The sequence below is a fragment of the Barbatula barbatula genome (genome assembly GCF_947034865.1).
Source record: "Barbatula barbatula genome assembly, chromosome: 11".
Taxonomy (NCBI): domain Eukaryota; kingdom Metazoa; phylum Chordata; class Actinopteri; order Cypriniformes; family Nemacheilidae; genus Barbatula; species Barbatula barbatula.
Genome location: NC_136774.1, coordinates 6,208,069 through 6,352,247, shown reverse-complemented (window position 1 = coordinate 6,352,247; position 144,179 = coordinate 6,208,069). Strand labels below are relative to the sequence as shown.

At 39.0% G+C, this 144,179-nt stretch overlaps 6 protein-coding genes across 12 annotated transcripts; 1 reads left to right on the top strand and 5 right to left on the bottom strand.

Annotated features, from left to right (window-relative positions):
• Nucleotides 1-16,388: 16,388 nt before the first annotated feature.
• Nucleotides 16,389-19,769, bottom strand: LOC306900012 (LIM domain transcription factor LMO4; the record flags this gene model as incomplete). The annotated part of the gene is made up of 4 exons (XM_079466668.1): nucleotides 16,389-16,799; nucleotides 16,923-17,072; nucleotides 17,493-17,589; nucleotides 19,555-19,769. 4 exons carry the CDS (start codon nucleotides 19,767-19,769, stop codon nucleotides 16,791-16,793), a joined length of 471 nt encoding a protein of 156 aa, XP_079322794.1. The 3' UTR covers nucleotides 16,389-16,790.
• Nucleotides 19,770-25,375: 5,606 nt separating this feature from the next.
• Nucleotides 25,376-29,383, bottom strand: ccn1l2 (cellular communication network factor 1, like 2). Its single transcript, XM_079468347.1, has 5 exons — nucleotides 29,063-29,383; nucleotides 28,290-28,503; nucleotides 27,242-27,577; nucleotides 26,490-26,689; nucleotides 25,376-25,931 (listed from the first exon to the last, which is right to left on the bottom strand). The coding sequence occupies exons 1-5, from the start codon at nucleotides 29,144-29,146 to the stop codon at nucleotides 25,629-25,631; spliced, it is 1,137 nt and encodes a 378-aa protein (XP_079324473.1). The 5' UTR covers nucleotides 29,147-29,383; the 3' UTR covers nucleotides 25,376-25,628.
• Nucleotides 29,384-55,355: 25,972 nt separating this feature from the next.
• Nucleotides 55,356-71,213, top strand: fkbp15b (FKBP prolyl isomerase family member 15b). 4 transcript variants are annotated; one of them, XM_079467879.1, is made up of 30 exons: nucleotides 55,356-55,581; nucleotides 57,012-57,118; nucleotides 57,271-57,340; nucleotides 57,478-57,547; nucleotides 58,034-58,108; nucleotides 58,627-58,725; nucleotides 58,802-58,951; nucleotides 59,047-59,115; nucleotides 59,200-59,343; nucleotides 59,614-59,768; nucleotides 60,477-60,525; nucleotides 60,691-60,807; nucleotides 60,959-61,046; nucleotides 62,316-62,392; nucleotides 62,524-62,566; nucleotides 62,721-62,830; nucleotides 62,920-63,018; nucleotides 63,096-63,190; nucleotides 64,966-65,068; nucleotides 65,708-65,879; nucleotides 66,327-66,463; nucleotides 66,540-66,695; nucleotides 66,893-67,045; nucleotides 67,140-67,220; nucleotides 67,953-68,066; nucleotides 68,962-69,069; nucleotides 69,152-69,705; nucleotides 70,067-70,160; nucleotides 70,369-70,411; nucleotides 70,548-71,070. In XM_079467879.1, coding segments are annotated over exons 1-30 (3,384 nt in total). In that variant the 5' UTR covers nucleotides 55,356-55,531; the 3' UTR covers nucleotides 70,550-71,070. The 4 variants fall into 4 exon arrangements, with proteins under 4 accessions (XP_079324005.1, XP_079324003.1, XP_079324002.1 ...); XM_079467878.1 differs by adding an exon at nucleotides 56,725-56,782 and having other exon boundaries at nucleotides 55,512-55,581; nucleotides 70,369-70,570; XM_079467877.1 differs by lacking the exon at nucleotides 70,369-70,411 and having other exon boundaries at nucleotides 70,548-71,213.
• Nucleotides 71,203-77,244, bottom strand: stambpb (STAM binding protein b). 3 transcript variants are annotated; one of them, XM_079467880.1, is made up of 10 exons: nucleotides 77,045-77,244; nucleotides 76,153-76,387; nucleotides 75,674-75,749; nucleotides 75,474-75,569; nucleotides 73,285-73,663; nucleotides 73,081-73,205; nucleotides 72,777-72,914; nucleotides 72,488-72,600; nucleotides 72,255-72,354; nucleotides 71,203-71,613 (listed from the first exon to the last, which is right to left on the bottom strand). In XM_079467880.1, the coding sequence occupies exons 1-10, from the start codon at nucleotides 77,088-77,090 to the stop codon at nucleotides 71,557-71,559; spliced, it is 1,365 nt and encodes a 454-aa protein (XP_079324006.1). In that variant the 5' UTR covers nucleotides 77,091-77,244; the 3' UTR covers nucleotides 71,203-71,556. The 3 variants fall into 3 exon arrangements, with proteins under 3 accessions (XP_079324006.1, XP_079324008.1, XP_079324007.1); XM_079467882.1 differs by having other exon boundaries at nucleotides 71,207-71,613; nucleotides 73,081-73,163; nucleotides 77,045-77,231; XM_079467881.1 differs by having other exon boundaries at nucleotides 71,476-71,613; nucleotides 73,081-73,193; nucleotides 77,045-77,231.
• Nucleotides 77,245-78,141: 897 nt separating this feature from the next.
• On the bottom strand, nucleotides 78,142-82,294 carry tgoln2 (trans-golgi network protein 2). The gene is made up of 4 exons (XM_079467079.1): nucleotides 82,054-82,294; nucleotides 80,544-81,445; nucleotides 80,321-80,404; nucleotides 78,142-79,779 (listed from the first exon to the last, which is right to left on the bottom strand). Exons 1-4 carry the CDS (start codon nucleotides 82,097-82,099, stop codon nucleotides 79,777-79,779), a joined length of 1,035 nt encoding a protein of 344 aa, XP_079323205.1. The 5' UTR covers nucleotides 82,100-82,294; the 3' UTR covers nucleotides 78,142-79,776.
• Nucleotides 82,295-87,562: 5,268 nt separating this feature from the next.
• Nucleotides 87,563-128,925, bottom strand: tcf7l1b (transcription factor 7 like 1b). 2 transcript variants are annotated; one of them, XM_079468287.1, is made up of 12 exons: nucleotides 128,186-128,925; nucleotides 128,037-128,109; nucleotides 127,827-127,954; nucleotides 101,778-101,861; nucleotides 95,156-95,288; nucleotides 94,965-95,067; nucleotides 93,198-93,281; nucleotides 92,336-92,476; nucleotides 90,869-91,028; nucleotides 90,367-90,474; nucleotides 89,462-89,513; nucleotides 87,563-88,456 (listed from the first exon to the last, which is right to left on the bottom strand). In XM_079468287.1, the coding sequence occupies exons 1-12, from the start codon at nucleotides 128,369-128,371 to the stop codon at nucleotides 87,993-87,995; spliced, it is 1,716 nt and encodes a 571-aa protein (XP_079324413.1). In that variant the 5' UTR covers nucleotides 128,372-128,925; the 3' UTR covers nucleotides 87,563-87,992. The 2 variants fall into 2 exon arrangements, with proteins under 2 accessions (XP_079324413.1, XP_079324414.1); XM_079468288.1 differs by lacking the exon at nucleotides 101,778-101,861 and having other exon boundaries at nucleotides 128,186-128,922.
• Nucleotides 128,926-144,179: the final 15,254 nt, after the last annotated feature.

Genomic DNA, 144,179 nt, shown 5'->3' with positions numbered 1-144,179 from the left:
TGAAAAAGTGTGCAAAAGGCCTTTGGTTTCGATTGTATTTTCTCTTTAAATGTGACTGTACTTGTTGGGTCGTACCAGGTCACATTGTCTTGTTCACGTGTTGCGTTCGAGCTTCAGCGATGCTGAAACGGATGGAAAGAAACTGTGGGAAATGTAAAGGCTGTAAGACCATGAGAACTGCCGACTCACTCCAAAAATCAAAGCAGATGGACTCATTTACAGCCAATTAGCTTCTGTGCTATAAGTACGTCCTCACCTACACAATTCAAGCCGTTATAAAAAATGACTCCCCACCCCCAAAGCCCAGATGGGAGCTTGGAAAAGAGGCGCTCAGAGTAGAGCAACACAATGGGACACATCCAGAAGGCTGGAGCACAAAAAACATCACATACTAAGAGAAAAAGATACGCAATGTTATCTTTGGGAGTCATTAACATGACTCCAAAGTGTTTCACAGGTTGGACTACGGGGTCTTTTATTGGCTTCTCATGTTCGTTGTTGGTCAAGCTGTGTGTGAGTAACAGCGACTAACATGTGGTGGGATCGTGGGCCTCTCCCTTTTTATGATAGCTTTCATATTTCTCTTAATTCATTCTGCTCTCTTAACATCATTGCTTACTCTAGTAAGGAATGTGAGTCTTTCTTGGGATTGGGTGTATAATATTTATATGGATTAGATTGTTTGTTACATCTTAAGTGAACCAAAAGAATGTTCTAGAGATTTAAATTGTATGACGAAGAGGTTTCGTTGTTAAGTCGTGTGCACGGCTGTGTGGTAACTGGTGTCTCACAGAGAGAAGGGCTTCAGAACGGAGAATGGAAAAATCATGCTGGAATGTTGCAGGAAATTTGGGATTACGTGTGAATTGAGTTTTGGGATCGCAAGCTGGGTGGCGGCGTGTGTTTGTGTGACCACACAAAAACCTGCTATAGCTTTTGTTGTACAGTGTCATTTTATTATACTATGTATTTGAATACTTTTTCTTATTATCCAGCAATACCATGCTAAAAAAAGCTAAATTAATGCGTCTATTGCAAAGGCAAACTTCACTTCATACTAAAGGATTTGAGCAAAATTAGGTGTTTAACTTCACATGCATTCAAAGTATTGACAATAGTGATGAAAGAAACTACAAATAACGTTTTAAAAATTGTTGTAAATATAAGACAACTGCAGAATCCACACCACAACACTGATCAAAAATTGGAGCTTTAATGCAATTAGTTTTACAACTGATGAACGATAAACATTCTGGCACCAATCCGATTCTTGAACGTGTCTTTTTACTCATACTGATGTCCTATGTTCTAGATGCCTTAAAACTGATACTGACTCGTATGCAAACATGAATCAAATGTGTTTTAAAATGATGACTACTTTCTCAAAAACTGAATGGCTTTCTCAGCATCTGTCGTCTTGGATCCAATGTAACCAAAGCTTTTGTTTCTTTGCAAAGGGTAAAGCAACAGCAGGTTTCCGTGACTGTAATAACTGCAATGTTAGAATGAACATAAATGTCATCATCCATTGGTGTGAATGCTGATAAAGTTATACTTATCATGGTTTTCTTGAACCAAAGTCAAATTTCTTTGCCTTGGAATTATAATCTTCTATCTGAAATATTTATCAAAATTGCGTTATTCCCAATTTTCATTACATTATATGATAATTCTTTCTTTTCGTTGTGTTCGTCTCTAGAAAACCAAAAGGTTTTATCTACAAAGTTAAATGGAAGGTGGAAACTTTGAAGTTCGATATCTTAAAACTTTTTTAGAATGCAGAAAGAATATTTTAATTCCAAGGCGACGATTTGTACTATCACTGTTTAACAACAAATATCATGGTTACACTATGGTAAAGTGAGTGCATGGTAAATGCGTGGTGAAATTCTTTGTTTTACTACGATGAAACAAACAAAAAAAACATGGCTTTTATAGTTTTACCACTCTACATTTTTGTGTAAACTGAATCTACAGCCTATACATTAAGAGAACCGAGCCAAATATATTTCACCAGATTATTGTGGAGAGTTTTGGAGGGGCTCTTCTCACTTGGACTAATAAACAACCACCCACTAACCACCCAACACCCTTACAACCACATAAAAACACTATAACACCAACTTCAGAACATCGAAACTGCATAAAAGCCCCATACAGCTTTCTCAATTGCTTATATTTTCTTTGAAAATGTACAAATCTGCTTCTCGTATATTCTGTATAAAACAGGCCTCATGCTAAATTAAGCATATTGCGTATAGTTCACTAATACTAAAAGAAAGTCAAATCAAATATCTGCTGAATATGATTTGAAATGTTGCCTCGGCAATAAACAGAAATGAGTTTGAGGCACTAAAAATATTAAATGAAAATAAACTGAAATAAAGATCAATTCTGATTATATAGCTGCATACAAATAGAAATAAATAGAAGAAAATGACAACAGCACGTACTAAAATAGCTAAAATTGGCAATTGAAAATATTAAAACTGAAAATGAAACTCTAATAACTCTAAATCCCATTACAATGACTCTCAGATATGGTGATAAATCGCACTCATGTTTCACGGATGTTTATTGTTTCATTACCTTGGCAACTACTCATCTATTGTGCACAATGCGACGTGTAACACATGCTATTTAGATGGCGGTGCAGATAGCGCTGCTAACAGATTGTCCTGCAGGTAGACATTGAAGCTTTGCAGTAAAAGCGGTGAGATGTTGCAGCAGATATTGAACACGGACTCATTTAGAGTTTCTGGAGGTCTCTAAGCTCACTACAGGAATGTAACTATGGCTCATTCTCTTCTTTAATCAGTCTCTCTATCACTCTCACAGCCTCGGCTCGACTCCCTTTGTGATGGTCCACTTCATCTCAGTTATAAACAAACCTCCAACTTGTCCTCATCTACACTATTCTTCTTTTTCTCTCTCTCTCTCCTTCTCACCTCCTACTCTGTCTTTCATCTTTCAGAGATGTTACGTTGAATGAGCTGTGTTTTATGACCCTGCGAGGTTTGATTTATGGCTAGTTTACTGAACACTGAGCTCAGCTTGTTGGACAAATAGCTGCTTATGGTAAAACTATTGTTATGAAAGCACCATTAGGTTGGTTTGTATGGCCAGTTTGCCCAAATCAATGTTTTGCTAAAATACACAGTTGATATACATTTTTATATTGTGATATTGTAATTGTTTTAAATTGTAATATTGCATTCTTTGCTTATATATTATATTAAATATTAAATGCTCTATCGCCAAAATAAAAGCATCTGCTAAATGTTTAAATGCAAATGTAAAATCTAAAAGTCAAAATGTTTATCACTGGTAATTCACACTGTCACAATTTGCTGTCTGTATACTTAGCGTCTGTATGCAAGTCAGTTCTTTTGGTGGCCATCTTGGCACCGCCCCGACATCAGTTTAGGCATTTAACCTAAACTTAGAAATTTGAGAAGTACAGTATGACAACAAAAATATTGCATCGTTAGCCCAAATCATGAAAACGATTTTAATGTAATAATGAATAATAATGGCTGTATATCCAGAACATTTCTTCCATTCATTTTTAAAGAATTATACTCTGACACCAAGAGAACTAGGCACCAATTTATAAAGCCATCATTTCCCCAACACATACATTTATTTTAGCCAGACATCTGCTTGTTTACATAGAAATATTGGGATTTGTGATATTGTCATGTAAATATATTGAACTGGCGTTTCTTACAAGCGTCTCTATCCGCCTTATTTTGGGCGTAAATATGGGCGACGCCATCTTTGAGCTGTTTGTGTTTAGACTGCCGGTGAGCCACTATAGCTAATGGCAGTCGTATTGCGAGTGAGACGTGTGTGCTGCTGTTTCGACTGGCTAGTAAATATTTATTATGGAACCCAAAGGTTCAAGCTTAATGGCCGGTACAAACGCAAAAAATGTCTACAATACATTTGTTTTGACCAGCTATGCTCTGCATCCATTATCCATTATTTTAGCCTACTGAATGCCCTTTCTCCTGCACAATTTACCTTCTTGAATACAATAACTAATAAGCATCGTTCAAAGACAGGCATTTATGGCGAGAGGGATATATATTATTATATATCATAGATTGTATATAAACAAATATTTATTAAGCACTACTAAATAAACAGAATGTAAATAGTGGTATAACAATAATAGTTTCACATTGAGTTGTTAGCATTTTGTTAGCATGTATTTTTAAGACTTAACTGGCTAAAGCAAACCTTCCTTCCAACGGATCACAGCTGTAAGACTAAGTTAACAGTTACAGGGCATTACATTTGAATGTACCACTTCCATTGTTGTCCACCGGCCGGCGAATAAAACCGAAGTCTCAACACAAAAAGGAATTATGTCACATCGTTTACTTCCGCGTTCAAGTTTTTAAGCTAGATGTTTAAAAAAAGACATTAAGATATTATGACAGGAGAAATAAAATACACATAGAGAACTTTAATCATAATCCATGGATGACGATGATGAAGAGGAGATTGATGAACTCAACGAAGAATATTACAAAAGCAGACGGCGGTCAGGATGATCTAATAATGATAAGAATCAGTCATATTCCATTTCAGCTCGGTTATTATTCACAGCCGCCGTTTCTCTCAAGCACCTGTTTATAGAAGAACAACTGCCATACATACTTTCATATCCTGATTCCTATCACACCAAAGTCCATCTGCATGGCAGATTGAAGACATTAACTGGACATCAACACGGGCTAAAGAACGCGCAACAAATACCTCTTTCATAGCAGTAGTTCACCTAAAAATGAACAATCTCAGTTCTCAATGAACAATCTCTCCCTAGTCTGTAAAACAGAAGGGCAAAAGTTAGCAATAAGTTAAAAGTATTCAGTCCGTATGTGTTAATATAGTTGCTAAACTGAATATACACTAAATGTCCTCTGAAGCCAAGCATCAGAAACATAAATTACATTTATGCATTTAGGAGATTATTTTATCCAAACAACTTTCATTCAAGGCAAACATTTTTTTACCAGTAGATGTGTTCACCGGGACATGTAACTCATGCATTAAATTGGGGGTCATAGAGGGGTCCTATGGTCTTGTATAAAAAGAAAGTCTCATGAGATCAATGAAATGATGACAGAATTTTCCTTTTTAGGCATCCGGTTCCTTTTAAAGCGAGGCTTGAGCAGAAGGTTAAACCGACGGCGCATGCATGCTGCAAAAGAATGTGAGAGCTTTAAAGAGGTGAGTGATTCAAAAAAGAACTGAAGAAGTGGGAGGAAGAGAGCAAGGGGTGAAAGAGGGAGAAAGCGAGCGCTATTACCAGTTCCACCCAGTATCTGTGCAGTCATCGGCCTGTCTGCTGCACTGTGTCTACAGTCTGGCTCCAAAAGTCTTATCACAATTCCTCGGTGACTTATAGAATATCCTCACACAAGCGTAGATGCATGAACACTGCACTCGGTTTTGTCTGTTGGATCAAACTCGTATGACACAGTTCTGTTTCCTCTAAAGAGAGTGTTTACGCGTCGGGAGTTGTTGAGTATGTTAATGTGAATGTCTCTAATGCATCTAGAATTCTTGCAATGCGTCCACAGCAGTGTGCACAAACGTGTTGTTGTTTGTGTGTACAGTTTTGTTGGTATATCTGACGTGACAAAAACATTTATAAAACAGTAAGCTTTTGACTACAGTGGGAAACAGCTGCCAAATATAAGTGATGTTCATTGTGAAACGTGTGAAACTAGATCAGCAATGGGTTGGAAGAAATGGAAAGGAAGGGTGTCCAGACTTCCCATTTTGTCCTGTGTTTTAATTATATTTTCAATTTCTTGACTTATTATGACGGAATCATGTTTTTTTTCCCGTATGTCATCTTTGCTAAGATTCCCTTATTTCTGTGTGATGGAGCGATTTGTAGTAAGGTGTGTTCGACTTCATGCGTCGCTGCATACACCAGTGGTTCTTAAACCAAGATGGCATCAGGGGGGCCACCGTTCACTTTGTTTGGTTTAATTAAAATGTTAAGTCTTTTTGGGGGGGGGCACAAAAAGGGATGCCACGTACAAGGGAGAGCCTCTAATGGAAAGGTTTGAGAACCACTGGCATAGACTGATCAGCGTATGGTGGGGCGATACTTTGACGTCAGGCACGTGTAGAGGGGGAAGAAGGGTGCTTGTGCCCCTACCCCTTTGGCCAAAGTGCCCTTTTTGATGCCCAAGTGCCCTTTTCACGGCATATGCAGTGCGGAAATCTAAAACATCTCATACGTTATCATTTTACAGTTGACTGGTTTGCATTTAAGACAAACTGTAAAAGATTGGATTTACTTAAATCAAATAAAAAAGCGTTAATAAAGAAAGGAAAATAAAACTTGAATCAAGGATTTCTTCGTACCCCATTGGCTTGTTTGGCTATTGACGCTGCTTAATTTTGACAGATAACTTGACTTCATCTTCTAATTTTAACAAGACAGATCTTAGTTTATTTTGCTTAGCACATTTTCTTGTGATGAAAAAGGACTTTTTGACAGGACAAAAATGATTTTTCATTACAAAATATTACAGAGATGCACCGCTGACAGCTGAACATCAGAACAGAGATAAAGCATCTGTTTATCAGAATACACACATAAACTACTCTTTATGTACGCACACACACTCAAATTAATGGGACCTACAAACCACAGTTTAACTGTTTAGACAGATTAAAGAGCAGGTGAGCACAAAACACGTCTGGGATGAAGATTCTCCTGACCTTGCTTGATCTGGTCTTTTTTCCACAGACACACACACTCCACAGTGTGGCCCCTATTGTCTCTGGGAGCAGGTGTGTGAAGTGTGATAACCGATGGAGATGCGCTGTGGTTCAGTAAGGTGGGGTTTGCCCCGAAGTGCTCTACTGGCATTTACATACACACACACACACACTTATGTTTCTCACACATATAGAGCTCTGGCTTTGGCATTTTCAGGTTAGCCAGAGCGCACGTGAGGCGTTAGCTCGTGCTTATCTCCGTTTTTGAGTCTATCCTCTTTGTCTCGGTTCATCGGCCGCAGGACCCCTTCCCTCCTCTCTTTTTACGTCTGCCCTCTCCATCGTCTGTTTCAGATACACCCTGTCAGTTTCAAAACAACGGCGACGCCTTAGCAAGAGCCACGACAGAAAGTGGAGGTCACCGGAAAGGCTCTCTGTTTCACCTTTTTTTGTGAAAGATATCTCTCACTCAAATGCCAAACCAACTGACATTTCACTATTAGAAATCTATTCACATTGACAGATGAGAGCTTGATCGAATGAAAGCGCGCAGTAAAGTCTAGCGTTGCACTGTATACAAAGTCCATGAAGCCGTATGAAGGCTTTGCTTGAGGAACAGGCCATGGATCAAGACGTCATTTAGTGAAAAAGTTAAAGGCGGAGTTCATCTAAATCTGAAAATTCGTATCCCATGTGCCATCTTATACGATGATGTATACGGCTTCCTTTCTTCAGTTGAACACAAACAATATTATGTCAATGTTGTTAAATATCATTGGTTTTTGCTTCTCTTGTAAACCAGTCATATGTCACATACAAAGAAATGCAAGAACCAGTGAGATTCATTTAACATTATGGACAAACATGCTACCATATTTGAACTTACCGTGCTGATTTTGACATGGACATGCAACATATCGATCGCTATATAAGCTCAAAATAGGAAGCGTTTTCTCTCACGAATGTGTTGATTCGCATTTGGATATCTTTATTCATGGATGTGGATTTTGGTGGTTGTATGGTGTAAATCACACAAAGAAACATATGATTATTCGAAAAAAGCAATACTGAAGCCCCTCGCCCAACCCCACTCCTAAACCTAACTGAGAGATGTGAAGATTACACGACAGAATTTTAATAGAAAGTTATTGTATTATTTGATGTTTTTTAATGGGAGATTTTTCATTTTTGGGTGAATTTACTTGAATAAATTGTTTACGCTCAAAAAAGTTGAGGTTATCAGTTACATCAAATCTTTTGAGTTATGATGTTCCCAGTTTTAAGTTAGCAGAACTATCAAGTTTTCATTTTGTTGTACTCATGCGTTTTAATTCCTTTTCATTTTGTTCACTAAGGTTTTTTTTTATATACAGTTTAATAAAAGAAAGGTCTTATTAAGACAACCTTAATATTTTAGCTACATCAACAATAATCAAACAGCCTTCACATAGAGTGATGTCATACACCAGCTGCTATGGCACCTCCCACACCGCTTTTTTAATATAAAATTAAGTTTACACTACTTTAACTATTTCATTACTTTGAACATTCGGGTTTACAGTGTTGTCAAGCATTACGAAACGTGAACATTTTCGTCCATGTTAAGGTTCATAGGTTTCTCCTTCACAACTCCTTCCTGGTTGAACATTCTTCCCAATGCGGTCCGGTCAACCACATCTCTCACAACCTTCAAAAAACTACTTAAAACACACCTCTTCTGTGAATACTTGACAGACAAATGAGAAAAAAGAAGAAAGAAACACTAACACTCTTCTCTCAACAGGTTGTGGTCTAGCTTTTGTTGAAACGAGTAACTTTTTATCAGCACCTATTGTACTATTGCTCTTTGTATGACATATCGCTTAGTGCTCCCCGAACTCTTTGTAAGTCGCTTTGGATAAAAGCCTCTGCTAAATGACGAAAGGTAAATGTAAATGTGAAAGAGCCCTCTGTGTTTCATAGAAAGTCATAGCATTGGAGTTCAAGTTGACTTTGATTCTCCATGTCTTGAAAAATGTTCACTTTGGATAAAAGAATCGGTAAATGTAAATCATGACAAATATGAGCAAACAAGCAAAAGAATAGAAAACTAAAAGACGCTTTTCTAAAGGTAACATATGAGGTGCAAAGGGCTCCCAAACCTGATCTGAAAGATTGTGACTTTCACGCACAACAATGTGAAGTCTTGTAAATTTTAACTAAGTCCTGGTGATATTCAGTGTCTTGAAACTTTAATTGTGTGCTCTGCCTCTGATGTCAGTCTGCGTGTGTTTGTGCGAAGGTGTTTCCATCTGCATCTGTTCGTCTTCACAGGGTGCTAATGAACAGTCAAACCCACCTGGGCTGTGGGGGGATATAGATAGATAGATAGATAAAGAGAGAGAGAGAATGACAGTGAGAGATAGCTAAAGACAGGATGCATGTCAGATACACGTAGGCAACTGAACTGGTTGTTGCTTTTACCCAAAGCGACTTTCAGCACATTCAAGGTCTGTGTATTTTCAGTTCGTGTGCTCCCTGGGATTTAAACACATGACATTCGTAGCACCACACTCTACCAGTTGAGTTACAGACATGACATCTATGCAGACAGCGGATATTTCATTCTTTTACATCAAACTACAGATGCGCAAAACATTAAGAATCAACTCCAGTTGTGCATTTAATAAGCATTTCTGCATGTAATGTGGTAACTCCAGTCCAGAACCTGTTGAAGCTCAGGAATGACAATGTGAAAGACTGACAGGATGACAAAGCACATGAAAGCTTTTTCCAATATATATAAACATATTGGAGAATTGTCTCGTTTAAATTCAAGTATTCAAGATTAAATATGAATTAAATATTCAAGATCTGCAAACATTTCGACCAGTTTGTCCCATTTCAATTTATTGCATATAAAGACAATATTCTCTTTATGAATTTGGAAGAAATGTTATCAGTAGTGAACCAAAAATGATAATTTTACGTAAATACATACCTATACATTGTAAATAAAAATATTGAAAATCATTTTGTAGTGATCCAGTATATGGACACGCATTCTATAGATTGAGGTCCAATATCTAAGACCACACTGGGGTTCTGAATCTTATCCATGGCAGCTCCTTCTATTACACAAATCATTTGCCAAATATTAAACAATTTCATGTTTATTTTCCGACTCAAGTTGTCTTGCGATGTCATTTTTTTGTATTTGTTTTCCCTGTACCTACAATTTCACCAACAGTTATTTTTTACCAGCACAATTGTTCGTCATCTTTGATATGGAGAATTCGTTTGTTTTTGAAATACTGGTGTCTGTGATGTTTTTTGTAGCCATTATTTTCTTAAACAAATGCCAGTTTGTTTGCCGCAGAAACTTGTACCATGATGAATAGACTTTAAGACTCTCCCCTTGACTTCACCAGTACATCTTCATTAATTTGTTTGTCTAGTTTACTTCCCTCACAAGGGACAAGTGCTCTTTAAAGTCCAGGCCTATCAATGGTGTGCATAAACAGTCTAACCGGAACTCAATACTTGTGAGCAGGGATGTTTTCCCAGAGGAGGCAGTATTACAACAAACCAATGCATGCGTCTTCATCCTGAAACACTTGAGTTTATACTTTATCACGAATGAAGGCTGAACCTAAACATACGATTGAGAAGTCCACCACAGTCCAAAGATTGGCATTGCTGTGAAGAAACAAAATGTGGTCCCTGTGCAGTTGCTGGTAATGTTTTCATGAAGTCAGGGTCCTCTGGTACATTTCAGTCTCTGGGGTGAAAAGCAGCATCTGGCTTTCTTGAGGGGACTGAGAGGAGAGTCGGGGTCTCTGGGGCCCTCAAACCGACACAACACTGCCACTATCGTTCTAAATTGTCTTATCTGGCCTGAAGAGAGATGTGGGAGAAATAGTAAATACACAGGGGCTGATAAGGTGCTGTAAATTGAAAAAGAAGTCAAAGGGTGACCGAAGCAGGGGGAAAAAACATTTGCGTGATCAAAAACTCGAAAGGTATTTTACATCTGCATTTTCTGGCTATTTTATCCAAAGTGACAAGCAACAAGGTCTCTCTCTCTCTCTCTCTCTCTCTCTCTCTCTCTCTCTATCTATCTCTCTTTTAAAGCACTTCAATCCCTCACAAGGCAGATTTCCTTAAAAAAATGAAACCGTCCAATAAAGGCTTTTTCTCTGACTCTGTCCTATACCGAACAGATCATGTTATGGATTTAGGTTTGAAAATGTGTTATATAGCAGTTTGCTTACACGGTTCTTCTTCATTCTCCTTTTGTAACTAGCTGTTTTGCAAAGCACCATGGAATGTAAGTAGCTGTTAATTTAATATGCAAATGACTTTTTTGTCAGTCTGAATGCATTTTCTAATTAAAAATGTGCTATCAATGCGAGTACAAAAGATTGGGGGCTGGGGGGCGTACAGAAGTACAGAGAATGTGATCAAGCTCTGCTGTAATGAGATATACGGTCAAATCAGCCGTTTAGCGAGAAAGTTCAGTCCGACATTGTGTGGACCTGCGGGTGGACTGGACCGACTTAAGAGGAACAGAAACTGGATGAGCAGAGCATCATGGTTAATAATATAAAAGGATTTGTGATGGTTGATGCCATGCCTGAAGTGGCAACTGACTCTTGTTCAAACTTGAGTCTAGATATAGAAGATCTAGAAGAAGCGAAAGATGTAGAAGAGTAAAGTCATTTGGGGGGTTTTAAAGACTCATGTGTGACTAGTGGTTGACTGATAAGGGTTTTTTAATGGCCGATACTGTGGACAATTGGTCAATAAGAGGGCCATGTAACAAATGCAGTTACAGTAAATGAGAGACACACTGACAATTGGTTAAAGGTCCAGTCTATGAAATTTAACGGGGGACAAGCGGTGAGGTTGTGATGTTGCCAACGGCTCACTCCACCCCTACCTTACGAAGAACTACGGTGGCTGACACAGGGCTAATTCCACGGTCAGACTAAACATTACGCATGTGAAATTCATTCGGACGGTGCTGCCAAATGGGCGGGAGCAATTCCTCCATCTTTTATATATCTGTACCGAGAGTTCACGTTGTGATGTTTTGATCTTCCATTGGTCTCCCGCATTCAAGTGATGCAAATTCGCAGGGCAGAGTTCACCAAACTTTTGTTTTATGTCTGTCACATTCACATGCGGAAGAATGGATGTCAATGGAGCAGAAAGGCAAGTGTGACCTGGGCATAATATGTCTTCACGTTTTCGCTACTTTGCCGAAGGTGTATTGATGAAACGCGCTCTGTAGAGCAGTTTGTCTGTTTAGGGCAACTGTAGAAACAACATGGAGAATTCCATGTAAGGGGACCCGCAGTGTATGCTCCGCCTCTTCGCACTGGTCCGCTCCCCATGCTCGGGCGGCCCTGGTCTTAGTGGTGGTCTTAAAACGAAAACAAAGATTCCATCATTTGGTTCGAAACTAGCCCAAAGTAGACCTCCCGCCCCACCCATAAGTCGTAACGCTATGGAGTCAAGAGAGAAAAATAGGAGATGCGTGTGGGTGAGTGTTTGTGTTGGGGGTAGGGTGTCAACTCAAGCAGGCTTCCATGTAGCTAATTTATTTACAGATTTAATTAGACCGATTGAGCCCTCACAGTTCTGAGAGTGAAGAAGAGAGAGAGAGAGCAATGTTGCCAGCGCTACAGTACTTTAATTACTCTCTCCCGCACCAGATCTCCTCTCACTGACGTCTGGGGAAAAGCTTAATTAAAATCCTCATTATTTTACTTTTAATTAGTTCCCCCCTCTTTTGTTTCCTTTCACCATATGGCCATGTTCCGTGGTCAAATTAACGTAATTGAGCTAATTAAGCCGATCGCCTTAATTATTCAAAACGCTCCGATTGGCCGCCGAGCTGTTTTTTCTCTCTCTGCCTCTGACATTCTCTGCTCTGGGAAGTTCACAGTTGTCAAGTCTGTCTCTCCGTCGCAGAGGCCCTTCTGATTCACTGCACAAGTGGCTCATTACTAGCTAACACTGGAGAGACGTGTTCTAGAAAGTGATCTGATGGAGACCTGAGGGAGCTTGCGACAGCCAGACGAACCCCCTGCGATATGAGAGTCTAACGGCTTAATATTACATGTAGGATCACTGTGAACCAACGTGAGCGTTGTTTTGTAAAAATGTTGAGACTTGTGGGGCCGGAGGTTAGACCGGGGTCTGTCAGAGCCGAGGTTTAGCAAAAACACTCTCATGGCAATGGGCAACGGTTTACGAGGCAGCTAATTTGTTTGAATGTGTACGATTCCATTGCTTTCGCGGCAATGACGGTTAGGGGAGGGGCTTCATTTGTACGAATTTAGTATGTTAGTGTAGGGTGTGGAGCTCATGGGGCATGAGTTTAAGTCTCGCTTACGTCATTTCCTGTCCATGTATCACTGTCCTCTCCATACTGTTACAGTTAAAAAGTGAATAAAAAAAGAGAATGATCAGATATTTCATAGAGATACGGTATAGTGAATGCCCTAGCAGTTAGTGTACATGTTTCAAGACATTCTGATGTGGTTTAAGACCAGTTGAGTCCAGTTCACGTCCTGTTCCTCAACGGTTTTGTTTCCTCACTATTCTAGCTATAGACAGTTTTATCGGGCGCACGCATCTGGCCTGATATTAATGGTAAGTTATTGGCCTGGCTAGGGGCTTATGATATAACTATTTATTTCATGATTAATATATATGAATATTCATTTATATAAGTATTTTATTGTATATTGATTGTATTAAATTGAATTAAAACTACTCCGTTTTTGATTCCATGCAGAAGTTAAGTTGGGGCCACATAACGTTTGACATGGTGCTCCTTCGAAAATTCAACTTGCGTCTTTTCTTGTCCTCACAATATAAATAAAAGAAAATACATTTTGCGGTCTTTCACAGCAGCTTTGACTTAGATTGCCTGGTTTTACATTGTCTCATCACGTCCTGTTGTTGTAAAATTGTATTTTAAGTGAAAAAGAGAAGATTTGTGAAAGACATCTTGCGACCCTGCGCTAATTCGATATTGGACATGTCAGGCGTAAAGCAATGCATTTCTAAAGGTCTTTGTGGTTAGCTGGTAAAAATATCCTCTCTCTTCTCTTTCCCACTTTTTCACAGCATGAGGCGTGGAAACTCAAGCAATTAGACTCATTTGCATGTGTTAATATGATTAATTAGTAAGCATAAACACTTTTTTCATGACAGAAGCAGCATAGCAGTTCATACACCTACAAACTTTTTCTGATAGAGGATAATGCTTGTTGACTAAGAGGCTTTTTTCTCTCAGCCCTTCTAATTGGCATGTGAATATGCGTGGTTAATTAGGGATATGCAGATGAAGCTTGATTGGTTTGAATGCGAAGTGTAAGTCGAGGCACGGTGGGATTCAAATTGTGCCGAGGTTTTGATTTTCTTACTTATCAAGATACGAAGATAATTGCAATTGTGATCATTTGCATACGTTAATGAATTTGCCTGATGCTTTTCAATCGAACGCAAAATAAATAATTGATGCAGTATCAGCACCTACTCTGACATCGGGGAGCGCTTTTGTCATTAATAAGCGCATTACGGTGCCATTTCGGAGCTCACTACATAAAGAGTTTGTCTGCAGGTTTGTTTTACGTGAGAAATCTGCCGTCAAAATTACCTGATTTGACAAGATTCCATTGTGATGCTACAGTGTTCCACTTTTTTTAGGTGAATTCAAAGTGGGCTATTAATAAATAAATAAAAAATACCAGCTTGTGCTGCATTGCTGGAGTAACCTCAACTCTTTGTCGATATGGTGGTAATGAGCATAAAGGAACCGTTGACCTCAAAGATCCCCAAAGTCATTCCAAACCTGTATGACTTTTTTTCTGCAGAACGCAAAAGAAGATATTTTGAAGAAAGTCTTTCATTAAATGAACAAAACCACTGTGACATCTCTTTTCGTCTTACGCCGAAGAATGAAGTCATAGACTTTATTTTAAATGACATAAATGAAAAAAATTCTTAGGCAGACTATACCTTTAACTTAGGCATTTCATTTCTCTAAAATTTCTTAAGTGAAATCTCTCTACTAGGAGTTTAGCGTTCAACTTGGCATTTAAATGTAAGAAACTGTAGAACTGCTACTGTAAAAATAATTTAAAGTTATTATTAAATTACATTTAGAAATGATTTCTGTAAAAACTGTTATACTGTAAAAAATTTAAGCATCTGGTTTCATAATGTCCGTCCTTCAAAAGCTCCAGTATTTGCATACGTTTGATGCTTTAAGGGCGCGGCGTGTAGACTAATATACTTATATTAACGTACGTTACATCTATTAAATCCTAATATTAAATACTAATTTGACTTTAACTTTAAAAATGATTTATGCATGCACTCGCTGTCATTTAAGGACTCATATTATGGAGTAAAATCCTAGTTGCATGAACTCGTGAGCTGAGAGAGGGGGTGGGAAAGTTGTGCTGTGTACTTTAATTGCGACATGGTAAACATTTAACGTGTGTGATTGTTTTGAGGCAACGAGCGGAAAGCAGCGACTGCCTCTTAATTAACTAGGCGGTAGATTAGTCCTTATTAAATTCAAACATGGGATCAGAGTAAAGTTCAGCCTCCCTAGTGCAACAGCAGCACAGATAGCACTCTCGCACACTCCGCGCTCACATTTAATTGCTTCTGTAATGGTCCGAGCCCGAGCTCTATTCATATTCTAACCCTTTGGGTAATCAGGTTTGCACCGCTGAGACCGAAGCTAATAACTAGCAGAAAATAGTAATAAACAATGAACAATGAAATCTGTACGGTTAAAAGGAACGACAAAATTGTTTCTTGATGGATGGGGTTTGTTGTATTTTTCATTTATTTGATAATTACACCTTAAATAGACATAACATGTGGAGCAGATCATTCGGCCGTTACAGAGAGAATGCGTATAAAAAACTATTTACAATTCTATACCCTGAATGATGTATTTTTCATTAATTCAGTTTTTGATAAGTCGATTTGTAATGAAATCATAATGATAAAATACACGTTTCTGGTCTTATCGTAATAAAAAACGGAAGTAAATGTAAATATTAATAATGTAATTTATATTCCTTTTGTCGAATGCCATAACTCTCACTTTTCTTTTAAAACCCTAGACACAAAATAATGATAAAAGATTGGCTGATGCCACAATACCTCTCACTTTCTAACCTCTCCCCTCTAGCCATCTGACTTTATTTCGGTATGTTACGCCCACTTTTACATTCACATTTATACATTTTCTGATGCTTTTCACAATCAAATTAAATTTAAAATCAATGCAATTTGAATTTATCCAATTTCTTTTGCAGTAAATGTCAAGGATCTAAATATCCTAAATATAAATAGCTTCAGTATGTATTTCATGGGAGTCCATGACCTTGTCGTTGCTAGATCTGTGTTTTATCAAAGCCAGTTGAATTGCCTTTTTTTCCTGTACATGGCTAGTTGACAGACTAATATGCAAATGTATCATATGGTGTGATGGCAAAAAAATTCTGAAAAAAATAACAATCAAGATAAATCACTCTCATACTATTTTATATGATAAATATAAATAATAAATATAGATAATATAAAACAATGTAATTTATAACACCATAGGACACATGTATGATTAATTCGTCAACTACTCGTATCCTGTTTCACTCAACAGGTAGCATGTTGACTTATGTATACTATGCATTATGTACAATGCAACTGCTTTCAAATGATGCCTCTATGAGATCAGTTAAGCAGGATATCCTGTGAGAACAAATATGATTTACTTCTGTAGTCAGATGTGAGGGGAGATACAAGGCATCTAAGGAGTTACATGTAAAATCAGATATTCAGAAAGTTTTCCGTTACTTTTACAGCCCATTCTCAATGTCAGTACCTTCTGTAAATTTGAGATGTAAAAATGTAAGTGCATCAAAGGAGAAATGTGTGCCGTTGAATGGCGTCAGACACCGAAGGGCCTCCGAGGAGGAAGTGAACCGAGTTAGGAAGAGGCGCAAGAGTCAAGGAGCCCTTCAGCAAACCTACGAGACACAAGATGGCAATTACTTCATGTTTATACTTACATTCAGACCAAGACTAGAAACCACATATCTGTATAGTTAAATGACAAAAGCATGTGTCAATGATCTAAAACATGTACTCACTTTTTGGTCCGCAAGCACTGGGTTATTCTGCAGGTGTGTATTAAGTAGAGCTGCTCCCGGTCGGTCGTGTTCGCAAAATATGGTGCCGTTTACATAGTTAAAGCGGTCACCGGGGACCAGCTGGTTTCTGCATGTTGCACAGGAGAAGCACTGTAACAGAACCAGACTCAACTTTAGAAGAAGCATGAGTGAATTTAACTCTGTTAGCATGCCAAATTAGCATGCTAGTCAGGGCTAACTATGCGCCTTGGCCAACGTGGCCTCCTATTGCTTCAAATGATTTTTAATGAGTTAATCCTTGTGAGATCAAGGCCGACTCGGCTTTCAAGAAATGAGCTCTGAACAAGGTTATCATTGGGAAAACATAATAATGAGGGGCTGTAATAAATGCAGGCTTCGCCCAGCCTTACAATCACACATTTAATTCAGCTCTAATGAACATCTGCTATAGGTGCTTCGGAGTTGAGCTGCAGCCAAATCTCTGGGAGTCACGTTCGGCTTTGGTTCACGGTCACATGAGCCGATACTAAGACAAATACAAACAGTTGATAAAAAGTTGATATTACTAACCTTGAGGTGATAGACGTTGCCTTGTGCTCGCATGACCATCTCACTAGCAGGAATGGACTGACCGCATGCGCTGCAAGCACCCGTGTGCCCAAACAATCTGAAACAGAAAAACAAACGTCTTGGTTAAACCTCCCCAAACCACCAAGAACATACTGAAGCACTTCAAAAACAAATAAAAACAGGGTTTGACTTTCTTTTTGAACAAACAGCCAATGTTAAACCTCAACTTACAAACATGTTACAGGCATTTGGTATTTGTCAGCATACTGTTGTAATTGATTAGAAATATAAAGAATTTAAGAAAATATTTGTTTAATAGCTTTTCAAAAATAAGTTATGAGGTTGTTTCATTAAACAAAAAATATAGATGACATTTAGACAAGCCCAAACCACTTGTTTAAATTAACCTAAACATGTTTGACCCAATCAATGTGGGGGTTGGAAATACTATGATATTAATAAACACAATTATAAATATTGTGTGTATTCTATACATATTGTAATATCGTAAACTTTTCAGCATCCTTTAAAATTGTGTCTAAGAGTCACAATTGTTTTAAACTCTTTCTCTCTGCCTACACTCGGATTTTGAGTGACTCATTGGCCAAATTAAAGACTGTAAAATACAAAATAAACCAAATTAAAGATAAATTTGACTGATAGCATTATTTATTTATTTAAAACCATTTCAGTAGATATCGCAATATTGATATAAGGAATTCTTCAGGCCACAATAATTGTGAAGTCGACTACCATAATCCGAAAGATTATTTGATCCTTTCTTTGTTCTGTTAACCACAATAGAAGATATTTTGAAGGATGTAGGACAGCAAAAAATTCTGGGCCACTTTTGACGTCCATTGTCCTTTTTTCTACTATGGTAGTCAATGGGGTTCAAGGACTGTTTGGTTACAAGCATTTGTCCAAATATATTGATACAAGAAATGTATACAGATTTGCAACAAATAGAGAGTGAATAATTCATGACAGATTTTTCATTTTTGGGTGAACTATTCCTTTAACAACAATTAATAAAAATTAATGAAATATTGACATATAGAACAAATAATGTTTTATAAAATAAAGAGATGATGTATTAAAATGTTTTGTGGTCCGGTATAGTACAAATTGCTGGGTATACTCGAGATAACAATTTGATACAGACAATAACTGTGTTTAAGGAAAGTGTTCAAAACCGTTCATCCTTTATTACTTTTCTATTTGGTAATAGTTTAACTTGAAAAATACCTTGAAAAATATCAACGAAAAACAGATGATTTGTGCCATTGATGCTTTAAAAACATAATAGGACACCAACGTGTACCAATTCTGATTGTAAAATCTTGCGTTTGCTTTGGTTCAGGAGCACAGCTATTACTTTGACTGTGTCGATGTTAAATGATCCTAAACTGAGATAGCATGCAGTGTCTGTAATGTTCTCTGTGGGAGCATGTGAGAGCGCATCTGCAGATATCATCAGCACCCGGATGCAAATGAGTCTAATGCAAATCAATACGAGAACAAAATGCTTGTCAGCATATCATGTCAACTCAGTTTCAGACAACTTTGCTGTGCAATTTGCCTTGTAAATGACTGTGGGGACTCAAACAGTCTCATTATCGACTTCGGTCCTTGTTGTAATAATAATCTTGGACACGGTCACCACTAAATTTAGAGCTTTTGTGAGGTGAAAATGCACAAGTCTGCGAGTTAAATGCCTTTTTACACTCATTGTTAGTTGTTAAAAATACACGCGGGGATTTTGAGTGTAAGATTGGTGTGCAGCAAGCAGAGCTCATAAGTTTAACAGGGTTCTGATCTATTTTGACCAATGAATTGTAATGACTTTACCAGTCATTCTCGACAACCGGATAAAGGTTTGAACGTTTATACTTTTTAGAGCACAAATATCTATGGAAAGACAGCAACCATTTTTAGATTTACATTAGCAATAGATATTTCTTTCTATACATTTTCCATGACTTGGAGGACACTTGGATTTGCAGGTGTATATTTTACTGTTTATATAGGAAGCCGTAATATAAGAGTGGTGGCGTCTGACCTGATGTAGTCTGTTCTGCAGAGGATCATGCCTCCTTTACTGTAGCAGGTGGTGCCGATATCACCCAGCTGAGCCTGACAGCATGAGCACTTGAGGCAGCTCGTGTGCCAGTAGCGATCCATGGAGAAGAGCAGGAAGCGGTCAGCGATACGACCCCCACAGCCCGCGCACGATCTGGACACACACGCTCCGCCTGTAACCTGGCTGTTCACCATAGCTATGGCTGTGAGAGCCAAAGGAAAAGACAGCATGTATTAACACTTATCTGACAGTAACAAGCATAAAAACGAACAATATGGTGTGCTTAGCCTTGGAAATTGTGGTAACGATACGGTTTAACATTCGCATTTAGCGGAATCTTGATTTGAAAGATATTGGATATTACAATGCTACAAACGTGTTCGCTTACAGGGAATCTAACACATCACTCAGAAACACTATCATTGTTGTCTATATTGTCCAATTAATAACAAAAAAGGACATGAATTTAAATCACAGTTCATTCATCATTTATTCACCATCGTGTGACTTTCTTTTGCAGAACACAAAAGATGAAAACGCTGGTAACCAAACAACATTGATCTCCATTGACTTCCACTGTATGGACACAAAACCCCCGGGACATTTCTCAAAATATCTTCCTTTGTGCTGCGCAGAAGTTATTCATTTTTGGGCAAACTTACAAATATTATCGATAATTACTGTAAATTATCATTCATGAATGCTTTATTATACCTTACCTTTAATAGTAATTTCATTTGCTTATTAATAATAGCTTATTACAGTTTGTGGATATACTAATAATATAAACCCTTGTCTGTCTGTCTGTCTGTCTGTGCAAATCAAAGTTATTATGAAGAATGAACTGCTTTGATATAAAAATGTATTGATGTAAACTAATGCACAATTTTCAAAGCTCTATATGCAAACGTCACCTATTTATTGAAGTTCAGCCATGGAAACTTAGACCACCCACATCTATCCATCCATCCATCCATCCATCTATCCATCCATCCATCCATCCATCCATCCATCCATTCATCTATCCATCCATCCATCCATCCATCCATCCATCCATCCATCCATCTATCCATCTATCCATCTATCCATCCATGATGTGACAAAAGCCTATGCGTGAAATAATATCTTACAGTAACAAAACAACTAACAGAAACCCATGGCGCCTTTAAATCCGCTTTTGGGGAATTGTTACATGTACCATAATCACTTTCAATATGAATATCTGTATCAGCGACTCACCTAAAGATGCTTCCAGAACGGAGCGAGCTGTCGACTTTATAAAGTTAAAGGTGTCCGACACTTTAAGACCTCTTCTGGTGGTCTTCTTCACAGCGCGCGCCCGCACGCGCACATTGTCAAAGTCAATGAATTAACGGCGCATGAATGAAACGCTCCAAAGCGAAAGAGTGTTTCAACGAGGTCGTTTTACTCCGTGCGTGCTTTCAGCGCGCGTTTCCTGGAGCTTTGAAGGACGGACGACACGCGCGTCTTTTTATCGGTTCACTGGCGTGACGTAAAGCTACAGCCGCGCACTCGCGTGCTTAAATCCACCGAGCCAACGGCGCGTGACATCAAAGTTCCGCGAGCTGTGCTTTATGCGTGTTTGACGCTTTAAGGGCGTGGCGTGTAGACTAATATCCTTATATTAATGTACTTATATAAACGAGTCATGCTACCGTAGAATTTGACTTGTAACTTTGAAACGATTCATTCATGCACTCGCTGTCATTTAAGGACTTTATGGCGCGCTGTTGCGGTTATAAAGCACGAAGAGTTTGCTTATGAGGGCGTCAGACCGAAGTGCATTGCTGTAAGTTTATCGAATAAGATATATGGAAACCATAGGCCTGCACCAAACTATAACGCAAAAAGATTCACGACATCTGTCGCTTACACGAACAGATGTTTTTGTCTTTGGTAAAGGGCCAGATATGACGTCACAGGGGTGCTAGACTACTTCTGTGCGTTCTTATTTTTTATTATTAAGCGATTTTTGTGTCAGAGTATCAGATATGATGATAACGAAATGCAACTTTGCACACACTTCATCAAATATACGTCAATTTTATCTGAACATATAGAAGAAAAGACTTCTGTGCTGTTTAATGACTTTGTGTTGTAATGGATACCACTAGAGGGCAGTGTTTGAGTGTTTATCGATTCGAGCACTTGGCACGCTAAACAGATGATGCTTAGTGGATGTGGCCTATGGCTGATTGCTTTGAATACATCGATATTAATCAAATAGTTTGATTTTGATATCAATAAGCTTATTGTAAGTGTAAGCAATCAGAAGGTTTTTGTGGATTTAATGGACCGGTCGACTGTGATGGATGAATAGATCATATAAATTGAAAGAAATTTATAGACAGCGTATGGTATTAAGACTCCATGGTATTTTTGCAAAATCATTTCTATGCAAGGCGCGTTCATGAAATTTAACTGAAATAAATGCTACGCTGGATCGTTAGAAACTTTATGTAGTTTAATTAAAGTATATAATTTAACTGAAGTACATTATTTTAAATATTATCACTCAAATTAGAATATACCAGAACAATCTGCAATAATATAACTATCGTACGTGTGTGTGTGTGTGCGCGCGCGTGTTTTAACCCTGTGTCCTGGTTTCCGACATATTTCCAGTTCCTCTGTCGGATCCACGCTGAAGCTCACATATCTCTGTTAACCTCAATCCTTCTGTGTTTTTCTCTCTACAATGTGCTTTCTATCTTTTTTTAGAAACTTAATAATCCTGCCTTGAGCAACACACTTAAAAACAAGCAATTTGTAACTTTTATGAACCGTTCTCATATAGTTGTCCCATGTGTTTCAATCACTGGGGAAGTAAGAATTGTCTTTATACAGCAGGTAGTTTCATTCATCATCTGATGAGACATTTTCCCAAAGTGTGCGGCATATCATTACGACTTTGACTCAAAATAAGCACAAGGTATTGCTTCTCCATCTTTATCTCTGTTTTAGAAATCTATCAAAGTCCAGATGTACCGAATGACATTACTCAAACTGAATATTAAACTTCAGCAATCATCAAACTATCTCACCGAGCTGATATGTTCTAAACCTCAGAACGGGTTGATTTTTCTGTAAAATACAAGTTTAGCAACAAATACAAAACTACAAACTGGATTTTTATTTAGGTCAAAGTTACTTGCAACCAGAGTCTTTCAAACCGCTTTTTCTCAAAGTCTTTTATGTTGTTTGACCTCTAGAGGATTGCTCAAAGTCAAGTGCTTCCTTTCACAGACCATTTATTAAAAGGGTTTTCATCACTGTATCTTTATATAAATGGGTTTATGACACTTGGGTCTAAAATTTCCATTCAGTTCTGCTTTCCACATTGTCATTTTCTCTCTTTGTAAGGTGTTTGTTGTAGTCAAGGGACACGTTTAAAGTTTCTAAGAGCAGTCCACACACAATTCAGCTAGATCAGTTACTTCAACTTGGCAAACAGTTTGAACCGTCTTAACCCCCCTTAGGGCAAACATCCAAGAAACATTTGACATCAGCAATGACGTTGGCAAATGGTAAAAGGGTAGTCATGGTCATGGTGATGGTAGACAGCACTATGAACTTCACTTATATCAAAGATCCAACTACAGAGATTCCCTAAGAAAGATGCTGCATATCTCGGTAGTGGCATCAGTCGTTTAGTTCAGTTCACATTTAGAATGATCTTTACAAGAAAGTTAGCGATTGAGATGTCTGGGGTAGTCAAAAATGGAAGTCAAACTGTTTTGTTTACAGAACACAAAATCTATTAACAAAATCTGCTATGGTTGTCAATGGTGCCCTATAAATCTCAGTTGCTAACATTTTTCCAAATATCTTCCAGGATGAGCCATTCATAACCGAATTTTCATTTTTGGGTAAAACATACTAACTTATAAATGAGTGAACATTTGCAGACTTATTGTACTTGCGGTTTAGATTTTAGCGATCATCCAAATTGTGTAGTCTAAAAAGGCCAAGAGCTCATGGACGCAGACTTTCCAGGTGCCCTCATGTTTTTTTGGGAATCAGCAACTTTTTTGTGTTTTCTCATGAATATTGTTCTTACGTAGTGTTTTACGTATCATTGATTCATCAGTAGAGATGTTAGTGAAGCATTCATCACTGTACTTTTTTATTGTTTGCATTATTTGTTACCCGTGTCTATTGTTGTGACTTGAAAAGCAGATCAAGATTTAAGACCGGTTTACTCCGAGATCCATGGAAATCCACTTATACGTTGTCTTCCAGCTGTATAGAGGAAAGAGTGCTTGACAGATGAGAGTGTGGAATTTGAGCGGCAACTGTGATGTTTGTATTGCTGAGCCAAATACTCTGAGGTCTGAAGCTAGAATCAATCTCTTTGTGTCTTTTTGTGACACACATGGTCTTTTATTAAGAGTCTGAAATTCTGCTTAAACCATATCACTGACAAATGACACAGAAGAGCATTTTTTCTGAAAATGTTTATTTTTTTGTGACTCATTTATATCAGATATTATAACGCACAAACAGGTCACTCCAATATAAGAGAGCATCTAGAATTTAACGTATGCCCCGAAAAATGAAGCAGTCTTAAAAGAGTCACTCCACCCATAGTGAAGCCTGTACAATGTACAAAAGACAAAAGCAATTCATAGATCCTACATTCTCTGCTTTCATATCACTCAAACACATATGTGCTAAAACATCCCACAGTTCCCCCACATATACACTCATACGAATAGAGTAGAACAGAATCAACAAAATCTGTACAGCAAAGTATATAATTAAAAACACAGCAGTTTGACGAATGCACTCAAAATATATCAGTTTAGAAGTACAACTATTAGATAACATACTACATAGTCATTTTATCCTCATTTTGTCCCTTGATCAGGTGACTCACGCAAAGTTGCTAATGTGTCTCATAATCTCCGGCCCTAGTTACAGCAATCTAGTGCATTTTCATACCCATCAACAATGACAGGAAGTCTTTCATTCAAAGCAAAATAAGTTCACTTTTCTTTCGAAATTCAATAGAATACTTTAAAACTCAAAACAGGAGAATAAATAAAACGCGGAAAGGGCTTACGATATTTGATATGGTTCAGGAGAACATGCGCAGTAAACATAAGATCTGGAAAATGCATTTGAATAATTGGATGAATCTCATGAAACCTGCCAAGAGCCTGTCCAGGTTCAATTTCACTCCAGAATCAAAAGAAATAATAATTTTAAGATCACCAAATTTGGATTGTGACATTATTTTCATGACAATTAATCACAATCATCTGTATACATATATAAAAGATTCCGATCTTTATGGTCGTATTCGTTTATGTTGATATAAAAAGAAGAGTATCGGTCAATAAAAGCCTTTTTTCACACTATCGGCTATGGGCTAATAGTTTAAAATCAGCCAATGATCAGGGCCGATATATCCTGTCAATCAAAAGAGGACAGGAAATGTAATTAATTTGTGCTCTGTATATTAAAAATATTAAGAAACATCACCATTTTGATGAATGTTCAATATTAATATATGAATTAATCACTTTCAGAAAATTAAGAAAATATTCATTTATCTTCAGAATCGATATCGTTATCGGCCAATGTCACTCTGAATAATTGGATAAAATCAGTATTGGCGTAGATATTTAGTATCATTACAAATCTATAAAAAATTATTAAAATATATATTTTTTAACTTATTTATATTCATAAAAAGTTACAGTAATGAAAAATGGGCATTGCTAATTACAAAAAATGGACACACCGAGGCTGTGTTACAATACAGAAAAATCTTAAGGGGAACAGACATCTTTTCTTTATTTAAAATATTTTTTCTTTAGATTTTGGAGCAGGGCCTGCAGTGAGAAACACATAAAGTGCAAGTTTTCTATGCATGCAAAACTAGAACAAGTTTTAAAATAAAAATACTCCGGGAAAACAGTAGATGCATAGTTGAGGAAGCTTCATAGTGAATGGCAATGTATTTGCATGATGACGAGTTATATGTCAAAGTGTTTGCGTTACTGTCAGTGTGTGTATGTGTGTTCTCAGTGAGGGAAGGTGTGTATGTCATTGTGTAAGCTAAGAGAGGGTGATCTGTCTCTTTGCACTCCACAGTATTTTTGACTGCAGCGGCACCGATGGATCCACATGACATTACGTGCGATGTCCTCTCCGTCTGCGCAGCGGAAGCGCAGATGCAATGTTCGGGACACAGAGGGCTTACAGCACCTGCCGTCAACGCACAAGCCGCATGTGCGAGGCCGGTAGCGTCGAACTGTGGTGCAGCCGGCAAATGTAATGTGCTCCGGTTCCCGAGACCTCAGTGTTTTTCGACACTTCTGCCCTTTCTTTATGATATAAAAATAACAGAAACCCGTTATTATACAAAACTAAGTAGTAACTCCAGACTAATAACTAATACAATAATAAAAAATAAAAAATTCATATTAATCGCCTAAGCTCCACTACACCAGGTTTGTCGGACTGGTTAGTTTGTCGGACAAAATGGTGGTCTGTCACGGATGCACATAATATCGGTGTTATGATTGGTCAGATCGTCTGACAATCAAACTGCTTACAACGGGTCGGAGAGGCAGTAGGGGTAATAAAAGTTAGCAAATTGATAAGTTTGTGACATGGAATAAAAAAGACAAAACTAAGACAGACATTGGACCTAAAGTTTATGACCATTTTTGTTGGGGCGATTGGGGTCAGATGGGGCTCAGAACCCTTCCCTACCTCCAAAGTGGGGAATGGCAAAAAAGTTTGGGAAACGCTGCTTTAGGGAAATTTGGCTAAACAAAAATAGCTGTAAATCAAAAATCCTACCCATAAATCCATTTAGAACACAAATGCATCCATTTACAAACTAATATCAGTGTACTGTAATTTGATGTATATCTCACCTTCAGAGCTGGAGTGACGTCACATTCTCGGATCTGACAAAGACGCGTCTCTCTAACAAGCTTGCACTCTGCATTACTATTGGTCACACGACTCGAGATGCCAAACCCACAGGAGGCGGAACATTCTGTCCACTCAGTGGTCTGTTGGAAACATTGAGGGGATGGAAATGGAATCTGAAACACTGGCTGGGAAGCCCACTCTAAATGAGAAAAAAGCATAGAAACAAAGAAAAGTTACACGATGTGGCGATGTCAAAATTGCAAACTTCCTGATCTATTACAGTCATGCTGCTTTACCAAAAAAACATGCAAACTAATTGGATTTTGACAGTCTGAACATAATGGCTTGTCTGGGCTCCAAATGTTGGCTTTCTAAGTATTTTCCATGTTGTTCTAAGTAGTTGCTAGGGTGCTGCTGGGCGGTTACTAGGGAGTTGCAAGGGTGTTCTCTGTGGTTTCCAGGGCATTTATATGCTATTTTGGTCATTTTTAATGCATTGATAGGTGGTTGCCAATGTCTTGCTAGGCATTTGCAAGTGTTCTGCCATAACTGTAGGTGATTGCTAAGGCGTTGTAAAAGTGTCCTAGTGGTTTCTATGGCATTCCTATGTTGTTTAGGTGTTGCCATTTAGTTTCTTGGGTGTCTGTACCTTTATGTACTTATAACTTCAAAAAGCAAATGTTATAGTAGGGTGTCCACAAGTACCACTTATAAACAGGGATTAGGAACAGCAATATAAAAACACACATACCTTGATAGGAGTCCATTCTGGACTGGAAGCTGTGAGCATTCTGTAAGAGTTTGCTAATGTGGTTGGTCGGTGCATGACGAGAGCGGCCATCCGGTGGGTCTTCCCTGATGCTGTTGTCATCATCACATACCCACTCCTCACAACAGCGACCTGCCAGGGTCTCAAGACGGGGGTTGGGACAGTGTCTGTTAGGCAGAGGGACTTGATGTGGGCAGAGGGGCATACAGCCCACCACCCCATCCATACAGTTGCACTGGTAGTGACAGCTGGGCTGGAAATCCTCTCCGTGCTGATACATGTGACCTCCGAACTCACATGGACGTCCTTGTGCGTCAGCTTTAAGATGCACACAACAACTGTCATTTTCAGTCATCGGTGTAAAAATAGACTTTGACATCATAATTTTATTGTATTGTAAAGTTTGAACTATGATGCTAGCTAGGATTTCCATAATAAACGATATATTAAAACAATCCTATTATAATGGAAAAGACTCTGTCGACTTTGCAGATGACAAGCAGATTTGGAAAATGGTTGGATGGATATTTTTATAGAATATGCTGCATTTAAATATGATTCTTCATATTCTTTATATTTAAAATTTGCTTTCATTTCATTGTTTAGCAAATATACATTCTCTTAAATGTGAAGCTCTCCAAAACACTAGTGGATGATACACAATACATTGAGTTTTAAATTAAAACATTCACATTAAAGCTCATTAAAGGCATCAGGCACCCATAAATAAATGTTCAGTCATCATTCATTCACCCTCACGTTGTCTAAAACTTGACTTTTATTCTTTGAAACACAAAAGAAGACATTTTGATAAATGTCTCAGTGGTTTGGTGCCCACACAGTGGAAAGCAATGGGGGCCAGTATTGTTGGTTACCAACTTTATTCAAAATATCTTCTTCTATGTTCTGCAGAGGAAAGAAAGCCATACAGGTTTGGAATATAATGAGAGGGAGTAAATGATGAAATCGTTTTTGGGTGAACCATTAACACATGGTAATTTAACACAGATCAACCCCTCTGTTTTCTCACCTCTACAGAGACCTCGTAGAGGGTCCCCTCCGGCCCCTAGGTGGCAATGCAGGCCCTTGATGTGGTCGCAGGGCCGATCAGGTCCACAGTCTTGGTTAAACTGCTGTGCGCACACCTTACAGCAACCACACTCATCTAACACCCAACTCACTCCAATGGGGCACGAGGGTGGAGACGGGGGGCACGAGCAGGGGCGAGAACAGCTTCTGGCCACCTGGCGGACAGCAGCAGGGGGAGGGGCGACAGATGAAAGAGGAGCGTACCGTTTGCTTTATTACATAAAACGAGGAGTTATAAATGAAAGGCTTTCAGTGCCGTTACAGCGAGGTCCGCCTGTGTTTATTTGAATTCACTGACTTACATTGAAATGTGCAGACCTGACTCTTAATACATTTCTTTTATATACCTAATCCCTTTCGATGTCATTTTAAATTATAGTGTTTATTAGCCCATCTTTTGGTTCACATTGAGTAAAAGGGAGAAAAGCAGTGATTTGGTCATAAGAATGAATTAGACAAAACGGCTGGAATAGCTAGAACCGAAAACGTATTTGGTCTCTTGTTTTACATTTAAAACAATTATTTCATGATCAATGGAATCATTGAAATAAACAAAGCACAGATTGGTCTCTACACATTTGGTACTAAAGGCTGAATTTAACCTGTTTACAAAAAGTCTACTTTTCTCTCAAACACTATAAGAATTGAATGGATTTCGTCTGCAGTATCTGCGCAGTTGCATGCGTGTTATGCAGCATAGCGGCTCGTACTCACCTCTGCTTTAGCTGAACAGACAATAAACAGCAAGACGGGGTAATAAAACGTCCTAAGAGTCCTTAGATTCCTTCCAGAACACATTTCCAAGATATTCCAGAAAAGTCCAAAATATATCCTTAATTCAAAAAAACGAGGTATCCACTTTAAAAAGTCTGCATAGGTTGTCACATACAGTGTTATGATACTATTTGTCTTTTTGTCTTCCAACTATCTGTTTTATTTTTGAGTGACTGATCCGATGACAGAGCGCACTAGTCAGAGTTACTAACCTAAAAAGGTTTGGCAAGACTGAAATCCCAAATGCCTCATCAGTCCTACAGAGGATTTCCACAGAGGCAAGTCATCTTATAGACTGTGAGAGAGAGAGGGCTGGTCCTCTGTGACATCAGCATGGGGGGGTGCTTACATTGTGAGGGGATCCCTTTATTTGTGCTGCTGGGCTCTTGGGATCAGGGTGTGAATACAAAACATGAGAAAGACTGAAAATAATCTTAGTGATGTTTATTACAGAAATCACTATAGTGAGGGTCTACTGTGTATTGCAGAAGCACTAAGAGACTTTAAAAGATCTAACCAATACATTTTAAGTAGGGTGTTCACCTGACCACACTATTTAAATGCCCATTTGTCCTGTCCTGGTGTACAACAAATATAATCATTGTGGAACAATTGAGTAGAGAATTCCAGTTGTTTTCCAAACACACACTCACAGGCAAACACAACTTTCTCACTCACGCGCAGACACACAAAAACACTTTCTACTATCCCAACACACCTTCTGCCCCCAGTGCTTCCTGTTGAGTTCTCACCCCCTTTGACTGTTTCCTACCAGCGACCGCGTTCAGGAAACCCTGGCTGTTCCATTGTTTTTGTTGGGATCTCATTGTCATGTCGTGAGGACATGAAAAGTGTTTTCTATTCATTTTGCATGAAGAGATCTGCATTGGCCCTCGGGTTTATATTATGAAATCCAGGAAAGGGAACACGGGAAGGTTCTGGCAACAGGAGCAAAAGATCGCCATGTTAATCCAAGTTTTTCAGGCTGTGCACTTAAAAGCTTTACGTTTGTTTGAGTAGCTAATCTTTAAGTTTTAATTGAATTAAAGTGTTAAATTGTCTTGCTTTTGGAAGAATCTCAAACTGTTTGCCACGATACATCTATGTAATGTATGTAAGTGTGATTGTGGAAACGCATCACTTAAAGAACTGGGCCCGTATACTAACATGCTGAAGAGAAACTCTATAATAATGTTTCAGGACGCCTAAAAGAGTTTCGGCACTAAAACTATCTCCTAAACATTTGAGACGTTAGGGTAGGGAAGAGGACTCCTAGTCACAAAGACCAACTCACAACAATGCTAAAATGGCTGTAACACTGGCAGTCTACCTTGAAACGTAAACATTTTATAAAGATTTCATGACAATGGGCTTAACCATAAAAACGACTAATATCTGCTAACTGTTTACGAGACGGGCAAAATACCTATAATTAGGTGAACATATAATTTACACGAACATCATGTGTTTATTGTGTTTTATTTTATTTGTTAGCTGTATTTTTTAAAGTTATTGTTACTTAATACAAAAAAAAAAACGGTTTGGAATGCGAAATTAAATCAAAAAGAGTTATCTGTTAGTTTAACATGTGTATATTTTATAATCTTAATTTGAATACAGCAGTAATTCTTTATTATAAGATTTTATCTGAATACGACTACATTTTATTTTAAGATCTTAATTTAAATATGTCAGCTTGAAACTCATTCTATAATATTTCTATCATTAAATGACTGACAGAGACACATCCTCTATCAGCCAATCACTGTGGTCATAGTCAATTAGCTTGCTGACATCATCCACAGCAGCGAGGTCAACCCCGCCCTTTCTCTTAGTGTAACAACACTAGACAGATGGAAGGAACGCATCATGGGAATTGGAGTGAACAAGAGGTTTAAGGTGCAGAAACAAACAAGTAGGCAAAAACATCCACGGTTTAAGTAAACAATGGGTCTGAACTTGCAAACATAACGAAACAACTTACAACTTTACAACTAGACCTGACGAAGAACATTACAAAAGACATGGTATCAATAGTGTCCAAGGGAATGTGAATTAGGTGTGTGGGTAATTATGGCGTCAACGGGTGCAAAGGATCATGGGGGGTTAATTTAGAGGTCCTATGAAAGGGAGCAGGTGAAACTGGGAGAATGCACTGAAGCTGGGGGGGCTTCGTGGTTGACGAGAGGGGATGTTACACATAGCTTAAGATTTCTTTCTGCTCCTCAGTAAAAGTTGTGAATAGGTTTTAAGTGGAAACTCCTAACTGTTCCCTTTCTTGTTTATACTTGTTTACAGCTGTCGGAAAAATAAAGAGAGAATTCCAAATTTTCATTTAGTCAGCATTCCTAGATGTACTGTGGTCATTCCAGTTCACTGTCTGTTGAATTTCAACCTCAAGAGTGACATAAAGTCATCCAACAGCAATGTGAAAGACTAACAGCATGACAACTGGGATAAAAAACAAGGTTATTATACTTTAACAATTTTGGAACTTTTCCTAAATACATGTGCAAATAATACAGTTGTATTGCTCAAAAATGAATATGAACTGGTTTTCTTTGCAGTGTTTGAGCATCTTTTCTGTTATTTTCACCTGTTTCTCCAGTCTTTATTGTCTGCAAATACATGCAAATAGAAACAATATTTTTTATTTTAAATTTGAGAGAAATATTGTTAGTAGTTGACAGAATGAAACAAAAATATATTTTTACCGCAACACAGTAAGTTCAGAAAAACTGAAAATAAAATATTGTATCAAGCTTACTATTGGGTTCAATTTAAGTGAAATGGCCGAGATTCACTGGGAGGACTCTAGCTGGGAAAATTGTATTATATTTTTAACCCATAAATATAGAAAATGCCACTTTGTGTATGTACATAGCGTTTGTAGGCTATGTGGACAAAACATGGAAATCCTCTACATTATGAGTTTGAACTCCATCCATCCTTCACTCCCTGGACTCCATCCCCCATGTTCCTCCCACTTCCAGCCCTAAACATTAGTTAATATTGAGACAATGCACTCATAATAAATGTTATGAGCAGTAGATACATAAATACTGTATATAATAGTGTTAAATACACTATGTGGACAAAAGTATCGGGACGAGCCGTTTTGACTACTGTAGTCATTTCCGTGAGCACAAATCTTGTGCTTGTGAAATATTCAAGAGAATTGTGTGCTTGTAATTTTATAGCAACTGTTTGAACATGATCCTTTTCTATTACAACATGTGTACAAGAAACAAGAAATGATTGATTCAGTCTAGTGTGAAATGACTTGACTGGTCTGCATAAAGCCCAGACCCGAACACCTTTGAGCCAAACACTCATCACCAAAACCCATCAATGACTTTTACACAGGGTAAGTCATTTAAGAACAGAAACATCTTCAAAGATGACAAACTTTAATATTGTATGGTATCGCATTAACAATTGTTTTGAATGGAAATACTGGAATAGATAAACACGTTCGTAAGGAGGGGCACCCCAATACTTTTGTCCATATACTGTATCTGTCAAACATCTACATTTGCTGTTCCAGAGGTCCTGCCATACAAAGACTGCAAATGACTTCTAAAATGAATAAATTCATGAAGAAATATGTTGTTGCTGTGGGTGTGCGTGTAATCGAATAGTCTTGCAACACACACATGAACCTTTACGCAAATATCCAGACTTGGGAATCACAAGGAGGTGGGTTGATGGGTAGAGAAAAGAAGGGAAATCGAGAAGGAGAGAATGAGGTGCTAAGAATTCCAGAGATTCCTGTCCCACAAAAGCAGGATGTGTGTACCGATCAGCTCTCACTGAATGATGACGGAGAGAAGAAGTCATTAAAAGCAGGGTGAGAGAGGGAGGGTGTTATGAACATTCGCTATTAAACAGTCTGGCCCAATCCCAGCCATTGTTTTCGAACCAGACAAACATTTCCAGAGCAGTGGTCAAGTGGACAAGGTTATATACACCTACAGTATAAAGTGTGACTTCACCAATGTTCAACTTGCTTGGTATTGTTTCTATGTCAGTAGTAGTATGTACATTCAAATGTTGATGTCTGACTTTCGCTGAGAAAAGAACATGAATTTCCTGGTCCAGGCAGCACAGAGAAAGAGTAAAAATGCCAATGGAAATGGATTTTATTTGTGATTTCCATAGTACAGCTTGTAGTCAATTTTAAAAAAGACTCCTGGAACACTACGGTCACCCATTGGTGGAAACTAAGGCTCAGGTGACATTAGTCTAAAAGTTGTTTTATTTGACTCGTTTTTAGTAACTGTTTTGTTAAAATGTTGTTTTGATTTTAGTGTTATGGCATTACCTTGTAATTTCTGCGTACGAATGATAGTACCAAACTTTTTGAGAGTACCGTCAATGGTAAAATATGTATGTGATTTATGTGTTTCAGCATGTTTAACTTCAGAAAGATTTTTTATTGTTGCATACTGTGCGTCCGAAATAGTATGAGTCACGAGTAGTATTTCCGAAACCTCAGTATGCACAAAACAGTAGGCGAGAAATACCTGGATGGTGGACACTTCTCTATCTCTTGATGCCACGGGAGCTGAGCAACGGTCAAATTAAAAAAGTGAATCAAATAAAAATAGCGGAAAATTTAAAAGTGGGGGTCTGTTTTTTAAATGTAAGTGCAGATTAATGGATTTCTCGTGAATAAATTATGTTTGTACCGACGTCTCGGTACAGGTTGATGTTAATACGTCATAGGTCCAAGAGCGTAAGGGATCACATTTCAATAAAATGAATCATAATATGCGATTTCGGACGCACCGATTGTTTATTAGAAAAATGCAATACTTAATCCCCTCCCCTAGACCCCCTACCACATTACCCCTAAACCAAAAGCCACTGGCGCGAAAGGCAAGTCGTAATAAAACATGCAAATAAGATCGTACAAATTTATACCAATTAGCCTCCTCGTAAACTTCAAATATGAACACTTTCTGCGTCAATTTAAACCCCAATGGTCGGATGTGTCCTTTTTGGACCCAGGATTTTTAAGAGTGAAGCTTTATAACATCTACAATGACAAATATTAACTTCTTTTGAACAATAAACTGAGATGTGTAACTTTTTTTCCCAATCTGTACAATGAAGCTCTAGAAAGCACCAAGAACCCATTTAGAACTGCCCTAGCAACCACTTACACCAACATAGCAACACCTTGGTAGCCATCTGCATCTTTTTATTTTTTCAATTTGTTTTTGATAAAAAAGAATGATGTATAAGCGTTCCACGGGTCTTAATAATAACATGTTATTAAAACTGATTTTGTGTTTGGAAAGATCTGTGCAATCATCTCTGTTCTGAACTCAGCGCTTGTAAACACATAATATGATGGTAAAGTCATATCGGTGGTGATGGATATAAGGGTAAAATGAGTCAGTAGGACATTGGGTGTGTGAAGTGTGTATAAGTGGGGTTGTTTTCCACAGCAGTGTAATGGAACTTGCTTCAGTGACTGACGCATCGGGACATGCACAACAAAGCTACAGTCACAGTGTGTTTACACAAAGACATTATAGCAACTCTGACACGTTCTAAACTCTTAACTAAAGAAACATTTGCACGATAATAGCGATGAAGTAATGTTGCATTTATAAAAGAGTGCTGTTAATGCGTCGATATTTTCAAAGGCACGGACAATCTGTCCCGTTTTCATCTGGGGTCAGAAGACAGGGTGTGTAGAATCAGCTGCGTTTTACTGACACCCCCTCTACAGGTCAAAGGTCACAGACATTCCTCATGAAGATGTGCTAAGGATCTCCTGAGAACAGGAGATAACACGTTAGAAAACATATTGCACCTGAAACTATAAACACTTTAATAGTGAGGGGCGGTTCAGCATTCCCTGGTGGACCTCCACTGGTTCTATTGACTGTTATTTTGCTTTTGTGTTGTGTTTGACAGATCTGTGAGGGTGTGGTGATGCAGAGCTCATGCCTCTCTCTAATGGCCGTGATGAAAACGTCTCCTTCATCAGAGCAATAACCTGCCTGATGTTTCAGCCAGATGAACAGGTGCGCGGAGAGCTTAGGTTAGGAACACACACACACACACAGTGTGCATAAGTGGACAAAAATGCAAGGCATTTCGGAGTATGAGTGAGCTGTTTGGTAAGCTGAGGTCCGTAAATCCATGTGGTATGTCTTCTTTATGCGTAAAGCAAACTTTGATTTTGGCATGAGGTCTTGTCAGCTTTGTAGCTAATCACTGTTGGAGATCATGTACAGTATTTATGACGGGGCAGCTAAATGACTATAATTCAATATTTACTGATACAAAACTCAAGTTGAACAAATTGAAGGGGGTGTGTCCACATGAACGATGGCAATTTCAGGTTTTTCAATTTCCAGTGCATTTGATTCAGGAACACTAAGCTGTTGTGTATGGGGAGAGATCGTTGTGTTTCCTTTAAAAGGATAGTTCACCTGAAAATTATGTCATCATTTCCACACCCTTTATCACTTTCTTTGTTGTGCAGAACACAAAAGAAGATTTTTTGAAGAATGTTGTTTACCAAACAACGGTGTAAACCATTGACTTGCATTGGTTTTGTGTCCGTACAGTAGAAGTGACTGGGTGCCGCTGTTGTTCAATGTCCAAAATTCTCTTTTGTGTTCTGCAGAACAAAGTAAGTCAGGTTTTAGTAAATTATGACATTTATTCTTTCATTTTTGGTTGAATAAATGGCCCTATTTTCACGATCTAACACATTGTTTAAAGAGCACGATGCAGGTGCACTCAGGGTGTGTCTGAATCCACTTTTGCTAGTTTAACAGCAGCAAAATGTTTATCTTTATGTCCACAATAATAATCTATTACATTCTAATACATTTGTATTAATATTTGGCATTATTTTGTGCTTATGCGCATCCCTCTGTGAGTAATATGCAGAATGTTCAAGCGCTGTGCACCCGCCTATAGGCACATATTCCTAACACGCTCTTTAAATAACTAAAAAAAATATTGCGCAATTGACTTTAGACCAAATAGCATGGCACCAACAATGCGCCTGAGCAAACCTCTTTTTTTAGACCAACACGCCCATTGGCACACAAATGAGCCTTAATGCATTTGCTATTTAAACATTTACATTTCACATTTACATTCATGTATATGTAAAATTTTTATTTAAACAATGCGGTGCAGGATTGGAAAATGAGATCTGCGTCGGGCTGAAACTAGCAAAAACACTTGCGCCGCATTGCGCCAGGTGTACGATAGTCCAAAATTTGCATCCGAAATTTCCATAAAATAAAAAAATAAATGCAACTTCACGTTGTATCAATCACATTTACACGTTTTTCGCATCCGTAGCATTTTGAGAGGCGTTTTGACAATTTAGAGACACAAAGGAGTGCCGAATTAAAAAAAAAAGCATACGAAAATTTCGAACTGTATGTGCAAAGACCTTTAGTCTCAAATGTTACTCTTAAAATTGCAAAGGGAAAAAATAGAAACATGAAACTATTATTAAAATACATTAAAATTTATGTTGTAGGTAAAATAATCTAGATTTGGGAAAAGATGATGAGAAATGAAGAGTTCATATCAGATTTCTCAATAATATTGACTTTTGATTGCAGACCTGACAAATCTGAGCTCAGTTTGTGACATCGCTACTGAAAATGTAATGAAGACATTCATTAAATTTCTGGGTCTTTAGGTAAAATAGGCACAAGATAAGTGACCAAAGTAACCAAAAGCTTCAGTTTGCTCTTAATTTAAACTCATTGATGTCTAGGAGAAATAATTAAGCTACTAGGATTTTTCTTGTCAATGTAAAACTAATGACAAATCCTTTGCATCTAGATTTTGAGGGAAATTATTGCTATTTTTGCCAAACTTGCCGAAAAGTGATGGGTATGTATTTTTTATCTTTGTTTTACAAAGATTTGTCAGGTTGACCACTGTTTATTCCTCTTGGCCACATGTTGATACCTAATTTAGACAATGCATTAGACAATCTATCCCATTTTATTGCATTGTTCTAAATTTTGGATGTTGGGTGCTGTATTCCTTCACTATGAGAAGCTAGGGTCCACATTTTGTCATGTCATGGAGGAATCTAAGGTGGCTTCATGATGGATTTAGTGTGCTGAGCACACAGAAAATAAAGTAAACAGTGTTTTGAAGTGAGGCATGACGCTCTTACACAGGCCAGGCTGTTTACTGAGAAGCGGGAGAGGTGGAATTCACTCTGCCGGCTTCACTTACAGAGCCCAGCCTGTTGATTTCATGAGGAACAAATGTTATCACAGAGAGTTCCAGAACTACCTGGAACCGACAAACACACTCTGTTGAGCACACGTCCTTACACGGGATACTTTGAAAGCGTGCTTGTGAGCACTGACCTTGTGGCTATATCCTTATCAAACCCGTCTTAATGCATTCATCATGGGTCCCGGGACCATTTTAATGGGTGTGTCCAATGAGTAGACTGTATCATCCCAGGAAACACATAAATGAATATCTTGATTGATCTGTAAGTTGCTTTAAAACAATCTATTATAAATATATTAAATAGGCCTATGTGCACCCCCTCATCCGCGGCCTAGTGACCCTTCTTTATTATTATAGAGACAGTCAGCAAGCAAGAAATCATTGAAATAATCACATCTTTGCTACGGCACTTTAACAATCTATGATCCCAAGATGTTTATTCGGTTCATATTAAGGACCCACATTCCTCTTCCGACGGCATAAAAACTGCCCACCAGGTCATATATTTGCTTAAATGGCCCGGACATTGCATTCATTTACCTACAGTTTGAGAGCTGGCAGTAAGCCTGGATGAAATCTGTTTGCCTGTGTGAAGGATCTCAGACTTTCCCTGAGTCACCAGCCATCAAAAGACTCCTTTATCCTGCACAAAGTCAAAACTTACCTGATGCTGTTAGGTCACACACATAATCGCACACACACGCATTCACAGTGTTTAAAAAACAGCTTCCTCTCAAGGTTTATTTATGCATTTTGGTAAAAATCTCCCGTGTAAGTCTGATCTAAGAACATCTGAATCACCTGGAGAAATGTTCTCCTGAAGCTCTTCCTTATTTATTTCATTGAATCGTCTCTACAGGTTGAACGCTTATTAATAGTAACTATTTTATGAGGTTTAAGTAAGCGCTGCCTTCACACCAGTGATGTTAAGATGAGGCTTTATGGCTTTTTTCTAAGGATCATATGTTTTTGTTCGAATCACTTTGCACAAATTCGTACGAATTAGCCACTTCATGAAATACAGTTCCTGGATGATACTGTATATGTGTTCCTGGAGTGTTTAGTGTATACTGTATTGGCCGTCCTGTAGCGTAGCGTATATAAAGTATACTGTATAAGTGTTCCCGTAGTGTAGAGTGTATACTGTATACAGTAAGCGTTCCCGTGGTGTTTAGTGTATAGTTTGTACTGTATACAGTTGGTCTTCCTGTATTGTAGAGTATATGGAGTATACTGTATAATGGCTACTGTAATGTAGAATGCATTCTGTAAAAGTGTTCCTCGAGTGCATAGCAGCAGGGCTAGTCAACTTCAGTTCTAAACCCAACACACCTGGTCATCATTTTCAAGTAGTCCTGAATACTTTGATTAGCGTAGTCATGTGTCTACGATTGTGGTTGGAACTAAAATCTGCAGGACACCGGGCCACCAGCAGCCGACTCGCCCTGGTGTTATATTGTATAGACAACATAGTCTCACAGGAATTTGTGACATTGTCACGAACTGTAATATATTCATTTGTGTCTACAGACATGCATTTCCACCTTTTTTCGTTTCATTCAGCACTACTTATGTTTTTTAATAGGCGGTATCATTCATATGTATAAATATATCAATGCAATCTGATGGGAATTCATACCTATTTGACAAGGTTGTTCGTACGTGTGAATTCCTATTTCTTACGATGTCATTGGTATGTTTTCTTATGATTATAAATATATATGTATATACACACGCTGTCTGTGTATTGAAAGTCGTGCTGAGTGACATTTAAAAAAGGTTGTGCTTACTGACATGAAAAAAGGGGGATATTCGTATCCCTGAATTTTCGTGTCTATGCCACAGTAGTGTATACTGTAGACTATACAGTGAGTGTTCCAGTAGTGTATACTGTAGACTATACAGTGAGTCTTCCAGTAGTGTATACTGTAGACTATACAGTGAGTCTACTGTAGACTATACAGTGAGTGTTCCAGTAGTGTATACTGTAGACTATACAGTGAGTCTACTGTAGACTATACAGTGAGTGTTCCAGTAGTGTATACTGTAGACTATACAGTGAGTGTTCCAGTAGTGTATACTGTAGACTATACAGTGAGTGTTCCAGTAGTGTATACTGTAGACTATACAGTGAGTCTACTGTAGACTATACAGTGAGTTTTCCAGTAGTGTATATTGTAGACTATACAGTGAGTGTTCCAGTAGTGTATACTGTAGACTATACAGTGAGTCTTCCAGTAGTGTATACTGTAGACTATACAGTGAGTCTACTGTAGTGTATACTGTAGACTATACAGTGAGTGTTCCAGTAGTGTATACTGTAGACTATACAGTGAGTGTTCCAGTAGTGTATACTGTAGACTATACAGTGAGTCTACTGTAGTGTATACTGTAGACTATACAGTGAGTGTTCCAGTAGTGTATACTGTAGACTATACAGTGAGTCTACTGTAGACTATACAGTGAGTTTTCCAGTAGTGTATATTGTAGACTATACAGTGAGTGTTCCAGTAGTGTATACTGTAGACTATACAGTGAGTCTTCCAGTAGTGTATACTGTAGACTATACAGTGAGTCTACTGTAGACTATACAGTGAGTGTTCCAGTAGTGTATACAGTGAGTGTTCCAGTAGTGTATACTGTAGACTATACAGTGAGTCTACTGTAGACTATACAGTGAGTTTTCCAGTAGTGTATATTGTAGACTATACAGTGAGTGTTCCAGTAGTGTATACTGTAGACTATACAGTGAGTCTTCCAGTAGTGTATACTGTAGACTATACAGTGAGTGTTCCAGTAGTGTATACTGTAGACTATACAGTGAGTGTTCCAGTAGTGTATACTGTAGACTATACAGTGAGTCTTCCAGTAGTGTGTACTGTAGACTATACAGTGAGTCTACTGTAGACTATACAGCAGAGGTGGGACCAAGTCATTGTTTTGCAAGTCACAAGTAAGTCTCAAGTCTTTGCTCACAAGTCCCGAGTCAAGTCCCAAGTCAAGACAGACAAGTCCCGAGTCAAGTCCCAAGTCAAGACAGACAAGTCCCGAGTCAAGTCCCAAGTCAAGACCGACAAGTCTCAAGTCAAGTCCTACAGTTTGAGTTTTGAGTTCTTTCAAGTCCCTTTAACAACGGAGTAATAATATTTGATCAGATCATATATGCTTTTAAGCTTTGATTTATTTATCAACATTTTTTTGCAAGAACATTCTTCAAACATATTTCAAAAAAACAAATGCAAATGTAATTAATTACACAAAAATTGCCACAGCAGTTTCTGTCCTGTCTTGTATTTATCTTATCTCATATTGTGTGTGTGTGTGTGTGTGTGTGTGTGTGAGAAGGAGGGGGGATAATAAATACATGAACATAACAATGAACAGGGTTGTGCTTGTTCTATGTCAGGGCACTATGCTGGATTACATTTGCAAAAGATCAAATTGGCCAAAAGTCTGTCAGTCATTTGTGCACGATGGGGACGTAGTATGATGCCACCATGGCTGAAAACCCGCTCCACTGGAGCACTGGAGGCAGGCACTGCCAAGACCCTGATGGCCACTCGGAAGAGTGAAGGAAGAGTCTTCATGTTTAATTCCCAGAACAAAAGGGAATTCTGTCCATCAGCTATGTCAAGATAGTGACTTAGCTGTAGTGCTGGAGTGGTCCCAACATCCTTCTTCTGCCTCTTATGGTATGCAGCAAACAGCCCTTCTCCTTCTCGAAGGTCCTCTTGCTCTTCTTCATTAACCGGAGGCACAGGTTGCTCAGTCTCTGCAGCATCTTGCAGGATCAATTCTGGCAAAACATGTAACAACAGCAGAAACAAAAGAGCCCTTATTACCATTGGTGTTGGTGATAGTGTTAAACTGAAAAAATAATTATTGTTGCAGTCAATTAGATCAGATTATCAGGAAAAAAGTTACATTAAAGTAAATAATATTTACCTTTAACTCGTTGTGCCACCTCTGCCTTGATGTCACGATTGACCAACACATGGGGCTCCACCCACAGCAGAGAAAAGGATGGATCCAAGGCAGCTGCTTTGAGGTAGACTGGATCTGAATAAGGGGCAGTGATCTCATCTTGTGTCCTGGCCATTTTCACGTTGATGAAGATCCCAAGAAATCTTTTGTTCAGGGATGCCTGGAGACTTCTGACCACGCTGCTCAGGAAACGGACTTGAGGCTTCAGCTTCTCAAGGTGGTGATTGAGGGACAAGACGGATGGAACAACGGCACTGATTGTGACAACCTTCTCCCCCTGTGTCAAATCAGTTGCTTCTCCAAACGGCTTCAAGATGTCCACCAACTCCTTCAACAGATTCCACTCTCGTGGTGTGAATGACAACTCCTTATGCCCAGCCTTTTCTAGAATAGCACAGAGCTTTAGATGATCACACTGCAGAACTGCCTTCACTTGCCTCAGTGTTGAGTTCCATCTTGTGTTGACTGCAGCAGGGATGCCTTTCTGTTCCCCAAATTCACTATCAAACACATCTTTGAACGTAGTGCTTGTGTGCAGCAGTGAGCTAAGTTTTGATAACTTGGAAAGAGAAGGACATGCCACTTTTGTTTCTTTCAAACCGTCTCCCACCACCAGCTGAAGAGTGTGCGCAAAACACTGCAAGCGCTGTGTCTTTGCCATAGCAGCATCTACCGTTTGCTGATCTGCCAGGGTTAAGTCACACCAGAGCTCAGGGTCATCAAGATGATCTCCGTCATCTTCATCATCTTGTTCACTAGGGAAGCACACAGAGAATGCCTTTCGCATGTTAGCAGCATTGTCAGTAATAATGTAGTCCAATTTATCTTTGATGTTGTATTCATCACATATTGCCTCAAATTGGTCACAGATTCTTTCAGCTGTGTGTGAGCCTTTGAAGCGGTTGCAGGCCAAGAGATTAGTCTTTAGCTGTATCCTATCTGCCTCTTTCTCTATCCAGTGCACAGTGACACCAAGGAATCCCCTCATCTTTCGGTCAGACCAAATGTCCACAGTGACTGAAACATGGTCAGTGTTGCTTAATTGAGTTTTTAATATTGAACGTCTCTCTTCAGCCAGGTTTTCTGTTTTTGATGTCAACGTTCTGCGACACACTGGGCTGTACTTACTGTCAATTACCGTCAGAAAGTGCCGAAAACTCTTGTTTTCCACAATAGACAGGGGAAAGTTGCAATCAATAATCAAGTCGGACAGTATTGCATTGGTGATAGCTTTCTGCTGTGGATGACTCATGCTGTAATGCCCTACACGACTGTCCATGAATTGTGAAATGGAAGGCTGTTGTGGTTCATTTATGGTGCTTTTGTTCATTTGGTATTCTTCAAATCTGTAAGAGGTAAGCATATTAAATAGGTGTCAGAAAATCCCTTATAGCCACACATGAATTGTATTTGAAACTACTCTTAATTACTCATATTACAGTCTAACAGAATCAACCGTAAAAATTTGACTGACAGCAAGCTAACACATTCTTAATATAAAGTGTATTTTATCTGACGTTCATTCCCCTGATAGCACACATTTATCTGGCTAACATCTATTTGAAGTCTGCATTTACATCTGTAAGACATCTACAAAACATAGTTTGCTCATCTGCAATACGTCTCAGAGATGTCTGCTGTCCGACATCATATAGACCTCCAGAAGATGTCTGTAAGATGTTTATGATTAAGAATGGATGAACAACAGCTCTTCTAAGATGTTTAGCAGATGTTTTTACGCAGCAGATGTTTCCAGATCTTTTGCAGATGTATTACAGACGTTCAGACGTCTCCGAGACATATTGCAGATGAGCAAACTATATTGCAGATGTAAATGCAGACGTCAAATAGACGTAAGCGATTAGATCTGATTATGTTTGGCTGCTGCCAGCCGTCTACTGTGTGTGATACACTGACTAAGTACCTCATACAACCCCGCTTCAAAAATACCAAACTATCATTTTAGTAAGGGAGTGAACCCCCAGTGGACGCAGATTAACGTGTTTGCAATGTAACGTTAACAGCGAGTTGTCTCATTGATTTAACTATGCAGCTAGCAAAGTTAATGAGCCGATAAGCTAGCGTCATTCAAAACTTACCGTTCTTTGTGTAACTTCAAATGTCGAACGAAGTTGGAAGTTGTTGCGACTCCGTCTGTAATTTTCGACCCGCATGTTTTGCATATTGCAATTCGTTTTTTGTTGACAATTTCGTAGTTTTTATACCCGAACGAAACTACCTTTGGTATCATTTTTGCCAACTGGCGCATTGTTTGACAGTTCTTCTTCATTGGTTTTCCTGCAATTTGATTGGATGCTGTCTGATCAAAACAACGTGGATCTAAATTGATTGGATGTTGTGCCGACAGCACAAACACACACACACAGATGCAGATTAACACAAGTCTTTTCAAGTCAAAAGGCTCAAGTCCAAGTGAAGTCACGAGTTACTCATTTTAAAGTCCAAGTCGAGTTGCAAGTCTCTTTACATTTTGTCAAGTCGAGTCAAAAGTCATCAAATTCATGACTCGAGTCTGACTCGAGTCCAAGTCATGTGACTCGAGTCCACACCTCTGCTATACAGTGAGTGTTCCAGTAGTGTATACTGTAGACTATACAGTGAGTGTTCCAGTAGTGTATACTGTAGACTATACAGTGAGTCTACTGTAGACTATACAGTGAGTGTTCCAGTAGTGTATACTGTAGACTATACAGTGAGTCTACTGTAGACTATACAGTGAGTTTTCCAGTAGTGTATATTGTAGACTATACAGTGAGTGTTCCAGTAGTGTATACTGTAGACTATACAGTGAGTCTTCCAGTAGTGTATACTGTAGACTATACAGTGAGTCTACTGTAGACTATACAGCGAGTGTTTCAGTAGTGTATACTGTAGACTATACAGTGAGTGTTCCAGTAGTGTATACTGTAGACTATACAGTGAGTGTTCCAGTAGTGTATACTGTAGACTATACAGTGAGTGTTCCAGTAGTGTATACTGTAGACTATACAGTGAGTCTACTGTAGACTATACAGCGAGTGTTTCAGTAGTGTATACTGTAGACTATACAGTGAGTGTTCCAGTAGTGTATACTGTAGACTATACAGTGAGTCTTCCAGTAGTGTATACTGTAGACTATACAGTGAGTCTACTGTAGACTATACAGTGAGTGTTCCAGTAGTGTATACTGTAGACTATACAGTGAGTCTACTGTAGACTATACAGTGAGTGTTCCAGTAGTGTATACTGTAGACTATACAGTGAGTGTTCCAGTAGTGTATACTGTAGACTATACAGTGAGTCTTCCAGTAGTGTATACTGTAGACTATACAGTGAGTCTACTGTAGACTATACAGTGAGTGTTCCAGTAGTGTATACTGTAGACTATACAGTGAGTGTTCCAGTAGTGTATACTGTAGACTATACAGTGAGTCTACTGTAGACTATACAGTGAGTTTTCCAGTAGTGTATATTGTAGACTATACAGTGAGTGTTCCAGTAGTGTATACTGTAGACTATACAGTGAGTCTTCCAGTAGTGTATACTGTAGACTATACAGTGAGTGTTCCAGTAGTGTATACTGTAGACTATACAGTGAGTGTTCCAGTAGTGTATACTGTAGACTATACAGTGAGTCTTCCAGTAGTGTATACTGTAGACTATACAGTGAGTCTACTGTAGACTATACAGTGAGTGTTCCAGTAGTGTATACTGTAGACTATACAGTGAGTGTTCCAGTAGTGTATACTGTAGACTATACAGTGAGTCTACTGTAGACTATACAGTGAGTGTTCCAGTAGTGTATACTGTAGACTATACAGTGAGTCTACTGTAGACTATACAGTGAGTTTTCCAGTAGTGTATATTGTAGACTATACAGTGAGTGTTCCAGTAGTGTATACTGTAGACTATACAGTGAGTGTTCCAGTAGTGTATACTGTAGACTATACAGTGAGTCTACTGTAGACTATACAGCGAGTGTTTCAGTAGTGTATACTGTAGACTATACAGTGAGTGTTCCAGTAGTGTATACTGTAGACTATACAGTGAGTCTACTGTAGACTATACAGTGAGTGTTCCAGTAGTGTATACTGTAGACTATACAGTGAGTGTTCCAGTAGTGTATACTGTAGACTATACAGTGAGTGTTCCAGTAGTGTATACTGTAGACTATACAGTGAGTGTTCCAGTAGTGTATACTGTAGACTATACAGTGAGTCTACTGTAGACTATACAGTGAGTGTTCCAGTAGTGTATACTGTAGACTATACAGTGAGTGTTCCAGTAGTGTATACTGTAGACTATACAGTGAGTGTTCCAGTAGTGTATACTGTAGACTATACAGTGAGTGTTCCAGTAGTGTATACTGTAGACTATACAGTGAGTCTACTGTAGACTATACAGTGAGTGTTCCAGTAGTGTATACTGTAGACTATACAGTGAGTCTACTGTAGACTATACAGTGAGTTTTCCAGTAGTGTATATTGTAGACTATACAGTGAGTGTTCCAGTAGTGTATACTGTAGACTATACAGTGAGTCTTCCAGTAGTGTATACTGTAGACTATACAGTGAGTCTACTGTAGACTATACAGCGAGTGTTTCAGTAGTGTATACTGTAGACTATACAGTGAGTGTTCCAGTAGTGTATACTGTAGACTATACAGTGAGTGTTCCAGTAGTGTATACTGTAGACTATACAGTGAGTGTTCCAGTAGTGTATACTGTAGACTATACAGTGAGTCTACTGTAGACTATACAGCGAGTGTTTCAGTAGTGTATACTGTAGACTATACAGTGAGTGTTCCAGTAGTGTATACTGTAGACTATACAGTGAGTCTACTGTAGACTATACAGTGAGTGTTCCAGTAGTGTATACTGTAGACTATACAGTGAGTGTTCCAGTAGTGTATACTGTAGACTATACAGTGAGTGTTCCAGTAGTGTATACTGTAGACTATACAGTGAGTGTTCCAGTAGTGTATACTGTAGACTATACAGTGAGTCTACTGTAGACTATACAGCGAGTGTTTCAGTAGTGTATACTGTAGACTATACAGTGAGTGTTCCAGTAGTGTATACTGTAGACTATACAGTGAGTCTACTGTAGACTATACAGCGAGTGTTCCAGTAGTGTATACTGTAGACTATACAGTGAGTGTTCCAGTAGTGTATACTGTAGACTATACAGTGAGTGTTCCAGTAGTGTATACTGTAGACTATACAGTGAGTGTTCCAGTAGTGTATACTGTAGACTATACAGTGAGTTTTCCAGTAGTGTATATTGTAGACTATACAGTGAGTGTTCCAGTAGTGTATACTGTAGACTATACAGTGAGTGTTCCAGTAGTGTATACTGTAGACTATACAGTGAGTCTACTGTAGACTATACAGTGAGTTTTCCAGTAGTGTATACTGTAGACTATACAGTGAGTCTACTGTAGACTATACAGTGAGTGTTCCAGTAGTGTATACTGTAGACTATACAGTGAGTCTACTGTAGACTATACAGTGAGTGTTCCAGTAGTGTATACTGTAGACTATACAGTGAGTGTTCCAGTAGTGTATACTGTAGACTATACAGTGAGTGTTCCAGTAGTGTATACTGTAGACTATACAGTGAGTCTTCCAGTAGTGTATACTGTAGACTATACAGTGAGTCTACTGTAGACTATACAGTGAGTGTTCCAGTAGTGTATACTGTAGACTATACAGTGAGTCTTCCAGTAGTGTATACTGTAGACTATACAGTGAGTCTACTGTAGACTATACAGCGAGTGTTTCAGTAGTGTATACTGTAGACTAAACATTGAGTCTTCCAGTAGTGTATACTGTAGACTATACAGTGAGTGTTCCAGTAGTGTATACTGTAGACTACAGCGAGTGTTCCAGTAGTGTATACTGTAGACTATACAGTGAGTCTACTGTAGACTATACAGCGAGTGTTTCAGTAGTGTGTACTGTAGACTATACAGTGAGTCTACTGTAGACTATACAGCGAGTGTTTCAGTAGTGTATACTGTAGACTATACAGTGAGTCTTCCAGTAGTGTATACTGTAGACTATACAGTGAGTCTTCCAGTAGTGTGTACTGTAGACTATACAGTGAGTCTACTGTAGACTATACAGTGAGTGTTCCAGTAGTGTATACTGTAGACTATACAGTGAGTCTACTGTAGACTATACAGTGAGTGTTCCAGTAGTGTATACTGTAGACTATACAGTGAGTCTTCTGTAGACTATACAGTGAGTCTTCCAGTAGTGTATACTGTAGACTATACAGTGAGTCTACTGTAGACTATACAGTGAGTGTTCCAGTAGTGTATACTGTAGACTATACAGTGAGTCTACTGTAGACTATACAGTGAGTGTTCCAGTAGTGTATACTGTAGACTATACAGTGAGTGTTCCAGTAGTTTATACTGTAGACTATACAGTGAGTCTTCCAGTAGTGTATACTGTAGACTATACAGTGAGTGTTCCAGTAGTGTATACTGTAGACTATACAGTGAGTCTTCCAGTAGTGTATACTGTAGACTATACAGTGAGTCTACTGTAGACTATACAGCGAGTGTTTCAGTAGTGTATACTGTAGACTATACAGTGAGTCTACTGTAGACTATACAGCGAGTGTTTCAGTAGTGTATACTGTAGACTATACAGTGAGTCTTCCAGTAGTGTATACTGTAGACTACAGCGAGTGTTCCAGTAGTGTATACTGTAGACTATACAGTGAGTCTTCCAGTAGTGTATACTGTAGACTATACAGTGAGTGTTCCAGTAGTGTATACTGTAGACTATACAGTGAGTCTTCCAGTAGTGTATACTGTAGACTATACAGTGAGTGTTCCAGTAGTGTATACTGTAGACTATACAGTGAGTCTTCCAGTAGTGTATACTGTAGACTATACAGTGAGTCTACTGTAGACTATACAGCGAGTGTTTCAGTAGTGTATACTGTAGACTATACAGTGAGTCTACTGTAGACTATACAGCGAGTGTTTCAGTAGTGTATACTGTAGACTATACAGTGAGTCTTCCAGTAGTGTATACTGTAGACTACAGCGAGTGTTCCAGTAGTGTATACTGTAGACTATACAGTGAGTCTTCCAGTAGTGTATACTGTAGACTATACAGTGAGTGTTCCAGTAGTGTATACTGTAGACTACAGCGAGTGTTCCAGTAGTGTATACTGTAGACTATACAGTGAGTCTACTGTAGACTATACAGCGAGTGTTTCAGTAGTGTATACTGTAGACTATACAGTGAGTCTACTGTAGACTATACAGCGAGTGTTTCAGTAGTGTATACTGTAGACTATACAGTGAGTCTTCCAGTAGTGTATACTGTAGACTATACAGTGAGTCTTCCAGTAGTGTGTACTGTAGACTATACAGTGAGTCTACTGTAGACTATACAGTGAGTGTTCCAGTAGTGTATACTGTAGACTATACAGTGAGTCTACTGTAGACTATACAGTGAGTGTTCCAGTAGTGTATACTGTAGACTATACAGTGAGTCTTCTGTAGACTATACAGTGAGTCTTCCAGTAGTGTATACTGTAGACTATACAGTGAGTCTACTGTAGACTATACAGTGAGTGTTCCAGTAGTGTATACTGTAGACTATACAGTGAGTCTACTGTAGACTATACAGTGAGTGTTCCAGTAGTGTATACTGTAGACTATACAGTGAGTGTTCCAGTAGTGTATACTGTAGACTATACAGTGAGTCTTCCAGTAGTGTATACTGTAGACTATACAGTGAGTCTACTGTAGACTATACAGTGAGTGTTCCAGTAGTGTATACTGTAGACTATACAGTGAGTCTTCCAGTAGTGTATACTGTAGACTATACAGTGAGTCTACTGTAGACTATACAGCGAGTGTTTCAGTAGTGTATACTGTAGACTATACAGTGAGTCTTCCAGTAGTGTATACTGTAGACTATACAGTGAGTCTACTGTAGACTATACAGTGAGTGTTCCAGTAGTGTATACTGTAGACTATACAGTGAGTCTTCCAGTAGTGTATACTGTAGACTATACAGTGAGTCTACTGTAGACTATACAGCGAGTGTTTCAGTAGTGTATACTGTAGACTATACAGTGAGTCTACTGTAGACTATACAGCGAGTGTTTCAGTAGTGTATACTGTAGACTATACAGTGAGTCTTCCAGTAGTGTATACTGTAGACTACAGCGAGTGTTCCAGTAGTGTATACTGTGTAAAATGTTCAAGTGTTCCTGATGTAAAGTGTATAGTTTTGCGTGTACAGGGTGTGCAGGTATACTTTATGTCTTTCTGTAGTGTAGATTGTATATTATTAGTGTTCTCGTAGTCTGAACATCACTCACCAGCCAAACCTTGACCCATTTGATCTGATCAAACAAAAATCAACAAACTAACATTTTAATTGTGTTTGAAATCATTTTTACTCTGGAAATAGAACTAATCCAGTGTGAGCACTTTGAACTGTAGAATACACTTTCTCAAACATGTTGCACGCCATTCCAGTGGGCTTTGTTATACACTGCTCAAATTGGGCATATGTGCATACACTCCTCACACTATCTACATACTCAAATATGAGCAGAATGGTTGTACGTTATTGGAAATTTATTATGATAATATTCCAAGCAACCAAAACAAGCCAATTACATTTCTGGTTGGGGAGATGGGGACACATGGTTGGCTGCACAGCTGTGAGTATCTGTCAGAACAAACACGGACGGACAATGACGCATCTCTGTGTGCGTAATAGACGAGATTTGGGTGGTAACTTTACTGCAGCTCTATTCAGCCATAGACTACTGCCTCAATTTGTTTGTGTAGGTTGTGTTTGTTCCAGTCATGTGCAACCCTCATTAAATTTATTAGAAGACATTTGGACTATATAATAAACGTACATCTTTTACCATTTCTGCTGTAAATAGTGTATGTGCGCATTCTTTGCCATTTTTGTATGTTAAACCTATTCGCCAAATTGAACAGTTGGAATGAAGTGAAGACATGTAATACACTTATGTTGTACACTTAATATCTATTTAGTTGTTTTTAAAGCTATCACTGCAATACAATTTGTATTTGTTTATTTAGCATTTTCTCTTGTTTTGGCCTATAAATCACACTCAATATGTGTTTATGCAGGCAAAATTAATTACCATATTATCATGTGTAGAATTCACACAATATTGATAATCACCGTGGTTTTTAAACCACAGTTATTGTCAAAACCAGTGTATAGTGTATCATCTAGTATCTATATAATATCCCAGTATATTTTGTCATGTGCAAGTTGCTTTGGGTAAATGTAAATGGAGAGTTTGGTTCCAAAATGAGATAGTCAAAATCATGTTTTTTATTGTTATCATGTTTTTATTGTGTTTAATTGTGTTAGTTAGCTGTATTTTTTTAGTTTCTTAGATCAAAACAAACCAACAGCAGTTTGTTTGATATTAATTTGAATGCACAATAAAAAATGTTTTCTCATTTTGGAACCAAACTCTTCAAATATAGTGACAAGTATGACTAAAGCTTTGCCAGAAAATTAAGCTTCTTTTTTGACTTATTACGATATTTCTTGTGCATTAAACTTCAAAATTAGAAAGATAACAAGCTCCTTCGCTACAGTTTGAAACATTTGCAACTGCAAAATGGATATTATTTTGCATTAAAAAAATAGTAGACATTATACAGTATATACTGCACAGTATTTAGTAGAAAGCTAGTATTCCATTCGAAACATTCAAATGCACATTAAGGAAACACCTGCACATTTGAAAGGAACCTGACTGACAAACAGATCTCATGCCAACCAAGCAGTAAATGACACAATTAGCCTGGCGTAACATGTGAGCCTCAAAGCTGAAGTTGGTCCACACCTGGGGCCTGTGCCACAAACATTATGTTTATAGCATCTGTGTTCAACAGGGACCAGACCGTATCCTCTTCTTGATGTCAACAGTGGAAATCCCAGTTTACAGAGGAAGCCCTGATCTCCTTTTCCCAGTTTTTCACCTATTCTCTCCTGCATAACACACTCAAACTCTCTGTGCTAATGGAAAAAAGAGAGCAATGGGTGTTTGGTGAGACTGAAGGTTCTCTGGCACTCAGACAGTGGCTGGGTGTGAGAAGTGACCCACAGTGGACACTGCAGCTGTGTATGTTTGTACCACCGTGCGGGCTGTCAAGGAAAAAACAGTGACGGAACACACAGAAAAGAAGATTCTGCTGACACTGAGGACTTACAGTTCACTGAGAGAAGCACATGGCTGGAAGTACACTAAAAAGACTGAGATTTTCACTTCAGCTTAAAGGGAAAGTTCTCCCAAAAATGAAATTCTGTCATCATTTACTTACCCTCTTGTCAATCCATATCTGTATGACTTTCTTTCTTCTGCACAACACAGAAGAAGATATTTTGAAGAATGTTGGTAACCAAACAACCGTGGTTGCCTTTGTGTCCATACGACAGAAGTGAACGGGTACCGTTGTTGTGAGTAAATGACAGAATTATCATTTTTGAGTGAACTGCCTCTATGAACAAACTATGAACACACCTATATATTCTTTACTATTTATTTTTGTCTGTTCAAAGAATCTACATTACAGCTTTGCATTCACCTTTCAGAGGTAACCCTGACACAAACAAATGTAGAGACGAACAAGGCTGATGCATTGCAGGTTCAGATGCCTCTTCAGAACTTCATCGATCTCAAACTCAGGCTTAAGGCGGGGCTGAGACTCCTGCAATGGTTTGGGTGTGGTGTGGTTAGACTTGGCAATTTTTGATCCAGTGATCCACATTCTGTATCTGTGGAGAGTTCAGCGATAGAGAGAGAAAAAATACACATACTCGGGTCAGTTACAAACAGGTTGTATAGTACATATACAGGTGATGTGTTGCTCTGGAACTATGTATTGTAAAAAAGAAATACAAATGACTTGACTTGAAAGAAACTTTTTGTAATGTCTGTTCAAAGACTGTATGCAATAATAATTATGTCTAAACTTATGTGATTCAGTGAATGAATAAAAAATGTAACTGAAAATAATGTTGTACATTTTAAAACTGTTTAAATCAACTATTAGAAAAAAAAGTAAATCGGACACAAATATTTCTATTAGAACTCACCAAAAATATTACGTGTATATTAAAATGATAATTTGTTAATTAAATATATATTTTTCATGAAATAAACGTAAATAATACACAGTTACAATAGTACATTTTTAGAGTGTATCATAAAATGAATTGGGATCAGGGTAAGGATTGATATAATAGGGCAGTACCACATAAAGAATGGCAACATGCATTCTTTTGCTAATTCGATGTTAGTTTGCTAACATTTCAATGTCAGGTGTCTGTTTGATGAAGGGAAAAAAACCCAAAGAACCTCTACACACACCTTGAAACAATAAACTGCGGGAGATGTGATGTGGGGGGATTTTGGAGATGGGATTAAACCCAATGCCCACCCAACGATCCTCTGGAGTGCCAGCTCCCTCTAGTGTAGAGTTTCTACCTTTCTGATCTCGCCATTTACGATGATTAAACATTTTCCTTAGGTTGGCCTGCCTCCTCTGAACCTGCCAGTTCATTCTTTCTTCGGTGGTCTGCTCAGCACAGGAAAGAATTTAATGCATTTTAACAACAAACCGTTGCAAGCAGTGGCACATAAAAAGTTGAATTTAAAAACGAAAACGCAAGCCTTATATTAATATGAATATATTAAACAATAACATCTACAGTTTGACAGGTGTTATACAGTATACAGTAAGGTCTGCTTGGATGTCTTTGTATTAGCATGGATGTGTAACAAACATTCATAACCTTGGATGGCTTTGGAAATGTAGGGCAGATTAATTCTTTGGCATTTGGAGATTGAAATCTTTAAAATGAAAAGCAGATGCACAACATCAGTTAAATGTGATTACAGGACATCTTTATCAAACCGTTACACAAATTCTAAGTGTACATTGACTGTCCCATACAATCTGATACCATATTCAAACTTTCAGCCGTTTTTTTCTAAATGATTTACAATGTAAGTCAATTTCTGCTAAACGTGACTTGAGAAAGAATGACGTATTCTATAAATCTTTTATACACACATATACACGCAGATGTTTACATCTATATTGAACTTGGCAATAAATCTCTTTCTGACTTCTGAAATTTTGCATGTTTATAATAGAAAACAAGTTAAAAGACTTGTGAGAACAGGCTTACTTGTTTTGGTTAAGCCACCGAGGCACATGGTGTGGGTTGGGATTCCACATGACCACTGGGCATTTTGGCATTTCAGAGTAGCTGATCAATGGACCGATGTTAATGGTATTTATCTGTATTGAACATCATACAGAATTTATTATTCATTTGAAACATATTTAAAAAATGGGGTTTTTATAACTTGACCTTTTTCTTTGCTTCATTGGTGGGTATGCTGGAAAATGACCTTGGGGAGGATAAATCTGCCCTGTCAGAAAAAAGGTTGTGAGCAGTGGGATGACATAATCTACACACACTTACATTCAAAAATCTTTAAACCGCTGCCAGACAAACTTTTGCAAATATTAAACTTATGTTTCAGTGCTTCACAAACAAACTTCTAAATAGACCTTACTCTATACTCCATTGTGTTTTTATTTAAGCTGAAAAGGCACTATCCAATTATACAATATCCTTCTGTGTCGTATATGATGAAGCTTTACTATAATAACCAAACCAAGGGGATGACAACCAAACATTTGTATTACAATTAGTTTGTGTATTACATGATATTCCATCGATGATTGTAAAATGTAGGACACTGACCTCCTTATAATTTCACTGTCCGTGGACTGTTTGGTAGATGAAGCAACGTCATTCAGAGATGCCCCATTAGCTTTATACAACAGCCTCCTCCGTCCAACCCATTCAGAGACATTAACAATGCTCAGAGATGGTATATCATCTTGAAGTAATACAATACACAAATAAATATGACATTTTACACACAGAAAAGATTTAATTGATGAAAACACACAAATGACAAGTCGTGTTTACTCGTGAACAAAAATGTCAACTTCATCTGATAAGTTACGAAATGCAACTGCATGTTTAAAGTCAGGCTTGTGAAGGCAATTTGATTTGATCTTGCCGAAATATTTAGAATTTCCAGAAGTTACAGGCTCCATGTAAATAGTTGGATGCACGCAAAACATATCTCAGAACGGTTAATAAGCCAAATGCAATGCAAACACACTGTGTCTGGGAGAGGATCTCTTCACTGGGGCTGGAGCATGGCGCAGGATTCCTCTGGCGCAGCGGTGTTCTGTGTCCCAGCAGCACGGGTGCGAGCACAGTACCCTGAGACAGTGAGCTTCATTCAGCTCTGCGCCCTGCTTACTGCCACTCAAACACGTGCAAAATAGAGTTACATTCAGTGTTATTAGTGTGACATTTTATACATGTATTTTATTTTATTGCTGGACTGAAAAGTAAACTAATAGCGACGAGTTACTAAACAGTTACCAAGCGGACAGCAAGGCTATTCTTTTCTCAGACGCTTCTTTAGATCCTTTTAAAATACGTTTTCATTCGCTTTAAATGATAAGAAAAGCTAGGAGAACCAAGAGTAATTAACGATGACGAATTTTATACTTACGTCATTTGTTAAAACAAATACCGCAGCACATGCTAGTTTTTGTCGTCTTTGCGTGTGGGAAGTGTCGGTTGCTTAGCAACAGTAAAAGCCCACTTGCTACGAACCAATGCAAATCATTAACATGATTATTTTAGTATTTGTAATAAAACCATAGTTAAACCACGGAATTGAAAAAATACTTCCTACATAGGCTAGAAAAATACAAAAATATATAACGAAGTAGTAATTGAAACTATTCAAATTTACAAACAATATAAAATGACGCCGTCATAATGTCATTACAAATAAAATAAATATGATACAATCTCAACGACAAAAATGAAACATTAAACCCATCTGTCAAACACAACGCGCGGACGTGATCTGTGACGTCGAGCGCGTGTGATCAGGTGGCGGGTCAGCTGACTCCAGCAGAAACAGGAAGCGACCTGAGAGAATTATTAAATGTTCACATTTGCTGCCCGCGCGCCTGCGTTTCTTTCTTCGTATTTGTATTAAAGTCTTTGTGTCTGGTGGTGTGAAGGGGACATGTTCGCAACGGACGACGAGGACGGAGATTTTGTGTCTCCCACTGGAGGGTGAGCTCGTGCACGGACAAAGACACACAACCGGGCGTGCGAAATTCAACAAACTTTCGATTTATCTCGATCAAAATGTCTTACATCTACAGTATCGAAACAACTTTCATTCGGCGGGGATTAGAAGGTCAAAAATGATCGTGCAAGCGGTAATAAAAGAGATGAATATAGCAGAAACGTCAGCCCTCCTCATGGTGACGAATCTGCTCTTTTGAAGACTAGAGTTTGTTCCTTTAAAACACGGAATTGTTTTCATTCTAACACGTCAATGTCGCATAACTCCATTAGCTAAAGCATTTCTCATCTTTGAACAGTCTAGTTACAGATTCTCGGTTAGGGAGTTTGCATCCATTACACTGAAATCATGTCAATAATCTCATACTGAATTGGTTTCATTCTGAACTGAAATCTCACATCCCGCTATAAAGACTTCCCTAAATGTGTATGCAGATCATCACAATAAGAAGCAAACATAAACACTTAAAATGCGTCAGACATGATGTCATTTGCTTTTATATTTTGTTAATCTAATGCATTGACATTTGTAAACAGCGTTCAAGTTCTCTCTGGTGGAATCAAATGCCAAGTTTTATTATTGACGTCCATATGAAGGTGTAACTCCAACCCCCGGACGAGGCTTGAGACTAGTCCCAGACTAAAATGACTTCACTGAAATGAATCTTGAGAAGACGCATCTTAAACTATGTCAGTGCCGTTGCTTTGTTTCAAGATGCACATCAGAAATGTCTTTTTCTATAGCATTTTAACAAAAGCGACTTAAGTAGCCTGAATGAAGGCACAGTCTTGGCTTAGGCTGAGCCTTGTCTATAAAACCGGGCCTGTGAGTCTGTGTTTGTGTGGTTTAGGAATTAAAAACCGTTGACAGGGATTGTAGAGCGGTAGAGAGTTAGTATGTTAATGCCGCTCACATGCTGGTGGTCAGAAGTATGCACATGGTCTCGGTCTGGGACGTCTCGCAGTCACGAGGAAAACAACTTGAGTCCCTGTGTGGCTGTTGGCTTTTCTAGACGTGCTAAAACATCTGATGTTAACTAGAAGTGGACATTTAGTGGTATGAAGCTCATAAACACATTGTGAAGTGAGTCACTGGTCATCCTTGCGTCGTTTTGCTGGAGTCAACAGGTCAGTTGAGTATGGCAGCAATGCAGGACGATGCCTACGGATGGAAAGAGATCCATGGGTCAGTGCGGTGGTATGCTGTTATGTGGTTGTTACAGTGGTGTTATTGCGGGTGATTGTTGATGTTTTTGAGGCTAGCCAAAAACCCGCTGAAGTCAGCTGTCATTTTAAGAATTGGAAATGGAGCTCCGTTTTTGAGACTCGTGTGGCCTCATACAAGCAAAACAAGGCAATGGAGATAAGTGGATTTGTGTGCTGCCGAATCCTGGCTCACTTTTTTGTGATTTCAGGGCAAAGTTAGCTTCTCTTTTTGGACTGGATCAAGCAGCGAGCCAGGGCAACGAATCCTTCCAGTACACGGCTCCCAAACAGCCTCGCAAGAGCTCCGGGAACTCAGGTAGGACTTGAAGAACCTCCATGAATATAAACTGTGCCTTCAGTCTAATCCAAACAAATGTGCAGTATCAAAAACTTTTATTCTTAGCTTCGAAAGGCCAGTTCCTGTATTTTAATAATACTTCTAATCTTGTTTGATTTTTAATATTTTAGGCCAAAAGCCAGCCCCTCCTTCCAGCTCCCCCGCTGTTATCTTTGCTACTGCAGTACAGGCCTACAGATAGTAAGTCTAAAAAAACATTAAGTGATTATTATAAGATTATTAAGTGAAAAAATACGAGGTGAAATATAAATCAGCAGTGCTACGTTTTCGCACATCGAAAAATAAACCTCGAGCACTAATGTTTTTTTTCTGTGCAGTGTAAATGGACAATATATGAAACAAGGCAAGGTTGGAGCTGCTGTCCTTGGAAATCATAAAACTAAAGAGGTAAGTCATGTGATCATTTTTTAGTCTTAAAGAGACAGTTCACACATACATTTTTATTCTGTCATTTCCAAATCTCTATAAATATCTAAACAAAATGTATCAAGAAAGATATTTGTAAGAATGTTTGTAATCAGCTCTAGGGCATTATTGAGCTTTCTATTGTAGTAGGACGACTTCTACAATGGTAGACAATAGAGTGTGTGGATGGAATGCCGTTGTTTTTGATATTTAATAGTTTTTATTTAAATGATACATAATGTACAGTATATGTTAAACCTTTAAGTAGCTTCAGTATTAACTAGTTTGTAGTTTCATATACTGCATCTAAAAGAGCAGCTTAACTGTAGCTTTATTTAACATTGCCATCATGCGTTTTAGTTTGTTTTTAGTTATTTTTATGTTTTTAGTTTTCGTTACATTTAATTTTTTTCAGTTACACAGCATGCATGATGTTTATAACACAAGTATGTCTTTACTGTTCTTCAGTACAAGCTCCTGCTGTATGTCAGTCAACAGAAGCAGGTGACGGCAGCAAGAATCCACGGCGGCTTCATCCTCACTGTGAGCTCATATCCACTTTACTCATTTAAAGATAGTTAAAGAACGTCGTGATGTATATCATAACTATTCAACTTCAGTCCTGGAGGTCCCCTGTTCTGCATGGTTTAGCTTCAGTCTTTATGAAACGCATCTGAACAAACTAATGAGAGTTGAATAGACATACAGAGATTGGCAACAGAGTCGCATGGCAGTTGACGCCATATTAGACAGGGCAAGACATTCAGAACAAAATGGCGGCGCAGTTGTGTATACGTTTTTTGTTCAGTAAAACGCACAAAAACGTTTACATTTCTCAATGGTTTATGACCATTTACTTTTTTACTGTCAGCAAACCAATCAAACACAGCTCCCCATTCACTTGTATTTGTTTATAGGACAGCCTTGATCCCCCAATATAGTGGCTCTGTTGACAGATCCCAGCAACGTGCCAAATGTGATGGACCGGGTTAAAGCTAAACACTCCAGGATCAAAGTTCCTGCTGTATATACATATTGCATCTCATTGTTCTCCCACTCAGGTCCAGCCCTGTAACTACTGCACATTTTATGATGACCAGAGACAGAACTGGTCGCTGTTGTTTGAATCGGAGACAGCAGCTACAGACTTTTGCAAAGAGGTTTGTGTTTGCTGAACTCTATCTTTACGACAATCTGTTTTCTCTGGTGCTTCATGAAGTATATTGATCGTTTTAGGTTTGTCTGGCAAAAGTGAACTGTGGTGGTCCATTAGACTCTGTCCTGATTCAGGATCTTCTGCTTGGCGAGGGGAAAGCTGTGGAGAATGGAGACTCTTTAGAAGTCGCTTACACTGGCTGGTTACTACAAAACCAAACTATTGGAACGGTAAAGATAGTATTTCAATGTTTACACACCATTTTAAATCCAGGACCTTAGTGGGGTAGGAATTTTTAGGCTTGCTTGGTTTTCTGCTCTTCCAGATGTTTGACTCTAATCTAAATAAAGACAAACTGCTGAGACTGAAACTTGGGGCTGGAAAAGTCATCAAGGTGAGTGAGATGGGCTGAATTGAACGAAGCCTGGCTATAGACTGTGGTACAGCGGACTAATCTCTCTCTCTCGCTTGTTCTCAGGGCTGGGAGGAGGGAATGTTAAACATGCGCAAAGGCGGAAGGCGGCTAATGGTCATTCCACCCAGTCTTGGGTACGGGTCACAGGGCGTTCCAAACCGTGTCCCACCAGATAGCACACTGGTCTTTGAAGCAGAAATCCGCAGAGTAAGTCACAATCTTCACCTTCGTCCTTCACTTTATCATGGTTCTCTGACTGTATCCCAATTTTTGTGCTTTTAATAAATCTAACGTCATATTAGGATAAATGCTTCTTAAATCATATTGCATTTAATGTAGTACAGCAAAAGTACTTGATATACTTTTCCAGTAGATTTTCAAAGCATGTGTGCATGCTCGTTTTTTCTGTTTATATTACCCACAACCACTTGACCCTCTGAGAAGTTTTGTGACCGGTTTCTTTTTGTGTACATGCAGGTTAAGTGTGCTAAAGACGGAAGTTCAAGAGATTCTGCGGCTCCCTCTCCAGCTCCCAGTGTGGACAGTTTGGGCCCTTCTGAGCTCAACCAGCCACTCAGCACTGCTCCACCTACCCACAAACCTAGACAAGAAATACAGACTGGATTATCCAGGTGTGATTGAATTGAAGGGTTACAGTAATGGCACTTTCCCACTGCATAGTAGCGTCAGGTTTAGTACGACTCGGATCGGTACAGCTCACTTCACCTCGGCTCAATTTGTGTTTCAACAGTTTAGAACCGCTTCAAATTGGGTGGGATTAAAGGTCCAATGTGTAGTTTTTGGGAGGATCTATTGATAGAAATGCATTATAATATACATAGTGTATAAAGACCTTACATAATAAAGCGTTATGATTTTATTACCTTAGAATGAGTTATTTTTATCTACATACACAGTGGGTCCACTTGCATTTAATTTGCGATGCTTTGTCAGCCGTCGTAGTATTTCGAAAAGGAGTTGGTGGGGTGAGCGGTTGGTTGCAATTCACAACCGTGCCGCTAGATATTTCTGACTGGACCTTTAAGGGTCTCAATCAATAATAAAATGTTTTTCTTTTGTCACAAATCCAATGACACTGGTAATGATTCTCTCTGTACAATCGGTGATTGTGTGTAAACGCGTCACATTTTGGTATCGGTACAGTACACTTGGAACCTCAACCGTGGTGGTACTAAAAGAAAGTTCTGTACCTAGTGGAAACCCCCCAAAAGTGAGCTGTGCCGTTCCGTGCAGTACTATGCAGTGGAAAAGGACCTTAAGTTCATTCAGTAGTATTTGATTCCGGTTGCCGCCTTGATGTATTTTCTTTTGGTTGACAGCGAACCACCTCTTCGGGCAAAATCCAACTCTCTAAATGAACATCTGAGTGTAAGTTTTCATTCATTAGAATTTTTCTATAGATGTATTCTTTTTTTATTTATCTGTAGTTTTAAAGTGCAGTTGGATACAAGGCTTCACATGTGTGTAAATCTAGCCTGCAATATCTTGGTCCCCTTTAAAAAAACATGTAGTGACGTATAACGATGTTTTCAGAATCCTGATGCCAGTAAAGCTAAACTGATTTCTCGTATGGCCAAAATGGGCCAACCAATGCTGCCCTTCCTCACCGGTTCAGCTTCACATCCAGATTCTAGCGACTCAGAACTTGAGGTAAGAAGTAGAGAGTAAAGGTACTTCAGTGTCATAGACTAGCCCCAGTTTGCTTTTTTGATGCTTGTTGCATCATGCAGCGTTTTTTTGTTCATTCATCTGGAAATATTGAAACATTACGTCTTATGTTGGATCTTGGTTATTTCTGCAGGATACTAATGTGTCCAGACTGAGGGAACATAGCAGTGCACCATCACCACAGCCTGTACACATCTCTTCCTCTCCGATTTCAGTGCAGGGTAACGCATTCACCTGTTCAGATCCTTATAAATATGCTGGGCTTGACATTCACCAAATGCAGGTGATTTCAGCTACTCCCACTGTGATGGGATGAATATAATTCTTAAGTCAAACAATAAATGAATTGAAATATCACACTACGAAACGACAACTCCCATGAGCACAACCTGTGTTTGCTTGTAGTGATGCACCACATTGGTCGACGTCACAAGTCTTTTTGATGAAGTGAAATGAATGTGGAGCTTATGTGGCAATTTAGCACAAAATAGAGATTATGTTGAGAATGGCTGGTATATGGCCGAGACAGGAAAATAATATCCTTCATACCCGCAGCATGTTGACTAAACGGGCAAAAACGACTGGTTCGCTACAAGATAATTTTTGGGTGACTTTATATGTGTGGAAGCTACCTCAGTCTAATATTAGTCAATTTGTTTGCATCTTTTTGATTATATTCATTAGAAGCTCCAATGCTTTTCTAAACTGCATGTTTTTGTGCAGCTATATGACATGACGGTCATTGATGTACCTGCTAATTACTTATCTAGGAATGCCGGAATCCTCTGGAATCCGTTCTCTGGTTTGGCTACATTATATTGCATAAATGCATAAGATACCGATAGGCTATATGCTTACAAATTAATGAATCAATTAAACCGTGTCCACCAAAGCATTTTAGCCAGCTATATTTTAGAATAAATATTTTATAAAATATTGTGCTCATCTAAAAACGACCAGCTGGTGGCGCCTGAGAATGCTTTGGGGCACTGCGCGTTATTCGGGAGATGCGTTGGTTGCTGTGATTTAGAATATCCGCAACAGTTAGCTGAATCTCATTTCAAAGAATATAGCTTGATGTGAAAATGCATTAACCATTAATATTAACTTCTCCATTGTTGTGTTTGATGGTTGGTCGGTGTAGTGTCTGTCCCACCTGTTCTCCACTGTGATTGGACGGCTGTGTAAAAAAGGACAGTGTCGAGCTTTGGGTTTTACTCAAAGTTAAAAAATAACAAATGATAATAGACAGGGCAAAAGGACTCGTGAAATATCATTATGATACTGCCGTCCATCAGTTTGTCTAAATACATTTCTTTCGTACCAACTAACATTTTGAAAATACGGAAATTTTCATTAATCCTAAAAGTTATGTTACAATGACTTTACACAAAAATGTGTTCTGTTCGTGCTTCATGAATGAGACCCAATACACTTATATACTTATAGCTAAATTTATTGTTTATCATCACGTGCACGTTTTATTGCAGCTTCTGCCCTAATACCTGTTACTATGGCGACAGTCAATCCACAGCCCTTGATGGCAGGAGCAGTCCACGCCTTTCAGGTAAGTAATTCCTTTCATGTGTAGTTCAGCCCATTGTAAGTTTGGCAGGAAGAATACTTTAGATGGAGATTGAAGGGTCATTAGAAGTCAGATGTCTATCAGTTTATTTGAATGCGACTTCCTCTTTTCAGCCCGTCGGACAGATGTATCCCACACAGACTGTTCCTTATCAAGGTAAAGCGCATTGTTGTAAAATAGCCACAATTTGCTGGTCCTTTGTAACCTACAATGAAACAACTGCTGTCAGTCATTAACTTTATATACGCATGTCTGAATCATTTCTTGACTACAGCTGTAGTTGTAATTGTAAACTCTGTTCTTCAACAAGGAACTAGTGATGTCACATCCTTCTTAATGACAGAGGCTCGACAACACAACACTGAAATCCGATTGGCTGTTGGGAAAGTGGCTGACAAACTGGATCTATTGTCCTCTAAGGTCGGTACATAAGTACACAGACATTTACATGCTGTTCATTTAGACGTACACTATCTTAGCAATCCTTCTTTCTGTTTTCTACATTTTAGATGGATGACGTACAAAAGCACGGCAGCCTTTCATTGGGCTTATCTAACGTATCCATGGAAACTGCTATGATTATGCACAGCATTCAGAGAATTATACAGGTAATTGACTGGCGAGCATCGATTGGTCCGTGAAACCTTCATTCAGAATGTGATGTATTTACCCGTGATTTATTCAGGAGAACGAATGTCTGAAGAAAGAGGTGTTTGAGAAAAGTTCACGCATCGAGGAGCAGAACCGCAAGATAGGCGAGCTCATCAATCAGAACCAGAGGTCAGAATCTCAGGCTAACTCCAATGATTTCACGGTTTACTGAACATGATGCACATTAGTTCAGACTGGATGCGTTTGTGTTTACGCTGCAAATTTTCTTATTGAGCATTTATGTTTTTTATTGTACAAGTTAAATCAAGCCACATTTACTTGACAAGTTATTAGTCTTGTTTTATGAAAGAAAATAAATATCGAAGGTCCACCGTATGATATTTAGCGGCATCCAGTGGTGAGGTTGCGAATCGCAACCAACGTCTCACCCTAGCTCTCCATCCCGTTCGCAGCACGACGGAGGCTGACACTGGACTTAAGGTTCAAATTCACTACAAGACTTTTGCTCAGATTTTCAGTCTGGACTTGTTGCATATAGTCTGTGTCAGTCTGCAGATTTGATCAGTTAGTGTGTTTTTATCTGAAACGGAGTATGCAAGTGTATGATGTCTAGTTGAAATAAAATCTGTTCAGATATTAGAAGTCTTGTAGTGGCTTCCAGGCATAAGATGTCTTACGAGAGCAGTTTGTCCCTTTTGGGCGACTGTAGAGACATGTGGTGTGTATGTATATAGAAATAGCTCATTCTATGGTAAGAAAAAGTCTTTATACATCTCTGAAGACATAGTTATTTCAATAGGGCCTTCAATAAGAAAAAAACAAGCTTGAATTTAGTTTGATTGAAGTACCTAATTGAAATACATTTTTCTTACCCCATTGGCAGATGTTTTGTTCCCAGTATTCTTATTGAGCGATGCTATAGTTTTCTCAGGTCACTTTCCTTGTCAAGTAAATGTATCTGAATTGATTATAATATATATATATATATATATATATATATATATATATATATATATATATATATATATATATATATATATATATATATATATATATATATATATGTACTAGAAAACATATTATAATAAATATGTACTAGAAAACAAGTCAAAAATGCTTTGTATGAAATTATTGTGAGGGTTCACCAAAAAAGGAAAATTCTGTCATAATTTTCACACTCTTGTCGTTTCAAACCTGTTTGATTTTTTTTGTTATGCAGAACACAAAAGAAGAATGTTGTAAACTGGCACCCGTTCACTTGCATTGGTTTGTCCACACAATAGAAGTGAATGGAGGCCACTGCTGTTTGGTTACTTTTCATCAAAATATCTTATTTTGTGTGTTGCTGAAGAAAGAAAGTCATACAGGTTTAAAAAGACAAGAGGGGAGAGTAAATGATGACAGTTTCTTCATTGTGATCTATCACTTTAAGTTGATTATTTCGCAGAAGCTTATTAATTATCATTAAATTAAAATAACCAATGGACCTTCTTCACAAGCCTGTTATGACACGTTGAACATCAGCATCGTAAATCCTTTTTCAATGTATGTAAGATTATTACACTACTTACTTTGTAATAATGGTCAACGCTAATTCAAGGATGTTTCTTATACATCATCACAGTAAATTTGACTTCATTCTCTCTTTCTCTCTATTATTTTTATTTTGTTGAAAGAAGTGAGGAAACTATTGTTGAGTTTTACTATTTGAGCAATTGAGGATGAGAAAAATTTGATTTGTGGTAGTCTCCCATTCACCGCTATAGAAGTTTACCCAACCCGGAAACAGTGAAAAAAGGTCCATTGTTTACATTTCTAATTGAAACACAGCCATTCCCGTTAGCACCCCTTTCCATCAAAATCTAGTGTCAGCTGTTATTCTCAATGAATACAGTATGGCTGTAGATTCAGATTCTGTTGCACTTTGTGCCGTGGTCATGTAGGTACATGGAGCAGAGTAACCTGCTGATGGAGCAGAGAAATGACTCTCTGAAGAACAGCAGTGAACAATGTCAAGCCAGAATTCTGCAAGCAGAACAAGACAAGGTACAGTACCAGCAATGACACTTTACCCAAACCTCCTGCCGTCTAAGCAGCATCAGAACCGTCATGAAAAATCATACATTCTACAAAAATCTTTTCATTTGTTATATATGATGTGGCACAAACATTTTCCATCTCACACTCACAATTATGTACAATCATAAACTTATTACAAACATCTGATTGAGATGTTCGAGAATATGTATCCTTCATTCATTATTTATTTGAAGAATAAAGCAAACATTGATACTTCTTACAACACCTTATTTTCTGGCTGAGAGCTTTAAGTGGTGACTGCTCTCGTTTCCCAGCATGCACTGCCACAGGAATTGGGCTGGGATCAGGTGAGCAAGCTGTCTCGCCTCATTCAGTTCGTCGTAGTGTTCACACTATCTTTTAATCCAGTTTATCATCTCCCCTGCTCTCTGTTGTGTTTTTACTGTTGTTTTAACAGGCCACACTCATTAACCAATCAGCTTTCAGCAGGGCCACACAACTTTACATCCATCGCTGTTTCTACTCTTCTCGTTCTGTTATCATTCCAGTCCCATTTTAATTTCATCTTAGAAGTTTTAACATCACATTAGCAGTTGTAAGGTTTGTTGTTAGACAAGCCTTTCTCTCTCTCTCTCTCTCTGGAAGGTGCGGTTAAGCGAGGAGTTGGCTTCCTCCACAGCACGGGTGTCAGAGCTGCAGCTGGAGTTGACGTCGCAGCAGCAGAAAGCTGCGGTCCTGCAGACCAAACTGAATTCAGCCCTGCAAGACAGCCAGCAACATTGTACACAGATCACAAGTCTAGAGACCCAGCTACTGGGTGAGCAGCATTACATGTTAAGACCGGTTCACATCACTGACGATAACATATTAGTCCAAAATCGGTATCTCAGAAGCGTGTCCAGTTGATGTTTCACTGAGAGATATTACGACTTGTTCTGCCGAATACAAATGTCTTTTTAAAATTGTGGGCGGAATTGTTTTGGTAATAATTGTAATGCAAATGTTCCAATGCAAGAATTCTTAAAGGAATAGTTAACCTTTCTATAGAGAATGTAGAAAGCTATACAGTAGGAATTTAAATGACTATGGTCAAGTCAATGGGGACCATTTTTGGTTGAACTATTAAGAATTCAAGAATTCTCCTTTCTTCATTTCTCTTTACCGGCTGTTATATTGTTGCTTTATTTTTGTAACGACAGGAAAATGACTTGACACGTCATATCATGTGTGGTTACGAACATATCTGTGTGTTTGTGTATTTCAGAGTTGAAAGAAACAGCAGAAAGGGTGCAAAGCCAATACAAGTCGGAGAAGCAGAAACGGAAGGAAATAGAGCTCAAACTCAACGGTTTGGAGGAAGAGCTACAGGACGCGAAGACCGACAAGAACAGTTTGGAGAGAGTGAGGAGCTTTTTGAGACTTTAGGTCTGTGTGAGAAAGACAACATGATTGAATCTTCTTTGGGCCTTTTATTAAGACTTTCTCTGAGAGGAAGAGGAAGTGGCAGGCGGAGAGACAACGCTGTGATGAGGAACTGGAAGAGGTGAGGAGGGCGGCTCAACAGGAGATGGACAACCTCAGGAACCAATTACGGAAAGCCAGAACCAGCACTGACCACGCTGCAGCTGGACAGGTACATTTTCTGACAACAAACAATTCAAATTGTATGTAAATGTAAACTTATTTTGATTGATTTCAGATTGTTTATCACCGTTTATGAACATATTTGTATGAATAGTTATAGTTGTATCATCAACCTGATGAAATCAATGGTAGTCAATGTAATGACCTCACTTATAGTGACACAAGCGTGCGCATGTGTGTGTGCAGCTGACTCAGATGCAGGCTGACCTGGAGCATGAGTGGCAGATGAAGTGTGATCAGACTCTTGCAGCAGCATGTGAACGGCATAGAAGAGAAATGACTGAACTGACCGAACACAGAGACGCACTGCAGATCAAACTCACACAGCTACAGGAGAAGGTACAGTTTTTATTCTGTGTGATTATTATTTTAATCTGTATTTTATCAAATCTCTTGTAATATCAACCTTACACCGTATTTTACCTGCACATAGTTTAATGCACTCAGACACTCCCGAGAGTCAGAGGTGCAAGATCAGGACCAGACAGAAGAGTTACAGACCTTGAGAGAGAAGGTGAGGCATCTCTAGTATCCAGTTATTTAGTATTTTATATGTTTGGCCAATTCCAGCGTTATGAATGTGACTTATTTAGTCAAAACTCTTAAGGGGTCATATGACACGGCTAAAATGAATATTATTGGTTGTTCTAGATGTAATGCAATGTATTTACACGATTTAAGGTAAAAAATGCTGTATTTTACACAAACCGTGCATGTTTGTATCTCTTTCATTATTTTTGTGTGAATACTGCAAGTGTGTGACGGAAATCGAACGCCTCTTACCATATTTGGAACATCAGGTTCCAAAGCAATTGTACTGACAGGTACACCCACCGTACTTGCATATACATGTGGGCGGTCTTAGTCGAGTCATACCACGAACTGACGTAGATTTGTGGGGTTTGGTTACGAGGCGATTCATGCTGGTCTGGGTGAGCTTTCGCTTGTAGATAGAATGCATCTTTTGTTTCCGACACTTAAATTATTGCAATTTTACGCATCTAAACATGAGCAACTTATAACACACCAAAGACACAGAAAAACATGTATTTGCGCCATATTTTCAGAGAATGTATTTATTACCAACATATTGAAGCATCTTTGTGTATTTATCCTAAACCGCTGATGATAGACATCAAAGAAACATCAGTCTGTACACCAGTATAAAGAAACCTGTGTAATATATGTGTCAAAAAAGGATGCAAGTGACAACCCCTTTGGTCACAAGCTGTATATTGTGCTTCAGTGCTCTGCGCTGGGTCAGAGAGCCGAGTTTCTGAGGCAGCAAGGAGAGGCGCGAGTGTCTGAGCTGGAGAGAAAACTGGAGGAGAGGCAACCACAGGCTGACACAGCAGAAGAGGTGAGAATACTACTACTATGGTACATTTAAAGCAATAGTTCACTGTGAAATAAATATTCTCTCACAATTCACTCACCAAATCCCAAAGGTACTTGAGTTTCTTAATTTTATAACAAAATGCTCAAGCCCTGAAAACACATCCTGCACTGTACGTTCAGCACTCCAGTGTGTTATTAAATCTATAAAACACCCTTTTTCTTCTGCAGAACACAAAAGAAGATATTTTGAATAATGTTGTTAACAGCCCCCCATTCACTTTGATTGGTTACAATAGGAGTAAATGGGGGGCTGCGCGGTTCTGTTACCAAACATTTTCTATAATATCTTTTGGTTTGAAATGACGAGGGCTTTTTGAAGGTGAACTACTCCTTTAATATTTTGAGCTTATTTAGTGAATTTTCAGTGTAAACTAACAGATCCAGGTGCTTCATTGATATAATAATAACATTGAATCCTAATGGCTGGTACGTGTCTCGTGACCAGTTGTCACTTGTGTTTTGAGAATCTGTTTTAATTTAGCTAAATCAGCTCAAAATATTCATAGTTTTCTCTCACAAATGTATTGTTTTAATATAGAAATATTTATTAATCCACTTGAGGTATTTGAAATGCTATACTTTACTATTTTGGGTACCATATATATGGCAAGTTAATGCAACGCATTGTTTGTGTTTAACTGAAGAAATAAAGTCATATACTGTACTGTGCATCTGGGATGACGAGTCAATTATGAGAATTTTCTTTAAGGCACTCCTGTCTTTGCTCTATTGTGAAAGTGCTTCTTTAAAGATATTATTAATGTTCAAAACTATATTTAAATTATATTTCATTGTGCTGTGAATTGAATCCGATGTCAACTTCACACTCCCACTATCCAAACTGTGTCTATTGACAGGTAAAGCGAGTGATGAACGGTGTGTTCCAGTCCCTGAGGGGGGAGTTTGATCTGAATGAAACCTACACAGGAAGTGCTGTACTGAGAGCGCTGGTCAACACCATCAAGGTCTACCTTCATACAATACATGACAAAACATAGCACTTCTTCATAATGTATATTGAAAGCATTCCCTTTTTTTCAATCACAGACTGTAACACTGCAGCTCCTTACTAGGAACGACAAATCTTTATCTGAACACAGCGAGAAAGATGAGGATGCAGAGATGGACGAAGAGAATGAGGGTGATGAGCAGCCTGAACAGAAGGTGCATATAAACGGCAGCAGAGAAGAAGAGGAGAGGAACAGAGATTCGGCAGGACAGGATGAAGAAGTGGAAGAGGAAGAGGCAGAAGAAACAAAGGACCTTGAAAGAGAAGACCAGAGTGAACAGAAAGTCGATGAGGAAGTGGTTGTAGAGGATGGAACTAAAGGGGAAGCGGTTGAAGAGAAGGAAGTAAACGTTCATGTTAGCACAGAAGAAAATGTGCCAGATCAGGTTGTGGAGTCGGACAGTGAAAATGGTACAGAGGACACTAACATCACCCCCAAACAGGAAGTGATTACAGAAAAATCAGACAACGCCACTACCACACAGGAAGTGAAGGTAATTAATGAGGCGTCAGTTGAAGCAGAAAGTGCAATGTGTGGACCCCCTGTGAACCCACCACCTTCACCTCCTAACGCTTCTGCACAGCTCTCCAGGTCGGTTGAAAAAGTCATTTTGGGCAGAACTGTGCCTTTAATTTAGTCGTTGAATGATTATTTCCCGGCATAGCTGTTAGACAGCACAAATACTGTAGGACGCAAATGAGATTTTGCAGCTGTTTAAGTGAACTGGAATGCAGCATTCAAGCAATTGTGATGATTTGTGTTTAATTCATTAGTAATCCAATGAAGCATTCACATTACTAAATATAACTCTCTATACATTAACCTTTAAATGTATCAACTAATGAACCACCCTTAATCTATCATGTGATCTTTTCCCCCTATAACATATGCGTCCCTCTATACCCTCAACGTTTGTCTTTTCTCTCTGTGTGCTCATCCTGCTGTTCTCTAGTACACCTGAGAGAGGACAAGAGGAAAAGGTGGAGGAACCATTTTTCCAAAGCCCCGCCCCTCCCAAGCCCACACCTGAAGAAGAGGAGGAGCTGGTGAGCAGAGCAGGACGGACACAGACAGACAGACACACACACACACACACACACACACACACAGCTTGAGGGTTACCTTATAGTTGGTTGTATCCCACAGTGAAAGATGGCACAATATGGACTGTCCTATAATGTGCTGCTAATATTACAAAAAGAAAATAATACATAATAAATAATGTAGAATTTGTTTGCATTCTTCTATTTTAAGATTTCACAGAATGCATCGCTGCAAATAGGTTCGTTGTGTCATTGTAAGCCAGTTTTCATTAAGTCCTTAACAAATATTTAGCTGCAATGTGTTAATGTGGCTTGAGGGAACTTGTACTTGATTGGACATTAAGCCGGATTTCTATATGTACGGATTCAAATAATACGATTTGTCCTCAGAGTTTAAAGGGATGCCCCCCTCCTGCTCCTCTTTTTGGTGATGACAGCGAGGAGGAAGACCTGGATTGGCTAGGCTGATGTGACCCTTCTTCACCCGTCGTGTGTCAAAACACCAGTGCCAGGTCTGATGTCAAGGACACCAGATAAACTCTGACATGAGGGATGTGAGCTTTGTGTGTGCTAGTATGACAGCAGAGGACACTAGATTTCATTAAAGGGTTCTGGAGACAGATCGGTTTCAGAGTAACCATAAAAGACCTTAAACAGCACTGAATGATGGAGGTATGGACTGAGTGCTGCTTATGAAACCAAGCGCATAGAAGTATTAAATAAGTTTAAGAAATCATCTCTAAACATACTGTAAATCAAAACCATTGATTTTTCTCTTTTAAAATGTTAATTTATGATTCAGTTTTTCCGATGAAGGATCGATGCGTAATGCTGATGATGTATCTCTAACTCGTTCTTACGAGTATTTTGCTACAGCCATCGGTCCAATGTTAATAAAGCAATTAATGAGGCCAGTTTCTTTTCAGAATTATAACTAAACGGATAAAATAATGCTGGTATTCATGACAGACACCTTTATGGATGGCCCGGCCCTGCAGAATTGACCCGCTCAGCTGGTTACCAAAGACAACCCAAATTCATACTAGGTTAAAATAATCACTTTGTTTTAATGTCATTTCTACAGATGAGAGATATATGTGTGTAAAAACACAAATAAGCGTAGGGCAACAAAACATCAGGACAGAGCAGATTCATACGGGTCAGTGTAAAACAGACGAGTTGCAGTCCCGTGGATGTGCTTACGTTCCTGAGCTCCCAAATGACATCGTATGACACTATGTGTTTAGTTATTGTGTTCATACTTTCAAGTGCTTGCTGCAGACAGGTGTGTCAGTCTCTTGAAGAAATCCCATCACCTATGAAAGCTGATCAGTTCTCCACGTATACGAGGAGTTATCAAGGACAACAGAATCTGGATTATTGAAAACACCAGAGACGATCATCGTAGGTCTAGCATTGATACAGTGCCTTCTGTGATTTTAATGTGGCTCCCATTCTGGGGGAAAACAAAGACGAGACTAAAGTTGACATTTGTAGTGTCAAAGCATTTCTCAGACAAAGATTATTAGTTTTCTAACCAAATGCATCATATGCAATTATTTTCTTAGAAGATGTAAAGATGTTTCTTTAAATAAGAAATCAAATAGTAATGGTATTAACATTAACAAAGATTATTATACGGTAATATAAAACGATATATTGCTTGATTCTGATTAGCCAGTGGCGACATTTGTAGGTTTGTTGTTCACAGATAACAACCTCTCAAAACTAACACCACGTGGTAACCCGGATGCAACACATCATTTTTGTGACATTTGAACATCATTTCTTACCTTAAACGCCTTTTCCATTCGGTTAAAATTAGCTATTAAAAATGTTTCTAATTCACATTTCATGTCCAGTTTTTTCTCATGTGCCAAGTAGCCGGCTGTTATCACGAAATAAGCCTCTTCAATGTGATGCAAGACCCACTGACGGGGCTTATTTCTGCTATAACAACCTGCTGCCTGTACATTAACCCTTACTTAATGCATATGACATTAAGTAATATTACTCATTGTTAGTACATTCTCTAATTTTGTGTAATGTTCTAAGTGCTTATATATGGAAAAACATACAATACTATACATTGTTTACCGTAAACAAAGGAGGTTCTTTTGGATGAGGATGAAAGCCTTTTTGAGTACAGGTTGAGATCTCCTCCATACCGTAGTCAGTCAACCTGAAGTAGCCTGTCCTGTGATACATGGACACATTATGAGTGTTCAACACAAGCATCTCCAAAGCACAATATAACAGCACGTCAGTTGAATTCCATATGATTTACTCTGTAAAAGAGCTTTTCTATCTATCTTTGTTTCTGGACTTACTCGTTGAACTTTGGAGCGCAGACGATGGCAATGGACTCTGGCAGCATCATCTGGTAAGAGCAGTGTGTGTGCAGGTCTACGCTGGAGAGGAAGGCTGTCTGTGTGGGGTGGGTCTGAGGAACAGAGAGAGACAGTAACATTAAGACCCCGGGTTAAATGCAGGCTGTAGTAAATCAGGATGAATGCTCTCTGATCCACTGTACTGATGTTACACTATGATGAGGTATATGCAATGTAATGTCAAATAAAACATTTCAAGGTGAAGATGAATGTCCAGTGTGTGTCATACATGTATCCAGCCGAGAGTGATGAGCTTGTACTGGTCCTGCACTAGGAAGAGCTCTTCTTCGTTCTCTGTGTCACAGTAATCCGGACCACCACACTGTTTTGGCACGATCACATGGGTCACTGTGAAAGCGTTCCTGTTCTGCAATAAACACATAAACGTTGACTATGAATGTGTCCGAGGAAACATGCACAATGCGATTGTGATCATATTGGATTTTACAATGTTAGCAGTTTGCATGATTTTGTTTGTCCCAGATGTTTCTTGCGTGATACATAAAGTTAGTGGACGTAAACAACACACTCACCAAGCTCCCACAGAGTATCCCGCACGTCTCCACTGCTCTGATGGTGTTGTTATTGGCCAGTAGCAGGAATTTGCTGCAAAGCTCTGCAGGAATATCGATTTGCCGTAAGCCGTCTACCACTGTAGCTAAAACACAAACAGAACAGTTCTCAATAACACAACAACATAGAAACACACTTAAGTGAGGTTTAGGAGCGAGGCATACTGTTGCTGCTGAGATGACCCGGTTTAAGTGAGCGATCAAACGTGGGAAGTGCGGCTGGGCTGGGAGCCGATGGAGCGCTGTGATTGGCTGAGGGGTACTGCGGACTCTGAGGGGGAGTGGGGGAAGCTGGGTAGGGCACGGGTGGGCCCTGGACCCCGGGTATGAGGAGCGTGTCTTCCTGAGGACGAGCTGGGGTGCTGAACTCGTGTATGATATGCTGGTGCTGGCTTTGGCGCTCCTGCTGACGTATCATCTCCTCAAACTTGCTGAACTGCTCCTGCTCCAACTGTCTTCTCTGCATCTCCGCCACACGCTGCCTTTCCGCCTCCAGCTCCCGCTGGCGAGATAACTCCCGCTCCATCGCTGCTGTTTCTGCACGCTGACAAACACACGAGAGAACAACAGTCACAAATGTACAAAGCATTAAAGTGATCGTTTCTGTCATCATTTACTCACCTTCTTGTCATTTCAAACCTGTAAGGAACATTGAGAAAGTTGGTAACCGAACAATGGCGGCACCCATTGACTTATATTGTATGGACACAAAACTACTGTCAATGGGCTCGCCGCTGTTCAGTAACCAACTTTCTTCAAAAAATGTCTTATGTGATCTACAGAAGAACGATATATTGTGCTGTGTGTCATCCACACAAATTAAACACCCTAAATGTTTACCCCATATATCAGAAATGTTACAAGACTGACCTGTGGCTCCCCCTTGTGGCTTAATCCAGTGTGTGCACAAATAAATGGCTGCGTCCGAAATCGCATACTGTGACAAAACGTACTGAATTTGAATAAGTACCTACCTATCAACCGTTTAGGAAGTACGTTCTATATAGTATGCGTGGGAGTAGTATAAATACATTTCGGACATGCTGCGTCTGCCATGTTTTATGCTATTTGTCCTATAACGTATTAACAACAATCTACACGTGGGCATTGATAAAAAACTATTTAGCTAATTTATTTATTATAAATAAACGTCCGCCTTAAAGTTATATTTATTTGATTTCCTATTGAACTTTGCCCGTTGCTCAGCTCCTGTGGCATCATGGGATAAATAAGTGTCCATCCGATCCACACTCACGAATCTCGGCGGTAGTAGTAGATCATCCGGATAATTCTCACCTGCTGTTTTTTGCATACTGAGGTTTGGGACACACTATTCGTGACTCATACTCATTTTCGCCTACTATAAAGTATGGAAGTAGGTGATTTCGGACACAGCCATTGTGTCTTCCAACTGCGCTTTTCCGGTGCATTGTGGTTGCGAAAACTTACATTTGAACATCTTCACAATGTGAATAACACATACCATAAACCCTGTTTATTTTGGCCCCAAGCTTAATTTCTATTGTCTAGTCTTTCGTAAAAGTTTCTCTAACTGGCAGCCATGCCAATGACATGCACGGTTGTAACGTTAAAAGAATGCCAGTTGCCTGGACTGACAAGGTACAATACGTATTATGGGTTCAACGCGTACTTTTATTTTCAATGGTTATAAGTCCAAAATGTATATAATATACATATATAATATTACTGGTGGCTGGTTTTTTTACTCGTCGTGACAGCAACAGATGATCAAATAGTGTCAGAGTTTGTAAGACATTCTAATACCCGTTTCACAAACACGCAGCACGCCCAAATTACGTGTGTAGCACGCAGTTGAACCACGGGGTAATTTGGATAATTTTAAAGACATTGAAGAGCAAACGCCCTCTGCGAAGCTCCCTTTACCCCCTATACGTTTATATAACTATATAATTTATGCGGTTTTCGTGGGATTTAAATAATCTTAAAATGATCACAGGATCAAATTAGCCGCTCTGATTCAAGATTTGTCCCTTGAACCACCTGCCGGTAATTTGCTGATGTGTTACACGCGGCGGACTGCCTACCACTATACATAAGATGTCTTTAGTAAATTATTGTATAACAGTATTCGTACTCACAGTAAAATGATTTTAATATTATGATATAGTACATCTGTATATTAAAGGGGTCATATGACACGGCTAAAAAAAATATATGGGCAACTTATAACATACCAAAGACACAGAAAACATGTATTTGCGCCATATGACCCCTTTAATCATTAAAACAAGACTTATGGCATTTACAGGAGCGCTTTTTCATAACGTTAACCATTACAGGAGAATTTTTCTGGGAAGGGAAATGCGCATTACCTTTTTGCTGAGATACAATTCGTATTCGTTCTCATATCTCTTTTGTAAATGCTTCTTCAGCAGTTCTGCTTGAGGGAAGGCTATCTCCTTTAACTTCTGTTTAAGAAACAACAGCAAAACAACATCAGCCGATGTGCTATGTTTATAGGTCGATCATTATTCTCCTGACATGTTTTCAAGTCGAAACCAAATGACTTTACCCTTAAAGTTTCCTTCTTCTCGGGAATATTAGGAAGCTTATATTCTGGATGCTTGGGGAGCTTTTCAATAAAAAGCCTGACGGATGAAAACAAATAAATATTTGTAAAGAATATATATATTTGTAAAGAATAGTTATAAAAAAGGCAGAATGTACCAATTCTTTATACTTCCAAATCATATATTGTTGTTAGTGGTTGGATGGTGATTTTAACCCATTTTAACTAAAGCCTCCAACATTACCACGGAATGTTAGACGGCGTAATAACATTAACATGAAAAGGAGAGTGACAAGAATGTCAGTGCATACCAGAAAAACAAATATTTTGATTTACGAGGGAACACGAAGAACAATAAATAAATATATTTTATGGATTTTGGAGAACAGAGCACTGTACTATTAGAGAGTCTTAAACTGGCCATTTCTGAAACGTCTATTTAGGGTTAAATGGAAAAGGCTACAATACAGAGCTCTACTTACGTGATGTATTTATTGTAGAGGACAAAGGCATGCTCTGTGTTGCCCTCCTCCGCGTACACCTGGGCCATGCGGAAAATCTCCATGCCCGAGCGAAAGTATCTGCGGAGGGGTACAGCTTCATTCATGTCCACCGTGCTGCCCTTCTTGGTCAAGGCCCGCATCCTCTCCTCCGGGGACAAACTCACATCTGCGTGGTCCAACATTATACGGACGTGGTCCCAATCAAGACCTTCAACTGTGATGCAAAAGTAGAAACAATGGAAACATTACGTGACTGTTTGCTTTGAAGGTTGTATACAGAAGTCTCCTATAAACTTACTGCATGAAATAAACAAGGCAACACAACTCTGTCATCAGTTTTGCAGTTGATGGATAAGCCAGGAGAGATATGTATACTCTGTATACGCTTGCTAAATGTTTAATAAAAGTATTTTAATACATCATTGTACGCAACATTGACGTACACATTTGTGGAAATCATGAAGTCTATTTGAATATTTCTTTTATTTTGAATTGAGTGACTTTTAATGTGCTAAGGACAGTGTTAACGTGTATAAGAAATAAAATAAAACATTTCATAACGTGGCCTTATCTGTACGGTTTTATAAATAAGAATACATTCTTGCAATAGTAGGTACACTAAAAATGAATTAGTCTTTTGTAATATATATATATTTATAAAGGATGGAAAAAACATGATAAGCTCTCAAGACATGATGTATATCGCATTCATAAGCTCACTTTATAAAGACATGTCGTGTCAATAATAATAAACTACTTATATGTTGTTTTACAGAAAAAAGTGAAATATAATAAGTGTTGTGTACTATTGTGTGTGTGTGTGTTTGTGTTGCGGCTAGCTGGCTAACAGTTAATGGTTTCGGACTCTTACCCTGATGATAATAATAATAACAGACTCCGTCGGCTGAAAAACTCATTCACATTAGCAGACAAACGTCGTCCATTGCCTCATGGATTTATTTGATTCAATTCAAATCCGTTTAACTTGTTTCTACGGCTCTGTTTTCATCCTTTACGCTTTTATTCTCAACTACTCACTTCCGTTTCCTGTATGACGCAAACAAAAACTCTGTCGTGTCAGTTTTAGCTCCCTCTATTGATCAAGATGAAGAGTCCGTTTGCAAAACTCCGTTTTTAAAAATGTTCATAAATGGTGTTTTTTTAAGTAAACAAACCGTTGATGGGTTGTTTTGATCAAGTATTTTTATAATAACTCAAAAATGTGTCTGACTAACAGAATACAATCATAAAACATGATTTTGGGATCTTTTTTGCGAATAAACTCTTCAGATCAATTAGAAGTGGAGAATGTTGTTTTGCGGACATATTTATATAACACAGAACATATTCATCTATCCTACAATTTAACTCCGCCGTGGAAATGACATTACAATCATTTTCAAAGCTTGTTAAGTGTTTATTTAGGACGTAAACTTAAAGTATGTTGTAAGCAGAAATGTTACCGTATATGCAGACATGTTTTTATTTTGACACATTTTAAACAAATAAATGCAAACATAGGTCATAGTGGAAAATGTTGTGTTTCAATGGTTTATGGCGATCCTGCTTTATTCAGTTTTTACTTACTGTATTCCTTTATACAGTATAGGGCCTAAGTACAAACTGTATATTTAACCTCTAATCAACCATCACAGAAATTGTTTTTATTATTTATATTCTATTTAATAATATTTACATTTTTCAGATCCTTGCAAGGAAGGTAAAGCCTTTGGTCCCAACTGTACATTATTATTCTACTATTATTAAATGTTAAACTTTTGATGACAAACTTTATGTTGGTTTGACAAAGCCAGGCCTGAAAGTTTAACAGTATTAGTAGCTATACTGTAAACCATTTAACAGTCATATAGATGTTTTACCATGTACACTGGTGCTGAACCAGATAAAAATACTATTAATAATGCTAATAAGTTTTCCTTAAAATAACTGAATAAACGAGAGACCAGTCAGGGGGGAAATTTAAACCTTATTCCATCTCTCTTTATTTTAGAAAGAATACCATATGTACCCCATCACATCATTTTAATAATTCAAAATAGGTACAGCATCTCAGGGAAAATCGTTGTGCAAAGTCACTGGTTATTACACAGAGTCTTACGAGAGAATAAAGCTGGGCTGACAACACAGTATATCCTAAAGACAGTGTTCATGCAATGGACACAACAAGAGTGTGACAATTGATGACATGGCACAGAATAATAAAGACATTTCTATTTTGAGAATTAAAGGTCTGTACGAGTGTCTAACTGTATCCTTAAACCATCACAAATTTCCTTGTTTCAGGAAACGGTCTAAATTTGGCACAGGAATTGTGTTTTGCTTTTTAAATAAACCAAGCATGGATCATTATAATACCGCAGCAAAAACACACTGAAATGTTTTTTTGTTTGTTTGACATGACATCTTCAGCCCAGCTATTCCTTTAAACGACACGTAAATTATAGTGTAAAACAATCCGGGCTAACAATTGGACAGACCTGAAAGAAAGAAAATAACTGGACAAAGAAGCTGATGTGATGTACTCCAGAATGATCAGCATGCATGGACACCTTATTTGAACATTCAGCTCATGACTACTTTGAAACAAGTGGCTTCTATTCGGAGCGAAGCTCCTTGACTGAAAGCATACTGTAAAGATTTTATTTTTAGGCATGCGAGTACAGTCCATTTAGAAAATCACAACCAAACTACTAAGGGACGAATTAAAATACAGCGTTAACAGATACAAACCCCTTCAGAGAAAAATTGGACATTGTATGTGCATGAATACCAGTTACTACTGTATGTGTATGGGACAAAACAAAGGATGTGCAGGAAACTTAACGTTTACCAAATAGTAAGAGTGTCTATCAATGTCTTTCTGACATATGTGCAAAAAAATATATTTATCGAAAATCCACATTATGGAGCTTTTATAGACATTTATAGACAACAAATTATGTCGGATGAAAAAACACGCAATACACCAAAAGCCTGAAAAGACCAACAGCTCACATCCTATTTACCACAGGTAGAAAGTGCAATACACATGTCCTATAAATGAGCTTTATGAGCTCATATTCTAGTTAAGGCAAAAACAAAACCCTCTGAGGAACTACTAAAATAACATTCACACCCTCAAAAACAAATTCATTCCCATAAAACGTTCATCTTCATGAAAAAAGCAGCAAATACATTCTCTCGTTAAAAAATATAAATATTGTTTCTTTCCCTGTTAGTAAGCGCAAGAGATTTGAGTAAAAGGAAAAACAGAAAACAAAGAGAAGCTCACAACAAGAAACTGACTGCTAAACTACAACCGGCTGTTAATTTAACTGAACACAACATATGGTGAGCTTCATTTTTGTATTTGTATGCTTCAAACGTGAATGAAAATCATGAAAGCTTTGTATCCAACATACCTGCCTGCTGTGACATGCTATGAACAGTTATGATGATTATTTATAGTTTCTTTATGTGAGTTACTGTTATCTGGTGTACAGTGTTAAAGAGGGGTAATGACTGCCCCATGACAGAGAATTTCAAGATAAAGGGTCACAGTTATTTCGATTCATCCATCATGTTTCATCTGACTGGACTTTCTCACTGTAAAAGAGAACCAAACAAAATTTTAATTCCATGCTTCAAAAAACTAAATTCAAGCTATTGTTTGCTGTGTTTTAGTTTATGAAACCTTGATATATCGACAAAGCGTTTTATAAAATCACTAAGCCCAGCGAAGCCTTGGTTTACAGTGATTTTATAACAGCGAAGGTAGTTTAGGCCCAAAGGAGTCATTTGGATTATTTTAATGATAAATGACAATGGATAAATGTCATCGTGACCCCCATAAAATGATATTCACAGATAACAGTTCTTTCTGGTATCGCCATGCGATAATCCACCAGCATCCCCAATGTTTGTATCACTTCACAACTGTCTCTCGGCGAATTGCCTTTTACAGTTTCTCTCCTTCATTCACACACCATATTTTTACTCAGTAATAACATCACTGAAGCACCACTGCGCAAATTTAAAAGAAGTGACGGTTTGGAATTAGTAACAGAGGTTTGTTTAACTGTATGCTGGGTTGGAATGTGTGTCTAATTCTAAATTCTAAACCCTGTGTGCACATATTGCTACTTACATGCTGTTCAAGTTTTTGGTAATCAGATGTTTTTGGTCTCCGGTATCCTCTTGATTTCCGGCCCTCGATAAAAAAGGCAATGATCTGTACAAGAGAAATAAATTAATTATCACCATTTAAAAAAAGACAAACATCAGAAGGTGTTCGTTCCCAACCAGCAGTCCACAACATCTCTACATACATGTCTGTGATAAAAAAACACTCGAACAGACAAACCACGGACCTTGCGCTTGTTGTGATTTGCTATGTAGAGCGCCGCCACCACTATAACGGCACACACGAGATAGGCGAAGAAATGGCTGCTCTCTACACTGTCGTCTATCTGAAGATTGTCATTCCCGTTCTTCTGTTTGGTCCCGGAGCTCTTCGCATCTTTGAGCTTGGGCGCAATATTATCAGGATTCTCAGCAAAATCATCACCATCCTCCTCAATATCTTCACCAGGTTCAAAGGACGGAGTGGTTTTCTCTTCTGTGGATCCTTTATTCCCGATTCCTGAATCTAAATCATCTTGATCGCCATCATAATCTTCCGTCCTCTCATCCTGATCGACTTTCTTAGCCTTATTGACATTCTTATCATGCTGCTCGGTTGTCTTAACACTCTCACTGGCCATCTTATCTTTAGTGACAGCCTTGGTGCCTTCACCAACCTGAATGATTGTCTTTTCCTCACGGTTCACCGCATCAACCTTGACAGAGGTCTTAGCCTGCTCAGCGGGTGCCTTATTAACCTGATTGGTTGTTTTAGCCTCCTCACCAGACGTTTTATTAACCTGGACGGTTGTCTTTTCCTTTACAGCACTGTCTGTATGATTTTTAGTTGCCGTCAGCTTCTGTACATCAAGAGAAGGTTGCATTGGTGAGGTATGCTTTGGGTCATCTTTTTCTTTCGCAGATTTCAATGTATCATCTTTGTTTTTTTCCAGTTGAGAGCTGGTCTCCACTTGATCTTCATTAATTTCAACCGGAGTTTTTGATGGTTCATCATTTGTGCCACTTTTTGAGACCTTCTGCGGATCCACTTTTGCTCCAATTTGTTCTGTGGTGGGGGGAGTAGGTTCCTTACCCTTATCATCTGTTGGAGGTTGGTCTGGATCTTTAACTTTCAGTGGAGCACTGGTCACTGAAAAATAACAAAACAGGAAACTATAATAAAAGCTTGGGACCTCAACACAAGGCTGTCACCTGGTACAGATAGATCATGAGAATAAACCATATGTTCCTACAGAATTATTAGGAAATCCTCCTATTTGTAAATCTGTAAGATTTTTTTTTTTTAAATGTCCCACCACAGGACACATTTACGGGACAGTTCAGTAAAAATGTATTGACAAAATAAGTGACCCTGTATATTTTGTCTAAGTGACCCTGTATATAACATTAGCCTGCGACATTCATTTCAGAAATGTATTTTTTGTGAGAACTTTTCTAACACTAAAAACATTTTTCTTTATCTGAGCTCGAAAAACAGGAATGTGGTTCATCCATCCACTCTTGCGCACCGTCGCTTGAGATGTCAATCGTTTGATGGTCATTTAACAAAGCGTAAATCTAATAAATGATCACTAATAAATAAACTGTTATTTTGACTCCGTGACGAGTAAAACTATAACATATATTATTTTATATCATATCATATAACGCACACAATGGCGATGAATCAAGTGCTTTAACCATACACAACCAGAAATGACAAACACGAACACCAGTTGATAACTACACGAAACTTACCCAGAGACAAGCAGATCACGAGAACACAGAGAGCTGTTACACGCATCGTGTTTTCGGAGAAGAATGGAGGTAAAACAAGACAATAACACAACGCAGGGATTTCAGTACAAGTGATTGTGACAGTAAACGCCAACACAACGAATGCGATACAACAACTTCCGTGTTGACACAAAGAGCGACGTGTACGCTACACGCTGCAAAACGCGGACTGGATTCAACTGCGCATACACGCGGAGTCTCTGACGTTCAACGTGGGCGGGGTTTAAGAATTGAAGCTCGATAGGTGTTCGAATATATCAACTTCAAAGATCAATAACGTGATAGATTATATACAAGGTGATAATATTTGGATATTTAATTTGATCTATTTTCATTCGTGAAGTTGATCGTGTTTTTCATCATTAAAAAAACATGTTTTTCTAATAGAGTTTTTCTATTGTGCTTAATGTTATTTTGTTTTACTCTTGTTGGAAAGACGTTTTTTCCGTCGTTTGCTTTTGACTTCAACTTTGTGACTTTCTCACTTGTTTATTTAAATACTTTTGCATTGCTATTTATAGAACATAAAGACTCGATTGACAGATGAAAAAAAGATACAATTTGAAATAGTTTTGGTGACTTGCAACATTCTGAGAAACAGCAGCCAAATAAAATAAAACAAAGGTAAATCTTTGTAACATAATTGTAAATCTATAGACCAAAATATATTTCTGCTCCTCATAATAAAAAAGGGAACCATTAAGTTTCAGCTAAAAGTTTCCAAAAATATTCACTAAAATATATAGGAATATGCATTTTTTTGAAGTAAAAAAATGAAATAAAAGAAAACTCAAAGAAAAGAACACGTCATCGTGCAGGTGCTTAAAAATGAACCTAAAAGATCCGCTGTGGTAAGATCTGGACAGCAGGGGGCACTGTAAGACCATTCAACTATTAAGTCTTGAGGTCACCGGACCGTGAATTGAGCAAATACTTGGTGCCAAATCAGTATTTCATAGATATAGTTATCTACCCCAAGAGCTAGGAATAGACCCATATGTGAATAAGAGTAAGCTAAACTTGAATGCTTAAAAGAAATCAAGATTGTTTCATTAAATTTATTACTGAAGTATCGGCAGCCACCAATGCCAACGTGGGTAATTCACATCAAAATATCAAGGAACAGATGTCCAATGAATAATGTCTCTGACTTTCAGTTGGTTTATATTCTTTCATTGTATGGAAAAATTCACAGTTTGAATTATTTCTATTGTATTCTACAAATGCAGGTTCATTTATTACCCACAGCCTCGTTGTTGTTTTACCCCGCCAGATCCCGTCTAGAACCAACGAAATATGTTCAACAGCAAAAATCATAGGCCTTATGTTTATCTAGCATGACCTACCAACTGCTGTGAATAATTTGTTATGGCAACCAAAGATCTTGCACGACATGCAAATCATGTTAATCAATGTTTTACTGCTCAGCCAGAGACAAAAAACCCTGCAGCCTCAAATTCTCTACCAGGTCTAATTATAGTCCTGACATTTAGTGCTGAAAAGCATCCCTCTTATTCTTTATCTTCATTTCCCCCTTTAAGGTCAAATGGTCGTAAATAAAACATTAAGCGGCAGTCGTGGGCACATCGCCAGGTCTTACCTGCCTTCGCAGGGAGCTGCCAACACAGACTTTGCCAAATGTAATGAGAGTGTTGATCAAACAATCAATGAATGTGTTAACTGAATTCGATGAGGTGTAGACAACTGTTGCCGGATTAAATCACTGCATGCTGTGTAAAGAGAGCCGTAGAATAACGAAAGGCATTCGAGAACGAGTTGTACACACAAATTAAAAAGAAACTAAATAATAAAAAAACACTCATTCAGTCTTATGTTCAGTCTTCACAATCCTATAATTTTGGAAACCAATTACATCCGCGGTGTATACGTGGTTCAGTACATAAAGTGTCACTTCCTTCGGGTGACACAATCCGAATGACAGTCTATTAATTTCCCGTTTCACTCAGTGATTTATGTATTCTTTTGTTTTAATGTTGATTGTCGGAGTACAGGAATGTAAACACAATGTCAAGTGGTTTTGAAACATCAAAGGCCTAACCTGGCACGAATTCAGGATCAAAGCAGAGCCCACCGGCAGAAGCTTGGCCGGGGGCCAGTGCACTCTAATGAGCTGAATTAACATGTATTAATTCTGACCTTGTGAGAAGCAGACAGATGTCTCTTATGAGAGAGAGTTCACCACACACTTCTTTGTTCCATACACACATTTAAAGGGGAAGGTCTCCTGTTGGGTCCCCATGGCTGCATCTGATTATTACATACGGAGCCCCATAAATGAAAGACATAATAGGTTAGATCTGTGCAGCACTCGGTTTTTAAATGAGAATAAACAAAAGTACAATATACAGATTGATGAGCACCAGCACTGCCGATCTTAAACTATACTTCAGAATGTTTCACTCCATTTGTTTGCGTTTACTTTAATCTTGTTTACGACCCTTTTTTGTTGATGGCATTACAAATCTGCTGATATACGTGACCCTGGATCACAAAACCAGTCTTAAGTAGCACGGGAACATTTTTAGCAGAAGCCAAAAATACATTGTGTGAGTCCAAATTATAGATTTTTCTTTTATGCCAAAAATCATTAGGATATTAAGTAAAGATCATGTTCCATAAAGATATTTTGTACATTTTCAACCCAAAATATATAAAAACGTTATTTTTGTGAGTGGATGGCCTGCTACAGTGCATCGGATTAACAACTTCAAAGGCGATTTTCTCAATATTAACATTTTTGCACTCTTTACTTCCAGAGATTTACACTCTTGTATCTCCACCAGATATTGTCTCATCTTAACAACCCCTATATCAATAAAAAGCTTAACTATTCAGCTTTCAGTTGATGTAAAAATCTAAATTTCGAGAAATTGACCCATAAGACTGGTTTTGTTGTCCATGGTCACATATGTGGACTTTTGTTCACAATATTCGCCCCAAATAATGAATCTGTGCAAAATTGCTGGTATTGACTATATCTGCAAATTATAATTTGTTTTTACAAGTATGTTCGAGTATCTATATTTATATAAATTGTTAACAACAGTTTTCCATATTCTATATTCATTATTTCTATTTTATAACAGGGCTGTAAACACCATATGCATTCTTTATATTATCGGTCAACTGGCATATGACCCAAACGAGATCCCTGGCTTTATTTAAACCCTATTTGTATTCAGATTGCCGTTTTCATCTTTTTCTCCAGAGAATTACATTTCTAGATTCACTTTTCAAGTTAAGATTACATTTATAATAACAAAATATGTATAAAATAACACCAATAGTTATTTCACGTCTATGGTCCATTACCTGCAGACAAATGTCCTTCAAATGACCTGCATGCCACTATACAAGCTTTAAGATGCGCATTACCGTATGACCAAAAAACAAACAAATTTCACTTGAATTGAAAATGTAAAAAAATGAAAATCAAATCTCTCGTTGGAATACTGTTCAACTGTTGGGTAGTCGAAGGCCAAGTGTGACTCGTATGTCCTAAATATGGATGATACATCGACGGAAGGCTATCCGGTCCACATAGTAAAGCAATGACACGAAATGCCATTAAACAGCTCCGCTGTGCCCGCATCTCCGATGGAGCTAACGAGCACTTTTCCACGAATTGACTCGGAGAAAACAAGCTCGAGAGAATAATCACAGATATCCCGGCTCCAGCCGATCTCTCTAACAGGCCAGTCATATTAAAGTCACTCAGGCTGCTCGCACCAAGCGGGTGGGTGTACGGAGAATAGGAGAGCCCATCACGGTTCAAGCCTTAAGGAGCCACAGGCTTTCTGTGTTGTCTGACAACTCATTACCTTTAATTTGGTTGATGGCTCCGGAGCGAAGGCTACACGCGGGACCCCAGAGAGCATCGCGGAGGCCCAGATGATGCAAGGCACATTCCCTGCTTCTCTAATGACCGCCGAGCAAAATCAAATCTAGCTTTTGTGTGCGCGCGTGACTGACAGGTCGGTACCTCACCTGAGGGCACAGAGGGAAATGAGCGCTCGCGTGTCAACCTGTCCGTCTGCGCGCACACGAGCGAGCGCACACACCTCTCGTCACGCAGTCGGTGACAGTCTGTTGAAACGGCTCACGGTCGAGTCACACGGAAACAACACACCGCGAAACATCATTAAGCAATTAGCGATAATGGCGCGTTGCTTGTCCGCAAACGCGCGTTGATTGGCTATTACTGCCAGTGTGACGCGCGTCATTAGGAGGTGGCCTGCCGCCCGCCTCTTGTTAAACACCGACGCCGGAGCGCCGCTTCCGCTCAAATGCGAAGAATCGATTTGATTTCAGTCTAATCGCGGTGTCACCACCCGACGCCGCGTCTGAACAGACCACCGACGCCCGCAGGAATACGAGGTCTGTCAGGGGTGTCACCTACGGCCCGTTTCCCAGCTGCGTGGAAAGCGAAAGGGACCGTTCTTGGCATCTCCGCCCGTTTCTAAAGTCCCCCAAAAGCAGGGGCCTCCACCTTGTGTATTTTCCACTAATTGAAAAGACTAATGAGATCCCCGGAGCTCCATCCTATTACCTCTCACTTAATTACAGCGCCAGCAGTCAGCCAAACCACAAATAAAGACGCAACGTGAGAAAAGCCGGAGAGAAGGTTGGCTCTGACCCGCTTTCGTCGTTGTTTTGGGACTTCGCATTCCAGGAAGGAACAGATGTCTATTATTTTTTTATCCGTGTTTATTTTTGGCAGTCGATTTTGTTGCTCTGGCTTCGCTGTTCATTTTCCAGTGCGGTTTGCCTAAATTCCGCCTATTAAAGATTGAACTCTTAATTCCTCTCACACATCAGCAGGGTTCTTCAGAACATACACTTACTTACTGCTGTTTATTGTGCTTCGAGTGTTTAAAATCGCCTTCTCGTTTTAGGCAGATTTTGAAACATGAGAAATGATAAAACATTGACGTGCAACCTTGGAAATACCTTTTTTTGCAAAAGAATACAACATTTCTAGCTTGTTGTGAATGCATTTTTTTCCAAAAAGCCATTCACGAAGAGTAATGGAGGGGATGTTTACTACAAAATCATGCATTTTGGAAACCTGGAAACGGAATTTAAAGGGCAAATATTTGGAATACAAACTACAAAAACGCGATCTCATGCGCATGCGTAATAGGTTCAGCACTTAGACGCGCTTATAGCGTTGATAACTGGCCTGTCATGCATAAAACGTTTTGTTTTTGTCTATTTTATGTCCTCTACACAAACGTTTAAAAAATGTTTTCACATAAATGCTTTTTTCAGTTTTAGTACATGATTTTTGTGTAAACATAGTTTTGATTTGACTGTAGATACCTGTAAATCATTTCTCCTTTGCATAAAAAAATAAAAGCAAAATTTCCCCAACAATTGATGTCTCTTTTAGAATTTATTACACAAGTAATTGATAATTGACTCAAAAACGACATGAACCACCATTTTTAGAAACAATTTACAAGTTTTATTTATCAAGTTCACACACTTCAAAACTGGGGTAGAGGGGGGGTCGTTGCAAAGAGGTCTAATAAAATTGCCAGTACTATGAATTAAACTCCAAAACTACCATTAATAATTACAGGCAAGCTTAAAATTCTTTTGTTCCTTGTCTTTTAAAAGTAGTTTTTAATACATGTTTTCTTTATACAAGTTTACTGGAATAATGCATCAAATAAGAAACCAGTTCCAAAGTAGACATTACAAAAAATACATTGTTTTATACAGACACAGAAAAGCAGATGATCAAATATTGACCGATAATATTTATTTTCTTTTCATTTATCAAAAAAGTTAACCTGACATCTATTTCTCCAAAAGGTAAAAAGCAATATACAGCATTATTTAAAAGAGAGTACGAGAGAATTGCTTTTGAAGAGTCAGTCGGCTGATTTGGTTACTAAAGAGAGCGGCTGAGACTGGAACAAAGCATGATGGGAGTGAAGGGCAGCCTGATGGAATGGGGAGGGCGGGGACAGGAGGGAGGCATGCAAAGAGGCAAAGGGGAGTGGCCGAGAGAGTAGGGGCGGAGTCAACTGCCTGCCTGAGGAGCATGTAGGGAGAGAGAGGCTCGGTTGGGAGGAGGATATTGTTGAAATAGATGACGGTGATGGTTTGGAGAGAAGAGAGAAATGAGGCTGGTGTTGACGATCGGGCTTGGTGGTGAGTGACAGCGGTTGAGCCTGCTCAGAATGAGTAGGGGCCGGGGCGGCGGGCGAGGCCAGGGCGGCAGAGGGCGTGGCCGGTGAGTCCAGCATGCTGCCGTGGGAGGAGGCAGGGCTGTCAATCATTTTCTCCTGAGGGAGGTACTGCACACACGGCTTCTTATTTGGCAATGAGAAATCTGAGAGGGAACAGAAAACGGGCAAAATAAATAGGACGAATTTTGGAAGGTTCGAAATGTTATCTGACATCTCAAGTGAATGCAAGCCAATGAATGATAAAACCACAGCATTCGAGCGACTCCGTTAGGGGAAATTTAGCAAAGAACATGATATTATATGCAATGATTACATAGTCACGGCAACCTTAAGTACAAAATTATTCACAACCTTTAAAACTTATACACAGGTGAACCATCCGAAAACATGCCCGGGTCACATTTAACCCCAAACTCTCTGCATTAAATTATTTTACAGACATTTATTTGCATGAACACCAATGTAATAAATATGACCATAATATATAAAATGCACTTTATAATTAAAAAAAAATTGTTTGACGGTGATTTTTTCACAATACAGAAAAGATTTTGATGAACAACCTGCTCTGAGACCTTGACATGTTGTGTAAAATACACCTATACCATTGGTCACAGCATGGAAATGAAGTCGTGTGTACATCTGCCGAAATCAAAGTATTCGAATGGATGTCGTGGGTCGCATGTATGACCACTAAGAAGAGACTGCTGTGACTGTCACTGGCTGTCTGAGGGGCGTTCACACAGGATTCATTCTTGCAATAAATGTTCTTATGCACATCCTTTATTGAATGTACACAATCAATATTCATATCCTGCCACCTGGTTCATAAAGTACAGAAATATAAAAAGGACATGGGATGCATGTCAAAAGATTTAAAAACATGCCAATCTTGCCGTATGACGCAGAAAAAACAGCAATACGTATATGGGGGGGGGGGGGGGGGTTGATTAGCTTTTTTTTAAAACGCTGCGGACAGAATGCAGAAACGTGACCTGTGTGAGCGGCCCTGAGCCCGCCGACATACCTGCCTGTGCTAGCACTGGACTTCATAAGCTGCGTGTCACAGAGCAGGGAGGAGAGTGCGAGGTTAGAAACGAACAAGGCGAGAGAGAAAAGGCAGTGTGAGTGTGTATATCTGTCCTCACCCTCTGGTGTTGAGTCTGTCTTATTATCTCTCTTCCTCTTCTTCCGCTTACCCTGCATAGAAAATAATACACAGCGAGTGAGTGAGAGAAACAGCGCGAGAGACGGAGAGACAGATAGAGTCAGCAATGGTGAAGGAAGGCAAACATTTTGTGTTAATCTAGCAATGTATATGTAAAAAAAAAACAGACAAACAAAACCACAAACGTGTCAATATGACTGGTGGATCAATCTTCTGAAGACATGCAACAGCTGGATAGTCTTTTCTTTTTTCAATAAATCAAAATTAGTCTGAATGATCGGTACATAAACAAGACAAATTCTAAAAATGCCAAAGAGGTCAAGCAGATGTAGAGTTAAAAAATAACTACAATTTCCGTCCATATATGACTTCAGAAGACTTCAAATATTGTGCCATATAGATCGTATGTACCACTTTTTTGGTGGTTTAATATTAATGCTCCACCCAAAAATGAAACTCTGTCATGAATTACTCCAACCACAAGTTGTAATAATTTCCTTTGTTCGGTTGAACACAAAGAAAGATATTTGGCAACAGAACAACAACAAAATGATGCAATAATCTTTTTACTATGGTTGTCAATGAGGCCTCAGAAATGTTTTCAGAAATGAAAATTCTTCCGAATATCTTTCTCTGTGTTCATTAGAACAAAGAAATTAATACAGGTTTGGAACCCTCAATGATGACACAATTTCCATTTTTGGGTGGACAATCCCTTCAATGCTCCATTCCCCATTAAGTATCCTAGCAACCGAAAAGAGCAACAAGTAGCTTCTTTGCAATCTCTTCTTTTGTGCATTACAGAAAAAGTCATGCTAGTTTGAAACATAAGGGTGAGATACTAAGTCTATACTAAAAGCAGCACTGTGTGTGTATGAGACTCACATAGTTATCTCGGGCAGACCAGCCGGGGTAGAGTTGAGAGTGCAGCTGCCTTTCTTTCCTGGCCAACTCGTAGTACTTGGCCTGTTCCTCTCGAGATAGTGAATGCCACTGCGAACACAAACAATAAAGTCAGCCAAAGGCCCGCATATATATACCGTACACAGAAAAGCTGCATACACAAGCAAAAACAGTGCCTGCATTTACACCTATATCACGTGACCACACGGTCATGCAACATGCAAATCTGGTCCATGCGTCCTGTTAACACCTGATTTTTAAAGACCCCAATAAACAAAAATGGCAGTGTTGAAGCTTTTAGTCGTCGTTGATGTCATCACTCCTAAAACTTTAGCACATTTAAAATGTGCAACTTTTATTCCACTTAAGTAAACCAAAAACATTGATGACTCCACAGATTACCGTCCAATCAAATGTTCTCTAGATTGAGCAACACAACTGCCATCTGTAAGTAGGCAAATCCCACTTGTTTTTGTTTGCTCACCCTGCGACCCAGGATTTGGTTGATGGCGGCACTTTCCTTCAGCGTGCATTCGGCCACCACTTTGGCCCTCATCTCTTTCATATACAGCATAAATGCGTTGAGGGGTTTCTTTATGTGTGGCTTTTTGTCCTCCTCTTTTTTAGTCGGACCCGGAGACTTCCTGCAAACATAAGACAGTTGATTGTTTATCACGTGTTGTATGTGTATGTGTGTGATGTGTGTAAGGGAGTGCCAGTCAGAAAGAATTGTGTTTACCAAAGTGGTAAGTCGGCAGACAAAACATAGTGCTAAACATTTTATTTTCCCAAATATTCAGGTATAGCACTGCTTTATTATATATTATAATATATATATTTTCTTTTAGAAGTTGTGATGATGCTTTCTTACCTCAGAAAGAGTGTTTATATAGTATGTAATGTATATATATATATACATATAAGGCTGTACATTAACTTTCTTGGCACATAACATCGGTGCTACAGAGGTTAAAAGTTTTGTAGCACAGGCCAAACAGTTGTAGCACAAGTACATGTCTGTTTTCTGTTATCATCTTTAAGAAAACAGAAAGTCCAGAACAGTCTGGACTTTTATTTTGGCGGGTAGTCGCGAAGACGTTTGAGTTTCAGTGTGTTTTGTTGCTTCACTCAAACAGTGAAATGCTTGTAAAATAAACTGTGTGGATGAAGTTCATGTGTTCATGTCCTCATATAGTAAGATCCACAAGTGTCATTCTTTTAACATGTTAAAGTGTGTAACTCATTCACTCATAGACACGCAGATGACATCGTATGAACTAGTAGAATTCTGCTTTCGTGATTCCTTCCATCACATCGCACAGATCATAGGGCTCTTGATCAATGAACTCGATGCAGCCGGACAACAAGTTGACTAAACTAAACAAAAACTCAAATAAATAGTGGTGCGCCATTAGTTAACCCCCCAAACGAACAAGCACAACGACAAACGCACTTCACTGTGGCTCTGTCTGATGCACCTGCCAAACTGTATCGCACGCGTGCTACACTATTACATTTATTCGTAGCACAGACCAATTTTTTCATACCGTGTGCCACATATAGGCCGCACTGTACAGCCCTGATATATATATATATATATGTTTTGTTAAATAATTATTTATTTTAATAAAGTTCACATTTTTTTATATTAACTTTAATATAGCATTATTGCATGACATATTGAATATCGCATTATTTCTCGTCAATATCATGTAAAATGTTGTAAGAACTAATAATCTATCCTTGGTTCAACTGGTTCAAGAAGTAAAGAAAATCGAAAGCGCAGATTTACATTTACATTAGTCATTTAGCAGAGGCTTTTATCCAAAGCGACTTACAAAGACTTCAGGGAGCAAGCAGCGATATGTCATACAAAGAGCAATAGTGCGATAGGTGCTAATACAAAGTTACTACTACATACAAAGATTTAGCGTAGTGTGCGCATACTTACGTGTGAGCTGCTGGGCTGATGCCTCCGTTGGGTTCTTGTTTAACAGCCGGGGACACTATAGCTGGGTGAGGAATTCCTGTCCGATGAAGACTGTGAGGATGATGAGGAACCATATGTGGAGAGAAGCGGCTGGATACCAAACTGAAAATCGACAGAAGAATTTGTTATTTCTATTTGATGGTCTAGATCTCAATCTCAGACCTGCATTCTCCACGTCTCTCTTGTGTGAGTGCCAAACGTTAGGTTAAGACAACATATACCAGTCATCGAAGTTCCCTCATTAGACTCCTGTCTGTCCAGCTCACACATCTTGATCCCCCAAGAATAACACACAGCGTTTGACTCAAACAGAGCAGCTTATGTCATCCAGCAAACACGTCTTGATACTCTGCCTACACTAACACGTTCTTATTTCTGTTCATGTCATTTTCAGTCCATATAATCACTGCTACAAAGCTCCTTTATCCACTCTTGTTATAGGTGAAGTGCCGAGTGTGCTGTTTCTGTGGTAACGCAGAAGAGTGCGACACCTGAGACCCCCATCCCCCTAAACCAAGTACACCCCTTTCCAAAATGTATAGAAACCACTTCCTACAACAGTCTGAGCGGGACACGTTTCAGATCCCAGCACTGAGTTTGGTGAGGTGAACGCACAATGGAGCTTTGTGTTCACCGGAAATAGTAAGCAATGTTTCATTCTTTCCTCTGCGACACTCTCAATAAACTTACTGAGGTGTAAAATAACAGCCGACTCCTAATAAAATGAAAATAATAATCGCTGACCAGTGCGGTTAAGCAGTGAGACACACACCTCTTAAATGTCGAGTGACATGAATGTGTAATGTAGGAAAGGCACGCTCACCTGGACATGGATGCGTTCATGGCAAGAGCTTGGTACGGGTTCCGGAAACCTCCAGCAGTGATGGGGTACATGTGTTGGGCCTGCCTGAGAAATAAATAAATACATTTAGTCTTAAAAATCAAGGTTCTTCAGTGGTTCATTACAGCACTTTTTCTATCTTGCAGTGCTTTTGAAGATTAAAAACGGCGGCGATATCAAGTGTCGTAACTCTCATATTCAACGGCTTTAGGTCAGAGCATTCGTTAACTCCTCCCCTCTAAGTATCAACCTGCTGCCAATCTCATTTAAAAATGCTATGGCTATTTTTAATACATCCAATAAATGGGCTAGTTGCATAAGATGGTGCCGGTGAGCTTTTACGACGCAAGGGTTGGCAGACTCATTTCCGGTCGTATAACACTATCGAGTTGTTTTGGCTCAACAGTGTGCTCATATCGCTGATATATCACTTTCTTTTATATCTAAAAAAACACCCATATTTGCCGGCCAAAAATCCTCTTTTTCCCATACTATGTTATACGACCGGAAATTAGTCTGCCGACTAACGATACACTCGGCACACGATTCGGTTCTTAGTTCGATGCTGGGCTCATGTACGGTACACATCATGATATTTTTGAATTTTTTTTGCAACATACAACTTAAGAATTTCAACATTTTAAGGCTTAACTTAAGCTTCTGTACTGCATGTTTGTCACTGAAGAATTAACAATTTAAAGGCTCAGTTTTTTTACTTACAGCGGCCACTAGTGTTGTATTATAGATTTGCAACGAACATCCCAGTACAAAAATATGTTGACGGCTGCGACAACGCTTGTTCTCATGTTGACACAGGGAAGAGATCATGCGGGCATTAGAAAGACTTTAGAAAGAGCGATGTTTTATTTATTACATGAAATAAAAGGTCTGTGGATTTTGAGTATAAAAAGAAGGATAAAAGTCAGGACCTGCGTTAATATTTTAAAGACTTTCCAGCAGAGACGCGTTAGGAGCCGCGGTACTAAGGCTTTTAGCGGAGATACTCATATATATCTATGGAGATACTTTCCAGCAGAGAGACGTTGGAGAGAAAGATCGTCTAAAAATCACCCCCGAGGAGGTTGCTTTGATTCGGTTCAGTATGTGATATTAGCTGTGTGACAAAGTAGTTTAAAGCGTCATTGTTTATCTGGAACTGCTTTAATATTGTACACGTCCAGATGCTGGAGAAAGAGAGAGCGTGTTGGCAGTAAAACTGGAGAGAGAGCGAGAGCGCGTTTTACAGGGTAGAGGGAGAGGAAATGCATGTGTGTAGAGTTGTTTGTCCGTTTAGGGCTGCTGTACAAAACATGGCGGCGAATTCAATGTATGTAGACCCGCTAGATAGAAATAGCTTATTTTAAGTTATTACAAACATAACGGTTCATGACGTAAGGTCTGAAGAAATAGTTTTGTATATTATATTGCATTTCTGTCTATAGATCCTGTTAAAAATCACGTATTGTTCCTTTAAATGAAATAAGAATTAAGATTGGTGTCAATTTTGAAAGCAAATTTTGAATTAGTTTTAATCATAGTCTGTTGACTAAAATCCATTATCAGTTTAGTTTGTCGACGAGATCGAGAATCTGTTTTTGCAGTTAAACCCTTTATATCAGTAATTGTGTTTTTCATAACGTTCATAACATTAACGTTCTATTTTGACACACCTTGTTCTAACCAGAATCTGTATCTTGACGAATGGACAGAGTTGTGCGTGTAATAACAGATCAGGTTTGAGAAACTCACTGTGGAACGAGCCACCCCAAAGGATGAGGGATCTGTCCCATGCCTCCAGGGGACAGGGGGTAGTAAGGGGACAGCTCTGCGGGGTGAGGTGTCCGTGGAATACCTGGCAACACAGTCGTAGAATCAAATAACAGAAGAAAGAAAAATCCTTTAACAGAAACGTCTGAATAATGTGTGTGTATGTGTAATACCTGTCTTTGGGTCCATTATCTCTGGTGAAAGGTGGGATGGAGGAGTTCCTGGAGAAAAGCGTTCATTGCTGTAGGTGATGAGGGGGGTCAGGGGATGCATGTGAGCATGCTGGACCACCGGGACCTTATTAGACTGAGAAAGAAAACATGAAGATTTAAGGATGATTAGGAGACAACACAAAAATGGCACCATTTACTTTCTTAATAAACATTATAAAGATTTTCAATGTTTAAATAAAGAAAGTTGTTTGGCTGAAATGATATTTGTATTTGGTTGATGTCACAAATTCCTTCAACCCCCCAGCCATTCTCTGTGTGGCCATTTAAACTGCAATGACTCTTGGGTAATAAGAAGAGAATGGTTGCTCACACTTGAGGCTATCTGTCTTTAATACGTGTTTGGGACAAGAAGTGCATGAAGCAATCTGGCCCCGCACCAAGGAATGCTGGGAGAAGCAAGTGCTGTGCCAGACAGCCTCACACCCACTGCCACACCAAATCTGTGTGTACACAGTCTGTACCTCATGACAGCTCCTAAACATTATCACACGGCTATCTGCCCTTACTGACCTGAAAATACTTTCGAGAAAATGACACCAGAAAACATTATAACGTGTATGATTTGATCGGCTACGTATTCACTTAAAGAATTGAAGCCCCGTTCTTCACGGCTGACTGAAGTAAGGCAGTGTAGTATATGTTTGTTAGTAAAAGAGAGTGAGAAACGTGTTCTGAAAAGCACATGTGTGAGACAAAAGAATGACTGCATCAATATTTTATCATCCTGAAAACATTGCTGAAAACCGCAGCGAAGTTCTAGGGTTTGGGCGTCAGCAGAACAGCTTTTAAAGGTGAGGAAAGACAATGTAAACCATCTCATTTGGCATCTATCCACAATCTTAAAATTGTTTGACAATATTAGACAGTCAAATTGAATGATGACAAATCAGAGAATGAACACACAGTGCCTTTTATGTCCAAAACAAAACCGCACATTTTTCACAAAATCTGACATATGTCAGTGAGATTGTCTGGATCGGGAAGAGTGGGCTAGAAGATGGGTCGAAAAATAAAGGGGGCATGTTGATTCCAACCGAAGTCTGCACGGTGTACGAAATGAATCGACTAGCTCTTATATTTAATAATACATGTAGTGATAATACCGTGCCTGTTAGCACACATACATTTTAGAGACGTCTATTTAGCATCTACAGGGCGTATTTTTTTTACGGTTTACACATTTGCGATACGTCTAATGATGTTTCCTGTCAGACGCGCGTAAGATATAAAAAATCTAGAATGTAAACAGAACTGTTTTTTAAAGATGTTTATCAGGTGATTTAAATCAGCAGATGTTTTCCAGATCTTTAGCAGACATCTTACAGACGTACCTGTGCTTTTTGGGGTATATCGCCTTAAAAGTCCTAGCAATTACTGCGATGTAAAAACTTGATACGGTCACATGCCTAGTACAGAACAACCTGCACGGATACATCGTCAGACCAGGAACGTGAATTAAAGTGAAGTTTAATGGTTTGTTGTCCGATGTTTCCTTTCATAAGGGGACAGGCTACAGCGGAGACGTTTAATCCGCTGTGTTGAAAGACTGACTGCTTTTTAAAATTCACAAACAAGCTGTCAACGATTTCCACGCAGTCCCTGCCAAGTTCACGGCATTTTGGTATCCAGTATCTACAGGGGCATGAATGTCAAAAATCCTAGCTGCAGAAACGAAGAGGTTGACAGTTGAATGGCGCTGGAGCTGGCGGAGGGTTTGAGCAGACTGCGCAGTGGTGGTGGTCTGGCAAAGGGGCAAAACTCTGCCGGGCCAGACTAAGGAGACAGGACTACTGCTGGCTGTGGAAGCCGTGTTGAAGAGGGGAGGAGAACTTTGCTCCAAACATGATTCTGAATCCTTCACATCTGAGATGAATTACTAGGCAAACAGCCCCCGGGTACAAGAGTTACCAACCAACCAACCAAATCTCCTGAGCTCTCCCTCTCTGTGTGTGTGTGTGTGTGTGTTCTCTCCTTTTTTCAAGTGGGAGGTTTTTTTCAGCCTTTTCAAAAACTCCATGAAAACAAGAGAAGAAAAAAGACGAATGCATGGCATGCTGGGATAGCAAAGATTTGTTTGTCACCCAGACAGGAAGCGGATGTGAGAGTGGGCAGAATGTGACATCAGGATTTCGAGGCGCACACACAATCTCAAAAGCAAACACAAATGCTCAAGTGGTCGATTGGTATTTATGTGGGCATCATTTCAACTTCTTTTCAGTTCCAGGGATCCTGTCAGCCTAACAAAGAGGTAACATTACATAAAACTGGCCAACATGCACACATTGAGAACACACACACACACATTCATACAATATTTTATGAATCTGACGGCAGTGCAACTCAGCGGGCCTCATTCATGATACACAAGCAGAACGAATCTGTGTAAAAACATTCTTGCGTACAACCAAACCGAACCAAACGCGACAACTTATGTTAGAATTTATTCTTTTGTTGGCTTGATGCCAAGATCGGGGACCAGCGTTGGGGTCAGATTCGAACTTGCATCGCCCGTTTGTGCTCTTTTACTCTGTGCCTCATGTAAAGCGTATATGAAATACTCAGATGAGGACGAACGTGGAAATGGCCAAATGCTCCTTTACTAAGAAAGCCACAAATCTCCCGTGTCGTACTAAAATACCTCCTACGCAACCAGTGGTCGACTGTGTACAATATAGAGCCCCAAAGCTCAACCCACACAGCCCTCCCATCCGAGACCTCGACGCTACCCTCACTAACCCAATCAGCTGGTTTAACTTATCACATGCTGACACAGTAAAACAGTGTCAGTCAGTTCTCACACACACACACGGGGTCCAGGAGGTGCGACAGAATAGGCCTACTCAACAATCCCGTCTCCTGAATTATTGAACGTTTCGGAGTGAACAGAATAACACATTAGCATAGAGACCTTATGGGCTCAATCTGACAAAGCTCAGCGTGCGAGTGTGCTTTTGAGAGAACGAGGGCTTGGAGAAGAAATTAAAGTAAGGATGAATACGAACAGTGGATTGCCTTGTTTAAATGACACTTGTCGCACATTGTAATCTGAGCAAACATTTAAAGGCGAAAACCTTAAGTGCAGATGTTACTATATTATTTGTTTAAAGTGGAAACGATGCTGTGATGCTAACAGTTACACCGTGGCTAAATGCGTTTAAGCATCTCTGACTAATACATTCCTATTTTCTGTTTTTAATTGTCCTGTGTATAAATTATAATGCAGGATTTACCTTTTTAAAACAAAAAATATTTCACACAGTATCTTAATAAAAGCTGCCATCTGTAACTTTTAAGGGGGGCATTTCCCCCCCAGATTGTTCTTGGAACCCCTCCAAAAATATATAGCGAACAAAGAAAGTAATTAAAAATGAATTACTTTTTATTAAATGATTACTTATTATTATGAATTGTGTAAAGAGTATGCATGCAATTATCTATGATTATATATCTGCCCGATCAGAATATGTGTTTGCCTCCCCCAGTTGAGCCAGCCTAGTCCCGGGCCTGATTATAAGCTTACCATTGTGAATCGTGGAAAGGTAAGGAGACGTTATGAACCCTGATTCATGTACTTGCGCAATAACATCTTTTTTCTTATCTTTCATTTACCAAAGTTACAGATTGTAGCTGTAATGAGAGCTCAAAAACAGCATGCATTACCAAAGTGTAGCAAAATGCCAAGATTCATGTGACAGCAGGACACATGAACTACTTGTTGCAATTCTTCTGTCCAGCTGTATAGCGATTAAAATGTAAATGAAAACGCCCAGTGTCCACGTGCTCATACACATAGTAGCCATAAGTGTGGTATTTTTCACGTACACGGTGGACAGTTGCTGTTTGGTGATACTTTGTGCCCGCCGACGTCTGATTGAGATGCAAACAGAGTATAACATTAAATAAAAATACACCTGAGGTCATCCTTCAGTTACCCTCTTCACGCCCAGACGCAAACTCCCCTCTTGGCAGTCTGACGTTCGAGATCCGATGTGTTTCTCAAACAATTCGCAAGCCAGCGCCAAGGTTACACAAATGCTTTGGTTCCAGCTGTCTGCTGTAAAAAAGGGCCGGTGGGGCGTCATGGTGGAATACGGCGTTCTCATCAAATCCTTGATACTTGCTGTCCAAGTACAGCTAATTTGATTTCACGTTAGCGGTTGCAACATATTTTGCTGCTCCCGTAATGCGGGTGAATGCATTTTATTAAGTTGTATATTAGGTAAATACAATAAAGGCCCATTGACAAGGCTGGGGGTGAAACAAGGACCACTTTGTTTTTTAAGGACAATCTCATGGTGTGCTTTAGGGTTATTGTGACAAAGTGATTCGGAGCTGGATAGAGAAGGCTGAAACAAACAAACACACACATGCACGTGGATTGCCTTCGGGCCAAAGACTAAATAATGACATTGCCAATCATCTTTTAATGCAGAGACAGTTTGGCCTCATCGAAAGAGAACGTATAGACACACGTCTCATGCTAAATAAGAGCAACAAATTAGTCATACAAAAAACAAATGGTTGCCAAGTAGCTGAATGGTTCTTTTGAGCCTGGGAATCACAACTATAGATGGTATGGCACACCTCAGTAAGTGAAATGTTGATATCTAATAGTTCACTTTTCTGATAATCTGATAAATGTGCAGTGGTCCCTAAAAACACTAACACTAATTTAAAAGGCTTTAAATGATAAAACAAACGAAATGTACAGCAACATAGTCATGATATTTTGAAGTTAAATAAAGTTCAAAACCTTCAATTTATCTTCCATCAAAACTTTTGAAGTGTAGAGATCTGTGGCATAAAATCTTCACAGTTTTACAAAGGTCGTGATCATATTATGAAATATTGTGATTCTGCGTGAAAAAAAGTTTGCTATTATGTTGCCATATTGTCCATCTAATTCAAACTCGAGGATCTGTGTGCTGAAGTTTCCTCCCACTGCACATTTACACAGGTTTGGTTGGGGTCAATTTGCCTCTCATATCTGTGTTTGCGTGTGCCTTTGTCTCACCATTACACATTCCCACATGAGCCACCACAGCAGGAATGTGACGATCAGATAAGATGTATCACCTCTCATCAGAGGTAAATCAAAACCACACGGGTTAGCCGAGGACACAAACTACCTCCAAACCGAGCTGACCAGCCTGTCTACATATCTGCTCGACAGGAAAGTCACTTCTTATCCAACAGCGATCGTTGTTATCTAAGGAGTGGCGTAGTCCTGTCCATGGTGGCATGTTCTTGAAACTCAACTGGTGCTAACAAGTCAATACAACAAACCGATGAGATGTATAGGACCTTCACGTCTGTAAAGTACAAATGTTAATATTTCCATCTGCTCAGTAAAGGTTATTTTACTGCTTTTACAGTCACAAGAGAAACGCAGAGCTATTTGTTTAATGCAAAGACCACGACAGAGCTAACAGATGCTGTGAGTGTTGACAACTACATCAATTACAAGATCAATACATGCTTATGAGTTTCAATGAGGTCTACCCGACACCGCTGATTAAAACACTTCCCATGAGTCCATTACGTTTAACCTGCTGTTGAGTGTGAGGTGTGTATACTAAAAATGTTTTAAGACTTATGCAACACTCATAAATGTATTTCATTGCATTGGAGAGTAATATATAAATTCAAATATTTATTAAATAATCAATAATTAAAGTGGAATTTCCAAACAATAATGCACAATATTTGAATACTGTAAAATTGTTAGGTGAAAATATGAGGTCAAAAGCTGATTATAATGTTTAAGTACACGTAAGGTTGTGCAACGTTTAATCACGATTAATCGCATCCAAAATAAAAGATTGTGTTGACATAATACAAGTCTGTCTACTGTGCATATTAAATTTGTATATAAAGACATACATGTACATCTTTACATTTAAGACAAACACAAAATTAAAAACTTAAATGTTTATAATTTAAATGACATTTAATATAAAAATAAATACATGTACGTTTTTCCTAAATTTATATATCTGTTTGTACATGTGAAAATAAATACAAACATAATAAATATGCTCAGTACACAAACAACACAAACCTTTTTGGAAACGTTACGTTAAATAGATTCAATGTTTCACAGTGTATAAATATCGTCATAATTCGTATTGTTTATGAGCCGATTTTGCAATTTTAACCTACATAAGTGAACACAATCCCATAATGCATTGCGAGAAAGACAATTTTACACAACATTGTGTGTGTGCGCTATATATTCTTTGTGTCATACGGTATTGTGGCCTCAGCTTAGCAACAAGCAAACATCAAACTCGAGTCTAAACCCCCATCAGCATTATATACATTGCACCATGAGTGCCGACATCAGAATTCTTGCCTTTGTAGAGCAAGTTTGACAAGCCGACTTTTTTTTATTTTATGGATTACCACGAAAATATACTTTAAAATCTAAAATACTTAATACGCAAAGTATATTTCTATAGTTTCCTTTAAAAGTGTGAACATTCTGTTTTAGTTTAATCCTTCGTAAGTTATATGTCCAAAGATGTTGTACACTGTGTGTGTGTGGATGTGTAACACTCACTAAGTGTCCAGGGGTTGGTGATCGTGAGTCTTTGAGTGCTGCTGAGCCTGGAACATCCAGTATGGGCCATTTCATCTGCAGATACTGTGAACACACAAACGCCACACAGATCAGACACCATAAACACTAATTATACTTCAATTACACATACAGACGGGCCAAAGGTACAAATCTCCCTTTTCACTTGTGTCAATTGAAAGGCTTTGGCATAAAACAGGTTAAGAGACGCTTCCCCTCAGTGGGTGGCAATGCGTTTTTGTCAGACCTGTTTACAATAGCACTTTATGAATACAACGTGTTTGTGTCTAGACAGGTTTTTCTCATGACTCATGTTAAATGAACAAACAGCGCACTGAGAACGGTTCACTCAAAACTGAAACTGTCACTCCTGAGTCACTCGGGTCTAATCCAGCGTTTCTCAACCAGCGGGCCGGGACCCTTAAGAGGGTTTAACCAATCTTCAAGAGACAAAACATGCATTCAAATAAGCTAAAACTATTAAAAACCAGAAGATTACTTATTTTAATTTTCTTTATATTAATGCATATGAAGAAACACGTCATTCTATATGGCTTGTGCAACAAACCACAACGTAGCTTAAATAGAAACTTTAAATGAATATTAACTTAACATTATGAGATCGTTCCATCCCACCGTACTTGTTCTTCAAAACTTGTTTTTGAAAGATGATATTTTTGAGTCATACAATAGAAGTCAACTCATACAACAGGGTTATTTGGTTACTAAAATTTCTTAAAATATCTTCTTTTGTGCTCTACAGACGAAAGAAACTCATACAGGTTTAAAATGACATGATGATGAGTAAAAAAGGAAAGAGGTTTTTGGGTGAACTATCCCTTTAAATTTGATTTGTTGGTTGATATGCAAAGCCAAAAAGAATTCGTATGGACTTCTTCACTAGTCTTTTTCCTGTTTATGGATGTTGACATCTCTCGGCCACAACAAGCTGCTGTTATACAGCAAGCAAGACCCGTGCAAAAGTTAGTAAGTGAAGACAGAATTGATCAATCTCTTTAAGAGAATCTTCCAGCATGAGATACACAGACAGTCATAAATAACGGAGCGGTCAGCGGAGAGCCATTCTACAAGCAGACACCTGCGTGTCTGTGTGTACGTTACAGAGAGCGAGAGAGAGTCATCGAGCGTGAGGAATGGAAGCACAGCGGAGAGAGGGAGTGTGAAATCTGTGTTTGTCTGGGAATGTGTTCCTACAAGAGTCCAGCTGTGGGTGCCTATCGAGGGATGTTATGTGTGTTGTGTGTAGGGGACAGCTGAGAGGAAGTCCCATGGAGAGAGGCGGGAAAACTGGACTGTGGTAAAAACGCAGGCACATATATAATGCTCGAGTGAACAGACCTGCACTTTTGACCTCTCGCTGCGTGACGGTCACTTGTTTTAATCACGCAAACATCGCTTCACTCTCTCTGTGTGGCCTGCATGAATTCCACCGTGGGCTAAACAGGTGTGTTGATGTTCACTACTGTACAATGCCATTTTTAATAATAAATCCAAAGCTTTTGTTTTTTTATCTTTATCAGATCTTCTCGTTTCGCTCCATTTCGACTCATAGCTCATAGCTGGAGTCTCAGCGGAGTTGTGGTTCGAAATCTCAGTTCAGACATCTGGTTTGAATATCAGATTTTAACAGCCCGGAAACTCTTGTTTTTATGTGCATTTTTTGGACTGCCCGAGAAAATTCAATTTTTTAAAACACATCTCGCTTGATGTAAAACTCGCATTTATATTTTAAGGAGTGCGGCAGTTTATTTCACCAGAGTTAGGTCACCTAAGCCTCAATATTACACTGCAGCATCGATCAATTCCCATGATTTACAGCGTGATCTTCCAGTGATCTTATACAACACTGTGTACTCGGTTCCATGTGGAATCTGCACCTGCAGAACTAAACAGATCTATTCCACACATCTCGTTTGCATGGTTATACATGTCAAATATTTTTGCCCTGATCGGTTTTCCTGTAGCTTAACTAGTAAAGCAATGCAGAAGCGGTGCAAAAGAGCTCGGGTTCGATACTAAGTGAAGCGTCTGCCAAATGCATCCATGTAAATCATGTTTGCAGTCTAAATGGAAAAAACACACCACGACCAAATCCTGTCCAAAGCAGCCGCAGGATAACAGTGGCAAAAATAACCTCAAATAGGGCTGGAAAACGATTAATCGCACATAATCGCATTCAGAATTGATGTATAAATGATATATAAACTTTTAGTGATTTTTATATTTGATATTTTTCTTTAATATATGCATGCATGCATGTGTATGTGTTTATAATACAAATGACTATGCAGAAAGACATGCATCATGTAAACAAACATTGTTTTCTGGATGCGATTAATCGTGATTAATCGTTTAACAGCCCTATCCTCAAAACAGTTTCATGAACCAACCAGAACACATTTGTTATTTAATATAAATCTATAAACAGAGGGGGAATCCAACATGAAGAAAGAAAACGGATCACCCAAGTAACAAAATATCCTGTACACTTAAAACATAATGACATATGCATTTCGCTTTTCAGATAAATTCATTCGGATTTAGGAATGTTTTTGAAAACAAAAATACTGAGCGAAAAACATTTTTCGCTGTGTATACAATCACACTGGAAATGATAGGTATGTGATGATTGGATGATGGCATTCTTCAAATCAGACCAATTGTTTTTCTCTATTATGCTGTTTGGCTAACTGTCTACACTGCAATCAACATTTGACTTGGAGACAAACTCTCCAAAAAACACTGGAATCTGACAGTCCGCCTGCTTTGTCTCTCAGCGTGAATAAGAAAAATGCACAGCACCAGATTATTTTACATTAGACAACATCTTTTCTCTCAACAAACTCCTCCAAATCCTCTAAATGCCAGTTTCAATGATAGCCCCAGGAGACCTCAACAACTCCACTGACGACAAATGAATTGATGCGGGGGTCCGCTCCACTTCTGAACTTTCATACCTTCGACCTTGTTTCAAGCGCAGCATTATGAGGAAGGAAGTTTACATGGCTATGGTTAAAAATTGAAAAGACATTACAGCACAAAAGGAAGAAGGGAGGAACAGAGAGAGAAAAAAACACTTTCAGGAATGAGTTTTGTCTGAACAGGCCAAGGGTATTGTTTCCTGACAGCTGGGTGACTGAGGGGGGTTCAGAGTGGGCCCCTCATTCCCATCCGAAAGAGAGGAAATTCTTGGGGTTGACATCAGTCATCTCCCCCATCACACACACACACACAAGCCTAAAGCTTGAATGTTAGAGTATGAATACTGGGCCCACACAACTGCTAAAGAGAAACAGAAGGCCGCCATTGCTACTCTTCAGTTGGACATGTATTATTCCACCAAAGGACTCCAGGCCAAGATATAAAACACAGACAGAATTGCATATTAAGCCATGAAAATGATTGTTAACAATACAATCGGTTCCAGTAAAGATAGCTTGTTCCAGTAAAGGTCTCTAGATCTGTCTCCTAGCATTTAAAAAGATTTTTGCCAGACCCCTGTTTAACGTTCACAAACCTAAGAACACATGGTGTAGTTACAAGACAGCTTTAATGACTTTAAAGCTGCAATCCGTAACGTCTCTATCGCCATCTCTGTTAAAACATAAAATATCAGGTTACCTTACGTACTTATCTTTCAATATTGAAGTGTGTTGAAAAAAACTTTTTCCCACAATATTTTATCTGACATCATAACTTATAAACTATGATTATCATAAGTGTATAATTGAACGCGCTTCAGCTTTAATTCAAATTTACAGTAATAATTTACAATAACGTTGTAATTGTTAACATTAGTTAATGCTTTAGCTAACTTGAACTAACACAAAACAAGCATTTATTAATAGCAGTTCATTTCAGTATTTACTATGGATGTAAATGAAACATTTTATTTGTGTATTTATTTCGCTTTAATTTAAATACAATTGTGACATTTTGTCAGCGACAGTCTTGATTTCATCTGACAAAAATGAGCGCTAGTTTGAAATGGTCACTCTTAACAAACCCCTTTCGAACAACAACATCTCTTTATGCCTCTGTCTGTTTGTTTGGATCTTAAGAGGAGTCTTGAGGCAACAGTAGTTTCTGGTCAGTTACGTCCACTTTGGCTTGTATGTCATTGCCAGTTGACTTTGGCGTGTCAGTGAAAGCTGGTAGTGTGTCCGGCCAAGATGAGGAAAACCTTCACCACCCAACATCACAACTGTAAAGTTCACTCCCCATAAACTCCTGAAATGATTTCTCTGTTTTGGCTTTTCAACCCTCTCAAACACCTCAACCTGACACAATTCCTGTCGCTGTTGTGTGCTGGCATCCTGTCCATTTAGCACTTCAGCTCTATCCAAACAGTGGTGCCGACTACGCCACTGCGGTCAGGGCCTGGCCCCCTAAAACTGTCCTCACGCTGGCACAGAAGTACAGCGATGAAAAACCTTATGCTGGTCAGCAAAAATTTGTTTCCGAAAGACAAGGGTGGTTACAATTTGAGAAGTGCTTTGGGCAGAACAAGAGAGCGGACTGTTTCAATGGAGCCCTGTAAGTGTTTACAATGACACAGGAGTAGAAACACACACATAAACTCGATTTGCCAATTACCCTTTACAGTACACATCAGGCAGTGTGCTAATGCATTACAGGTGCCCTTGAGTTAAGCTTAAACAAAGCAACAGAGTCGTAAAATAAAGACGTAAAATAAAGACTATGAAATTGTTCATGTTGTGTTTAGATGATGTTTATGTTGTTAAGTACGAGACTTTAAAAACACCTAAAATCTTTGGAAAAAATACTAAATATTCCAAGATTAATATTTTAATATACAACAGTCACAGAAACGAGGCAATGTTTTATTACACTTATAAAAGAATGATGGCTTAACATCCAAACTGTTATTAAATCAGAAAGTTAAAATGCCTTTAAATTGATAGTTCACACAAATTTGCTCACCCGCTTCATGTCATTCCAAACCTGTATGACTTTCTTCCGCAGAACACAAAAGAAGATATTTAACCGTTGACATTCAGTGTATGGACACAAAACTCCAGAGACATTTCTCAAAATATCTTCCACAGCGGATGGAGTAATATACGGTTTATGAAGGTTTACATTTTTGGTTTACTATCCCGTTAACAGTGGTAAATTTACTGTAACAAAGAGTCCCTAATGGTTTATTCCCCTCAAAAGACAGAAAAGGGAATATGATACAATATTCCAATGAACCTACCGTCACACTCTACTCAATAAAATCTGTTTCACACAAGCCGTGCAATGGGTAAGATTTGAAAGGATATCTCCATTTTTGTCTGTAGTTACAGATGCATTTGGAGCTGGATAACACTCAACTGCTGTATTAGACACCCTACAGAGTCAGAGACATGTCCTGGACTCTACATCACGCTATAAAACTTTCCAGCCAAGTTCCACAGACTGTGCATCAAGTCCCTCATTCCTCATCCTACATAGAGTCTCTCAACTTCAAAACTGGGCCTCCGACAGACACTCAACCTCCAACTATTTGATCCATTTTTCTTGTCTCTAACGTTCTTCCAGCTTTCTGCCTCGGTCTCCAACGAACACTGCGAACATCAGTCAAGCGGCCTCCTAATGAGAGCGAGGACACAGATGCGACAAAAGGTGGCTGAGAATTTCCCAGAGAAAAGCCAAGCACCGAGGCCTTTGGTTTGGTGAACAGAGAGAATATGGCATATGCTCTTGGGGTCGCTGGGTGCCAATGCCAAGTCCAATTGTTCGGCCCCTTTCATTGATACAGAAGCAAATTCGAGGGGGGGCAAGAGATCTTTGTCAGCTCGGAGAAGCCGCGGCAACACTGCCAGGGATGCTGCGAGGCAGATGTGAGGGACATTTGTTACTGAGGGAGTGAGCAGCGACTGCCAGCAGCACACAAATAGAATCAGCCTGACAAACTTACGGCTCTGCTGTCGAGGTAATGAGGGGCTGACGCGCTCTGTAGGAAGATGAGTTTGTAGGCTAAAAAAAGTTGAGAGTAAAACTCTGAGATGATGATGGAATCGGAGACACAATGGTAACCATGTCTTTTTAAATAATACAGTTACTAGAGTCACAGTTATGTAAAGTTGCAATAATATTTGTAGTGCAATACACAATTTTTTAAGGGCTGCAGTATAATGGGTTAAATTATAATCACGATTATTATGTCTGTTTTTCACTTTAGCATATTATTATTAATTCATAATAATATTGCTATATTTTTACATTTTACAGCAAATTCATAAATGCTCCAATCTGCTGCTGTCAAATCATTATTTTGGCTAAAAGAAAATACTCACAATTAATTATCACAACTATTTTGTCCGATTAGAAGTTCTTTACATATTATTATAAATAATTCATATAACATGTTGCAATCTGCTGCTTTTAAATAAAAAAAAATTTTTTTATCACTTATTATTATGTAATTCTGTCAATTTAGAAGTTTTAGACACTATTTCAAAGCATACAAGGCACATTTATCAACATGATTATGTAAAACAGTCGATCCCAAACACAAAATAAAACATCTCACAAAATTAACATCTTGACGTGGCTCCGTTTATATAAATAAATATATTAAACACATAGATTGCGTAAAAAATTGCGTATTTTAAAGTACAATTGTTTCATTACGTAAGCAGAAAGAGGACAACAAAACCAATTGGAGAACAGAGAACTTGCAAACGCGAGTAATGTGCAGGTTTTCCTGCCAATTTGATCTCAGTAACTATTGTATTTTGGTAGAAACTGCAGTTTTCATTTATAAGAGAAGGTCCCTATAAAAAACAGATCTGGTGGAAAAGCTGTTCGTTTTCACTCTCCATAATTTGAAACCCTGATTCAAACCAGCTCTATATGATAGGACTGCAGAATGCCATCCTATTCATAACCACATCTCACTTCAACCCCATACATGCTCTCAGCCCAAGTGGATAACGCCAATCACCCAGCGTGTGGCCTGTATTTATGTAGGACCCCCTGGTGAAGCCAATTGGGCCTCCCAGTGGCCGGTGTGTTAAAGCGTTAAATCACATCTCTCAATCTGAGCAGCCCATCACTGATAACACACGCAGTCCTGCCCCACACGACTGCCTATTGTCAGAACAGGCCGGCATCCTAATGCAAGTCATTAACACCTACTGTTAGTCCAACCTGACCACACAATCACCACCTACCACTGACCACACACAAAAGAGGTGAGAACAGCCCGACTAGTTCAAACTAAGCTCCATTGTTTAGATGCGTTGTGGGTAATTAAATAATTATACAAGTCATTGTTAGGCAAACGACAGATGCAATCATGCTAATTGGAGGGAGAGGTTCGCCATGATGACTCAAACTGGGTGGACCCGCAGCAGCGCTCCGTTATTGAGATCAGCGAACATTTAAAGAGAGATATGACGAGCAATAAGAGGAGCAAACCCAAATGTCAAGTGAGCGCTGCTGAACGTACATGCGTTAAAAACATACGTGTTAAAAAGTCCCTAACTGACCTTGTTTGTGGAAAGGTCTATCCACACTTCATCAAAAGCTCAAAGTTTCACATACGTGTAAGAATACCCCAAAGGGGCGTGGCCTAAATATGAACCCAATTGGTAACCAATGACTAAATAACGCATTACCGAAGGTTGTTTAGCTGGAAAACTATTTCAATAAGTATAATGTGGTTTCCCTCGTGTTCTCTTTTTCTAAATAAGAAAATAGAGAAATCTCTCAGTGGTTCTGTCTCTTTATAAGTAAAGTCGTTCCTAAAAACATCTTTAGTGTTCTGCAGTAGAGTTACACGTGTGAGTAAATAATAAAAGGTATTTCATTTTCTATGAACTGATCCTTTAACATGAATACATGTAAGGCATCTCTTAAGCAGCTCTGCTAAGTTAGTCAGCATGTCTATAGACCCTCATCCCTGCGTGATTTCCTCCGTCCCCTCGGCTGGACGACGACACGCTCTCATAGGCAAACTGGGCCACATTAACAAGTCTGCTCAAGATGCAGGTATGTTTGTTTTGGCTCTGCGAGTTGTTTACAGTGCGGCTAGACGAAACATTTCAATGGCACTATTTATTTGAGCTTTTCGGAGTCTGTGCTTCTGCACAGACAACCGATTAGAAAACTTTCATTATGTAAAATGTATCCACGAACCAAATCTCCTTCTGTCTAAGAAGCTAGTAAGAGAGTCTTTTTGTGCAGTTTACTTATCTTTTGTCTACATGCTGTGAAACAAGTTCTTGGGTTTGTCAAGCGAAAACCTGATAAGACTTTATGTAACTTGCATGAACCGAAATAAACTTTTCTGCAGCTGGACATCAATATATATTATTAAAAAGTATATTAAAAAATGCAAAGGTACACTCTCTTAACATCAATTACTGTATGCGAGTAATTTGTTGGCGGACTTCTCGGAGACGTACAGGCATGAAGATGACTGGCAGATGTTGCAAGCCAGATTCAAACTTGAATTGCCCAAATGAGCATCACAGTCGTGCGCTAACTGCTAAGCCACATGTTTCTGAAAAATCATTACCAAAAAGGAATAAATAGAGATTGGAAACATGAAAAGGTTATACCTACAGACCCCAACTGTTTACTCGAGATCAACAGTACACAAATCAGGTGCCTAGTCAATAGTCATATACATCCTGGACATATACGCCCTAGACCACTGGCATATTTCAAGCATTTCTCAGTCTCTCTGGACCGACTGAAGTTAAGAGGTACTGACAGGGTTCTGCTGCTCTCACCGGGGCGTCTATTGTGACCTGGGCGTCCTTCTTGCACTTCCATTCATTGCCTGACAAGACTAAAAAATGGGTCAAAGGCCAACCTGCCCGAGTGCACACATCTCCATGGCAATGTGGTCCTATTTAGGCAGGGCTCATGGGCCTCTTAACATGCTCTTGTACACAAAAGAACGATTAGTAAGAAAGGACAAATGGAGATGCGTGTGAGCTTCTATGAGCGTAAGGGGAAAGAGCAGCGGGCCAAAGGTTTAACTGAACAATTGAGAGATTCCAAGGTCTGATCGGGACTGATGGATGGTTTGGGCTTTTAAGGTAAGCAACAGTCCATCAGACCGGGCCAGGACAGCATTGCCAACTCTATTGAAGTCCACTCTTGTTTATCAGCTACGGAGAAAAGCCCTTCAAAAAGCTTTCATTATGGCAAACACTTGATCTATACACTTTGGTATGACACTAACCGGTTACACTAACAAATATTGAAGAAGTATGATGAATTATTTAAATACAGGTGCTATAAGAAACAATAATAAATAGCAAAATCCACTTTAGTTGAATTTGCACAGTTGGGACGATTGCCCCCAAAAACACAATTTTCTGTCTTATAACATTTTATTTTCAATACTCTAAAAACGTTAAAAACCCTTTTGTTTTTAACATTAAAGATTTCTTATTGCACAGCGGGATCTTCCACCGCGCAGCAGTTGTCATGCCCGGTACGTTACGGTTGAAATGTGACTGTGACTTGATGGTGATCTACGACTTCCTCCAGTCGGGAATCAGAGAAGACTGTTAAAATGTTTTTTAATGGAGAACAGCACAGTTTGAATAATACGGTTTAATTCACCATGGAAGAGCTTATTATTCGCACCGCACCCATAGAACGAGAGAAAGAGAGAGAGCTGATGGAGTCGGGCACTACGGAATAATTGGGCTATTGTATCCTACAACACAACGCAAGGTCAATCGAAACCTCACGCATAATTAGAACCACAAGAAAATAATCGGGGCATCTGGCAAGAACTGGCATCGGCTCAAGCGCTGAGGGCAGGCGGCCATATTGTTTAAGTCAATTACCACTGTCTTCAGAGTTTGCTCTTACCTGGCATTTTCTGTTACTGATTTAACCCTTGATGCGGAGATACACGTACATATCGGTCAAGCTCAAACAGATATTAGACTCAAACATTTCTATTATAAACGGCAGAATATGTGTCAGTAATTGTGTCTACGACAGTAGTTCTCAAACTGGCGGGTGGGGAGCCAAGTTTTTGTGGCATTTTATGAAATATAGAAATTTATCATAGATTTTATGCAATCAAACATCAGAAAAATAACACCACTAACCAAAAGGATTGATATTCCTGGATATTTTTTTGGTTTAATGAAAATGGTAAGTTTAAGAGTCTTTATTTGGGGGGCCAGATACAACGAGACGCCGTAACTTTTATAAATATGCGACAGACACGTTTTCCCTGGCAACATAAATTCAAAAAATGTTATAAATTATACAGCCATAACAAGATGAGGCACATGTATCACGCCCAGGCTTAAAAGGTCTTTAAGGTCTCTTTTTGCAGCCGAAAAGAGAAAATAAATATTTGCTCGAGTGTAAATTTGATCGTGCGGCTTCTCAATAAGGGCTTGTGCAACGAGAGGCTAAACATATACTGCTACCATTTAAACTGGCCTTTTCACTGTCATGACACATCATTTTAGAGAGAGAGACGGTGGAAAGAACAGACGAGGCTAAATTAAACACATTTGTTTCTGCACACACATACCACAAGTATTATGAAAACAGAGCGCTGAGTGTGTCCACACTAAAGCCCCTCTGACACACACACATGCCCGCACACAGCAGTCTATAGAAAGCTGGGTGTACGTTTGCCTCTGCAGTGAAAGCATATAGAGACAAGCCTAGACCTCCTCTGAGCTCAGACTCAACTTTACAATCCAATACTCAGTCTACACATCCTGCTGTACCATGAAATACACCCACACACACACACACATGTAGCAACCATGCTCTTTTACTGGCTCACAGGGGGGCAAAAGCGTACACAAAGGGCACAAACACAAGCTTTCATGACAGACAACACAAACATGCACACATGCAAAAAGCTTGTTGCCAATGAACTGTTGCCTCATTGGATTAATTTAATTTAAGTGCAAAAACACAATTTGTATTTGATATGACAGGGAGGCCAAATGTTAAAGGAACGGGTCACCCAACTTATTTAGTGTCTTTCATTTACTTTCAGTCTGGTTCACATACAAATCTATGATACGTTTTTAAAATAGTTCTTCAGCACTTCTGTCTTTTGGATCTTGCAAGCCACAGGTTGCATCTTCTACATTCATTATATGAACACATTAGGAGTTTGAAAAGTTTTCACAGAAGAAAGTCATACCGGTTTTAAAGGCCTTTTGTGTTTTGTTTATGGATGAACTATTCCTTTAACGTGCCACTCATTGATTTCTTCATTCATTTGAAAGACATCCTTTACGTGTAATGCGACAATAGAAGTTCTTCGGCTGTCAACAGCAGTGAGCCTCCTTCACAACATGTTCCATCATCTGTGTTTTTTCAGGACAGAACAAACAGGAAAGCTCACCACACAATGAGAAAAGCAAACAGCGTCCAGGCCTCGCTGTGTGAGGTTCTGGTGATGTCCACAGTGGAGCTCCGTAGTGTGGACGTGGACTACGCCGAGGGTCCGAAGGGGTCGTGAGCCCTCACACCTCTACACGGTTGAAAAGCTCTCCTTGAGATCCGGATAATGGAAAGGAAACCAAACAGAGCCGGATTCGACTGCGTCCGAGAATGCAAGGCGCTAATGGAGCCGACTGCGTGCATGACACGTTTGAGAAATTAGCTACACAAGTTAAACTAACAAGCTAACAAAATCCATTGTTTTTATTCGCTGCCGAAGACTTTAAATGGGGTTAGAAGCCTGGGGTTACATGGAAATTCATTGTGTCGCGAGGTGAAGGTTTGGAACACAAATGTTTTTTGGCCTTATTTTCTCTTCAACGGGGAGCAAAAATAAAGCGGGAGTCAAGGATAAGACATATCCACGCCATAAACTGTAAACAGCTATTAAACACATTTGCGTCAGCGCGTTGGCGTCTTGAACGTCTTGTAAAAGCTCGTAACACTTTGTAAACGTATTGGAAATTAAGTTATTTTAGGACATTTCGTCACTTAAAGTCGAACGCACATGAATCGTACCTGATTTACATGGCTTGCGGTTGTTTAGTCTGACTAATGCTTACAGGGTGACGTCAAGAAAAGTGTGAATTCGTTTTTTGTCCAGAAAAGCCAGAATGCGTAATGTTTTGTTTAAATGAGGTGTGAACTAGGGCTGGGTATTGATTCAGATGTTCCAGTTTGTTTTTCGGTTCTCAATTTATCTTCAATGCATACAGATAAACATCATATAGATATTTCTTAAAAAAGAACTGTAAACATCATATAATATGTTTTGTATTTATAAACACATGTATGTACATGTATTTATTCATGTTTACAAATAATTTAAGTTATATATAAATATTAATTCATTTATTCAGTATGTGTTTGTTTTTATAAATACAAAATTAATATGTACAGTACACAGCCATTTTATATTATGTAAAGACAAAATTTTATTCTGGATGAGAGCAATCGTTTTACAGCCTTAGTAAAAATGCTTGAAACATAATAAGTGACTGCCTTGTACTGGCAGTGCACATTAAAGGGATAGTTCACCCCAAAATGAAATTTCTGTCATTATTTACTCACCATGGAGTTTTTCCAAATCTGTATGAATGTCTTAAAAGATATTTGGAAGAATGCTGATAACCAGACAGATTTTGCCCCCCATTGACTCCCATAGTTGGATTTTCTTTTTCTTTTGAACACAAAAGAAGACATTTTGAAGGATGTAAGACAGCAAACAGTTCTGGGGCTCTTTTGACTACCATTGTATTTTTCCTAATATGGTAGTCAATGGGTATTGAGACCTGTATGATTAGAAGCATGATTCCAAATAGGTTCATCAGAACAAATAACATTTATACAGATTTGGAACAACACGAAGGTGAGTAAACTATTTTGATACCTATCCCTTTAAGTAATCCATGGACACGTCGTGATTTTTATTAATTTTCAATTGTGCAGTCTTCATCCATAAAATAATCGCTCAATCTAAACTAACTTGAAGCAAAACGAGCCAAAGAAAAGACGGAAAGAACAGAATGGAGGAAGCGCGAGACATCTTATAGTTCACAAAGTTCATCAGACACCTTCATATGAAAGTTCAACTCATTTGCTCTTTTATATTCAAATTAGATTGGCTAACTCTCCTAAACCTTAATTTGACGTTATGTACACGAATGCAATCGTCTCAAAATACTTTCATGTGAACTTGTGACATGAACATCAAAACCCCATGTAGGTGAAAGCATTGCATTGAAAGCAACTAAACAACATGAAGACACATGTTAGTAGAACAGAAAATTGAAGTTTGTGAAGATACAGGTTATAAAACCTTATCAAACAAACACTATATGCATGTAAATACAGAGCCTGTATAAGCAACTTTCAATAATCCTAAATGTCTAGCGCCTGTTATTGGAAAACGTAAAAGTTATAATAGTACTATAAAAGTGTGAATGAACAACATTGCAGTGATTTAATAAAAGGTTTTCGAAAGATCTAGTCGATGTATTGTACATTTCTACCCATCATGCTTTGTGCTGAAGAACAGGCCTGGAGGAAGACAAATATCAATCATTTATGTGTGTTGATCTTCAATCTTGAACTGTGAAGATCTTGAAGCTCGGGCTTGAAAAATCGCGTTAATTCACACAAACAAACACGTCTCAACAAACCCACTCAGCTTTATGACCCTTGACCTTTCACCGTTAACCTAAAGGGCACATAAAGTAGTGAGTGACAGCTAAACCAGAGAAGCAGAGTCAGCTTTTAGGAGTATGTGTGTGTACACAGGCACAGACTGACCCCTTGGCACCGGAGCAGCGTGTTGAAGCTCTATGAGGTGTTACGATTACCCTGTGGCCTCAGCAGTGAATTCTCACCCGGTGAGACTAATTCTGGGTCAAAGTCTCTCCGACATTTAATCACATTTGTTTGCGAACACCTCCACATTATCCGAATCATGTCAGAGATTAACAACTATGGAAAAGAGAGGGATGGGTAGAGAGAGAGAGAGTTCTGGTACTTGTTTAGGATCTTTTACGGAGCTCAAACTAATGAATAAAACCACAGCAGGAGACTGAAGGGAAAAACTATTAAACATACGTTTCTCTCACACTCTCTCTCACCAAAACACAAATAAACAAGTGCTATATTCTTCTAAAACAATCATTCATTTTATCTGAAAGAGCTGTGTTTACTGTAATAGTTTGTCAATAATAGCGGTAGTCCAATATGGTTTTTACAATACAACTGAACAAAACTATCTGAACAAAGACCAGGAAGCAAATAACCAAAACAAGGAAATAACTAAAACATTAGATGTGAAGATGCGATTTGGATTCAGCGAGAACACAATATCCTCACGTGAGTGCTGCGCTAGAATTTGCTAAATCGACCATTTTAGTCGCAAATGCACCCTATATTGAACCAGTGCCAAAATATATTTGGGAGCATTTTTGTGAGAGCATTTTATGGTGGTGCAACCTGTTTTTATTACTGTACAGAACACGCTAATAACTGCACAAAGAATGTGCGTGCTGTGAGCAACAGTGACTGGCCCGGCTATTCATATAGACAACGTGATTTTTCATCCTGCTACTTTCCCACCGTTTCTATATATAAACACGCGCTAGATGGATGGGTTTCAACATTTATACACGTCTCTCGCGTCTGCAGCGAGAAATGCATAAGCACTAGTGTTTACGCCGATTCGCACTGCCAGCAGCACTTGAAACTGTAATTTTGACCCTCAACCGTTTGGAGTCCATTGAAGTCCACTATATGGAGAATAATCCTGGAATATTTTCATCAAAATCCTTAATCTTTTTGCGACTAATGAAAAAAAAACATAACATCTTGGATGACAATAGGGGTGAGTAAATTGTCAAGAAAATGTATGTTGAAAGTGAACAATTCCTTTAAGGAAAAGCATAAAGTTTGAGATATTACTGCCTGTCAGTTGAGTTTGTGACAATTGTTTTTTGCATCTTGTTTTGTTAAGGTGAATAAAATACTTTTCCTCATTAATATCATCATTGAGGATGTGCTTCTAGTTTGTGCAGCCTCCATAAACACAATAATTTACCATGACTATGATAAATTAAAATACAATAACTATAGCTAAAAAACACTAAATCACGACGCTTCTTCTGAATACCATAGTTTAGTCACCCTCATGCAATTCCAGATTAATATGACTTACTTTCTTTTGGCAAACAGAGATGAACACAAAAATCGGTCAAAACGTTGACTTAAAAAGCACATACATTTATCATGCAAGTAATCCAAATCACTCCAGCGGGTTTACAAAATGTCTTCAGCGTTTGTGGAAAACGATTCATGTATTCATACAATTAAACAAAGTCACACATCAATGATGTCATGAGGGTACATTGAGAGAACTTTCATTTTCAGGTGAACTATTGGTTTAAAAGTTTTGATTTCTGACCGCATGCTCATTTGATAATAGCACAGAATCAGTATACGACTGAGCATGTAGGTGTGGTTCCAGTTTGTGTGTGTGAAAGATCTTTAAATGAGAGTAAGGTGTGTGTGTGTGTGTGTGTTAGCTGTAGGATTCTGAGCTGCTGCTCTTGGTTTCTTTGTCCTGTCACACATGCCAGTCTCAACTCTCAAAGAGCCCATTCACCACCATGGCTGCACTTGCCAACACACACACACCGTCCTTTCCTTTCTGTAACACACAGTCCAATGTAACACACGCATTCCTTCTTAAGTGCTGAGTGCAGAACACGGCACAGCCGACTCGCTGCCGTTTAGCCGAAATGGGCTATGAAAACTCAAAAGCTAAATCCTTTTTAGAAACTGAACATCACGTGAGAGGGATTCCGGCACATGCTAAACCGATTATTGTGACTCCCTTACAAGTTCAGTTGACTTAGTATGAGACATTAAGTATTCTAACCCAACCACCATGAGGTGTGCCGCAACTCTTGATTCAGGAGTTCTGCAATGTTGTTGTATGCCGTGTTCACAGCAGAAAAAGAAAAACAATGCCAAAACCACGTGTAAAAAACGACGGCATGCAAACACTTTTTAAACATGCCGTCCGCCTCGCCCCTTTCTTCAATTGCTTGGACAAACAGCAAGTCCCGGCCCAAGCTAAACAAGAACGTGGACTGCATTTACAAAGTTTTAATAGCACCAAAACGTCAAAGTCTTCTTTCTCCAGGAAGCCAAGCTACTGCACATTATTTGAACATTTGAAGAGAAGCATTTTACAGCTTTGTAACAACTCCCCCAAGATCACAATGGAAACGGTGACTGGTCCGATTTGATGCTGTGGAAGGTGGCACAGAAAGTGCAATAACACTGTTTGGGATTGGTGCTGCCGCGAAGCGTCTTGCCTGGAGCGGCCTTGTAAAAGAGCTAATCGTTTACATCTGGAGTTTCGCGGAGGGAGGGGAAGCAGGAAAATAAACTTTTTCGAGGATGTTCATGCACAGGGACATTAGGTACCTGAAAACCAACAGAACCTACCAAATTGTTTCTTTCTTTCGTCCATGTGAAGCGTTGGGAGGTGTCGTATTATCATTAGTATGCCTGCACTGCTGTGCTTCAGCTGTCTTTGCACAAAAATATCAGTCCCGTAACTCTTGGGTGTTTTCATGGCCTCTGTCTGACCTGCAGTGTGAGGCAGGGCCTTAAAACAAATATGATAGTGATCAGAGATCCAGATCTGGATGCGACGGTGTGCAAGGGTCTGAGGGTCATGTAGGAAAAGGTCACGTTTACCCAGATGTGCTTGGTCATCGAATGACACAAACAAAATCTTGAATTATTATTTACCCCACACTACCACCGAGGAAGTTTTTATATGACTTCTGTGAAACACAAAATATATTTTCAGAGATGTCCACACAATGGAAATCAACGGGGGCCAATGTAGTTTGGTTCCCAACGTTCTTCCAAAAAAATCTTCTTTCGAGTTCTGCTGAAGTAAGAAACTCATTGGTGAAACTCAATTACATGAGGGTGAAGAAATGATGAAGGAATTTACTTAAACTAACCCTCAAGAAACTACATCTTTAAGAATCACAAACTTCCCTGTTACAAGGTAAACTTATATAACAGTGTTAATAATGTGAAGCGTGAAGCATCACGTTCCGAAACTAACCAGTTCAACTTTTCTTCGATGCACACTCCTGTTTCTCTCTCTATCCCAACCCCTTTTGCCTTTTACTCATTTCCTTATCATCACTATCACTTTTCTCTCCTTCCACCCACCAACTGTGCAACATGTCACCCCCGGTCTACCTCCTCTCTCCGGCTCTCTCGCTCTCTGCTAAGCTTTAACTAAAAACATCTGCTTGGAATACCAGACTGATGAAGGTCTGGTTGGGAGTTCCCCCCACCCCCATTTCTCTCTCTCTGCACAATCAGATTTTATTAGCGTACACTCTAGCACTTAGCATTCTGGTTTTAAGAGCACCGATGGCTCTTAATGTGAAATAAAACCCTAGTCTCCACATGAGGGGCCACACATGATTCGAAGGGGCCCCGCTGTAGTCGAGGGGGTGGAGGGTGTGCGGAGCCCTGCTATCAATCAGCCTAAGAGCCCTTATCACCCTGGAGAGAGATGGATGACCCCCACAACCCGCCAACCCACCGGGGGTTAACCTTGGCCCACCGGCTGGGGGGGTAGGGGCACCAGGCTGGCCTTACTAAGCCTAGAGGGGCAGTAGGTATTAATGGTACATATGATAAGTGCAGACACACATACTTGTAAACTTAGACATGTGACAAGTCCGTATTAGTTTGACATACAACAAGTGTGAACTGACTAAAATGCAGACACACACAAACAGGACTAGATTTCATCATGGCCATCTCTTTATTTTTGACCAGTGAGCAGCTGTGATGTTTTGCCAGACCAACAAAAAGTTCAGCGCATTGTTTTCACAAGTGTTTTCCACATTATATACTGCTAGTGCTCGGGTTGAGTTCTCACATTCAAACATTTACCCAACTGAGTTATGTACAATTGAGCTAATAAACCAAGAGACGCCATATTTAATGAGAAATAAATACAAGGGATGTAACGATACATTCACCTAATGATATAATACGCAATATGGTTTCATCACAATATTTCAAACTGAAAATATTCTGTATGTAAATTCATAAGAATTTAAGTTTATTTTCCATGTTTAAGAAAAATACAATTTAATTTAGAAATTCTGCCCTAAAATTTGGGGAAAATCTGCAGAATTCCGCAGAATAGTTTAAAATGTGTTTACATTTGTAAACAGATATAATCTATATAATCTTAAGCAAATTCATATTTTTGGTCGCATATGCAACCGTTTTAGTCGCAGTCTGGAGCCCTGTCTCCATAATCAAATTAAATATGCCGTCTACCCCCACAAGAGTCTAGAGACACTCAATGCAAAAAAATTATAAATGATTTTCTACTATAAGAAAGTCTTTAAAGGCCATTATACAGAAACACATCTGGAATATTCCATTTGTGAATGCAGGACAGCTGAAACCATAAGAACACGATCACGAGAGCTAAGCTGTTTGAAACAGCCACCACACCACCGGCTAACAAATATAGAAACTAAACTAACAAATCAACTCCCACAGTAATGAGGGCTTCACTAAAGTCGCCATATTTTTTTGCGGTTTTCCTGTTTTTGGCACCCATATATAATGTTAGATCACAGTAGTCAGTGAGAGTATTTGTTGAGCTAATGTTGGTTTTGGGCGGTCCCCCTAAATCGAGCAAAGCTACCACAGACAAGTCAATTGTTAGATTTAACATTCGAAAATAGTCAAATAGAAATCAAATACTTTTACTAGATACTAAGTAGGTAACGAAGTATTAGATACCCTTGGCTAGTTAGAACTTTGTATGACATAGACAACTATGGAAACATAAACATGTTTACAGACGGCTGGAAAACAAAATAGAGATAACTACATTAAGTACCCATTCGCAAATACAAGAAACTACCTTGAGATTTGGTAATAACCTGTTTACGAACTTGTTTACGAACAGCTGGTTTCAGACCAGGAAAAAAACTCTCTACAGCAGTCACTCGTGTGTGCATAACTGGGAATTAGCACCATAAAAACATTCCAATGAGAGTTGGAAAAAAGTCTTTAAAGATCGGGGTAAACAGCTCTGCGTCTTGTCAAAAACATCCCAGCGCGGAATTAAAGTGGGCATCTCAAAGCGCTGAGCTTCTGTCTAAACCTGGCCCGCACCAAACCGCCTGCCTCAGATTAATAAATTGATGAAAAAATACATTTCTATACACGCTCATCCCGAGCAGCTTCAAAGGCCTTTTCATTGATGTCACAGAACGTAGGGAGTCGGGAGTGTGTGAAGGGTTGGATGGTTTGCCAGGCCTCACAGGGGGTAGAATCTCTCCTGAAGGACCCTGCTCTTGAAAAGCCAGAGAAGGCTATAAACAGAATATGTAATGGCAGGGATGGAATAGAGGGAGGGATGACGGGCAAGCGATGGGTGGCAGAGGGAGGGGGGGGGTCGATGCCAACTCCTGCTCTCCTCAGAGAAACGAAGGAGGGGCGAAGGCCAAGGCTGGCAGCGTTTCACACAATTCAAAGCGTATTGAGTGCAAACACGTCCGCACATCCTTATGCTCGATGCAAACGTGTATGTGTTTTTTCTAGGACACGAGTTGAGTGGTTGCTGGCTTTATGCCGTTCACGTTTGACAAGAACCTTCGGTGTAATTACTTCCCGAACACAAAGCGACTTTGAATGCAAGAGGTCGTCAAGATATTCCAAGCCTTTTCCGTAAACCTCTAGTATTTATATCTCTTACATTTGCGTTAAGTAAAAAATATGCTCTTTAGCCTCCGAGCTGTCCAGAAATGTAATTAAATTCAATAAATAACAGCATGAATAAACGTAAACATTTTAAATACCTAAGTTAGCTGGGAACCGAAAAACATCCTTTCAATGCATGAACCTTTAGTCGTACGTCACGTCTTAACTGAAAGAGATGCGCTTGTTATTAAATGCAAAATCGTTTCTTAAAGATCTATGTAGAAATCAGTCAAGACTGTTTACACAGTTGTGATAACAGCATCAACAGAGTGAACATTTGGCAACCACCCTTTAGATTGCCTGCAACGTATCTGTGTCTCTCTCTCTTTTCCGTTCTACGGCGGGCAAACACACTTTTAGGGTGTAGGCACAATGTTCACTCTGTTGAACTTAGTTCTACTCATCAATGTAGCAGCAGGAGACGAGAGGCTTAAGAGCCAAACAGGTACAGCCCGTCTTCCTGAATACACACAGACAATTTACTCATGCTCTTAAAAAACCAAGTACAATAGCACTATTGACTCAACAGTCTCGAAGATCTTGAGACCTGCAGGCAAAGTGAGAACACATGAATGTGGAAAATTGCCCATGCAGAGTTCTGTTAAAAGACATGTGGCCTGAACTACCATGACATGCTCAGGCATCACAAACGTGTGTGTTTGCGGGTGCGAATATACCCGCCGCTATTCTTCTCGAGGAGACAAGACTAAACAGTTTAAAATGAGCTTCCACTGAGGTGTGTTTGTTTGCCGACGTGGGCGCCGTGATACAAAAGCAGGAGATTCGAGGTTTGCCGAGTGACTCCGTTCGCAATGTCTGTTCTGTACATTCAAATCCGACCGACTACATTAAAACAACACAAGCTCCTGCTGAAAGGTTTCGCGGCCTTGGGAGGTACCGTCTCCAAAATTGAATAAAAGGAGCCTGAAAACAGATTATGCCTGAGAGTTTCGATGGCTTTTCCAGGAGAGCTGAGACTTGACCAGAAAATCTTTTCAGCATGTAAATGTGCAACATAAGTACAATGCTAGGAACCGCCAGGGGTCACTGACTAACATTTAGGATTGAATCCATATGTTCTCAACTCATTAATATCCAACATGTCAAAACCCGTCATCAAAATGGAAATAGGTATTACTGTAATGGAAACATCCTGTAAAACAGGAAATGATGTGACTGTTACGAGATTATCTTTAACGGTCCGTACTGACGCACAACTTTATTTTTGGCCTTTTTTGCCATTTGTTATACATGTAGCAGCGAAGACAGGAAACACTGGGGAAATGAGAGCAGAACTTGAACTGGAAATGTGTCGAGCTAGAATCGAATAAGTTGGCTGCCAGGACACGCTAACCGCTAACCCACAACTCCCAAACTTTTCTTTTTTAAAGCTTTACAACAGGCAACTAAATGGTCTTGGCTGGTAACTTAAACCACCAAATTAAACAAGATTGTAATAAGAACAATCTGAATGTTGCTGATGTAAGTGACAAACACTTATCACATATACCAATGGATTGGCTCAGAGATGACTTACTTTTATAGGTTAACCCAGAAGCAAGCAGCCCGCTTTGTTCCCGAAAGCCTATGCATTTTCCCATAGACTTTTGCAAGTTCGCAAAAAATAAGATCTGTGACTAACAAATGTTCATGATATTTATTTACGCGTCTGTCTATCAAGATAATCTTTACAGATGAACACAATATTTGCTGTTGATGCCTAAATACAAATCGCCAGAAGTAAAAAGCCAAAGAAGGTAGTCACTTTTAGCAACCGCTGTTTTAAAAAAGTTGAATAGTTGATAAAACACTTCATCTTTCATTTTAGACCCTATTTACTTTAGTAGTAGTAGGAGTATAGTAACTTCTTCCTCGTTTCTCTCTCCATCCTTCTTAAACTTCCAACAACGGTCTCTCAGAACAGATGATTCTTCAGACCAGCCGCAAGCATTTATCTCTGTGACAACCACCGAGAAGAGCCGAAGAGATGACTGGCCGACACAAACAGTCCTGAAAAACAGTCCCACTGGATCAGAGGAATTTCAGCTTTGAGCAGACTTTAAATCAATCATGAGAGAAACGTGCACTCCTGCACTTCCCCACATTTTGCTTCCGTCGCTTCTTGCCTCTTTTTTCCTTCATCTTCCTCTCATATCTGTCCTCTTCGCAGCTCTTTTTCTTTAAAGTTTTCGAACAGAAAGTCTCTTACTTAAGTTATCAGAATGGAAGCCTTCACTGCTAACTGAATGGAAATCTGACATCGTCAATGGCTTTAGCCAATGTAACTTTACTGAAGTCAGAACTGATAACTAAAGTGATGCATTTGTTATCAGGCTATTTTCCCAAAAACAATGCAAGACGTACCGCAACCGTCAAAAACACCTGTCTGACTGTGTATTGGTGGTAGCGGCTGGGTTTAAAGATGATAAATTATATTCTGAAACAGATAACACACAGCAAGTTGACATTAACAAAAACGGTCACCAAAATAAAAAACCAACACCCCTACTAGTCGAATGTCAGATGATGAGTATGACCGTCACATTCCTCTGTACAATTCACCGGTTTGTGCTGAAAGGCTTTCTCACAAGCTCCCAATCACATTCAAGGTTAGTTAGCTGAATTCCTACACTTACGCAAACACGTACCTGAAACAGCTTTGAACCCAATAAAGCCCTAAAGCAAAATATAAAACCTATAGGGATATATCCCCAACAATAACAATCTGATCAAGCTCAGAAGAAAGCAAGTGCGGGACCACGCGTGCGATGTTGCAGTTCCATGCTAAGAAATTGCAGGGAATTAGAATCGGTTTCACCTGCTTTCCCTCAGCCAACGTCAACACAAATAAAAACAATAAACATTGCACGAAACGCCAGAATTTTAAGGCGAACTCCACCTCCGGGATATCATCGATGTTGCTCACAACATACCTACATATTAGTTTAGAAACAACATGTTTTGCGATAGCTTCAGGCTTCCCATTGGAAACGTTGCATCTTCTCAGCTACCTGTAATGTGCTTTGTGCACTTTAACACAAGTCGGTGTAGAAAATAAATGTAAAGATGTAAACGTGAAATGTAGTAAGGCCATACCTAGCAAACCCAGAAGCACATTGACGAATTTTGTACACTACAAAAATCGAATGTGCCCTATAGGAAACACATCATCTTTCCACTGGCCAAATTTATTTCCGGAAAATATATTCAAAAGAACAAATATTGTAAAAAAACTGACTCAATATTAAAAATTAATAGCCCTTTAATAACGTCAATCCTCAGAACGCATGTTCTTTATAACGACACCACAGGTTGTCCACCTTCCCCGCATCAAAACATTTGTTCTACTGTAAGATGCTATACATAGCCTAGTGAATTGCCAAATTGAAACCGAACGCAGTGTCAAATTGTTCCATCAATTCTGAACAAAAAATGGGAAAACAGAACAGACCTACTCGTTTCATGGCAAACAAACTCCACATTTGCGCATTCGTTTAAAGGCTGGAGGCAAGACTGAAGATAATTCAGATTCTGAGGGGCTCCTCAGCTTTGTTTGGAAAGTTCCATATATGTGATTTTGACAGCTGTGACTGAGGCTGTCTGAGCGCGAGCTTAAGATTAGTGTGTAAATATCTGAAGTATGCCAACCTCTCATTGTCTGACTCGCAGCTCAGTCTAGAGGTGCCGAATGACAGGCTAAGCTCATCTGCCTCGGTGACCCCCTCCCGACCACGCACACACTTGACTAAATCTGATAGACTTCAGGACAAAAGCATCTGTGAGATCTTACTCTGGGATTATCTGTATCCTGAAACTTTGGACTAAAATATGAGCTCCAATCCACTCGGGTTCAGGAGGTTACGAACTTCTGCGATTGGAATACTGTGAGGAATAATAAAAGAGTTGCATGTGGACGCTGCCTCTTTTTCAAAACAGGATGATGGAAAGATGAGTCCAGCGTGGGTATTTGTCTCACAAATGGATGGATTTGGTTATTGGGTCATTTTCTGTGGGAACAAAAATCTTTATCTACCCCGATCAGCTAATCTAAATAAGAGAAAGTAAGCCTTATCCTGAATGACATCATCTGAATATTCGCTAGTAAACATGTATTAGCCTTTGGCTCTTTAATGCGCATTAGGTTAATGATAACAGAGGGCAGGGGTTGGTGCCGTAATATGTGCCTGACATTGGCTTTTTACACCAAAGTTTGAGTAGATCGGGTAAATACGACGTTCAGATCGCAATAGATTAGTTCTGCAAATACTCACTCCACACGAATCATAAAAAACAACTTGCAAAAGTTTAAAACTCAAATAATCACATGTACAGCCTGAGGCGCTGAGGGTGGGATGAACTAGGGAACCATGTTGCTTCGAGATCATTTAAGCCAATTGGCTCTCCCCACAACAAAACTGTATAGGCTGAGGAACAAAAGAGAATCTGAGCGCTACGACTATGCATCTAGCCTGCAAGGAGCAGCCATTACGCTAATGAGGGCCTATGGAGATCCCAATGAAGCCATCAGCATTCACTCAGAATGACAATGCAAGACTAACGCCTCAGGAACTGAATGGACGGGATTGGGAAGGAGGGAGAAGTGAAAAGAAACCGAGAGGCCAAGAAAAACTTGTGCGAGCGTGTATGTGGGGATCATAACTTTTCACTCAAATGCTTGGCCGAGTCCAATCAAATCGCATTGCAATTCAGGGTGAGAAGAAAGATTTGTGCATCGGAAAAACAATGGCTTGTAAATTTGGGTAGCTAGCTCATAGTTTAGTTCAAGAAAGCCTGAATCGGGAGAGTTGCTCTGTTTTTTTACAGACACCCAAACTTTCATTCTCTCTTTTTTTCAGAGCGCTGACGCATAACACCGCAGCAAAGCCATACATGAATGCCCGCTGGGTTCTTTGTAAACTGCGCTGAAAAGAGCCAATGCTGAGGCTAAAAGGGCAGTCAACCTTTCCCAGACACGAACACAAAACTAACAACACATCTAATGGGAGAGAACGGCAAACTCTGCAGCCCTCCGACGAAAAGAGCGAACGAACACCCAGACAGAATTTCAGTTTGACGGAGTCGTTCTTTTGGTCGGACTAAACTTATTTAAAGCGAGCTAAACAAGCGGCAGAAAATGCGTAACTACAGTGAAGTGGCGTACGGCTCCGGATAAGATTCACTGTGCATTAGCTCAATAAGCCGAACGGTTCACGGACAAACAGGAGGAAACATCTTCTGGGTATATTTGGCCTAAGAGGCTCAAACTGGAAAATTGAGGGAGGCGAAATGCCACAAAAATGTTTAGCAAATCTGATCCGGTAAACGGTAAATTGACTCTCTCGATTTAAATAAACACGAATCTGTCAAAAAGCTAAAGCACACCATTACAACCAATTTTAGTTCAAACAGCAAGCCATGGCAATCCACTTGAGTGTTTGATACAAAACAGCCTTTCAAAGTCTTTCAATGTTACAAGGACAAATAAACTGGACACACTGGATCAGTAAAGTCAAAAGCAACACAGTTTAAAGAGACAGTTCACTCAAAAATGAGAATTCTGTCATCCTTTACTTACCTTCAGGTTGTTTCAAACCTATGTACATTTCATTGTTCTGTTCAACACAAAGAAAGATATTTGTAAGAATTTTTGCGATTTTCCATTCTGTGACATCGTCCACTACCATACATGATAGTATATTTCTATGTTCTGTCTAACACAAAGTGAGATATTTTCAAGAATTTAGACAAATGAGGCACTTCGAATTTTTCCTACAATGGCAGTCAATGTCGTCACAGAGCTGAAACTTGATAACATTCTTGCAAATATTATTCTCCGTGTTCATCAAAACAAAGTCATTTATACAGGTAAGAAACGCAGAATTTCCATTTTTGGATGGACTGTCACTTTAACGTGCATCCACAATGTTACGTGTATGAGGAGAGAACTTTAATCCTATTGAATTCACTAGTCGGCATTTAAAGTCGTATTCAAAGTGACTTAAAGCAATACCACGCAAAGTGATAACCACAGATTTTAAAGGGGGTGGAAACAAAATTCTAACTCTACTGTACCAAAAAGTTCAACATCCTTTGTTACTACAGTTCGTATGGAATCGTGATGCTTATCAACCGAGAAACCACAAAGCTTTACCACTTCCAGGCTAAACACAAATATACAGATGCGTTTCAAGACGACATGTAGTTATCGTGTTCAGACAGTGTTGTAATGGCACTCACCGTTCTCGCGCTGGGAGACAAGGCGCCGTTGGTCAAGTAAGGGTTGCCAAGGTCTGGGATCATTATGAACGGGTATCCTGGATAATGGGGGCTCTTAAACAATCCTCCATCTTGCTGTCTTCTCAAAGCTTGACAGCGGAAGATAAGACAGAGAAAACATTAGGGATGCGCGCGTCAGCGTAAGTTCATTGAGCACGAGCGAGCTCTTACCTTCGGTGAAATACTCTCGGGCTCTCTCGTAACTTTCGTGATCGGCTCTCGGTTGACTGCGCCTTTCGGTTTGCTGACGCGAGAAACAGAAAAGTTATTTTCCGACCACATCCACGGGTCATGACAGCGTGCGGTTGCGTTCGACTTACCTCCGAATCCGACGAACTGCTGTTGTTCTCCGACTCGTTGACTAAAGACGACTTCACGTCGTCCAGGTCTCGTTCGGCCGACACGTCTTCGGAGATCTTCTCTTCTTGCTCGCCCTCGTCTTTGAACGAGATCATTTCGTCGTTCGCCCCCAACTCGTCTCCTCCGCCTCCGTTCAGCTGTGGCATGGTTGCGATTGTTCCGCAGCGTAAAGACAGTGCGCGTTACCGGCCGAACTGCAACAGAATGCTCACACGCGCGACGTAAACACGAAGTCTCCTTGCGGCTTCACAGATAATCCTCGGCGGGTGAAATTAAATCCAATTTGTCCATGATTACTTTACAGAGGCACAAACTTTGCGAACTCGGCTCCGGACGCGAAGCGCCGTTTCTTCGCGCGTAGTTTTGAATCCGCGTCTACGTTCAAACCCCCTCAGACCGGCGGGACGCACAAGTTGCGCGAGTTTTCCTTTCACGCGCACTGATTGCGCGGAGAAAGTTGCGGTCGCGTCGTCTCCGTACTCCGTAAGGGTGTTTTACTCGAACGAAACACAATTCCTCCCGGATCAGCCGCGTACGTCTTTCAGCCTGCTTGTTGAAAGCGTCATGTTTCGTAAACTAAATCGCGAACGATCGAAACGGGTTCGTTTGGACGCGAAGAGGCGCCGTTTCCCTCCACGTTTAGCTGCTGATGGGGAATGCGCAAGCAGCGGAGCGCGCTCGCGTGTGTGTGTGTGTGCTGGAGGAGCAAAATGCAGAGGAGGAGTTAAGAGCTGAAAAACGACACTCCATTCAGCACACACAAACACACACACACACACACTCAGAAATGTTTAAAGGAACAGTTTGTTCAGGGCTTGATTCTCGAAAATCTTGGATTGCGTTTTTTATATTTACAAGGCATTTCAGGAGGTGATGTTCTGAAGTGGCACCCATAACATTGTCCTGTAGGTTCTGGACTATTTACATGTTTAAATAGTTTATAAACTGTAACCAGTTAGTGACATTTGCATTGCAGATTCTATTATGTACAATTAAAGAAGATTGATTCACGAAATGTTCAACTTTGGGGCACATGCTGCACATCTTTATCTCTACACACCGTATGAAGCCTCAAAGCTATTATGCGGTGTGTATCAAACCGGCTACGTAGTTTCAATTAAGGAGGATCACGGCAATAAAAACCCTGAGCACCTGAGTTTTGACTTGACCTGGTAAAGAACCACATAGCAACACCCTAGAAACCAAGCACTCATCACCATTCATATGTCTTTGGAATATGTCAACATTTAGTTCTGATGGACCTTTTTCATCAAATGCGTTTTTTGTCCTTTGTTGCGGTCCTTGAATTTTGGTCGAGAAATCAATGATGTCGTGCTTTCCCAGACTGTCACTTCTTGTGCTTCTCGTATCCCCCTTCACCACAGATCACAAAAGAACAACTAGGGCGTAACCATCAATGAAGGGGCCACACACTAACGTTCACCCCCATCCAAATGCTGCACCCGGCTTACACCGACATAACCAGACCTCCAACAAATCTAGTAAATGTAGTCATTCCCATTGTTCTTTGAATGTTTCGACTTGTTTGATTTCAGCTATACCTTAACAGTATCATTTTCTCAGCACTTTCATTTTTGACCAAGTCACAGAGGTTGTTTGTTTTTTCGGTATTGTGACGTGAAACGGCATCTGGAATGAGAAAAAATGTGGGGAGGGACTTGATTCTGTCTTTTGGGAATTGATTGGATTGTTGGAAGCCTGCCATTATGAAGGCACATGAAAAAAATAGAACTAAATGGGTATATGATTTATAATAAATACTGCAATAAAATAACTTTTAATTTAAGTTTTATTTCATTTTCCTATTTACTTCTGAAACAATTCGGTTTTCTTTCTTGACAGATTTCCTCGAAAATGTTGCAGTGACAAAGCTATCGCTGGTCGGCGGCTGGTGATATTTTTTAAAGGAAAAGTTCACTTCGAATTCAAAATTGTGTTATTGTGTTATTTTACCCACCCACATTATGTTCCAGATGTTTTAAGACCTCCCGGCATCTTCGGAACATAAATTAAGATATTTTTGGGACATCCGAGAGATTTCAAGGCCTCCTCATAGACATCGTGGTTATAGTTTTTGTAAAGGTCCTTTGTTAAATGGGTCCATCCGACAGAATATCATTTTTTTGAAGCGGCGAGAAAACAAACCAAAATAAGGACTTTAATCGATTTACTCTCCTCTTTCTTGTCAGTCTATGGTGCGCGTTCACGAGAGCACTTCGACGCATGCGGATTCGGTTTGTCCGCCGAACGCCACATGACAGAGGAAAATATATCGATTCAACTTTTGCTTTGGTTTGTTTTTTCTCACATGAAGTATTCTTGTCGCTTCAAGAAATTTCAATCGAGCCCCTATGAGCAGATGGACCAATTTAAAGATGTCCTTAGTACTTTTCTGGACCCTGACAACAACTATAACCATGATGTCTATGAGGAGGCCCTGAAATCTCTCGGATGTCCCTAAAATATCTCTATTTGTGTACCGAAGACGCCGGGAGGTCTTTAAACATGTTACATGTCCTGTGGATGAGATAAAAACATCACAATTTGAAGGTAAACTTTTCCTTTAATGTTATAGGGGGAGGTTGGGATTTCATTCTGAAGTGCATTTGACTGCACAATCCTTGAGTTCAGGAGTTTTCAAAATTTTCAAGGTTCCATTTCACAAATTTTTTATTTTTTCACCACAAATCAATGCAGAAATATCTGCATTATGTATTTGGGCCTGGTCATTAGAAATGGTAGTAATTCACGGCTCTTTTTATTACGTTCAGATCCCGTTGACATGATGATTTGGATTCTCTTTTCAAACTGAAATACTCAGGTTCATGTTGGACTGAGAAGCTCAACGTTTTTGTTTGGTCAATTTGCTAAATACAAAATTGACCGCAGTTAAACACACACAGAGCCCTGTGCAGCACTATTCGTGCTTTTATTTGTTTGTTTTGCTTATAAACGCCGTTTCTTATCCACAGTTCCCTTTAATGCTCCCTGTCTGCGAGGGTGTGATAATAGCAGTCTGTGTAAGTCTCTAATGACATGGTGTTCTCCTAATTGCAGGTTGCTGATGTGTCGGGCAGCGAGAGAGTAGTGGAATATTATGGTATGGGCTGTCATAAGGATAAATATGTTAGTGGAGGCTTTACCTCTACTGGGTGAAGAAATCCCCTCTCAGAACACACTGATCCGCCAACCTCCCACCAAGAGACGGCCCGAGGGCCAGTCCCCAAACAACTCAGGTACACTTAAACCTGCTGGCCAGTAACCATAAACGTGTACTGAACATGCACAAAACTACTATGAGATGATAATTCAAATAATTAAACAACGTTTTGCTTAAGAACACCTGTGACTCAATATACATTCAGGTCCATGATAGAATGTAAATGTGCAAGGTTAAGCATGCTGAGCTGCTTTTTATGAAAGTAAATCTGCTGGTACCTGAGCTAAGAGGCTAAAAATGAAAAACAAGCCAGTATAACAAATGTCTTTCGCAAAGAATGCAACTACAGGCTTAGATTGGACTAACTGTCGCAAATGAGGACCACCGGGGAGCGTCAGAGCTCGCGCACGCAAACACGTGTCGGTGGCTGTGTATTTTATTGTGTTTTTATTGTATTTGCATGTTCCAGTGTTTACATCTGCGCTGGCGCTCTGCGAAACACACTTCTGCTTCAGATGCGGGACTCAACTCTCTTTCTCTCTGCTGATGAGGTGTTTATTTGAGGTGATTACTCTGTACGGGTCATTAGTTTTCGGAGCGGAGTGCTTCCTAAGCGAATAGGAGCCGTTAGTGCACAGCTCATTGTGCGGCTTCGGTAGACGTAGCCCCGGTTCACCAGGTTTAGGCCATGAAGAATAAAATAAGTCCTTTGATGACTTTTAAATGAAATAACAAGGGTTTTGCTTTCTCGTAAGAATGGTGTTTTCACAGACGTGTATACTGGCGACCAATCACAACTGTTTTTTGTTTTTGTGAAATATGTTCCTTGTTCATCTGATAGAGCATGATTTTAGGTCAAATGTTAAAATACACATGCTGATAAAAACAAAGCTAGAACACTATCGGTCTCATGTAATATTACCACCAAACGTATAGGCAATTTTGTAACAAGTTTACGTTGACTTAATAAGAATAATCACAATTTCGTAATTTCGATGACAATAATTTCATTTTGTTTAAATAGCCTGAATTTCTTGATTTAGTATTTACGCAGTTCCAGCGTTGTGAATGTGACATTTTGAGCAAGAACTTGGCATATAAATTCTCAGAGAATGTATTTATTACCAATATAAGTCCAGACAAAATATCAGTCTAAGCTGTAAGTGTTACGGATGTGACAAAAAAGGCATACGTTTTTGAGAGACAACATACTTTGTTGGATTTTTGCAAATTTGCCAGAAGCAAAAATACCCAAACAAATAAAGAAATAATGGCTCTTCAAAGAACATAAAATAATATATTTGGATTTTGATGTGCCCATTTATGCAGGATATGGACCATTATGGAAATAACAATTCACTTACATGACTATGGAAAAAATGCTTTATAAACTTTGAGTCTTCACATACATTTTTACAACCAAATATTGACGGTCTGACCTGTTAGTATGGTAAAAACCGACCGATTTTTTTATCTTAAGGTTGCCATTTGTATGGAATTGCCTATTTGCAAATTCATATGCAAATACTATCCGCCTCCAGTCAATCACATCAGCTCAGACTACTACTTTAGTTTTTTGATCACGCTATCATTGCTTAGAATGCACTGCAGTTTTCCAGACTATAAATCAGGCCAAAATCTAGGGGAGAACTGCCTACCAGACTTTCCTTGGGCAAATCTAAATGTTGAACATTGCATATTTCTCTGATTGTATTATTTATTAAATAACGATCTGTCAAATTAATCATAGAAACCGCTATCCGGCGTGCTGTAATTACAAAAATGTATACTTTTCTACAACCATTTCAGATATCAAACCTATAATGACTATTCTGGTGACATTGAAACAAACATTTCCTGTAAAGTACCTTTTAAATGATATGCACTATGTAAACTGCTATACAAATTCGTCTCTAAGGACCAGTGTATGAGATTTAGCGGCACCTAGCTGTAAGGTTGCGAATTGCACACCGCGGCTACCTCCACATCTCTCTTTCGAAGCTCTTACAGAGGACTAAGATGTCATCACGTTTTGCTTCTTTGCGAAAGTAGATAACGTATTTACGAAAACAGTAAACAATTTGTCCATTTAGGGCTACCGTAGAAACAACATGGCTTATTCCATGCAAGGTGGACCAACGATGTATGTAAACAGAAATAGCTCATTGTAAGGTAATACAATATTAATAATAATAATTCATTTGATTTGTAATGCACTTAACATTTAAAAAAATCTCAAAGTGCTACAAGAAAATACAAAAACATAACGCTTCATTGTGTTAAGTCTTTCTACACCTCTAAAGACATAGTTATGTATTTTATATTGCATTTCTGTCAATAGAGTCTAAAAAAACATACACACTGGACCTATAAAGCGTATAAAAATGGGAGGAAATTGCATTTTTCAGCTATATGAGCGTTGATAACCCTATTGTATAAGATATCACTATGCACAATATGGATATGTGTATTTTATTATTCATTCGCATGCATTTAGTATGAAATGTTTCTCTGCTCTCTGACACATTTCTAGGTCTTAGCACCAGTCAACAACCTCTGTTTCTGAAAAGAATCCAGAACGCAGCATCCTCAGAGTCGCTTTCACATCATGATGCGCTTCTCCCGCACCAACCGGGGTTTGTGACCGTCTTCCATGTGAGGGACCAAGGCAAATCACATTATTAATTCAATTAATATGAGATCGTCTGTAATCCTGTCAGTGGTTTTGCTAAATGAAACTAAGAATGAGAGACAGAAGTAGCTCAATGCTGTTGTCAGCCATGTGGCAGCATGGTGCAGTCTGACTGACAGACCAGCAGGGCCTCTCAGGGCCTCATTAGGACACCATCCCCTGTGTGTGTGTGTGTGTGTGTGTCTTATTATGTGTATACATGCAATTGTGCATGTGTGCGAGTCTTGATGAAATCTGGCAGGTGTGTACGCTCACACCTCTCTGCCCAAGGTGGATCGTTTGCTTGAACAATAGAAATGAGTTCCAGCTTAAGTTGCAGATATGTGAAAACTTGCCTGTAGGGACAGTTTCCAATATCCGCTGAAAATCTAATACCTTTCATTGTATTCAAAACGTCAAACCACCACGCTCTCGTATTCTGTAAGCGTAATGGATCACCCGTCCATTTTTGACTGTTGTCTAATGTTGTTGATCACATAACTAGACCAGATCATTTCCATTAAACCGTACTCTGCAAAACCGACGGTGATGATAGGGCTTTTAACATCGGCGTCAGGTCAGAAGAACAACAGTAGTACAAGAATAGGTAGAAGCAGGTTGTAGGAACAAGTGCTTGTGATATAACCGAGGGAAATGGCTGGTGTCTTTGTGTGTGTATGTTTAAATAAACATGTACATTTGCATGCTCATTACGTATTCGGTCCCTACTGACATCATTACCTGCATGCGCATACGCACACAAGCACGCTCGAACCCACACGAGGATTCCTGAAACTTATATTTTATTCAACAAACCCAATGTTTTATTTCCTCTCAGGCAGTCACTCATTCAACAGACATTGCCCTTAAATTATGAATGTCTGGTTTGTCTCTTTTACACACACACCAGTAGAAATACACACCTGCGTCATGGCCAGAGACGTCCTCATAGAGAATAAATAATGTGCTGGTGTGAAGTGACAGTAGTGTGTTAAAGTTAATACCACATATCCGACTGCTTGGTTTTTCCTCGAACAAGAATATAGTATTCGCAAACATTGCCGTTTACGAGGCATTTCGTAACATATATGCCCTATCTGTGCAACAACTACATGCTTTATGTTGTACTTTTTAGGTTCCCAACACAGTCTAAAGTTTCAAATGACATACTATATACAATATGCCTTTAAACTGTGCACTATGCACTACACCATCCAATCCACTACATATGAGCTGTTGGCTCACGGGGACCCGGGTTTGAGTCCACGGTCCTAAACATATAAATAAAAGCCCAAAATCATTATTATAAAGTTTACCTATTACTATCCACACTATTAATCTTACAAAATGATATATAATAGTGCATAAGTGCACGGTTTGGGACGCACCATAATCCTTGGAAAGAGGAAACCTTTTTCTTTCTCAGAAATCACAGATTCAATTTCTGTATTAACTCACTTATTTCCCCTAGAAATTAATGAGATGTCTAAAAACATTGGAAACCTTTGCTTGAGGATTTAACAATAGTTCTTATGAAGAAAAGTATATTAAATATTACTAGAAAAATGGCATTGAGGATTTCTATATGAACTCAAACTTTGTCATCAGACGTACCCAAATCCAGATTATTTTACATATTTTACATACATTTTACAGATAAAAACTCTAAAGCCTGGTTTCGCAGAAAAGGCTTATCTTAAGCCAGGACTATGCCTTAGTTAAATTAGAACATTTAATTTGCTTTTATTAAAATGCCATTGATGAAAACATTACTAATGTGCATCTTGAGACAAAACAATGGCAATAACATATTTTAAGATATGTTAGGGCAATTTGTTTTCAGTTAAAACAGCTCAAACTTTCATTTTAGTCCGGGTCTAAAGCTTTGTCTGTGAAACCGGGTATTAATCTACATAAACAATTGTCGTATTTGTTCCTTTTTCTACTTGTCCCCCTTTTATTTATTTTGAGACATGTTTTACTGCTATAGTAGGTAAAATAAATACTACACTGTAAAAAATTCTCCCTACAAAGATAAATAAGATGAAACATTTATTTTTTGTTAAAGGCACACTTCACCCAACAATGAAATTTCTGTCATCATTTAGTCACCTTCGAGTTGTGCCAGATGTGAATACATTTCTTTTTTCTGATGAATACAGAGAAAGAAATTAGGAAGAATGCTTATAACCAGATAGATCTTGCCCCCAAGTACTTTATATTTTTTTGTTCTGTTGAACACAAAAGAAGACATTCGGGAGCACTTTTGACTACCATTGTCAATGTTTTCCTTATAAGGTAGCCGTTGGGGAGGGGAGAAAATCTGGTTTTAAGCATTCTTCCTAATATCTTAAACAAAATGAGCATAAATGTGTTTCTTATAAAGTGTGTTTTGCTGACTGGACTTAGATTCTCAAGTTTTGTCCAAAATGCTTGCCCAACTTACAAAACAGTGTATTCTGAACAAACAATATTGCAAGAGTTTGGAAGTTCCCAAGATGCATTGATGTTCAATTGTGTGTTTCTTATTTGTTTTCTTTTAAAGTTTAGTGTTTAAGGTCTTGGAGGCTTATTTTATGCTTTAATATCATTGTTACTGTTAGTTATCTGTTGAGTTACAAGTGTTTTTAATGAACGATGGTTTTTGATGGTTGAAGTCTGTGTGATCAAACACAAGAACAGTTTCTTCCCCCAGGCAATCTACCTCATGAACCGTTAAATGTTCCCCACTTATGCAATAAAAATGTGCAATATCCTTATATTTATTTGTTACCCCTCCATCCTAGTACATCCCTGCATCTACTTAATCCTATCCCATTATAATTTCTAGCACAATTGTTTATACACTTATTTATTTGCCTATTTTTTTGTCTGTGTGTTGTTGTCTCTATGTACTGGAAGGTTATGTCACAAAAACAAATTCCTTGTATGTCCAAGCATACTTGGCAATAAAGCTCTTTCTGATTCTGATTCTGATTCTGATCAACATTGAGGTGCATGGCACCGGTGTTAATGCAGTCAACACAAACTGTTAAAAAAGTTATTTGATAAAGTTTGGGTCCGTTTGAGGCAGAAAACACGTACAATTGTAGTACAAGACAAAGACATTTGTTTACTTTTAAATAATATATATATATATTGAATATATTCTCTATTAAGTGTATGGGAGTCAATGGGGGATGACATTTGTGTGGTTACTGACATTCTTCCAAATATCTCTCTCTGTGTTCATCAGAAAAAATACATTTATAGTTTTGGAAGAATCTAAGGGTGAGACAGAATTCTCATTTGTGGGTGAAGAGATGTCTTGATCGAAAACATGTAAATGTACTTGTACTGACATATCTTAAAATATATGGATTGTTTCGCTTCAAGAAGCACACCGTCATTTTATATGTAAAGTATGCTGGCTATATGCCAAGTCCTGGCTTAAAATTGTTCCTGTCCCAAAGTGTCGTAGGTCCTACCTTTTTGGTTACATTATCGTACCATAAAGACCTATTTTGTACCTTTAAAGAAACAGCTGAATGTTTTCTGACGGTAAAAAGCATCATCAAATCTACTGAATTATGAACATTTTCCTCTGTTTCTGTAAGTAAGAGGTCAGTGGAGACATATTAGGGCTGATCCGGCGCTAAATATTTCTATTGACTTTGGTCGTCTGCCCTGCTTTGTAGTGGCCCTGTACAACTTGTATACAAAAGTATCTTTCCTGTGACCGGGCAGAACTGTGTTTCATGCAGCAGCGATGTGACTGTCAATGTATGTGTGTGTGTGTGTGTGTGTGTGTGTGTGTGTGTGTGTGTCTGAGAGAGAGAGACAGGATGAAGGATGAAATGTGTGCGAGAGTGAGAGACAACGGCTGTGCATCCCTGCGTCTGTTTCATGTGTTGCCAGGATGAACCGATTTAGGTCTTCCCATCAAAGCTCTGTTTAATTCAGTTCTAATGAGGGTTTCTATCTCTGCCCCTCTGTGTCGGCAATGTTTATCATTCTCGTTGAATCCACTGACACTTGTTTGTGTGCATTTTGATTGTGACCCAAAGAAAAGAAATGGATCATTTTTGTGCAACTTTGGATACATTCAAGGTATACAGTTTTCATGTACTACAGGAACACCAAGGAAAGGCTGTGAAATTAAAATTAATATAGACAGCCTGTAGTATTTAGATACTTTTTGGCATCTTTCTGGATAAAAATAGACTGTATGCATCGAATCCAACATTATGTAATGCAATAAGAAGAGTCACGGACTTAAACCAGTGACTGTAGCAGTGTCAGGTATGATTCACATCTCCACTAATTCCTTTCTTTAATGATGAACATAATGGTATCATTATGATACACAACAGTCTTGTTTATGTCGATAGGTGAGACACACCCACATCCAAACAACAGACAATCCCACCTTCGTAATAATCATGAAAATTATTGAAATCCTATTTAATAGTTTAAACCAATCCAATACAAATAGTGTCAAATCGTAACAATCCAGAACCTAAAGATTCCTTCTACAGTCTGACAGCCGTCCCAACACTGACCTGCATTATATTTAATAACATGGCATGTGTTTAACTCTCAGTTGAGCGCTCTCCTGCCAGGCGCATGGAGTTTCTTGTTACAAATGTCATACTAGACGGCAGCTCTCCTAACAGGAACACAAAGCTAATTTGAGAAGTTTTCTTTTCTCACGTATAACTATTTTCAGGGTGTTTTTTTGTTGGTGTTTGTTGTTTCTCACTCACAAATGTGATGCTGTGATCCGACAGATCAGCTACATCAAGACCGAAATGGGTTTGATGGTGAAGGGGATTATTACGATGTAAAACTAAAGCTTGTTTCATTTGACAAATAGGTTAAACCAAGATAAAACTCGGAGCAAACAAAGAAGGAAAGAAAGAAAGAAAGAAAAAAGAAAAGTGACATAATGTCCTCTTTGATTAAAATAGCAGCTTGTGCTCCTCGAAGGCCATGTGCTGCTCTTAAGATACATTATTTTCCAAGGCTTCAAAGCTTCCAAATGCAGCCCGTGTGCGAATGCGAAGACACTTGAAAACAAGACACTTGTTTTCCAAATGGACCTGAAGAGGTTTGGGTGCTGAAATCTGAAATCTCGTCCCCTCTCAAACATTGTCATCTTTGCAGCTTATTGTTCATTTTCCAGAGTTCCTCTATTAAATTCCTAATCCACCTTTGAGTAAAAGTAGACTGCTCATTAAAATATTGCAAACATGTGAAATAAACAGAACCCACTTGAGACTCTATAAACAAAAACATGTTTGTGTTGGTCTTTTTGTGTGCGTCTTTTATGATTCAAATAAGTAACTTTCAAGAAATTACGGTGGCCGGAAAGTGCAAAACAAAACAACAAATCCCAAAACTAAAAACAAACCTAAAAGCAAAATAAAAACCCCCCATATCAAAATGACAAATCTGAAAACACAATATAAAATTTAAGAATTTTAAAAATTTAACAACAACAATTCGGGGAACAAAATAACAATTCAAAAACCACACCGACAAATCAGTTAAAGCAGAACAGGTACTTTGTTGGAATGGGAAAGCAACTGCTGATTGGACGAAACTCCTGTCAATCAAGATATCCAGGACGCTCAATGTTACTGTTTGAAAGGACATGCATGTTATACAACGCGTATTCATTGATTAAGGTTCAAAAGCCACATTTAGTTAATTTAGTTGACGGCCATTTTTCATTAGTTGTATATGCGTGTCTGCACTGTGCAGCTGAAAGGCGACAGCCTGTGTCATCCCGTAAGAAGATACATACAATATAAGCATATAATATGATATGTACTTTAAATGTTATGGTGAGAGAGTGACTGACGTGATTGTTTGTTTTTGCTTTTAAATATGAACATAAGCCTGGATATCTTGATTGAAAGGAGTTTCGTCCAATCAGCAGTAGTGTTCCCGTTCCAACTAAATACCTTTTCTGCTTTGACTGACTTGTCGATGTGGTTTCTGACTTGTTATTTTGTTTTCCGAATTGTTGTTGTGTTTTAAGATTTGCTATTCGAAATTTTGATTTTGGATGTTTTATTTTGCTTCTAGATTTGTTTTTAGTTTTGCAACTTGTTGTTTTGTTGTGCACATCTCGGCCACGGTAAGAAATACATTCACTTGAGGTGAAAATCCTGTCATTATTTCTTTATCTGTATGTTGAAATTTAAAAGCAGAATTTTTACAATATCTGTATCAAAACAATAGATTCTTCCTTTATGCCAAAAATCTGGATATTATGTAAAGATCATGTTCCATGAAGATATTTAGTAAATTTCCAACTGTAAATATATCAAAGTGTTATTTTTGTGAGTGGATGCCGGAAAATCACGAACACAAATGACCAGAAACCCCCCCAAGACTTAACTCGCTGCTGCCCGCTCTTTAAGAATTACCCACTCAAGTTGGTCTATGTAAAGCTTAGAATTTCTGTTTTCCACATTTTCATTCCACAATTTCAAATACTTGTATCTCGGCCAAATACTGTCCAATCCTTACAGACCATACATCAATGGAAAGCTTCTTTGTTCAGCTTTTAAATATGAATATGATAACAATATTTTAAAAAATCACCATTATGACTGGTTTTGCGGTCCAGGATCACATTTTATAATTTATTAGTGAACGTGGGCTGTGAAGCAAAAAGAGTCAATTTAACAAAGTCACTTTAGTGTTTAATTGGATGTAATAAACATTTACATTCTTCTTAATGTCTATGTGTTAAACCTATTAGTATTGTTAATATATTATAATTATTAATAAATATTACTTTTTAATTATATTAAATGCACATTTTCAGGGACTTTTAATATGTCTTATATTATATTAACTGACAGTATTCCAGGTCACCACACAGTTTTTGTCAGCACAGACAGTACTGATGTAAATATTCTTGTCTGTTTCAGCGTCAGCTACATCTGTGTTTTCTCAGCTGAGCTCATTCTGTCTGAAAGTTGCCACGGGATGATGGAGCAGCCGCTTGTTCGAGAGGTCTTCGTCCTTATCTGAAGCCTGCGCAGAACCTCATGAGGCTGACATACACAGGATGTTTGGCATTAACCGGTGGCCATATGTTCGAGCGAAAGCATGGATGATCGAGGACAGCTGGGAGCAACTCTATACCTCTCTCTCTCTCTCTCTCTCCTCATTCCCCTGCTCTGCCACTTTCCTTTTCCCATTGACACACTTGTGAATTCAACCATTGTCTTTTGGAAACTGTAATGGCTACAGACAGATGCAGGGTATGGTTGATTAGTTCTGGCTGACCATCATCTTCCAATTTTTGTGTGATGTAGATGTAAATTATTTGTAAGCTGCTATTTAGCAGATTCTTTCTATGGAATAAAAACTAGTCTAAAGCTTATTCTCACCTGCTCACCAAGACAAATGACGGATTGATTGACACGCGAAGTGACAAATGCTTTATGCCACTTTTCCACCACGGGAACTTGCCCCACTTTGGGGTGGCACTTGGTGGGTAAAAGTTTGCCCCTCTTTGCTCGCGAGGTAGTACTTCTTCAAAGTTCCCGACCATTCAGGGGTGGGATTTTGGCACTGAACATGCTGATTGGTTGAGTTCACGCAGCATTTGGATTGGTTGACTCTACGCAGCCTTGTCACACAAAAATTATGATTGTCCGCCGCTTTCAACGACGTTATCATTGTTCAACATTACGGCCCCCTTCTGGACTGGGAGCGTGCAGTCAGACGTCACCAGACTAATTGGCCTAATCTTCAGGGTACTTTAGACCCCGCTGGAAACACAGACAGCAAGGTCTAAGGACGAACATTTTTCTGGGAAAAAAGTCTTTCTTGAGCAGAAAACAAAGATATTTTGAAGAACAACATTGGCCCCCATTGACTTCCATTGTATGGAAATAAAACCGCTGAAGCATTTCTCAAAATAGCTTCCTTTGTGTTTAAAAAGCAAAGGGCAGAACTATACCTTTCACCATCTGGACTGCTCCACAATTTGATTTGATTTAATCCTATGAAACAATGATATCATTATATAAACACACCAACCACTCAATTTTATCACTAAATGTCAACTGGTGGCACAAATAATCCTTTTACCTCCAACCTTCAGAACATCATAGCGACCAAAAACTAACTACTTTTGTGCGGTGACCACTCTTAAATTGCTCATAAAATCTTGTGTTTTAACTGAAATCAGATGTCAAAAGGATTCTAGAATGGTAAGGTGAAGGACCATGTAAGTATATATGTTGCACATTAGGGTCTTGCACCTGCCCTTTAGGTCAACATAGAGACGGGTCAGCCATTGAAGAGCATCCACCTCCCAGCTGGCCTCATTACACGCACATACAGAGGTTACACCCGCCAGGCCTCTCTGCTTGAGCACACAATGAACTCTGGTCCTATTCTGTGTGGTCCTCAGATTAGCTCTCCACTGTGCTGTTTTAGACCGAGCTTAACTTCCCTTCGACCGTCTATTCTTCTCCTCGCTCCTACGCTGGCTTTAGCTTTTCCTGGATGTGTTTGGATGATCTGTTTTAAACATTGAGACAGGAACCCCCCAGGGCCCAGTTCAGAGGATGTCAGGGGGCCAGTTGAGGAGGTCACAGAGATGTAGTCGGTCTGTTTCCTACCGCTGGCCTTGGGAAATGCTGAGCCATCATAGCTCAATGCCTGTTCCCATGCAGTCTCTCTCTCTCCAGCAGCTCCATTTTACAACGTATCATTCCCAACGTACAGACAGACCTTTCCTATAAAGCTAGTGAGTCTGGAAACCATCAGTTTTATGTGCTGCTGTGTTAAAAGTCAGGACCATAAAATTGCAAGATTACAACACAACCTTTGCAGGCCTTTGGTAGATTGAGGCCTAGTTCTCTTCTGAAGAAACGTTTTGTTTCTGTGGGCTCTGGGTCAGAGTTGGGTAAACTAGTACTAACCTGTTGCAAATCTAGCAGCACTATCCTCTCCCTCTTTTATTTTCTCTGTTTTCTTGGAGTCATCGTCTAGAAACAGTAATGGGAGAGCACAGGAAACAAACATTCGCTGTGGGTACAGTTCAGATTATATCAGGAGGGCTATTTTTGAATGGAGAAAATAAAATGCTTTTGTGCAAGAAGCGACGCTAATTTGTTTCCCTTACGGATAAAGCTCACAAAAGGTCTCAGGAAACAAAAAAGTAATTATTATTTTTTGGTTCAAGTGAGTTCATATTTAGACCATTAACAAAATGGTAGGTTATTTTCAACCCCCTTCTGGGTCAAATATGGACATTTTCTAAATTCATTTAATCCAATTGTTGGTTGTGCATTTGGATTTAACCACGGGTTGAAAATAACCCAAATTTTTTATGAGACTAAACAATCTGGCCTTGTTTATCCACCTTCATGTCTTTCCAAATGTCTATGCAAAAGGACAATTTTTCATTTCATGATATTTATACATTCAAGTCATCTATTCACTCAAAAAATTGCTGGGTAGTCTTCAACCCATATTATGGTACATTATGGACAGAAACAAAAGTTGGGTTATAATTTATGCCAGATATTAATTCAAATATATTAATTTTGTATTTGTATAGGACTCTTCACCATTTTGCATCATTGCAAAACAGCTTTTCATACTTTAGGCAGTAGTCAGTGTAGTAAAGAGAAAGTCTCGGTTATGACTGTTGTGTTGAGAGACAGACTGGGGTTTGATCTTGAGAACCTATCATCTCCGAGAGGAATTTAAAAAAGCCAATGGGCTTGGCGAATGGCACATGCACGCCAGTCTCCACAACATCGAGAGACCGACTGAAGGGGAAATCCAATTCTCAATACGTTATACACAGACGAAACTAAGTGATAGTTCACCCTAAAAGGAAAATTCTGACAGCATTTACTCCCGCTCTTGTCATTTTAAACCTGAATTACTTTCTTTCGCAAATCACAAAAGAAGATATTTTGAAAGATTTTGGCACCCATTCATTTACATTACATTTGTGTCCGTAGAATAGAAGTGAATGGGGGCCAGTGCTGTTTGGTTACCAACTTTCTTCAAAATATCTTCTTTTGTGTTCAGTAAAAGAAAGAAAGTCATACAGGTTTTATTACCGAAACAAACA

Coding starts and splice junctions, on each gene's coding strand:
- ccn1l2 (XM_079468347.1), bottom strand. CDS start 29,146: ATGTGTTCTGGAAGGAATCTAAGGACTCTTAGGACGTTTTATTACCCC. Junction 28,504..29,062: donor TCTGTTCAGCTAAAGCAGAG/GTGAGTACGAGC, acceptor GCTGTCCGCCAG/GTGGCCAGAAGCTGTTCTCG. Junction 26,690..27,241: donor CAGAATGGACTCCTATCAAG/GTATGTGTGTTT, acceptor TTTCTCATTTAG/AGTGGGCTTCCCAGCCAGTG.
- fkbp15b (XM_079467876.1), top strand. CDS start 55,532: ATGTTCGCAACGGACGACGAGGACGGAGATTTTGTGTCTCCCACTGGA. Junction 58,952..59,046: donor AAAACCAAACTATTGGAACG/GTAAAGATAGTA, acceptor CTGCTCTTCCAG/ATGTTTGACTCTAATCTAAA. Junction 66,464..66,539: donor ACAAGAACAGTTTGGAGAGA/GTGAGGAGCTTT, acceptor CCTTTTATTAAG/ACTTTCTCTGAGAGGAAGAG.
- stambpb (XM_079467880.1), bottom strand. CDS start 77,090: ATGAGTTTTTCAGCCGACGGAGTCTGTTATTATTATTATCATCAGG. Junction 75,570..75,673: donor AGAAGAAGGAAACTTTAAGG/GTAAAGTCATTT, acceptor TTTCTTAAACAG/AAGTTAAAGGAGATAGCCTT. Junction 73,206..73,284: donor GGGTCATCTCAGCAGCAACA/GTATGCCTCGCT, acceptor TTTGTGTTTTAG/CTACAGTGGTAGACGGCTTA.
- tgoln2 (XM_079467079.1), bottom strand. CDS start 82,099: ATGCGTGTAACAGCTCTCTGTGTTCTCGTGATCTGCTTGTCTCTGG. Junction 81,446..82,053: donor CGTGATCTGCTTGTCTCTGG/GTAAGTTTCGTG, acceptor GTTATTTTTCAG/TGACCAGTGCTCCACTGAAA. Junction 80,405..80,543: donor CAAATCACAACAAGCGCAAG/GTCCGTGGTTTG, acceptor TCTCTTGTACAG/ATCATTGCCTTTTTTATCGA.
- tcf7l1b (XM_079468287.1), bottom strand. CDS start 128,371: ATGCCACAGCTGAACGGAGGCGGAGGAGACGAGTTGGGGGCGAACGAC. Junction 101,862..127,826: donor TGTCTCCCAGCGCGAGAACG/GTGAGTGCCATT, acceptor GTGTGTTCACAG/TATCTGCAGATGAAATGGCC. Junction 89,514..90,366: donor GGTCTGCCCGAGATAACTAT/GTGAGTCTCATA, acceptor TTTTCTATGCAG/GGTAAGCGGAAGAAGAGGAA.